General features: G+C 53.4%; 3 protein-coding genes across 8 annotated transcripts; all 3 read left to right on the top strand.

Annotated features, from left to right (window-relative positions):
• The first annotated feature begins 9,614 nt into the window (after window positions 1–9,614).
• Window positions 9,615–50,567, top strand: PLEKHM1 (pleckstrin homology and RUN domain containing M1). Its single transcript, XM_067556281.1, has 12 exons — window positions 9,615–9,789; window positions 21,454–21,546; window positions 23,894–24,141; window positions 26,749–27,384; window positions 30,116–30,554; window positions 33,811–34,051; window positions 34,676–35,590; window positions 37,398–37,543; window positions 38,389–38,582; window positions 40,697–40,760; window positions 43,461–43,618; window positions 48,116–50,567. Exons 2-12 carry the CDS (start codon window positions 21,493–21,495, stop codon window positions 48,243–48,245), a joined length of 3,225 nt encoding a protein of 1,074 aa, XP_067412382.1. The 5' UTR covers window positions 9,615–9,789; window positions 21,454–21,492; the 3' UTR covers window positions 48,246–50,567.
• A 6,753-nt stretch (window positions 50,568–57,320) lies between these two features.
• ARHGAP27 (Rho GTPase activating protein 27) lies at window positions 57,321–113,825 on the top strand. 3 transcript variants are annotated; one of them, XM_067556278.1, is made up of 16 exons: window positions 57,321–57,391; window positions 65,409–66,275; window positions 90,083–90,514; window positions 90,816–91,028; window positions 92,877–92,990; window positions 93,489–93,556; window positions 96,336–96,423; window positions 99,132–99,236; window positions 101,671–101,769; window positions 102,586–102,691; window positions 104,971–105,096; window positions 105,332–105,430; window positions 106,800–106,877; window positions 109,297–109,431; window positions 110,704–110,809; window positions 112,482–113,825. In XM_067556278.1, exons 2-16 carry the CDS (start codon window positions 65,472–65,474, stop codon window positions 112,657–112,659), a joined length of 2,751 nt encoding a protein of 916 aa, XP_067412379.1. In that variant the 5' UTR covers window positions 57,321–57,391; window positions 65,409–65,471; the 3' UTR covers window positions 112,660–113,825. The 3 variants fall into 3 exon arrangements, with proteins under 3 accessions (XP_067412379.1, XP_067412381.1, XP_067412380.1); XM_067556280.1 differs by lacking the exons at window positions 57,321–57,391; window positions 65,409–66,275 and adding an exon at window positions 82,822–83,323; XM_067556279.1 differs by lacking the exons at window positions 57,321–57,391; window positions 65,409–66,275 and adding an exon at window positions 83,484–83,598.
• A 6,116-nt stretch (window positions 113,826–119,941) lies between these two features.
• Window positions 119,942–132,882, top strand: TMEM98 (transmembrane protein 98). Of its 4 annotated transcripts, none has more exons than XM_067556287.1 (7): window positions 119,942–120,167; window positions 127,064–127,269; window positions 128,995–129,126; window positions 130,037–130,070; window positions 130,784–130,899; window positions 131,892–131,951; window positions 132,410–132,882. In XM_067556287.1, the coding sequence occupies exons 2-7, from the start codon at window positions 127,139–127,141 to the stop codon at window positions 132,615–132,617; spliced, it is 681 nt and encodes a 226-aa protein (XP_067412388.1). In that variant the 5' UTR covers window positions 119,942–120,167; window positions 127,064–127,138; the 3' UTR covers window positions 132,618–132,882. The 4 variants fall into 4 exon arrangements, with proteins under 4 accessions (XP_067412388.1, XP_067412386.1, XP_067412387.1 ...); XM_067556285.1 differs by having other exon boundaries at window positions 119,944–120,236; XM_067556286.1 differs by lacking the exon at window positions 119,942–120,167 and adding an exon at window positions 122,749–122,866.
• The last annotated feature ends 6,739 nt before the right edge of the window (window positions 132,883–139,621 follow it).

The following is a 139,621-nucleotide window of genomic DNA, read 5'->3' as shown; positions in this document are numbered from 1 at the left end:
TATTTTCAGTGCACAAAGAGCACAACGATAGCCTAATCCTGCCTTGGGAAGGAAATGTAATGGCTCCACCCACTTCTTCTGCCTGCCACACAGAGGGGTCTTGGTTTGAGGATGCTAAGGGGGTAGCTGAAAGAGGGCACCATGGTAATGGTTGCAAATGGGGGCTCAACCCTGAAGTCCTTACTGAGGCAGAGCTCCCACTCATTCATCATTCATTACGTCACTGGTCTCAACAGAGGGTTCAAATTCTGTTCTCACTTCAAATCTGGTGGCCCAAGGATTTTGTTTCTCTCAACCCGGACGTTTCATAGAAACTGATAGGTTTCAGCTTTGATGAAAGAATATGTCACCAAATGACCAGCTGTGTATGGTAGTGGCTCCTCCCTCTTGTTTTCATTCTCCTCTACAGGCTGAACTCCTGGTTGGACTCTATTCCCCATGATGAACTGTGGTCTCCCCTCTTGGAGTGGAAAAGTAGTGCATCATGTGTATTGTTGGCCATGGTGCATCATGGGACATGTAGTCAAGCTAGGGGGACCAGTCCATAGAGAAGAATGAGGACATGAGGCAACCTAACTAAAACTATCATAAGGCACTGTGGCAGGATTTCCAAATCAAAATAGATCAGTTTTTGGGTTTTTCAATGAAAAAAATCAAACTTTTCTGCAGAAAACACACTTCTTGTGAAACATTTTGTTTAGTTGAAAAACAAATGTCCAGTGAAAAACAGTTTAGATAGAAAGTTTTTGTCCAGCTCTATATAATAACCAGTATCTTGGCATCTCTTTTGTGCAGAGCAGAGAGAGAAAATGTCTAGCAGCTGTTGTTTACGAGTCATTTTTTTTTCTTCTTAAGCAGATTTGTTCCCAACGATCTGCAGCATCTTCTCAATCAACACATGATAACAAACCTCAGTCAATATGGTAATTGTTCCCCTTCCCCCTGCCAGTATTGTATAAGACAGACAGCTGTTTTCTCTCGTTTAGACAATGCGTAATCTTAGCATGTTCTGAATCTTTCAAATATTGTATAGTGGAGAATCACAAGGCAGCCACTTGGACATTTTTGGTGTTTTAAAAAAATGCTTCACTTGTAGTGAACACAGAGAAGACGCTCCAAAGAGTGAGAGATCTGAACTGAGGACTAATAGCTTAGCCCTCTGCAAACCTCTCACCAGTTGCTGGCAAGGCGCTCATCTCCACAGTAATTGATTAATTAATCACATGTGACAGCTAAGCCATTTGCTGTATCAATTTATCACCTCTGTACCTTCCCAGGCCTGACTAGCCAATACTAATGCAGCAGTTGTTTGCCCTGGACTCCAGTGTAGCTCACATGCATTTTGTGATTAATTAGCTCCATGCCATATTTATTTACCATATCTATTCGGAGGAAAATAATCACTCCCCCTGGCCATCATGCTCCCCTCTCCTTCTCCTTTGTCTCTCTTTGGACTCATCCCCTCCCAGCACAAGTCTGCTCAAATCTTTTGTTAAAGTTATCGGTGGCCCTAACATGCCATTTCCCACTCACGCTGCTGCTCACACTGCTCACAAACTATCCTTCTCCCCAGTGCTTGGCCAGCTGTGCCTGTGTCAATGGTTAGCTTTTCTAGGCTGGGGCGGTCTCTTACGCTGTGTGCGTGCAGAGCCCAGGGCAATAGGGCTCTGATGGCAGCTGAGGTCCCATGCACAGCTGTAATACTCACAGTTACCAATAACAAACGAGGCAGCTACACGCTGCCAGGGAACAGGTTCTCTGGGTCCGATCCAAAGCTGACGAGAGCCCCACATTGGTAGGTCGTTGCGCAGTGGGCTCATTTGCACATGCAAGAGGTTCCTCACACAAGCTGGGACTTGCTTCTCTGCTGCACTACCCCAGTGTAACACCACTGACATCAGTCCCACCTGCACAGGGGGAAAGCATTGTCCTGACGGGGCTGTTCTCCCACACAGGATACGGGGGTGCTTCATGCTTCCCCTGCGTGGGCACATGGGGTGAGTCACGGATGTACCCTGTATATGTGTTGTGCTTCAGCTGTTTGTCTTCTTTTAGATTCAGGATGAAACGTCCCCTTTATTTCTGATCCATTAAATCCAAGTGTCACAATAGTTTGAGTGTCAGTTGGCTGGCTTCCAAACCAGTGCTCACTGGGCCGTGTCAGCTGGAGCAGGGCAGGGCAGTGCGTTGGGAGCTAGATTTAGGATGAATCACTCACTTGCTTTACTTTATTTCTTTATTAAAAAAGGTCCTTTCCGAAACTCTCACGAGAGAGAAAAAGCAAAAGCTCTTCTGAAGCTGTCCAACAGGTAAGCACAGAAGGAATCTTTAAGGTGCCCAGATAATTGTATTTATCACCTGTGCCAGTAGTTGACACTATAACCCAGGATAAATGTCTCTGCTGTGTCTTCCAGATCCCTGGTGTGTCAGAGTCTTCAAGTATGGAGAAGCCGCTTTGGCTTAGAGACATGTATCTCCCACTTGATTCTATACGTAAGAAATCTATGGCCCAGAAGTTATATGACAAAGAGTCCTCAGATGAGGAAGAAATTTTCAACAGGGCTGATTTAAGGTAAGTGACTGATTAGCAATGCCTAGAATTATCCCTGCGTTTCCCCTTGAGGCCACATCATCCCTACCATGCAGGGACTAGGAAACTGGGACTGCCCCTTTGCTCACTTGCCATCAGCTCCTCCCTGAAGATGTCCCACAGTGCACTGGGAGAGTGTCCATCTTGAGACAGCTCCATAGGGCAAGGGCAGTCGCACAGGTGCCCCAGGTGCCTTTGCCTACCCTCAAAGCCATACTGCCAGGCGCCCCTGCCCATGTGTGATCCAGAGCCCCATGGGCTTGGAGGGACAATACAACAGAGAGCAGCCATCTCCTCAGGCCTGCCCTTCCCACTCCTCGCCAGCCACATGTAGTGGGAACGGAGGCGTCCCTGAGGTCAGAGGGAAGGGACGAGCACTAAGCAGAGCTGGGGGAAGAGCACAGGGGCTATTTAGTCCATTTCTAATGTTAACCCATTTTCATTTATTCTAAAGTTTGACATTACAACTGGCTCCTTGCCATGTTGCTCAGCTTCCATCTCCGCTTCTCCGTAATCAGAGAACGGTTTTCATGGGGTTCTCTGTTCTACAAGGCTGAGAACACTGAGCTGAGAGATGTATGTGTGCACTTATTCAGTTACTCACTTAGTCTCTGATCCAGCCCTTATGCAGTGCTGATGAAGTCACTTACACTAAGGCCCCAGCGCTCAAAGAGATTTAGGAGCCTAACTCCCATGAGAGTTAGGTGCCTAAATATCTTGAGGATCTGGTCCTTAGCCCACAATTTTGCTGGATCAAGACCTTAGGTCTTGGTCCAAAAGCTCATTGGACTTTGGATTAGGCCTTTACAGAGCTTTTATCCCATGCATCCAGTAAAGAGCGCTCATAAAGCTGAACTCACAGCTCCAGGAGCAGCGATGTCTTTTCCATTCGTATCAGAATAAAATACATGTACAGATGAAGTGGCAACACTTGAAGAGGGGATCTGAATAGTTTCTAGTCTCCTGTAGTAGCAGTTCCATATCATACTCTGATGTTTAGGTAATAGAAGGCAGAAAACATCGCTATACATTCAATGAATATCCAACTTTTCCTGTAGTTGGGAGCTTTTTTAATCTTTCCATGTTTGTCTTTTTCTGTTTAGAAGACAACATGAGTGGTCATCCAGCAAAGAAAGCTACTAACTTGTATTTTTGTGAATACTACTGTATATCAAGCGTCCTGTATAAAGTTATAATGTTGCTCTATATTAAATAGATAAAAGGGGAAGCCGTCCTTCCTGTCCGCTTCAGAATTGATGATTAAAACGAATAGTTTTTCACAAAACAAGTGTGGGCTTAGTGCGAACTTGCAGAAGAACTATACACATATAAACCAAATATACTCAGGGTAAGACTTGTACGGAAGGTCTAAGGACTAATACCCTCCCAACACCCCCTCCAGAGCCTCCTTCCATCCCTCTATTCCTCCTCACTAGCTCCCTGGGTGACACTCTCCCATGGCCCTCTATTTCAGGGACTTCTTGCAAGCCCACCCGTATCCCCTTCTTCATGGCAGGAGCTCTGTGTGTGTCTGCCATTCTGCCTCCCCGCGTGCCGGGGGTCCTATGGTATGTGTAGACAGCAAAGAAAAACCTGCAGTTGGCCCTCGCCAGCTAACTCCAGCTGCGGGGCTTTCATTGCGGTGTAAATGTCCAGGCTCAAGCTGAAGCCGGAGGTCTACAAGCCTGGAGGTGGGCCCGAGTTGAGCCCCGTGAACCCAAGTCAGTTGACATGGGCCAATGGTGAATTTTTCTTTCCTGTGTAGACATACCTCGTGTGTCCTCTTCCTCCATGCCAGAGCTCTGTGTACTGCCCCATTTCCCCTATGCCAGGAGCTGTGTGTCTTCCTCCCAGGGTCACCCCTTCTCTCCTCCCATGCCAGGGACCTTGAGTGCTCACCCATTCTCTCTTCCCTCATACCAGGGTCCCCCTTTCTTCTCCCCATGCGAGGTGCCCTCTGTATCCCCCTTCCCTGCCATGCCCCTCCATTCCCTACTTCTCCCTCACCATTATTATTTCTTTTCTTCCTGTCTGGGAGATAAGTTATTTAAGGTGTCACCACTTTTAACTCCACTGGGACAATGAGCAGAGCTGGGATGGAGGGGCTTGTTAGAAGGTGTTAATGGCTGCCATCAACCAGTTCTTTGATCTATAGGCAATTACAGATCTGGCTAAAGGCAATGGGACTACTAACCAGCTGCCAGGGGCTCCACGTGTCCCCCATTTTCCCTGGCTGTTTTCTAATTGTCACCAAAACGAACAGAGTTCAGCTTCAGCCCATTGATGCCTGGAACGTTCCCTGAAATCTTGGAGTTGAGCGGATGCCGTGTTCGGAAGTGATTGTGTTACATCCAGAGAAATGCCACCAAGCTGAGCACAGGGCTTCCTTCCCTCAGCCAGCTGGCGAGAGAGCAGCTCCGTTAATCTGGCTGGAAATCGGTCTGCCACGAGAAGGGTAAAGAAGCGAGGTCTGGACAAGCTGTGATTGTTGGAGGCCTGGTCAGAACAGGTGTTTTGAGGAAAAACGTATAGAAGAATTTAGAAAATAAGATCCTATCAAACTCCCTGAGCTTAGCTGTTGCTCTCCACTGCTGTGTGTAGCAACACTGGCCCCAGAGTGCCTCACAAGCATTAATGGATTCCTTGGCCCACGTGCGGGATGATAACGCTGGGGGAGCTGAGGGCTGGAGACATGGAGTAATTTCCCCACGGTCACGTAGGGAGCCTGCAGTAAAGCTGGGAACTGGAACCAGACCTCCTGTGTCCATCACCACAAGGCGACTTTTTCCTCCATGGAGCTCTTGCTGTTCGGGGGGCAAAAAACTAACAAAGGTTACCAGCCCAGCCCTGATTGCTTTGGAAAACCCACAAAGAAATTCAACTCTTAGGGATGAGACAGAGGAACAGTCCAGGGCCAGCCCTGCCCCAGTGCACAGAGAAGGGAGCACAGTTCGTTTGTGGCTGGGGGGCAGAGGCGCTCTGGTAAGCTATGCTGCCAGTAGCTCTGGCCTCTCCCAAGGGGACATGATGGGGGCAGGGAAATACCTTTGCGCCCCCCACCTCTGTACCAGGCAGTTAACCTGAGCACATGCTGAGCTCTGTGAAAGGGAAAAGCAGAGCTCCCAGCCCAGTCCGTGATCCCCCAGAACCCATGGCATTCCTCTGGGGGACCCTGCCGCTGCATCGCCCCTTCCACCCACCGTGCCCCCATCCGCACAGGTGCTTACTGGCCATGAGAGGATGAGGGCTTGATTCGCTCCTAGCACAGGGTTTGCAAACGCTGCCTCCATGTAACACCAGGGAAGCAAACACCCTGGGACAAGCCGGCCGTTTGTAGGGGCCTAGCCTTGGAAGGTCTTTAAAGTAGGAGTCCTGGCTGGCAGAGCCTGCCCAGGGGATATGCTAAATAACCACATCCTGGTTACACCTGCATTGGCTGACGCCAAGGCCTGCCCATGAAGCAGGAGTTACAGGCATCATGTGTCACCGCCTGGTTCATCTCCAGGCAGATGTTGTGGGATGTACCAGAAGTCAGAATATCCAGGGCTGAATGGAGTCCCAACCCTGTAACGTTCAAGGCTAATGGAGCAAGCCGCTGGGGGGGTGAAACAAGCAACTGGGTGCAACAGGTCCGGGCTGGTTTCCGCTTTCCGTTCTTGTTACCAGCATAGGATGAGTGACTGATAGGTGCCATGTCTAGCTTTTATTGCATCTCACAAAATCATATGGTGACACTTTCCAGGATGAGCCGACATGTCCAGGTGAATCACTACCACCTGCTTACAGCAGGAGGGAGCCTGGTTTCTACCCCTCCCCATCTATGGCTGATGGTAACACAAGCACTAAGCCCCACTCTCTCCCAGTGCCGGCTAGCAATGTACACATCCCACTCTGCTACACTTGAGTGCCCAGTCCCTTTAGCTACTGGATACCTGCACTGTACCCTGCTCTACTGGCTCCGTGCACCCCAGCTCACTGGTTTCAACCCTTTCCTTAGCACAATGCCCTTAGACATGTCTACAGAAAAACCAAACTGAAAGTTATTTTACAGAGTTTGGGATTGAGATTCGAAGAAAAGCAAGTGTAAGGATTTGGAAACATACAGCTACAGGTGAAAGAAAAACATAACACGCAATCTGTAGCCTATATTTCTTAGTAAGTTACTTTCCTGTCTAATAAGGTATCTCTGGCCCAACGGTCAGTCCTAGTCCAGACTAGGATGCAGGGATCCACCTTGCATGAGATGCTGCCACGGGCAGAGTTTCTCCTCAGTAATGGATACATCTGTGCTCTTTCTTCATCTCTTACCCAGCTACAGACCATTGTCGCTTACTCACCAGGGGGGCCCCATTTCAGAGACTTTTCTTGGGGTTCTTTTGTCTTTGTAAATCCTCAAGCCTACACCTGGTCCAGACAGCAAACATGGCAGGCTCCATGGGTGTCAGCTGTTCTGTGTTGATTGAGTTAGCCCTGAGACTGCACTTTGTCTTTGGTGACATGTCTTATTTTAGTAGTTTTGAAACCTAATATCTATATTTAACATATTTCTTAAACCATTTCCCATGAAAAAATCTCACAATAACCCATGACAATCAGCTAGTTCTTTGTTTGTGGAAGAGCCACCAAGGCTCCCTTTGGTGAAATATTGAGCTGATGGTCAGACACAGGACCATACCTGCCTGGGCATGTCTGCGTCACACACCCCAACAACCTCAGGAACAAGCAGTGACGTTGGGACCAACAATAAGCTGAACAACCACACCAAAGGGGAATGCTCAATGGCAATTTACTCAATAATAATAATTTGGCTAGAAAAGCTTCATTTGATCACCACACCATCGTTAGTGCCCATGACTGGGTTCCAAACTTGAGACACCTCATCTGATTTTTCAAACTAATTTAACATTTTGTGTAGCTCTTTCTATGTGCAAAGCCCAGTACTTATGCTAATCAGCTACTAATACATAATAATGACACCTAGCTCTTATCTGGGTCTTTTCCTCCATAGATCTCAAAAGTAGTCAGTATCATTATCCCCATTTCACAGATGGGGAAATTGATGCACAGAGGCAAAGCCCAGGTGTCCCAAAGCATTGTATGCACTAGGCCACAGCTAATCTTCACAATGCTCTTGTGAGGCTGAGAATTATGCATTAACCCCATTTTACAGACAGGAAAACAGAGAGAAAGGTGAAGTGAGTGTCACAAGGGCACATGGCGAGTCAGTAGCAGAGGCAGGACTAGACTTCAGCAGCTCCTTTCTCCCAGCCCCGTGCCCACTCCTCCCAATTGCACAGACCCAGGGGCTGAGGCGCCACAGCTCCCGCCCAGAGTTGCTGCAGGCCGGAGCGCTCAGCACTTCTGAACACGCTGGTTTGTCAGAGCAGGATGGTTCTGCAGGAGGGTGGCTGCGGGAGCCCTGACTGCCTTTGGACCCAGGAGCGTCACTCTGATGCCCCTCGAAACACAGACTTCACACGGCTCCGGCTCCATGGCACGCTGCAGTCTGACCTGTAGCCACTTCTGCTAACAGCTCTGGATAGCGTCCACACGTGCACAGCCCCTCCCGGCTTACACAGATACACCCCAGAGACAGACAGACAGACAGCTTCCCCTCGGCCAGACAGAGAGCTGCACCCCACTGCCAGACACAGCTGGGCCGGCCCTGTGTGGAGATAGTTATAGATATAGAAACACACACCACACACACAGACACACACACACACACAGGACAGACACACACACACAGACAGAGGACAGACACACACACACAGAGGACACAGACAGGACAGACACGACACACACACACACACACACTAAAACACACACACACACTAAAACACACAGACAGACAGACAGGACAGACACACACACACACTAAAACACACAGACAGACAGGACAGACACATGACACACACAGACAGACAGACAGACACACACACATTCTAGACCCAGCCAGCCCCAGGTTATCGCTATAGATCCCCCCACCCCCGAGAGGTGCGGGGGGGGAGGGGCAGGCTCCCCCCGCCCTGTCCGGGGACATCACCGAGAGTCCCCACCGCGATTTCCCCGCCAGCCGCCGGCCCCGGCCCCGCCCCCTCGGCCGACTCGGGTCACGTGGGGCGACGGGCGCGCTCCCGGCAGCGCCCGCACTTCCGGGTTCCCCGCCGGAGCCGCAGCCCAGGTAAATGCGCGCGCCCCCGGTGCCGCTGCCCCCTCCTCAGCCCCCGCCCCGCCCCGCCGCCTTCCGGGGCCTTCCTCCCGCCTCGGCCCCATAGACCCCCTCAGCCCCTCCCTGGCCCACCTCCCTCCTCTCTCAGCCCCTCCCTGCCCCCACAGGCTCCCCCGCCCCATAGACCTCCCAGCCCCCCTTTCTTCTCTCTCATCCCCTGCCCCCCCATTCAGTCCATGGCCCTGCCTGTCCCCCCCCCCCCCCCCGCCGGCCCCTGGTTTAGTGGCTCAGGAAGTGGCCGGCGGTGGGTGCAGACGAGGCAGGTGCCCGGCTAAGGGGTGTCATGGGGAGCCCTGCTGGGTCTCCTGGGCCCACCCCGGGGTGGGGCAGGGGCGGCTGGGCTGGGCTGGGCTGAGCTGAGCGGGCCCGGCTGCCAGGAGCCGACACCGGCACTGCTGTTCCGCAGCACCCAAGGGCCGGCTTTGCTCGGTCGTACACAAAGCGGCTCGGTTTCGACCCAGCAGGTTGCGTTGCGGGGCTGGGGTGTCCGCAGGGGACAAATCCTTCATCAGTCGCTTCCCCGTGTGGGTGGCGGGGCCGCCCCGGCCTCCCGGCATGGCCGAAGGGGAGGTGGCGCTGCTTGGAGCTCGGTGAGGTGTTGGGTGGTGTGAGGATCCCACGGGGGAAAAGGAAAATCAGTGTGTAAGAGCAGGTCACTCTGAATCCAAGCCACCCCCAGCAAACCCCCCCACCAGCCAACTCGGGGACCTGCATTGAGTCTAAGGGTTTTCACAATACAGTCGACAAAGATCCCCAGGCAGATTCTTTTGTTGTGTTTGGTTTGCATGGAGCTGGTATCTCCCTTGTGTAAACTGTTAGTTTATTGAGCACATCTGTTACTGTTCATTACTTAGATTGGAGTAATGCCCCACGGACCCACTCAGGATCAGGATCCCATCGTGCAAGGTGCTGTACAAACACGGAGACGGACATGGTTCCTGCCCTGAAGAGCTTATAAACTAGCAACGTAGGTTTGCCAACTGTCTTGATTAGAATAATTCTGTCCTGAATGCCCCTGATAGCCAGGTTTTTCCTCTGGATGCCACAGATATCAGCCTCCCAGCTCTCCTGGCTCCTCTTCTCCTGCTACTGTTGGCTCTCTGGTCTCTCCTCTCAACAAGCTGTCATCGAATTCAGCTCCATGTCTCTCTCCTTCTCTCCATGTGTGTTTTGCAGATGCATAATCCGAGTCTTAGAAATTCATCCACTGCATCACATTTGATAACTGAAGGCTGAATTAGAGCATATCTTTTAGAAAAGCATCCAGCCTTGATTTGATGACTTCAGGTGATGGAGAATCCACCTCATACCTCAACGGTCTGTTCAGATGGTTAATTACCCTCCCTGTTAACAATTATTTCCACTTAGTATTTTTCTAACTCTTAACTACTGCCCACTAGATCTTGTAATTCTGTTAAAGAATCCACTAGCATCAGAAAGCTCCCTGTGTAGGTACTTCCAGACTGTGACCAAGTCACCTCTTCACCTGGTCTTCAATAAGCTAAGTAGACTTAGCACTTGTCTACACCAGTGGTACCTCTACATCAGGGATATGTGTGCCACTGGGAGTATGCCACGGTCTTTCAGGGGGTACTCAACTCCTCTAGATCAGTGTTTCTCAACCTGGAGGTGGCAGGGTGATTTTAGGGGGTCACAAGTTCAGGGCCGGTGTTAGCAGGTAGCAAGCAGGGCAATTGTCCCAGGCCCCATGCTGTAAGGGGTGCTGCAAAGCTAAGTTACATTCTTCAGCCCTGGGTGGCAATATGATATTTATATTCCAATTGATTTATTTTATAATGATATGGTAAAATGAGAAAGTCAGCCACTTTTCAGTAATAGTGTGCTACGACATGTTTGTATTATGTTGGATTTTGTAAGCAAGTAGTTTTTAAGTGATGTGGAACTTGGGGTACACAAGACAAATCTGACACCTGAAAGGGAGACAGTAGTCTGGAAAAGTTGAGAACCACTGCATTACAGAGTGACCGCCTTCCAGGGTCCAGTCCCCATCCAGTAAGTTACACTGTTCGTAGGTGTATGACCTTGCATTTGGCCATATTAAAACAGATGGTTGATTGCATCTGGCTTAGCAAGCAATGCAGGTTGTTCTGTGTCTAACTTATCTGTGGTGTTATTCACCCCCTGATCGATCCTTTTGTTACACACAAACTTCATCCTTGAGGGGTGTTATATTTTCTTCCCGATCTTAGACTCATGGCAGCTCTTCCATTGAATACTTGCATCTCCCAATGGCTGAATAAGAATCCAGTGTTTTCTTTTCACAAGTAGCATCTCATTAACAAACTGGAGTTATCAGGCTGCAAACCTTGTGCTAACCATGAACTTTGCCCTAAGGCAAAGAGTCTGAGTGGTATGTCAGCTTGTCTTGGTGTTGACTTCTCCGCTGTAGATTGCTGATTCTTCTCCCCTTCCCCTGTTGCTTCCCCACCGCCCCCAGCTGTGGTAAGTCCTCACTTGTAGCTCTAACAGGGCTTTGAAAGATGGTATTGGGCTGTCTTCCATCCCCAGCTGCAGCCTTCCCTTAGGCTTTGCAAGCTGATGCTAACGGAAGTGCTGAACAGGTCAGACTGTGTCCCAGGAGAGGAGTAAATTTCCTTAGCTGCGAGGTGACAGACTTCTTTGGGGCGGCAGTGGGGTGGAACCACTATGCAGAGCTACATCGCAGTGTTTTGCATGGGGTGCTGTCACCAGTCAGAGCTGAACCGAGTCTGGTTCTCTGCCAGCCGTTGCTTTCTACTCTATTTGGCAGCTCAGTTCTACACTCTACCAGCAGCCCTTGGCACGGCTAATTGCTCTCTTACAAGGGACTTTTCCTTTGCTCTTTGCTATTGACGCATTCAGTGGACCGTGGCCTGCCACCTTCATATGGCTTTTCCTACTTCTTTTACATGAGATCACAAAGGATTGTTCTGAAAGTCACCAGGCCCCCCGCTCTGTTTTCTGCTTTGCCCATCTTGCTGCTGGAGCTTCAGCTTTGCAGTTTAAGGCACAGGGTGCTTGCTCTCCAAACCACGTTACTTGTGATTGAGTAGTACGTGGTTCTCCGTGGCCCCTGCACAGCCCTGTTCTGATGGCGAATCGTTGAGCCCACTGGCTCAGAGACGCTGCCACTCACAGGAGATGGTCTCGGAGGGAACCTTTCTAGAGCGGAATTGAGTGGGCACAGAGGCAGCGGTTATGACATTCTCTTCCTGCAGAAGAATTGGATTATAGTGAAGTCAGTTAACGGGGGGCCTGACTGAGACCCCTGCTCAACTGGCGAAGTGGTTCAGTGGGGATAGTTGCCAGCGTAAGTGCTCGTGGACGTGAGGGCCGTTCAAGTGGAGTGTGCCAGTAAGCAGAGCCTCTTAGCTTTTTGGTGATCCTGGTCTTTAATCCTGGCCCCTCCCAACCCACTGTGAACTGCAGAGAGTCTCTAAGGCGTCCCATGCATTCTCCAGGGAACTTGGATCAGCAGAAGAATCACAGTGGCGTTGCTGCAAGTCTTCAGGGAGTGAAGATGAATACCTCTGGTCTGATGGAGCAGACTGTACTCTGTACTCTCTGGGGCGTACCAACACCAGATCCTGCTTAAAAAGCCACAGTGGCTCCCTCCTTCCCCCACTTCACTTCCCCAGGCTGGCAGAGAGATACAGGCCACCTGTTTTCCCTGGGCCAGGGCTGCAATGTCAGATTTCAATCATTGCTGTAGCACCCATTCTTTTGTTCTGATTGGACAGAGGAAGAGGAGAAGGAGAATATCCCCTTGGAATGCGGGAATACTCACCTGCCAGGCAAGTGGCACTGCTGCATTCCAAGGGGATTAGTATCCCAGAAGTGCCTGGAGCAGGATGAAGCTCCGCTGACAAGGATCCCAGCAGATTGGACGCATCAATTCTGTTCTCCACAGGTGGAGTTTCACCACGTCTGAGTTCGCTCTAAGGCTACGTCTGCATGTGGAGCTCGGGGTGTGATTCCCAACTCACGCAGATGTGCTCGCGCTAGCTCTCATCAAGTTAGTGCACTAAAAACAGCAGGGTAGCCGCAGGCGGCACAAACCGGCCGTACCAAGTATACACCTGCCTGAGCTCATGGGCGCTGTTCGCCACTGTCTGTGCGACCTCAGCAGTGCTACTGGTTTTAGCACGCTAGCTCGCTGAGAGCCAGCACAGGTGTGTCTACGGTGCTTGCCGGCTGGCTTTCTCTTTCACTCTAGCGTGCTGGAATGGATGTTACTTTGTTTTATGGGGAGAGGGCGAGGCTGGCTGGGTGATTTAGGCTCTGTCACTTTCTTGTGGAGGCGTAGCGCATGCGGTAATGATGTGCACAGAGACAGAGGTGGGATTGAACGTACCTAACGTGGGGTCCATGTCTGAGTTATGCTTTGTCTGGCTGTCTCTCGTAGGTAGTTGTCATGCCTGTCCCTGCAGTACATAGGCTCAGAGAGATTATGTAATGTGCAAGAGGCAGAGCGTGTGAACTACACACATAGTCAAACATATACATGCTCCACATGACATCTCAGCTAGACACCCTGCTCCAGGCATGGACTCCCCTGAGGCACGTTACACCAACGTCAGAGGCCAGATCCTAGATATGGACCCTACACGGATGTATACGTGCACTACAGAGCATCTCAATCAGACATACTCCATACACACCACCCTGCCCCAGCCATGGACCCAACATATGCGCAAACTTAGTATTTTTGTAACTTCTTTTGGGTTTCTTTGTACTTCCAATATTTTTTTAATGAGGAAATTCCATGCTTAAAATGACTATTCCCATGGCAAAGCTGAGCATTTTCTTATGCAAGACAGGAAATGCAGAGATAGGGTTGATGGTTTAATCCTAACTGCCTCCTGCCGTGTATATCACAGCGCACTCTCAAATTATGTGATCTCCGCTAATCCAATCAAACTTCTGTAGGATGTTAGATAACGTATAAGATCATAGAAGAAAATCTCCAGCCCAATAGTTGTGGAGTTGCAGACAAAAATACATTGTATAACCCACGTCACCCTGCAGATAGAGGAAAACCTAATTGTAATGCTGTGGAATTTGCCAGTTTTATCTGGTCTCTCCATATCAGTTCTTTTATTGACTCCACGAGGCCACAGTGGGAACACAGGAACTCTGAGTTCATAGGCTCCAAGGTCCGAAGGGATTACTGTCCTTGTCCAGTCTGAGCTCCTGTATAACACAGGCCACATAATTTCCCCTTACCTCTAGCCCTTGCAGATTACAGATTACGTGTGCTTGTAATGTTATAAAGAAAACTCTCCTTTTATTGTATTTGAGAAATGTTGTTACGTGATCACATAATTAAAGGCACCGTTGAGTGTTCCTCCCCAGCTCTGCACGTCCTGTCTCTTGGGGGCTTCACTCTGCAGTCCTGGATGATGAGCCTCTGCGGTGCAGTGAGCATTTGTGCAGGCCGGTGGGCTTCGCGTGCTTGCAGTTGTGGCTGCGGCATTTTAAGCTGAAAATGCTGGTTTCGTTAGCAGCTGGAAGCGATTCTTTGTTCACCACCGCGCTTGTCGGTCAAGTGCTGTCTTGGTGGCTAAGTTGACCTCAGAGCGATGATGCAAGCATCGGTCGCTCAGCTCGTGCACACTTGCTGGCTTTGGAGCTGTCCCTCCTCAGGAGGGTGAAGAGCCCTCTCACTCCTTCCCTTCTGAACGTCAGATGAAAGTCCTGTCCTGTCCTGTCCTTTCCAGCAGTCACTCCCCTCCTGTGTGGAGTCTGATCTCTCCTGCTTCAGAGCTGGCCATGCTTCACTTCTAACTCCTTTTGGACATGGCCACTGGGTCTGTTAGGGTCATGAGCGCCAGCTGCATGTGCTCCCCGCCCATGCTATGGCTGTCACTTCCCCCCCAGTTTGTGGTGGGACGGCCCGCAAATTGAAAGGACTGTCCTGCAGCCCTCAGTGTTGTACTTCAGGATCGCACAGGCAGCTGTGGTGCGTGAGAGCGTTCCCTCACAATATCTTTTAGCCAAGGGGGATGTGTGCTTTGCTAGGAACTAGGCAGTTTTGCTTCTTCCACTGTCCTGGGCTGATATTTCTATGCACTCCACAACCTTTGCTATTGAGGAAGGTCTTGTGCTCCCTGTTGTGGGAGGCAGGCAAGTATCACTTACATATTCTAAGCGAGTTTGCAATTCGGGCAGAGCTGGGACTAGAACTCAAGTCTGCAATTGTGGCAGACCCAAGTGGCAGCAGCTTAGCCACGCCGCCCAGTCTGTGTGCTTGTCTATCGGTACTGACAACAACTTATTCCTTGTCACTGTGGGCGGAGAAGAGGGCAGCACTGACAGCAGGAAAGCTGTTTGCTCTGCCTGCTGGGTAAGCACCTTAATTTTCTCTGGGTGGAGGATAAATAACTTCCAAGGTGCTCATGCTTGGAAAATGACTGGCTCTGTTTCCAGGCTTTGAGTCACTGGGTAACACTGTCATCATCGGTTATTGTTTTCCATCTGAACAGTCTGAGCAGCTCCTGGTCAGCAGTGTGGTTTAAAACAGGGAAGCCATTCTGTGTGAGTTCATCCAGGAGCCTGTCTCCGGGAAGGAAATCCGCTGCGAAGAGTCCGGCCTCTTTTTTGATAATATCCTTTTTAACAAGTCTGAAGTCTATTTACTGGTCAGATAAGTTCATATTTTAGAATTCAGAAATCCATTTGGCTTGGCTAATCCATATGTACCAGGGCTTCTTTGTGTCTCTTAATATCAGTCTCCGCATCCTAAGGTAAGAGAATTCAGTAGGGTTGATCTTAATTCTACTTTCCTTATGTGGTCCTAGCTTTCTTGGTCTGACAGTTGATTGTTAACAGAGAAATCATGTGCCAATTTCCTGTACAGGTTTGTTAGATTTGGGCACTCCATTCTGAATCTTACTCTTTTAAATCAGTTCAATAGTCATAGTTGTGGATAACCGGAACTAATTGGAATACTTTTGTAGGGTTTTTATTGCTTTCCAGACTGCCTGGCACAGTGCTGTTGCCTGGATCGGCAACAGGTTTTCTAAACTGTTTTCTGTGTGTGTGTGTGTGTGTGTGTGTGTTTGAAAAGTTCTACAAAATGCAAATTGTGCACCCGACTGCAGAATCAGCAGCTGTGTAGTTTGGTTGATATAAGAGTGGCTTTGGAATGGAGTGTGAGGTGTTTGGGTTTGTCTCTGGAGCCCATCGCTATTCAGAGATGAACAGATTATAAAGCCAAAAGGGAGCACTCTGATTATCTTGTCTGCCCAGCTGTGTAATGCAGACCACAGAACAGTCTCATCATTAATTCAGGGACGTAGAATTCTTCTAAACTATTTACCTTGAACACCAAATGAGCCTGGCAGCATTTCCATAAATGTGCCCCTTATTCAGTGTGTCGCCTTGTGGGAAGATGTTCAGGGGAGGGCTTGTATTCTCTAGGAATGATTGCTAGGGTCCATCCTGTGCCGGTTAGTGCCAGCCAAGCAGAGGGGGAGAAAATTCACATGGTCCCATGTTTGAGGCGTTAAAAAAGCTTTAGAGCAGCTCCACCCCAGTGTGAAACACCAGAGGCCAGATTCTCAAAAGAGCCCAGTACTGAGCGGCTCCCATTGCTCTCCATGGGAGCTGTTGGATGCTTTGTCCTTGTGGAAATCTGACCACGAGAGCCTTCCAACCTCCCAGAGAAGCCCCTGCCCCATTCCCCAATATGGGACACTAATACCCAGATCCTCACAAGTATTCAGGCACCTAACTCCCACTGAAATCAATTGAGAGTTAGGTACCTAAATGCTTTTATGGATCTGGGCCTCAGGGCTTGTCTCTCTCCCTCCCCAACCGAGGAGCCCATTCAGATGTGAGATACCCAGGGCCTCACGCCTTCTTCTGTTTTAAATACTGTGTTTCGAAAAGTCCATTCAAATTAATCAGGTTTGCAAAGGGATACAGTATCTGTGGCTCCATCAGTCTCACAAGCTCCAGGCTGATGCTGTATGTCAGGTCTATGTGAGAAATAGCAGTGCCCTGCTGCTCATTCAGAGGGCATTTGTGTTACAAAACTGAGCTGTGTTTGGCCACAACTTGGCAGTCACTGCTGAGCATCATAAATTAGACTCATCGTCATGCCATCAAACCATGTAAGTCATGGTTGGTATTGTGTCAGCTAACCTGATTGTTATCAGTGTACCTGCCCTGTTCTTCAGGTCAGAGATTCCATTTTGCCAGCAGGAGGCTGTACCCTTTTGAACGGAAATAATTCACATTTCCCCGAGGGAGTGATTATCAATGAGGATGATCTTTTTCTTCCCTGGAAAAGTGGTTTTGTGTGTGTGATTAAGCAATGTGTGTGTGATGTGCCCAGGTACAATCCAGACTAATGAGTAGCTGTGTCACCCCTGCCCTCTAACCTGGGGTGCCCTTTACAATGCCTTGCTTCTGTAGCCTCCAACCTGGACTGCTCACAAACCGCCTCCAGCATGCAAGTCAGTCCCAGGTGTGTGTGTGCGTGCGTGCATGCATGCGTGCGTGCGTGCCTTCAGCCAGCCAACCACACCTTGGCTCATACCAGCCTTGGTTATATTGCAGGGTGACCCCAACACACTGCAGCCCTAGATTTCCCCTAAAAATGTGTGTCCTGTACTGCTCTCCTGGACAATATGAGCTTCTATAAAGCCCATCATTTTATTAAAAGAAATGATATGCACACATCTTGTTACCGCAAATGGAGTTTTCTAAACCATTCAGTTCAAACACAATGGATTAGATCAAACAATAAAACAAGTTTACTGACTACAAAAAGAGAGATTTTATGTGAATACAAGCAATGAGCATAAAAGTCAGAATGGTTACAAGAAAAATAAAGATAAAATGCGACTGGTGCATATCTTAACGAGCTATTAAATTAAAAGCAAAATTTTTCTCACCACATGCTCTCAGCAGTTTGACCAAACTTCTTAGGTCAGGACCCCTTTCCCAGTTCAATGGGTACTTTGTTTTTTCTAAGGTGACTAGATAGCAAGTGTGAAAAATCGGGGAGGGATGGGGTGGGGTGTGTGGCAGAGGTAATAGGCACCTATATAAGACAATGCCCCGAATATCGGGGTTGTCTCTGTAAAATCAGGACATCTGGTCACCCTAGTTCCTTCTGGTGCGGTGAATCGATGGGCAAAGAGGAAGGGGGGGGTGGTTTGAGGTCATTGTCCCCATTTTTATAACATCAGTCCTCCCTTGGAAAACATTTCAAGCTAAGATTTTGGAGACAGAGAGTCTGTAGGAAAGGATGTTCCCTGTTGCTTCCCTCACTTGTTAAAGCTGCTTTTTGTTTCCCTTCCTCCTCGGTGATGCTGACTATTATAAATTAGACTCACTCTGCAAATGGAGCAGAGCACACATTCCTTTGTTTGGGACAGGCCTGTTTGCCAACTTCCTTGTGGTTTGGAACACATGCCAATAACATTATACAGGGAAGTCTTATAACTTCTCATAAAATTTTGCCACAGATCTTATCAGGACAGTCCTGAGCAGCAAACTGTGAGTTTTCAGATGATACCTCCCAAGACACACTTGGTAGAAAGATTATCACAGTAGGGTGTGGACCCAAGTACAGTCTGTCAAGTGTGCACCCTGATGCACTTTATAAGATTGATAAATAATAAACGGGAGCTGGATTTTTTCCTGTACCACATGATTTATTATGATTTATTTACTTCAGTCTTTATTTTTTTAAGACCAGCTCCTTTTCTGACAGGCCAGTTGGAATTCAAGGAACAATGTGAGTGAATGGAGGTGAGTGAGTCAAAAAGTGGTCTTAGAAAGTAGTGACTAGGAAGCTGAGTTCTTGAGGGCAGGGACTGTCTATTCTGTGTTTGTACAGCACCTAGCACAAGGGAATCCTGCTCCGTGATTGGAGCTCCTACAGGCGATGGCAACACATAATAAGACTGCAAGCACTAGCTCCTTCATGGACACAGCTATAGTAAGTTCTGTGGGCGAGTTGAGTGCGAACCAAGGGATGGCTTGCTGGGTGGAGTGTTTTCAGATGTAGCTGATGAGCTTCTTTCAGAGGCTTTGTTTGAGAGCTCCACGTGGGGCTTGGACAGCTGCTGAGATCTGAGTTACTGAAAACCAGGGCCAAGAGCTGAGCTGGATATCATCACCAGGACCCTGCAAATAGTTGAGTCTTTGTGGGAGCTGAGGGGCAGAGAAACAGCACTTAGCCCTGGCAGGTTCCAACAGGAGAAGATGGCATTGGTTGAAGTATCACCAAGGAACCAGTGGGCCACAAGTTCAAAGAACTCTGTTCCAAAGGTTGATTCACTTGATTTTGTCCCCCCGCTTGACAGTCCCCTAGGCAGCATTGCCAACCACAAGCGTTCAGAAATCACAAGTCTGGCCCTTCCAGTCAATGAGATTAAAAAATAATACATCTGGAGTTCTTTGTACTTGCCTTCTGTTTCTGAGCCTTTCGAGTACACGTTTCCAACTTGTCTGTACCACTGTAAGGACTAGACATTTTTTTTTCTTTAAAGTTGATTCCCATGTGACCCCTTGAGCCAGACCTTTAAGGAAAACACTAGCATGAATCATGATCCTATCATGAGAGGTAGCAACACTGAGATGGGTTAAACTGGGAATAACTGTGCTGTAGAGACCACTTGGCTGCATCTCTGGTTTCCATCAGAGTCGACGGAATTGCCACCTGGCTTGGTGTGGAAGTAGCCCGGGCTTGTTGTACTGAGTGACTTCAGGATCCATGCAGGTGAAATAGGGCTTTTGGGTCAACTCGGGATTTTATGGCTGCCATGGAAACCATAGGATAACCCAGACTGCTTTCACGCTGCACTCTCCGACGTGGCCATACCCCTGGTTTTGGGAATGACAGTGGGGGGGTAGGGTTGCATCACCTCTTTCACATTGCATTTGTGGCTGGTGGCGCCAATTCCTGAAGAGACGAGACCGTTGTGCCGCCGATGGTCCAGTGGCATGCTCACATGTTGGGACAGGGACAATGCCAGCTTGTGCAGGGCCTAGCACAGTGGTGCTCAGATCCTGACTGAATCTTTTCAGCGCTAGCGCAGTGCATACAACAGTGACAGTTATCTCTAGGTCTCTGGTGCTGTTCCTGTCCTCTAGGCTTTGTCTCCATGTGCTTTCTCCTCACAGGTCAGAAATAAACAACAGATTAAACACAGGGGCAGAGGTTAAAGCACCTCTTGTGATCACCACACACAGCCTTTTCGATAGCAGTGCAAAGGGTTTAGGAAACCTTGTGACAAGACTGCAGTGGAGACCACGAGTTTTCCATGAGAATCTCTCGGAAGTTCTGACCAGCTGGGAATGAGGCCAGAGTTTCTCGCTGCAGAGTTTTCTTTCCACTTCTTGCCTAAGACTCTTCAGATCCAGACTGAGCTGGCTGCCTCCGCAGTGGCAGGCTGTCGTAGAGTGCGCCTGAGTATTCGCTGTTTGAAGTTTGGCCCACTTCTCGCTAAGCATACATCTATCCTGCAGCTGTGATTTGCATCCGATGCAGACGTACCTGTACTAGCTGTCATCTAGTCAGCTCGCTGCAAATAGAAATGAGGCAATGGTCTTCAGCTTGGGCTGCACCAGCATGTACGTCCCTGGGGACCAGGGAGCCTCGTGCAGCCGGCCCTGAAGGCTGCATCACCGTGTCCTCACCTCTGCTGTTGCTGAGGCTGTCAGTATATTCCTTCTGTGAGCAGCACCATCTTTGTAAGTTGGGAGGGTCACTAATTATTTCCCTGTTTGCAGGCAAGGCCCTGTGTGCTCTGCAGCAAGTCGGGCCCAAGTCCTGCAGCCAGTCTCCTGGTTTGTGTGGCACTCAGGTGCAGCAAACTGAAATTTCAGGAGCAGACTCGGGTGTGAAGTGTTCTTCGATGTGAACCCAGACTACTCCGCGCTCTTGGAGCAGCCTTCTTTTCCCTAGAGCTGCTTTTCCCGGGACTCGAGTGTCTGTTCAAGCTTTGGAACCAACAGAGCCGAGGACCCAAGGGGGGATCTCAAAGCAGAGGGCTGTGTTTCCCCAGTGGGTGTCTTTCTGTATCCAGGGCTCGTTTTACATGGCATGTAGAAGTCCTTCTGCCTACAGCATCATAGCAGAATAGACTATTTGGGGCTCTTTTAACACAGTTGTTAATTTATTTCTATTATGGTAATGCCAAGGGTGTTGGTCCATGACTGGGGCACCCATTGTGCTAGGCACTGTACAGGAAAAGAACACAAAGCAGTCCTACTTCAAGGAGCATGAGATTGAAAGTAAATTCCTAGATTTGCCTGTTTAAGAGATGGCAGGTCCTCAGCTGAAGGTTGGGCTCAGATTCTATCAGAACAGGGAAGACCCTGAGCCCAATCTCCAGCCCATCTACTATGTCAGGCTCTTGCTTGAGTGGTAAATGCACGGGGAATGTTCCATGGTCCCCGGGGAGAGTATTTAGGACTGGCATCGGTCAGCATGTTCTGACTTTTGTTTGAAACTATGTGAATGCACGCAGAGTGCACCTGTAAATCTAACAGCATCCAGGTCAACGAGCGATCTGGCTGTGATCTGCACACCCTGTTGTGTGGCAGGTGAATAAGAAGTGAAGAAGTTACGGTATTAAAGTGAAAATCTTCCTCCTTTGTTTTCCCACAGGTGTCATGTGATCAGAGCTGGGTGGCAGTAGGAGTTGAAATGCATTCCAGTCACACCGCTGAAAATGGATCTGATCCCAAGGCAGTTATACAGGTGAGTGAGTCCGAGCTGATTCTCTCAGGGCCTGTCTGACTAGAGTTTTGATATAGCTCAGGTTAACTGACTGACAATTAGCTTGAGGCTGCCAACATGGTTGTAAATGCTCGGCCCGCTCTACGCTAGAAACTTTTGCCAGTATAACAATGCAGATTAGGGGTGTGTGACAGCCTGTGTCTGAAAACAACACCCCAAAACCCCCGCATTCACCAATGTCATGTAATTATATATTCTGTACAAGGTACGCCATGTGTGGTATTATTTTAAAAGTCTTGATCTGCTGAGCATTAATATCTTGTTGGATTGTATGTTGCTACCATTGTATGTGAAGTTATGAAACATTGTTGAATATGCGGTTAGAACATGTTGCAAGGCGGGAAACTCCCACAAACAGCCTTTCAAGAACAAAGAGTGGAGTGGCCAGACAGTGTTAATGGCTCTTTCTCATCCATTCAAGAATAGATTCCACTTACAGGGATTGTTTACAGTAGAGACTTCACAGAGGAAGCATGTAGACTATAGAACATTGCTTGACCAATGGGAGCGGCCCCCACATCCCATACAAAGGATCCTCCCAGCAACCTGGGAGAAGCTATAAAAGGGGGAAGTGACATCATCACGGGGCTCCACTCCCATACAACTGAATACCTGAAGGATCTTCTGGAAGAGAAAAGTACTTTGAAAGTGGGGAGGGGGGTCCCAGGCAGGGAAGGTTGCCCCCAGCCTGCATTTAAGAAACTGCTTGTATCAGCTAACAAGGGTGAGACATTGCTAATGCAAATCATGTTAGTATGTAGACTGCGATCTTATGTTTATTTCATTTGGTAACTATTTTTAATCTCTTTACACTTGCTTCTTATAATCACTTAAAATCTATTTTTCTGTAGTTAATAAACTTGTTTAATGTTTTATCTTAACCAATGTGTTTTTGAGTGAAATGTTTAAACAAACTCTGTGCAGTAGCAACAGATGGTGCACGCTCCTTCCACTTTGAGAGGAGGGCGGACTAGGTATTAATCTTCACTGGTCAGGCTTTTTGACTGGGGTAAAATGGTACAATCGTGAGGTCTTGGGCTGGGGAGCCAGCTGGAGTTTCTTTGTTCTTAGTCCAGGAGTGGCTGGGAAGCATTCATTGAACTAAGACTGGTGTGGTCCCTGCCTGTGAATTGCTGTGTGTGTAAGTGCAATACCTGTCAGAGGTTTGTGGTTTGTCACAACATCACAGTGTGAGCTGAAAACAAAGAGGGCTCAGTGGTATCAAAACTACCAGGCAATATCCCAGGAGTTCTGCATACCATCACAGGGTGTGTGTCTTTTTTTTTTTTTTTTTTTTAAATGACATTTCAGTTCAGGCAAAAGCCCTGCTCTTGACACAGACAAAAAAGTGCTTTTAGTGGTATAGCTATTTTGCTCTGCAAATCAGTATAAACTATATCAGCAAAGGTTGGGTTGGTGGGTTTTTTTGCCAATATAAACTGTCTCCACTAGGAGGGGTTGCTGGCATATGTATAGCTATCCTAATCTAGGCTCTCAACAAATGTTTATTCCAGGGCACAAGCATTGTGTTAGAATAGTGCAAAGGAACATTATTACAGAGATGCTAGGAGCCAGTGTGGTTTTTTTACACAATCTTTGGCATCTGTACATGTTTAGAAACAACATTTTAGTAAGTTAGCTACAAACATTGGGATTAAAGTTTTGTGCCTAATTTAGTCCTCGAACAGAATTATTCATATAGAATACGTGTGTAAAATATGTATTATTTTATGGCACTCGGGCCCCCCGTGCCTATCAAGGATCAGGCAGTAAAATGACATTCTGTACCCCAAAGAGCTCACGATGTAGGATGTTGCAAGATGTACCAGAAGGATGAGACAGGCAAATGGAGGGAGGATATGTGGGGCAAGACGATGGACACGGTCACAGCACAAGAAGCAAGTACAATAAGCGGAGGTCTCTGCTCCCCACCTGCCTCAGAAAACACTTCCACTGAATTAGCTAGTGCCTCTCAGGAAGGTGGATTAACTACAGAAATGGGAGAACCCCTACACCGAAGCACTACAGCGGTGCAGCTGCAGCGTGTCTAATGAAGACATAGCCTGGGAAAGAAATGATTTTTCTTTCAAGCAAATTGGCTGTAGATGGGGAAGCGCTGAAGTGAGCGTGCTCCAGGCTCAAGTAGTGGGTCACTGAGTGTGGACAAAAGGAAAACCTGTAACACGAGAGCCTCACAAAAATAATATGGAGTCTGTTTTCATCAGTGTGAGAGAGAGCTGTGTTGTAAGGGATCTTTTTCTAAGTGAGCTTGTTTTTATAACACACATCCACGCTTTTTATCCTGTAGTTGATCAAGAAACAATTGGTGAGTTCTATCAAGGGATTGCAGAAACAATATGTAACCTCCGATGCCTTTGTAACCAGTGATGATGACGACGCAAATGCCCTTTGCTGTGCACTAGAGGCTGTGTTTGTGCATGGACTGAAGGCAAAGTACATAAAAACAGAGGCTGGAGGAAAAGGGAAAAAAACAGGTGGCCGTGCACCCCTTCCCCAGCCCACCTTCTGGGGCCTGCTGAAAACCATCACGCACAGGTGAGGAGCTTCCATCTTACAGTCATTTACAGCCCCTTGCATTCCTTGGTATATTTACATATGTTAAAAGCCACGCGGTTCCTGAAGCAGCCAGTAGACACATGGCTAACTCAAAAGGACTAACTACCCCTCATCCTGCCTTCTCTCAAAAGACCCTGCCGGAAGCTTGAGGAAACTCTTGGATCTTGGAGGGTGTCTGGAAGATCGGCAGATTTGGGCTGTGTCAGACAATGAGGGAAGCAAGTGCCAGAGTAAAGGGGCCTGTTCTAACCATACCCTCTCCTCAGCTCCGAGATCTTAGTCACTGAGCACATCGCAGTAGTTGGGTGGGTTATAGGGAAGGAAGCAGCCCCTAGAGGTATGTCTACACTGTGATAAAAAACCTGCAACACCGAATCTTAAAGCCCAGGTCAGCTGTCTCGGGCTTGGGTTGCAGGGATAAAAATTGCAGTGTAGACGTTTGGGCAGGAACCCAGGCTCTGAGACGCTTGCCCTCATGGGGTCTCTAAGCCCCGGCTCCAGCCTGAGTCTGAATGTCTACATTGCAGTTTGATAGTCCTGAAACCTGAGCCCCAAGAGCCCAAGTTGGCTGGCCCAGGCTTGTAGATGTGCTTGTGGGTCTTATATTGCAGTGTAGATATACCTCAGGTTCAATCTTCAGTACAAACAGATCTGAGTCAGGAGAAACGCCCATGGCTTTAGCCCACTTTGCTCCGTGGTTAAGGTTTTGTCTACAGTAAACAAGGTAAAACTGTGTTGTAACCAGCTCAAGGGACATCCTGTGTTAAGCAGGTCCCTTGACTCCAGTGTTTTTGTAGAGTAGATGGGCTTGCAGATAACCAAGAGTCAGCACATTTATTAGGACTCTGTAGATCAAAATCAATATCTCAAATTGCACCCAAATGAGGATCCACTGTCCTCTGTTGCTCTATTCATGAAGCATCGCTAAATAAGGAGACAGCCATGGTGTGCGACCTGCAGTTCCTGAGCATACATGGGAAGCATATAAGAGAGCCCACTGAGAAAGCTGGCCATTGTATTTCTAGAGAGTTTATTGCGATGTAGTGACCCCTGTAGTTAAGGTTGTAAAATTGTTGTGGCCTGGGCAGGAACTCAAGAGGCCTGGATTTCCTCCCCTGCTTGGTGACCTTGGTCAGGTTACCTCCCCTCTCTATGCCTCAGTTTCCCATTTGTAAAATGGGGATAACGATACTGATTTCCTACATAAAGCTCTATGATATCTACTGATGAAAAGTACTCGGTAAGAGCTAGCTGCTCTTATTTGCTATTTTCATACGCTGATGAGTTTTTGAAACATTTACCTTCCGGACAGAATCTTTCAATATTGTGGCTTAGCTCAAAAACAAAGATTTTTTGAAAGTTTCATCCAAATTTCTTCATCCGTTTTTGAGTTATGAAAGAGTCAAAGACATACACTTTTCATCCACTCTGGGCGACATTTTTGTGCATTTGAACATTTCCGCCTCTGTTTTTTAGAATGAATAAAAAGCCCCAACTCTTTTGCCATGACTTGTATCATGGCTTCAGTACCACCCACTCTGTCAGCTGCGCCTGTGGGGATCATCACCAAGGACTACCATCAGTATTAGGTTTTGGGAGGAAATATTTTAAAGCAGTTGGTTTTGATTAACCAGTCAGAGGAAGAAAGAAGCTCTGCCACTTTGTGGTTTTACTGCATCCTTTCCAGCTTAGATACGGTGCTGGCATGCATAGGAGTTGCTGGTGGAACAATGCACATGAAGGAATTTGTCATTGAAACACTACCTCCTTCCTTATCCTTAGTCCAAAAAACGCCTTAACATTTGGAAAAGAAAACAGTTGTGGATCCAGCTATTTTTTGTGTCTCAGCCATTTTTGCTGCCTTTTACAGTATTCTGCAATTATACTTTTTAATTCCCTTCACATAACTAAGTTGGTCTGTTGCCACGGTGAATATCCAGTCCTGACAGCAGAAAATGCTTTGCAGACAAATAGCTAGGAGCAGCAAGGGTGGGAGCTCCTCCCCCATTCTTGGAGAGGAGAGGCAGTGCATCATGGGAGACGTAGTCCAGCCAGGGAGCCCATCCCATGGAGGAGAATGGGGACATGAGGCAATTGAACTACAGCTCCCGTGAGATACTGTGGCAACATTTCCAAATCAAAATATTTTGGTTTTCAAGAGTTTGGGCTTTTGATGCAAATCAACACTTTTCACAGGAAACAGACGCTTTTTACACAAAAAAAAAATTATTGCAACCCCAGTTTCCCGTAGAAAAACAGTTTCAACTGAAAACTTTCAACCAGCCCTCTATTTTTAAAATCATGTTAGAAGAGATGCCGTAAGAAGCTAGGAATGCAATGTCTCCCTGCGCAGTTCAAATGACAGAATACCGGGAGATGCAAGAGTTAAGGTTCCCTTCCACGCATGCCTATCTCAGCTTCTGCCCCATCCTTGGGCTGCCTCTTTCCTCTCTTGTGCATTACATCTCCTGATCCTCCCTCTGGCAGTCTGTGCTTTTGTGAAGTGCATCCGCCCTCTGTAGAGTCTGTACGTTGTGATGTTCTCACAGTGGAGTTGTTAACATGTTCTGTTCTTTCTTCCCCTAGAAATATCATTTTAGAGCTGGAAGACTTAAGTTTTATCAACACGGACGTGGGGCGCTGCCGCGCCTGGTTAAGGCTTGCATTGAACGATGGCCTCATGGAGTGTTATTTGAAGTTACTGCTACAAGAAAAGTCCAGGCTGCCTGAGTATTATCAGACATCAGCCCTGCTGCTGGATGCAGAGGAGTGTGAACTTCTGCTTAGCCTCTTGCGGGGGTTAACATCCCTGACCTTTGAACTGTCCTATAAATCGGCAGTTTTAAATGAATGGACTGTAACTCCCTTGTCCCTGTCTGGCCTGTGTCCTCTTCCAGAGCTGCTGGAGCCTCTAACAGCCTCTAGTTCTGAATCCCAGAGAAAGGAGTCACTGGACTCGATCTCGCATTCTTCGGGATCTGATGATATTGAAGTTCGACCCAGCATATTGCCCATCAGTAAAAACGAGGACAAAAATCAACTGACGTGCTCCACGTTAAGCCTTAACACAACAAGCTCATCCCAGTTTTCCTCCAGCCTTGGCTCTGATGGCCTTCTGATGGCCAACTGCACTAGAAGTCCTGATAGGTGTGAGGAACACCTGTCGTGTGACTCTGATTTCGGGACAGCAAACGCAGAGGATTTAGACAGATCTCTGCAAGAGTGAGTATCTGCGAATGCTCTTTGCTAAGGGTTTTTTACCCCTCCTCTTAGCCCCCATGTTTCATCCTCTCTCTCAAAAACAGAAAACCTATCATTCTCCCCTTCACTTGCTGCTCCCTAAACCACCATCCTTTCCCCCATGGGGTGTGGAAAGGCAAAAGGAAAGCATGGTTATAAGGCTTGGCTGGAATCTCCCTGCCAAGTAAAGTGACTGCAGCCCAGATCCACTGAAATCTACGGAAGGTAGGCACCTCAGTACCTCTGAAGACGTGGACCCCTGGTTAGACAGATGAGGGCTAGTCAGCTGTCTTGCAGGACACTCATGCTATGGGATTGACTCCTGGCTGGCGCCCTTTTCTCCTCCAGTAGGAGTCCAGAGATGGAGTGTCTCCCAAACGTGCATGCAGCTATTTTGAGGCTTTATGAAGAAAACCCATTTCTGATTTCTCCAATAATTTCAATGTTTGTAGCCTGTAAAGAGCTGATTTGTTTGTTTGAATCCTTCTTTTGATTTAGCTCCGTATAACCCCTTGCATGTCAGGACAGAGACGAAGCCAGAAACAGTTGGACCGCAAATGTTTTCACTATCACCATGAAAATTCAAAGGACATTGTCTCACCTAGACCTGAACAATCAAAGCTTTGGGATGTTGTTTTTGTCTTGGCAAACATGCTCTTGTTGAGTTGGGTTTGAAAATGGGGCGGTGGTCAGAAAAATGACTCTCTGACTATTGTCTTGTCAGCCATCTTTAGATTACTGACAAAAGGCAACCTTTACCTCCTGTCAGCCCTGGAGAGCCAACATAACTAGTCAGTGGCGTACCGTGGGTCTCTGACGCCCAGGGGCCAATACTTGCATTTGTGTCCCTCCCCATTGGTGGCAGCGCCCTGCGAGGGGGGGGGGTCTGCAGGCCTGTTTCCCACTCTCCTCCACCCCACTGTGGGGGCTGTGGAGGCGGCTGGGAGTGGGAGTGACAGGGGCAGATGCCCCTGGGGCGGCTGGGGAGGGATGGGGAATGTGACGGGCTCTGGCTCCCATGGCTCCCTTGTTGCGCGCAGCACAAGGGCGGAGGGGCCGGGAGGATGCTTACTCCTCCCCCCACCCCCCAGCAGCAGGAGCTCTCGGCCGCTGGCAGGCCTGAGCTGGGGTTGGCGCAGCTGCTGGGGATTTCAAAGCCCAGTGGCCCCTGGCTGCCTGCAACAGCGGGGGGCGACTCCTCCTCTGAGGGCCCGGCCGGCGATCCACCCCAGGCTGGTGCTCACCCCCCCCCCCTCCCGGTACACCACTGACTACAGGAGACCATAACGTGATTCAATTCTGCCTCATGTATCACCCTGATTAACAACATTGTCACCCACCTTTAGATTCCAAAACAACGTTCACTTCTTGAGATGATGCCAGAAGAACTCGCTTTGCTTTGATTAGGTTAATGATGGAAAGATTTTTGGTTGGAGGTTTAATCTGAGTTGAGATATTGAGAGCAAATGAGCATGAAACAGTCGCTTGTCCGACCAGAGCACTGCTGCTAATTGATAATTACAGCTCTGAAAACTTATTCTGATTGGAGGTTTGACACACAAACTACAGCCGGGCACATGCTGCATGATCAAAACAGTCGTGCAGAAATGCAGTGTATAATCCTAGTACATGTGCAAAGCTCTTCTGTGGGACCTACAATAAATAGTAGCTAAAAATAATGACTCCGGAGTGGTTTAAAAGCAACTCCCAAGTATATTCAGGATATCAATAGTTTGAAGGAAGCTTAGACGGAGCCCAACTCTTTAGCTGTTCTGGCCTTGAACACTATGTCACAGAAAGCTAATTAGTTTTACCTGAACATTTATTTTTCTTGTAAGTGTGGTGACTCACAGGAATGAATGAGGAGCTCTCACATTTTGAGTTGGAGAGGCCATTCTATGACTGTGCAGGAAAGACCTTTTCTCAGCACTCAAGCATTAGCACGCCTGATACAGAAGCAGTATTTCATGCCTCATCTCCAGTACATTCTAACATGCATGTGTGGGGCTAACGCACTGCAGTTTATCATGATTGGCAACCGTAGACAGCCAAGCTGCTGTGATGTCACAGGGTTTGGATACACAGTACCTTCGAAAGAGGAAAATCAAGAATGTTAGGAACAATATAGTTTGATAGGTGCAATGGCAGCATTTCTGCTGCTGGCTGGGACTCCGGGTTTCTGAGATCACAGAGGTAGGGCAGCCTGAAGAGTTGAGGTTCTGGCTCCACCACTTCATCACCCCCAGTGGTTTGATAGCTGGTATCTATCCCCAAATGCCTGGTTCGGTAGCTCTACTTCGCCCTTCCAGGGACTTGTTGGGAGCTCTGGTCATCCGTCCCTGGCAACTTTTAAATCAAGATTGGTTGCTTTTCTAAAAGACATGAGACAGAAAGTAAGGGAAGTCCTATGGCCTTTGTTGGGCAGGAGGTAAGACTAGAAGATCACAATGATCCCTTCTGGCCTTACAATCTATGAAACAATTATAGTCGATTTATTATAACCTAGACAAATGGCATGGATAGCTTGTGTAAGGCTGTACCATACTTCAGAGGCTGAAACCATAAGGGGACTTATTTTCTTACTGGATGTGATAATCACATGACAACTTCCGATCTCTGGGCACCAATTATGTCTTGTAGTTTATCACTAGGCGCAGACTTTTCTCGGTCTATTCACCTTTTTTTTTTTAATTTGCTTAAACTCTGTTTTAAGGGTATTGTCTGAATTCAGCAAAGTGCAGCCAAACTCTGAACCTGCAGAAGATCAGCTAGTTCCTAATCTGTCGGCGCCTTCCCCATTGCAGCCCGCATTTCCTCCTGCTGTCTCCACTCACCTGCATGTAAATGTAAAAGCAGAGAGGACTCTTTGTTCTGCACTACTTCCTGACACCGATAAACCACAGTCCACCTGTGCGGACAATCTAGCTAAAACCAGCAGGACACCAGATCCTCCTTTCCACATTACAGAAATACAGTTGTCTCAGCCATACCTAACGCACAATGATGCGGGAGACAAAGATTCATCCCACCAGCTTGACATTATTAACACAGAAGATAAAGATGGAACCAGTAAGATAAATGGTCATAAGGAAAGTCAAGAGGATCGCAGTCCAGTGACAGAGCTCTTTCTTTCACCAGCAACAGCTTGTCCAGTAGGTGTTACAATTATTTTTCCATGTTCTTAGACCTTTACAGTTAATCAAGTGGGGGAAGTGGTTAGGAAGTGTAAAAAGAATGTTATGTAGAAAGTGACGGAGACTTCCAGGTTGCTATTCCTTTTAAGTTAAGCCCGAAATACAATGTTTTTTGGTCTCCTTGTCATTCTGGTACTTATCAAGAATATTGCTATATATGGTGCATATGTACAGGTTCACTACAGAGTTGTAATGGAAAACATTCCTTGCTCCATCTGTGCTTTGTGCTGTAGCTGAAAGTCACACTGCTGCACTAGGCTTTGGAGAAATTCGTACTGGTTAAATTACCTGGCAAATGCATCACCAAAAGCTTTCAGAGCTAGGCAGCTAAGTGAGCCGAGCACGCATTAAGCACCTACATGGAAGGGTGGCTGGATTTTCCAAAGGGCTCATCACCCAGTAGCTCCTGTTGCTCTCAGTGGGGGGGGGGGGGGGGCATTCCTATTGTTCTCAATGGAGGCTGCTGAGCCCTGCTGAATATCTGGCCCGAGATCCTTTGCAATCTGAAAGAACAGTCTGAGAATTGGCATTCCACAACGGTAAGAGTTTCTCTTGATTTGTGGTGCTGAAGGAGAAAGCCAAGCAACGACTAGCCACACAAATAAACCTCAGTTTTCCAATGGAAAAGATCCGCGAGGCCCATCTAGTCACAGGGGCCCATGCAAGATCCTTCTCTCCAATGTTCAGTCTAGTTTGAATTTCCCAAGTGAAGGGGTTCCACTGTTTCTGTTGGCTGGCTGGAGTTAATCCCCTAGATTTCACTATTTGGAAATGTTTCCTGATGTTCAGGCCAAATTGTGCTTTGCTTAATTCCATCTCATGACTGATCATTATATCCGAATGCTTTTACCATATATCCTTACACCATCCTAAACAACTTCTCTTGTTGGTATCTACTCCTTTCAAATGCTCACTGATCATATTATCCATTCTGCCTCTTGGCTGTCGTTTGGTTGATTTATTGTAACCTTGGATATCAAACAGGAAATTCCATCATGCTTAAATACCTGCCATTGTCTTGCATGAGTCATTCCTCAAGCTGTATTCCTGATTCTAGAGTAAACATTGACTTCCTGTTCGTTGTGTATCTTGAGGCTGACTATCTTGTGTTTGGAGATTGTCCCTTTACCACACAGGAGGGGCAGTGGTTTTTCACATGTCAATAAGATTCAGGTCATAAGGATCAAATCATAAGGATGCTTGAAAATTAGATGGAACAAATAAGCAGTGATCATTATATTAGAGCAGCTTAAGGAACTGGTGGAAAATATAACCCAGTTGAACAACTCAGAGACAATCAGTATTTCTTATCATGAATTGAAGTCTGAGTTTGAAATGGAGAAGTGTCTTATCTAAGGTTTAAACTAGTCAGGAGCAGGTGTCGGCGGTTATTGTTCTAGGGCGCCTACACCAGTTTGCAGAACTCAGTGAGAGGTAGGCTGTACTGATAGAAATTTGCTTCAGGATGAGTTCAAAGTTAATGAGAAAACAACATATTTATCTTTTTTCCTAAAAAAGTCGTATTCGTATAAAGATTCAGAAGACCAGACATTCGACTAGCAGTGCGTGCTCTTTCTTTCCCTTTTTGTTTAGTGTTGACAAGCTAAGGAAAACTGTCCTTGTTCAGTACTGTTGTCAAAGTGAAAAACTAAACTAAAATGGCACCATGGGAGGATGATGTGCAAACTCCGTTGGCAAGGAAAAGATGGTTCTTCTAAGAGCCAGCATCTCAAATTCAACTTAGCACATGAGGTCCTTTTCCTTCTCGTGCACTTTTAATAATAATAAAAATTCTCTTTGCCAGACACATGAAAATAGGAGATGCTGGAACAAATTGGTAAATTAAAGAGCAACACATTACCGGGTCCAGATAGTGCAGCCCTGAGTTCTGAAGGAACTTGTGAATAGAGCTGCTAACCAAAATGTGCATCTCACATTTAGCTACAATACTGGAAGGTAGCAAATATACTACCTGCCTCTACACTGACCCTGGGCATTGCAATGATGAAAAATAGAATTTTCAAATGCCTAGATTAACACGATAGGATCGGGACAAACAAAGATGGCTTCTGTTAATGGAAAATAGTCCTTCTAACCTACTACAGTTTGAGGTCATCAGCAAAATAGAAGATAAAGGAGAATTGGACAAATTCCGACTGGAAATAACGTGTACATTTTTAACAGGGTGGGTTAACCACTGGAACAATTTACCAAAGGTTATGGTGGATTCTCCCTCACTGGCCATTTTAAAATCAGGATTCAATCTTTTTTAAAAAAGATGTGGTCTAGTTCAAACAGCAGTTATGTTGGGGAAGGTCCTACGGCCTGTTATACAGGAGGTCAGATTACATGATCACAGTGGTCCCTTTTGGCCCTGGAATCTAGGAATCTATGTAATTTTTTTGGACTTCAAAAAGTCCCTTGAGCTGCATGGGTTTAACTGAGAGCAGTATTTGATCTTGCAGTTGTGGTTAGGAGGGGACAGTCAACTAGGAATGTTTGACATGATTAAGCTGAAGTACAAGACCGGAGAAGTAGCTCAACTTGGATGCAAGCACCTATCCAAAGAGCTCTGTAGCACAGCACGAAGGGACTGGGTGGGAAAAGGTTGCCTCGTGTTTCTCATTTAGAAACAGCAATGGCCAGCTGTAGATGGATGTCTCATTCAGAGCTCAATGGCCAGCTGTAGATGGATGTCTCATTCAGAGCTCAATGGCCAGCTGTAGATGGATGTCTCATTCAGAGCTCAATGGCCAGCTGTAGATGGAGATGTCTCATTCAGTGCTTTGTGACCGAAGAAATGGTAGCTACAAAATTAGGTCTCTTTGGTCATGATGGGGCAAATGGAGGATTCCTTGGGGGCGTTTTGGAGGATGCTGAAGACTTCCCACCGTGACCTCCTGGTGAAGAGTTTTGTTCAGTTAACTGCATTGAACAAGGAGAGAGAACTTGTCATGGCCAGGCCCTGAGGTAGGACAGACTGACCTGTAATGAGACACAGAGAGCTGCTAGTGTAGCTTACAACGGGTTTTAACTCATTCAAATGTAAATACCGTTGATTTTGTAGGCAGTTAGACCCTGACTCTTTATGCATGTATGTACGTGCTTCGTTTCATACATGTGAACAGGCCCACTCCTGTGTAAAGTTAAGCATGGATATGTTTACAGGATCCTGGCCTAAGTGCAATAATATTTCAGTTCTTTTTTTAAATAGAAAAGACGGAGCTGGATATCAGAAGATGATTTCTACAGGCCTTCTCCAGAAGGGAGCAGTAAAGGCCTAACTGATTCCTACGGGTCTTCTCTTGAGGGGGCCAAAGAAGGCCAGTCCGCAGAACTGATCAGTGCATTCGATTTGGAGGGATGCTGCTTGTCCCCTTCAAAGACTGGGAAGCCCAAACCGTCCCCTGACCGGGAACAAAAGGGCTTCCATGTTGTTCATCGTCGGCAGATCGGTATGTGTGTTCCAACCAAGAATGGGCTGGGGGGACATGGGATGATAAGTGTCCAAATGAAGGGCTGATGCACTTTTTTTAGAATCCCTTTCTGCTGGGGGCGCTTGTACAGTGGGAAGAGATGAAAATCAGTTTGTTCTCTCTAGTAACTACCTTGCAAATCCTCCTTTTGGAAAGAAGTGGTTTACACCACATTACTCTGATTAGACCAGTTCTGAGCAGGTTTAGATGACACCAGAGGCCAGTCGTGGCAGCTCCGCTTGGGCGCCCAGAGTGGCTGAGCTCACGTTAACAGTGGTGGGAAATATTTAGAAAATGTCCCTAGTGTAAACCAAGCCCTAAGAGATGCCTTTCTCCCCCATGGCTCAGAACTGTAGTCACTGACCCCAATGCAAAGTGCATACACAGTTACAGTTCTCATTGGGGAGTTTTTACACACTCGTTTTGCACGAGTGTCAATGCACATGCAGGGCAATGGGAAAATCAGGCTCTTATCCAGCAGATTCAGCCGTGTCTCCTGAACATTTTTAATGCCTGTAACTGTTTTATTTGCATGCTAGTGTGAATTGTTTATTGGCTTGTCTCCACTTCCCTGTTTCATGGAAACGCTTTGTCTTTCCCAAGGTCTTTCCAATCCGTTCCGAGGCCTCCTGAAGCTGGGGAATCTAGAGAGGAGAGGACCAGTGGGTCTCTGGAAAGAGTTCTTCTGTGAGTTATCCCCCCTGGAGTTCCGCCTCTTCCTGGACCATGAAGAGCGGATTTGCATTGAGAATTACTCTCTGCTGCGGTGCGAGTCGCTGGGACTGGTTCATAACGATGGCCGCTTTGAGCTAGTGTTTTCTGGTAAGAAACTGTGCTTACGAGCTCCTTCTCGCGGTGAAGCTGAAGACTGGCTAGACAGGATACATGAGGCTCTACGGAAGTTTAGGCCTCAGCAAGAGGAGGAATGGGTGACGCTTGACTGTCCAGAAGACGACCTTGAAGGGCACACAGTTGGAGTGCTGCTCAGTGCCTCGGCAGCTTTGCTCCAGTACGACACCACAGCCGGAAATGCCTGTGATTGGACATCTTCTCTTGCACCCGAATTAGATGCAATTCAAGAATCGCTTCTTTATATGGATGTAGATAAAGCTTGGGCTCCTTTTATTTTTTCCTTGTCATTAGAAACTTTAAAATGCTTTAAAGTGAAAAACAAAGAAAAAATATTAAGCAACAGCTATGGAATAGAGACAATCCAAGACATTCTTCCTGACACAAGTCTTGGTGGGCCTGCGTTTTTCAAGATTATAACCTCTAAAGCCATCTTGAAGCTGCAAGCTGAGAATGCTGATGCCGCGGCAGCATGGAGGGGGCTTGTTCGTAGAGTGCTAACCTCATATCTAGAAACTGCAGAGGAAGCGTTGACACTTGGTGGCAATTTGGATGGGAATTCGCAGGCAATCTTGAAAAACACAGTCAAGGAAAATGGCTTTTTGTTACAGTATCTGGTGGCCATCCCCATGGAGAAAGGCCTGGACTGCCAGAGCTTCATATGTGCAGGTATGTGTTGGTTTTGATTTACTCACTTAGTTCAGCCACTGCTTGACTGTGTTAGTGGGACACCACAGCTGAAAGTCATGGCCACAGCCTGTGGGATAAACATGGGCAAATCACAAAGAACAAGTGGTTGAGGGAATAAAACCTTTTAGAAGTGCGTGTTCTAAAAGATCAATATTCCAGTGACAAATAATTTCACTTTCATAGCTTTATATTCCGTGTGCGACAGTCTTATGTAAAACATTCATTTACCCATCAAACAATACCTCCTAATATATGAGGTCATTTTGATTGAATCAGATAAAAATAATTGATTAATTTACTCTTTCTTTAGTATGGAAAGTTGATTAAACTTGAAGAATCACCTTCAGGCTTCTCTGTGTCTCTTCGATAATGTTTCCTGTACCCTACATGTTTTGTTTTATATCCTTCCCTCTCAGTCTCGAACCGTCTCAGGTGTGTGTATTCATTTCTTACACTTCAGTTCCCTCGGTCCTAATAGAAGGTATTCCGCTCCGACTGATAGATGGAAACAGCAGATTGAGTGTTGTGTAATGCCAGCCCAACTTCCTGTCTCTGGCAAGTGGAACAACCTCTCTGTCTGAGCTTTGCTTTCATCTGTCTTTAGTCATTTTATAACCCTTTAAACTGGCCTGATTTGAAATCTAGATTTTCCATCAGGGCTTCTGTTTGCCCCTTGCTCGCTCTCAGGAGCAGCTTATAGCCCATTTCAACTACCACAGGTTGGAAGATAAGGGTAGGAGTTTAGAGAGAGACCCTGGCCTCCAGCGGTCTGTAGCATTAGACTCCTACACATACAATGCATTCTCCTCTCCACCTGCTGAGAACTGTACGCGGGAGCCTGCTCAGACTGCTGCTGCTTCCACGTTCACTGACCCGAGAGAGGGTGAACATCACACAGTGAGGAGTTCCCCATGTGACACACAAGCCATTGTTGGCTCCTACTGTGGGATGTGAGTAGCAGGAAGAAATCATTACTCAAGGTCTCACCAAAATGAACCAACAGGGGAAAGCAAGGTCTAACTGCTCCTTCTGAGTGTTTCTACATCCCTGGCTGAGCCTGGACATTTTTTTGCCTAGCCACAAAGGAGACAGCGTTACTAGCTGGTCACTTCCATGGAAATAAGGCACACATTTTTAACAGTGAGAGTAACTAACCATTGGAACAACTTACCAAAGGTCATGTTGGATTCGCCGTCACTGGCAATTTTTATATCAAGATTGGATGTTTTTCTAAAAGATCTGCTCTGGGAATTATTTTGGGGGCAGTTCTCTGGCCTGCGTTACACAGGGGGTCAGACTAGATGATCACAGTGGTCCTTTCTGACCTTGCAATCTATGAAATTCCCCAAGCCAGAAGGTACTGTGGTCTTCCAATATTTGCGACTTAAACTTAACTTGTTCTTCAAGAGCTTCGTCTCTTTCAAAAGTTCCTTTGTTTCTCCAGTGAAAACAGCTTCTGTTTCCGTATAACTTAGGATGCTACCCTAGCCACAGAAACAGATGCAGCTTTTACACTGAGAGTGAATGTCAAACAGTGTTAGATGGATTTTAAATCTTTCATAAGAGGGGAGAGGCTTTTTAAAAACTGTCTTAACATTAACACAGATTTTAAGGCATCTCCCTTCAGAAGAGGGAGACTTGAATACTGCAGGTCTGTTCTTTCACTCGAGCAACCCCCAAAGATCCTAAGGATTAAAAGGTCTGTGCAGTTTGGACCCATCTTCAAAGACGAATGGGGGGTTTAGGGCTTGTTACTATCTCACTGTTCAATCTCTCTTCTTTTAAGGCTGCTCCAGACAGATTGGATTCTGCTTTGTGAAACCCAAACTTTGTGCATTCTCTGGCCTCTATTACTGTGACAATTGCCATCAAGATGATGAGTCTGTGATTCCATCGCGCCTTATCCACAACTGGGACTTGACTAAAAGAGCAGTAAGTCGATGGATGATCCAGGCAGTGGTTTACCCAATTAGTTCAACATCCCCCCGTTCAGCAAAAAGGCTGATATAATCCTTGGGTGTATGAATGGGGCAGTAGTGAGCAGCCGCAAGAGGTGATATGACCTCTATAGATGGCATTGGGGAGACCAACACTGGAATATTGTGTGCAGTTCTGACATCCAAACTTGAAAAAGGATGTTGAAAAATTGAAGAGGTTGGAGAAAAGAACCACAAAAATAATTTGAGGGCTGGAAAAAATGCTTTACAGGGCGACCGTTGGGAAGTGCCGTCTGTTTAGTTTTCAGAACGATCAAGAGGTGAATTAGTTACACCGTGTGTGTATCTTCACAGGGAGAAAATTCCAAGCACTGAAAGGCTTTTCAGTGTAGCAGAGAAAGGCAGAACAAGAACCAATGGCTGGAAATCCAAGCCAGACCAATTCAAATTAGAAATAAGACACGTTTTTAACAGAGAGAGTGATTAGCCATTGGAGCAAACTGCTACAGGCGTGGGGGATTCTCCATCTTTTGGAGTCTTCAGATCAAGACTGGATTACTTTCTGGAAGATGTGCTTTAATCATGATTACATTTTCTGGCCTGTGTTATGTGTGTGTGTGGGGGGGGGGGATGATGATCGAATGAACTCTTCTGCTATGAATCAGCATTTTTGGTGCTCAGACAGTGACTGTTTCTTCCTCCTATATGCTTCCCTTTTAAACTTCCTTTGCAAATAGGCAGTGATCCAAAGCCCACTGGTGTAACTGGGAACCGTTCGTAGATTTCAGTGTGCTTTGGTTGGGACCCTAGAAATGACAGGGGTTTTCTTCTATATTTTAGGTTTGTCGACAAGCTTTTAAATTCCTGAGTCAAATCCGCAATCAACCCTTAATCAATCTGAAATTGGTGAATGAAAGCCTGTACGATCATGTGGAGAGGATGAGTCAAATCTGTAGAAGGCGAGAGCAGCTGAAACTACTTGGAGATTACCTTATAATGTGTCGCAGTGGGGCCTTAAAGGAACTTAGCAAACGGTGAGGCCCCTCTAAGAATTCCTATGCATCCTAACCTTCCGGCAAGGCGGTGATCAACCCTGAAAACCCCCCTTCTTCCAAACTGTCTTCCTCTCAACCTTCACCTGACTCAGATTCTCACTTCTCCCTCTGTTCTGTCCTTTCCCCCAAACTGAGAGAAGCAGTGCCTTCAGTGCAAATCTTCAGACTGATCTGCAAAGGACATGAGGCCCTTAGCACCTAGTTATCCAGCCAGGGGTCCAGAGAAAGGCTCAATCTAGTTCTTGAGCTCAGTAACTCTGGAGAAGACAGAATTAAGTGAACTCGTGGGAGCTAGAAACTGCTGAGTTTTAATCCTGACTCGACCACCGGCCTGACAGTGTGAGCTCGAGCAAGTCATTCACCCTCTCCCTTACTCCCTTGTAAAATGGAGATGATATTTACCCACATCACTGCAGTGTGGGAGGATTCGCTAATGCCTTCATAATGCTTTGAAAACATGAAGTGCCAAGTAAGTGCCAGCTATTGTCCTGCTGCCCAATGTCTGCCTCCCAGCAAAGCCCATTTTATCAAAACAGTGGGTCAGAAATCACCTCCCCTCTCGACCCGAATAAGACAGAAAGCTGGGGGTCCATATATACCTTTAATGCCTCGGCTTACCCTGTGTGCTGCTGCCTCCATTAGATAGGGTCCTGCGCATTGTACTCTTGCCAGCTTTTGCTTTCTTAGCACCGACCTGTGGCTGTCTTGGAGATAGGTCCTGCTGCTGCAGGTGCTACTGGCTGGGCTGCCCTTGGGATTTGTGTCATATGCAAACTCAACCCCCATCTAAAACTCTGGGCGCCCTTGGCCTACCTTTAAAAACCCCAAAATACAGGAGATGCAAAGTAAAAATGAAATAGAGCAGCACGGTCTCTCTCCTCCCCTCTGCACACCCCCTCCCCTCTGATCACCAGTCCCATGACCACTGCAGCTTAGAACCCCTCCATGCACTTTCCCACTAGACAGCAATCCCATGTTGCCAACTCTGGGAATTGGACCATGGCTCATCAGAGTTGGCATTTTCCTTAAAGCCCCCAGCCCTTGGAGTCCTGTGATTACATGAGCATCTCAGCTTAGTGTTTAAAGTAAGTTTCTAGCCCTCCTGGTTGAGGAGAAAAGCTGGAAAATGTGGCCCTGAAACACCCCAACCAGAAGGTAAATTAAAAAGGTCCCAAGTTCTTTTTTTTGTAAATCTCATGATTTTTAAACCAAGCAGATGATTTTAAGCAGCCAGAATCATGACTTTTGAATGCTTGGAACTGGCAGCACGCCCTTCACCATCCTCAGGCTTCTGCCAGTGCCCGCCCAAACAGATGGTCTTTCCAGTGATCCCGGAAGGACAATAAACGGGAGCTGTGCTGGCCCACTGGGGGCAGAGCACTCCAGAGGAAAGGGACCCTCACTGAGTGTTCTGCCAGTGGCCATCCTCCCAATTCTGATGAGGGACATCAAGAGCAAAGGCTTTCCTGAGCACAGCTCTGGCAGTATGGCATGGGGAGTAGCTGTCACAGGTCAGGAGGTCCTGGGCCATTGGATGTCAGAGAACAGTCATTTCTCACCAGCTAACAGGATTTCTCCAACTCCCACTAACCCAGACATCCCACTGGTTTATCCTGGGGTCCTTGAGACTGTTTTCCTCTGACTTCTTTTTTTGGAATTTAATCGGAAGTCCTTGTAGATTTTGCTGTCGTGACCCAGCAAGTTTTGAGCAATCCTCTATGAGCTTGCTCTGCAGAAGAGTTGTGCTGGAAGAGCTTTGAGGTTTTCCCTGTTTCCATCTGCTGTTAGGAGTTGTTATACATCAGTTTCTGAGCCTGCACGTGTGGGGAAAGAAATCATGGTAAGAAAACACCATCCTGAACCAAGGCAACCTTCTAGCTTGAGGGGAAACAGCTGTGTAAAATTATTTAATAAATATACTCTCTGACCACCTCTCAAACCATTTTTAATGCAGAATTAACGGGAACAAAATCTGTGATAAATAATAGTCAAGTCAGATTTGCAGTAGCTTTCTTCAGAGTCCATGTCAACCTTTAAGTCTGTTTCAGACCTGGTGAAATGTCTGACACTTTTTGTTTTGTGTTTATTTGAAGACTTGATCATCGGAACTATCTCTTGGAATCTCCCCATAAATACAGTGTAACTGATCTGAGACAGGTAAGAGCTTTGCTTTTTTTACTGTGTCACCGATGAAAATGGTTTGCTTTCTCAGTATGGAAAAGAAACTGAAAGTGTGACATTATTTTTTGCTACTTAGGGCTGTCGAATTTTTTTTTTTTAATCGCAATTAATCGTGAGATTGAAAAAAATAGTCACCTTTAATCACATAGTTAAACAATAATAGAATATCAATTTACATGTATTATAAATATTTGTGGATGTTTTTCTCTCATTTCAAATGTATTGATTCCAGTTACAACACAGAATGCAAGGTGCACAGTGCTCACTTAATATTATTATTTTTTATTATGAATATTTGCACTGTAAAAAAGAAACAAAAGAAATAGTAATTTTCAATGCACCCCTACAATTACTGTAGTGCAATCCCTTTATCGTGAGAGTGCAATTTACAAACTTAGAATTATTATTACATAACTGCACTCACAACAAATCAGTGTAAAAATTCAGAGCCTATGAGTCAGAGCATAAAGGGGCATGCGAATGTTTAGCATATCTGGCTCGTGAATACCGTGCAATGCTGATTACAACAGTGCCATGCGAATGCCTGCTCTCACTTTCAAGTGACATTGTAAATCAGAAGTAGGCACCATTATCTTCCATAAATGTAAATCAACTTGTTTGTCTTAGCAATTAGCTGAACAAGAAGTAGGACTGAATGGACTTGTAGGAGGTGAATTGAAAAATACTATTTCTTTTGTTTATTTTTTACAGTGCAAATGTTTGTAATAAAAATAATATAAAGTGAGCACTGTACCCTTTGTATTCTGTGTTGTAATTGAAATCAATATATTTGAAAACGTAGAAAAACATCCAAAAATATTTATAATCAATTTAAATTGGCATTCTGTTATTGTTTAATGGAGCGATTAAAACTGTGATTGAAACTATTTTTTAAATCTAGTTAATTTATTTGCGTTCATTGCATGCATTAACTGCGATTAATTGACAGCTCTACTATTTATATCTGTGCCTTTATTTCCTTTGCTCAGGGTATATCTCTCTCTCTGTGTGTGAATCTGTGCATATATGCAGGGTATAGGCGTGTGGTGTTTAGTTCCGTATATAATATGGACCTAGCCTGAGCTCTAGTAGCTTACAATATTGATCCAGGGTTAGTTAACATTATAATCTACATGCAACCTCAAACCAAACCCTGCACATCTCCTACCCCTCCCATGCAGATAAGTGATGGATAGGCTTCAGAGTGTGCCCCGATGGGCCACAGACACTGGGTATGTCCAACCAAAGTTTGAGGAGAAAGTCCCAGAGTTGGGACCCTCCATTTGGATTGCCCTGGCCGCAGCCCCTACATGGCCGTATCTGGGGAGCTCCTGGGCAAAATGCAAGGAGGGATGGGGTGTCTCTACGGTGCACAGGGTTCAAACCATGTGAATGTGAATCTGCTACAGCCTCTGAGGCTAGTCACCAATAGGAACTTCTCATTTCAAAACGTTCTCAGGGCAAAGCCTGAGAGAATAAATGGCCCTTGGCTGTATTCCGGCAGCCCGACAGCCCTTGGGATTCAACCTTTGGTATTTCTGTGGTCAGATCTTGGGACTGTAGCAAAAGCAGCCAGCTGATTTTGCATGCCATGGGACAGATGGCGAGACAGGGAGTCTGCATGGTAGTCAAACTAGATGAGTCCATATAGTTCTGAGTCAGCAGCTGGATTCGCACCCAGAGCTGAAAAGGAAAGCCAGTACAGCAAGAGCACAGCTACATTTTGCATTTGCTGTCGCTCATGAGTGACCTAAAAGGCAAGCTCCTCAGAGAGCACTGCGTAATCTGCTCTGGTGACCTGGATATCGTCAGAGAAATGGATAGTCACCGTCCCAGGCACAAATACTCTTGGCCATTGACATCACCAGAGGCCAAAGAACCCAGCAGGGACCCAAAACCACTCTTAAATGCTAACTTCTTGGGCAGAGGGCAAGCGCCCCATTAACTGGGCCAAACTCCACCCCTGCCCATACCCACCAGATGGCTCTCTGCCCACCAGCACCACCTCTGTCTTGTCCCAGTTGAGGTTGCCCGTATCCAAACCCTTATCCCAGCAAGGCGCTAGGGGTGAAAGTCATCCAGCACACAGCTCTGCAGCAGTTCAATCCCGCTTCTGCCTCAAAACATAAGCTGAAGTGGAACGTAGCTGGCATGTAGCCCCTCTGCACAGGAGTGCATGTCACATGGGGAGAGTAAAGACCCTGCACCAGCTGGGCACAGTGAAAAAGTGTTTTGGAACCCGCATATCAGTGATATGCAACCCGCCTCACGATCTTCCCCCAGCAGCCTCAGGTACACATGGAACAGGAGAGGTGGTGGAACAGATCTCTGCAGATCTGCTGACCAGAGTGGTCTTGGGAAAGGGGAGACGTGTCAGTGCCAGAGAAAACGCCGTTTGACTCTGCTCCTAGCTGAATTTGCAGGACTGGCAGTTAGTAAAACACCTTTTCACTTGCAAATTGAGCAAATAGGCTCTGGAGTCACCAAACGGGGTCTGACTGGAAGCAGTTGCAGTATTAGTCACTTTCTGCGTACAGCCACAGTTTCAAACAGCAGCACTAACCGCCACCGAAGAAGTGTGAAGGAGCAGCTAGAGGTTGCACAAAGAAGCTTCACTGCAAGAACCTCCACAGACAAACTTCCCCAAAGTTATTTTAAGCTTTCTCTGTTCTGCAGATAGCTGATGGCATCTTTGAAGAGTACCTGCAATCTCTGATCCAGTTTGCTTCCCACCATGTCTATAACTGTGACCTCTGTACCCAACGGGGCTTTATATGTCAGATTTGTAACCACAGCAGCATCATTTTCCCCTTTGAGTTCGACACGACCATCCGGTGAGTGAAGATTTCTATTGTAACTTCCTGTCATGGGACCGTTAGGGTTTAAGGACAAGGGTTAGGGTTAGGAAACACCTGGCTGGCTTTTCCAGCCCTTCCTCCGGGGAGAGAAGAGAAGAGGCTGCCTCTGTAGGAGGCTCGATGAGAAATAGGTCTTGAGTTAGCCTCTCTTAGGTACTTTTCTGGTCCCTGTAACTGCAGTATCCCAGCGTTTCATGACCTTCGACAGACGTATCCTCACCCACCCCTGGGAGGCAGGGCAGGGCTGTTCTCTCTCTTTTATGGATGGGGAACAGAGAGACTGAAGTCTGCTTGACCGAGCTATGTCAGTGTGACAAAGCCACACCCCGAGCGGTGTAGTTAAGCTGACTTGACCCCCGGTGTAGGCAGCGTTAGGCCGATGGAAGAATTCTTTCATTGGCCGTGCTATCCCCTCTCGGGGAGGTGGATGAACTACACCGGTAGGGGCGCCCTTCCCGTCGGCATAGGTCGTGTTGACGCTGCAGCACTGCCGCTCTAGGTGTAGACAAGCCCAAAGTGACTGGCCCAGGGTCATGCAGGGACTTGAACCCAGGGCTTCTAAGTCCTACGCTAGCGCCCGAACTACCTGGCCGTCCTGTCCTCTCCTGGGTGGGTTGGGAAAGAAGACGGTGACTAGACAGCTGCCTGTTGTCTGTGCTGAGAACACAGGCAAGGGGCCCGTGTTAGGCTCCTGAGGCCATGCTTAGGCTCCTAAACTATTGGCCAGGCTGTCAAAAGTGCTGTCTTCAGTGGTTCTGGGGGTTATTTGACCTAGACAGGCCTCCTTCAGAAAGGGAAACCCAGCCCTAATGGAAAGGCAGTCCCCATATGCGGGAAATCAGAACGGTTGAGAGAGAATTTTCTGAGCCAATAGCAAAAGAAATTAAATCAGATGGTGAGAAATTTGCTAATTATGTTAGAAGCAGGAAACCTGCAAGAGAATCAGTGAGCGGCTGGATCTCCAGGGTGCATGGGGAGCAATGAAGGAATGTAGTACTGGGGGTTCAATCCTGCTAGGTGCTGAGCACTCTTGCCCTGATCCAGCAAAGCATTTAAACACGTACTTAACTTGATGCATTTTGGGGAGTTACAGACATGCTCAAAAATAATACTGCAAAGATTTGAACGCCGTTGTATAAATTGGTGGGATGCCCTCGCCAGGGATACTGCGTTCTCTCTGTGCGAACCGGCTGTAGTGGGAATAGGAATTCAGAGGCAAGTGATGAAAACGATGAAAGGCCCAGTGAGATTTCCGAATGAAGAGAGTGAAAAGACTGGCAGTCTTAGCAAATGGGCAAAGAAAATTGTTAGTGGTCTGGAAATAACTTCCCTGTGAAGAGAAAGGGAAACTGTTGAGAGCAGAGATGACCGAGGGGACAAAATATTGACTGGATCAGAGAGGGGCGGGGCAGCATGTTCCTATTTAACCTTTCCTACAACATCAGAACAAGGGGAACATTCAGCGAAAGTCAACAAATTTAAAATAGTTAAAAGGAAGCATTTGTTTACACTGTGCGTAATTAACCTTGGGGAGCTGAGTGTGATGGGATATCATCGAGCCCAACGGCTGAGCAGGTTTCGGAAAAGGATTCTTTTACGTTAATAATCCATGTCTGCAGCTAGGTAGCATTTCATGTTTTCTGACGTATACAAACCCTCCTTCGAGGCCTGATCCAGCCACTAACTGCCCAGGACCAGGGAGAGAGGTTTTCCCTATGGGCAGGTTATTCTGTAATTGTCCAGTGCAGGGTTTCTTGTGCCTTCCTCCTAAGCAGCTGGTGCAGGTGGCTCTTGGAGATGGGGTGCTAGAGAGGCCATTGATCTGCTTTGGCAGTTACTGTATTAGTATCCCATGCCTAGTAGCTAGTCTGGAAGCTCTATAAGAGATTCGTTGTACCGTGTGGACCTAACACATCAGAACGAAGGAGTATTTCCAGTCTAGATGCCCCTACAGAATGGATTGTGATTTCTGCCCCCTCATCTTAGGACAGGGACTGCTCCATGTTCAGTATCTACCTTGAGAGAGCCCCAGATGACTTTTCCCCATGTCTTCTGACTGATATTGCTAAGGCAGACCCACAGCAAGAACATGTTGGCCCCGTGTCCAGGAGTCGGTGCGCAGTACTGAACTCTGCCGGCGGTGGGGTGGGAGTGACGCATCCTGTCGGCTGCGATTTAAGGCTGCTAACCTCATCTCATTGAAGCAGTGTCGCTGTTGCTCTTCGCCTTGTGTGACAGCTGGCTGCCAGGGTCACGCCGTACATTACTCACTGCAGGATGTGTCTGAAACGACTCCTAAAAATGTCTGAGCAACATTGTCACGTTAGGAGCAGACGTTTCCTGAAACCATTTGCATGGCAGGTGGAGGCTCCAGTCATTTCCTTTTGGCTACAGCTCACTGGAAAACTCTCGGGGTGAAATCCCAGCCCCATTGGGTATTTCAACGCTGCAATTAAACGCCCATGGCAACAGATTTGGGTTTGCGGGGTTCAGGCTGCAGGACTGTAAAATGACTGTGTAGATGTTCGCGCCTGGGCTCTGGGACCCCACGGGGGGGGATGGTGAGAAGTGGCGTGTTGGCCACACAAACAGCGCAAGTCTGTGCTGCAGTGCTACAAAACTGCACAGCTCTCCTCCAGCTTCTCAGCAGGTGCCTACTCTATAGGGGAGCTTTCATCCTTTAATAATGGGACTCCACAGTCCGACTTACACAGCTGAGAGTCCGCGGGAGCCAGTGAAATTATTCTAGGTGTACACCTGCATGTCTCTGAGCAGAATTTTGCCCTAGTTCTTTCAAACTAGAACCGTGCTCTGGGTTTTGTGGCTCCCTGTGGCTTCTCCAGTTGTCAGTTCAAACGCTCTGGTTTTCTCCGCTTCCTTTGGATCAGCTCTCTGCTCTCAACACCGGGGCTGGCCTGCTGTTTCTCTGCTATGTGAAACTTGCATCATGTCTCTGACCAGACCCAGATTTACAGCATCAAAGGAGACGAGTGTGAAATCTGTTGTGTGCAAGAGGTTTGCTTTTCACACTAGTTGGTCTCCTTTAAATCTAGCTTGCCTTCTGCTCGAATGCAGGCTGCTGCAGTTGGCCCATTCAGCGAGCAAGATTTATTGGATGGGGGGAACAAAGCTAAAACAGGAGCTTAAAATACAGCACTTCTTGTAGCACCGGGAGTCCCTGCCTCCCTCCCTCTGCCCAGAATAGCCAGTTAGTGCCCATCATCACAGGGGACTCCACTACAGAGCCTGCTTTGGGTAGCTTGATTCAAGGTGTAATTTGCTGCTGTTTGCCTTTCGGGTTCATTGCAGGCTCCGTGTCAGAGCAGGGGAACCTCGCAGAGCATTTGTGCCTATGCAGGGAGCCTTCCACGATCACCGCCTAGCTAATCTCTTTCCAGACATCCCCACAGCTTACCAGGATCAAAACCTCGTCAGTGTTTTCTGCTGTCACAGAAATCAGGTTTTCCTTCCCAAGGGGGTCTGTTCTGCGCACCTCTAGGGCTTGTGGGTGTAACGTATGCCCCCTGAGCGACGGAAGTGACACTGATCTAAGCGCCGGTGTGGACTGGACAGCGCTATGTCGGCAGCAGAGCATCGCCCGCTGACAGCTACCGCCAGGCGCAGAGGTGGTTTTATTGTGCCGACAGCAGAGAGCTTCCCCAGACGCGCTGCAGTGGCGCAGCCGCATCCGCGCTTCTAGTGCAGACTAGCCTTAGGGTGCCTGCAGAGGCTTCTCGTCTCTCCTCCCTCGCAGCATCTGTCTCTGGCTGCCTGGCAGCACTTCCTGCTCTGTCAGATATGAACACAGTCTGGTGGGGGTATGGGGGAGGTCGTGGTGGGCCCCTAATGCAGGGAGGGAAGGGCAGAGTCGTCACTCTTATAGTCATTCTGAAATTGCTGGGTGCACCTTTCGCTTGTGCTGCCTTGCATTTAAAAATGGCTTTTCCTCCTTGCACAGCACCATCATTAGCTAGTTAAAATCAGCCCGCGCTCCCCAGGAGTTTAGCAATTCAGTCTTGAATATTTTCATTTGACCTTCCTCCTCTGAAGAGCTTTTTTCTGCTCTGACACTTATGTGCAAAGCCCTCTTCTTGCCTCGTGTTTCCCCTCATGCTCTTTTATCTGGAAACAGTAAATAACCTTCCAACAGCTGACACCAAACTGACCTGGGGACAAGAGGCTCCTCTGGAGCTTGTTCCACTGTATTTGGTGATTGGTGGGTGGTAAATTATCTTTGGTTGGTCTGGCTGGCAGAGTTAGTGTATTTGTGTGTCGATATTTATGCTGCTGGCTGGTTGTTGCTTTGGTAAGTCTAATCATTCTCAGCATTTGTGGGAGTTATGTTGAATCTGAAGAAATAGAAATCAACTCTCAAGTTTGACTCTCGCTATGTGGGGAATCCACATTCTCCGCCCTAGGTCTGATGATCCATGTGTTCCTGAAGAGATGATTTTGCTTTTGCTTTCCTTGTAGATGCAGAGATTGCAAAACTGTCTTCCACAGGGGCTGCCAGGACAGCATGAAATCCTGCCCCCGCTGCAAACGCCGGAAGAAATACCAGCAACTGTTGCAAGCGGATGTGCTCATGGAACCAAATATCTAGTGAGCAGCTCCTGGCAGATGGACTCTATACAGATCTATACGCATCTGCAAACTAGTGCCCTGGACACCGTGTGAAGGAAGGGAAAAGGGAGCGCATGCCAAGTGCCATTCAGTCCTAGTAAATACGTTCCTAACACTGCTTGGAACAGCTCCTGTGTGCAGCCGTTCACCAGGGTAGGAGTAGTCCTAAGTTGTACAGTGCTGTGGGAATGCTAAGGCCAGGTGCCTCTCCTAATGTCCAACAGAGAGAGCTGAGACGAGTCAGTGAAGTAAAAGCCTGCTGGCAAAGATTCGTGACTCGCAAAGTAACGGTGCTTCTAGTCACACTAACCTGGTGCTGCTTTTTTTTTTTTTTGCTGAATGTCCCTCCCTGCGAAAGACGCGTGTTCCATTTATTGAGCTCCGCTAGCTCCCGTCTTGGAGGAGATATCACTGGAGATGGAACTCGGATAGATTTCCTATGTGCAAAACCACAAGGTTTCCAGTGACGTGTCTATAACGCAAGTGTGGTAAAGTTCTAGTTTTTAGGATGTTCTCAGCACTGAAAACCAGGATTTTTCATACGCGACTTTGCAGAGCAACTGCTTCTCGCCTGCTTGGGAAAATAAACGTAGCAGCTGCCTACATCCGAACTGCCGGGGGAGCTTTTCAAGGGAAAAAAAAACCTGAAGCTGATGTGAAACTCTTGTGCCTTTAGCACTTTGTCCACAGCAGCTGCTCGGCCCTGCTGTTTCCATGCTGCGTGCCAAATGGGTGGGAAATACTGTGTGAGTTGGGGTTTCCAGAAGTCCCCCTGCCAGAGGAGAGTCCACGCTTCTCATCTTCAGAGAAACCTTGGGCTCTCCCACACCTAGCATCCACCAAGCAAAGAGGCCTTTTTAAAAAGCAAAACCCTCCTGGGCTGCTACTCTTTATTTCTTAGCCAATAATGAGGCTGCTACTAGATTTTATTTTCCTTTCACTCTAATATAGAGATTATTAAAGTTTCTGTAACAGGGACTAAAACGCTCCTTTGTGTCTCTTGCGGGTGGGCTCTGGAGAAGGCTCTAGACTGCTCTGGAATCCAGTTTCTACATTCTCAGTGGAAACACCTGCACAGCGAAGAGGGAAATCGGCTTACCCAGCCTGCTATTATGTTACCCAGGTAGATTCCTACCTTGCTTTAGTTACAAAAGAAGAGGTCACACTTTTATTAAGGGCTTCCTTGATTTGTAGCTGACTTGGTTGGGCCAGGCAAGCTGAAATGAAGTTGTGGGTTGTGTTTTGCTCCAGAAGAGGTTTCCAGTCATCATCAGTTTGTATCTGAATGGCTGAGCCGTGATCCTGGATCCAGCTTGCCTCTTTCCCAGCCAGCCACCCACCCACCATGCCTCCGGGACTTAAAGTGCAAGTGGTCAAGGGGCCTGGACCTGGAAACAAATTTTTTACTGCTCCCCCTGGGTTTCTCATAGCCCTGGCCCAGGAAGGGGAAGAGGTGACCTGCTGCAGCCCCCCCGGCCCAGGAGAGGAGGGGAGCAGGCAAATGTGATACTGCTCTCATTTCTCTAGAAAATGAGACCCACCCACCCGCTTTTCCAGAGCCCACATCCCTCCCCTTTGTCACTGCAGCAGCTCTTTGCTCTCTCTTCCCGGCTGCCTGAACCAACTCTCCAGTCAGTCTCTGCTGGGCCAGGCGGCCCCTGCTCACATTTGCTCTCGCTGAGCTGCTGCTTTCCCGATCTCCCCTGACAGACAGCGCTGCGCTCCTTCCTCGCTGCTTCCGCCCCATTTCAGTGCCGGCCCTGACCCAGCTCCTTCCGCATCTGATCTCTCGCAGAGCCGTGGAGTTTATTCTCCAAGATCTTGCCCTTTGCCCCTTGTCATCTCTCAGCTGGATCACCATAACCTTCTCCGTCTGACTGCCTCCCCGTGTGCCCAAACCCTGCTGCTCCTGCTCGCACCATGGCATTCCCCCACTGGCTGCCTGGCTGCTCCTCCCCACGACAAGGCTCCTGCGAAATCTTCCTGTCCATCTCTCTGCTGCCATTTCCCCCCATTCTCATCTTACACATCCCTTTGGCTCCTTCCCCTTTAGCTTTGTGCCCTGGGTCCTGCTGCTCCCTGACTCAGCCCCCAAGCACCCTTGGACTCCTTGTGTCCCTCTGAATTGGTAACTCACACATCCCTCCCTTTCCTGCCCCGCTGCTCCATGCCTTGCTACGGGTTTGTCTGTCCCTTCTCATGCAGACTGTGAACCTTCTGGGGTAGGGGACTGGGCTTATCTCTGTGTGGGAACTGACTGCACTGTGTACACAAGCGTTTTATAATAATAATTCTCATGTCTATTGTACCTTCCGGTCCGTGTTTCTTGCACTTTGGAGGGTCGTTCCTTCTATGGGCAGAGTCCCGTGTGTTCTGGCCCAGTGGCACCAGACTGCCCAGCAACATGCCCTCAACTCCACAGCGACGTCACTGCCCCAAAATAGCTTCCCTCCACTCCCGTCCTGCACCCCTGCCCCAGCACCGCTGGAAATACTCAGTGACACACCGTTCCTGACTGGCTGAGGCGGTCGTGTTGGTTTGAGCCGACAAGAATTTCCATCTACGCAAGAGATTTGTGTCGTGCTCATGAAAGCCTCCCAACGCCCCAGCCGGTATGTTCGCCGTGTCTGTGACCCACTCTCGCTTCTCCCAGGGATTTCAGCGCTTGACTTGTCACTTGCGAGGGTTTCCCGTGTGTCTGGGAGGTTCCCTTTAAAAATCGCAGCTGGCGAATCCCAAACTAGCATCTGCTGCGCAGACACACGGTAATGTCACGTCCCTCGGAGCTGCACCCAGCTCCTTCCGCTGCCACTGGGAGCTTTCCAGCCATGGAGTCTTCCTAGACACTGGTAAAATAAACCGTCCTGACTGTCACCCCGTTCTGCCCAGTCCTGGCTGTGACAGCCAAATAAGACAGCATCATCTCTGCGGGCTGCAGCCCTGCCACGGGCTGAGGGGTCGGAGTGGCTAAGCGTGGCAGGAAGGGCCCGTGGTTACTCAGCTGGCAGAACTTTTCCTTCTGCTCTGTGGTGCGGCGCGGTGGAAAACGGCCACCCACGTTCGGTGAGGATCCCATGACACTTTCTGTAGGAACAGAATTGTTAACCATGGCACCTGGGCAGAATGCCAGCCAAGGTCCTCGTGTTCTGCCTAGCGAAATGTCTCGGGGCTTTTGGTTAGATGCAGCATCCGCTGTCACTGCCTGTTCTGAGCTGTCACCGAGACGCAAAAGCCCTGCTGGGTAATGGCGTCCGCAGCCGGGGACTCATCCCGCGACTGTCACCATTTAAAAACCGGCTGATTCTCAGCGGGGGACTGTCTCATTTCCTGGGTTGGGGGAAACTGGTAGGGGGCACTGTGCGAGGAGAAAGATGGGGCTGGACCCTGGCAGATGTGCTGGAGATGCCCCCCACCCCTCAGAGGCAAGACCTTGCCCTCCCTACTCCCGGGCTAAGCCGCAGCAAGACGGGTGGTGCCCAGCAGCAGACAGGCCAGCCAGCGAGCAGGGGTGGGCACGGGGCATCTCCCTCTGTCACTTCTCCCTGGAGCTGGGTGGGGGTGGCGTGGGGCTCTGCCGAGGGGGGGGGGGGGGATTCAGCTGGTCTCAGCTCTGGTGCGGTCGTTGTGTATTTGAGTTACGCGGGAATGCTCGGGTCTATTTTAGATATTGCCAGTGGAGGCCAAGACATTGGCCGGGCATTTATTAGAGCCCCTGTGAATCTAAATAATACATCCGAACTCCAGAGGGGCCGGGCGGGGGGAAGGGGGCAGAAGCAAGACACACAGCTCGTCCTTATTACCTCAGTGCACCCACTTCAGTGGCCCAAGAGATGGGACCCCTCCCCAATGGGAGGTTATTCCACAGCCCACCAGCTCTTGCTTCCAAACATTCAGCCTACTTGGATCGCATTATTTCCCTCCTTCCACCCTGAGCAATGCGGGTCTCCTGGCTGCTTATCCCTCCAGTACTGGAGCCTGCAGCATGTCCTCGCTCACCCCAGGTGTAGGTATGTAGCTCTTGTAGTTACTCCCCCTTCACTCCCTCCAGCCCCCCGGTCGTTGCCATGACTCTGCAGACGCCCTCCAACTTGTCCCGATCTGGGGCCTGCCAGAGGGCTGTTTTCTTCGGCAGAATTTGAAGTGACTGGGCCCCCGTTCAATCGGCTTTAAACATCACGGCAGGAAAAGTCTGCTGCTCTCCGGGTTCCTGCATCTCTCTGAGCAGATCTGAAGTCATTCCACAGCTGGTTCATTCCCTGAGTATCGTCCAGCGCGGTCACTGAGAGAGGCAGACGCCTGTGGAACAAACCAGCGTGTGGTCACTAGACTACACCATGCTGGAAACGCACCGGGGGACAGAGTTAAAGCACAGGCAACCTTCATCCTGGCATTTTCTTTCTTCTGAGTGGTTGATTTGTGACCTTTTGTGATGTGATTTGGATTTGTGATTCTTTGACTGTAGATTGTTGTGTGTAACAGCCCAGGGTTTAAAAACCCATCCCCAAATTCTGTATAATTGAAATCTGCCTCCCAGTGGGGACAGTCATAGAATCATAGAATCATAGAATATTAGAGTTGGAAGGGACCTCAGGAGGTCATCTAGTCCAACCCCCTGCTCAAAGCAGGACTAACCTCTGCTATATCATCCCAACCAGGGCTTTGTCAAGCCGCAGCTTAAAAACCTCTAAGGATGGAGATTCCACCACCTCCCTAGGTAACCCATTCCAGTGCTTCACCACCCTCCTAGTAAAAAACTTTTTCCTAATGTCCAACCTAGACCTCCCGCCCTGCAACTTGAGACCGTTGCTCCTTGTTCTGTCATCTGCCACCACCGAGAACAGCCTAGCCCCATCCTCCCTAGAACCCCCTTTCAGGTAGTTAAAGGCCGCTATCAAATCCCCCCTCACTCTTCTCTTTTGCAGACTAAACAAGCCCAGTTCCCTCAGCCTCTCCTCATAAGTCCTGTGCTCCAGCCCCCTAATCATTTTTGTTGCCCTCCGCTGGACTCTCTCCAACTTGTCCACATCCTTTTTGTATTGGGGGGCCCAAAACTGGACACAATATTCTAAATGCGGCCTCACCAATGCCGAATAGAGGGGAATAATCACTTCCCGTGACCTGCTAGCAATGCCCCTCCTAATGCAGCCCAATATGCCATTGGCCTTCTTGCCAACCAGGGCACACTGCTGACTCATATCCAGTTTTTTATCCACTGTTACCCCCAGGTCCTTTTCTGCAGAGCTGCTGCCCAGCTCGTCGGTCCCCAGTCTATAGCTGTGCATGGGATTCTTTCTTCCTAAGTGGAGGACTCTGCACTTTTCTTTGTTGAACAGTATGTGGCAGCTGGGGAACATTGGACTCTGGCAAGTCACCAGGAGGAGGGCAGGGCTTCACTAATAGACTGACGCCAGCTGCTAAGTGATCACCTCGTTGAACGCTTTAGTGGATACCAGGAACGCTTTCAGAAACGGTGATTTTTTTCCTGCTCCGCTCTCCTCCCAGCCTTGCAACAGGCCAACCCCCTACAAGGGATTTGTAGGCACAAAGTAAAGAGTTTGAGTCACAAATGAGCAAGAAAGTCTTAAAACGCTGCACTTCTGCCCTCTCCGGCAGTGTTCCTTGTTTCTCAGCCCTTCTTCCCCAGAGAGCTGGGAAACTGCTGTGTTCTTTCTAAGCATGTACAGCTCTGAGCGCAGCTCAGTGAATGACAACACGTTGAATCAATGAAATGCAGGCTAGAAACATTCCGAGTTTGAATATGGGTAAATGTGTCCGTCTGGGAACAAAGAACGGAGGCTGTACTTACATTGGGGGGGGGTGGGGAACTCTGACTCTGAAAAAGATTTGGGGTTGGCTTGGATAATCCGTTGAACACGAGCTCCCAGTATGATGCGAGGCCAAAAGGGCTAATGTGACCCATGGATGCATAAACACAGTGTGAACTAGCTGCCTGGGGATCAGATCTTTGATGATAAAGGTAGTAACACCATCCAATGGCTGGAAGCTGAAACTAGGCAAATTCAGCCTGGAAATACGGCCTACGTTTTAACCACGGGAACAGTTTACCCAGGGTCCTGGTGCATTCTCCATCCGTGCAATTCTTCAGTCAAGGGGGGATGTTTTTTTAAAAGATTTGCTCTAGTTCAAACAGGAATGAATTGCTGGAAGTCCGATGGCCTGTGTTACACGGGAGGTCAGGCTAGATGATCACAATGGTCTCTTCTGGTCTTGGGATCTGTGAGCACCGCGCTTGTGACGTTCGCACAGCCCCCAGTCCCAGTGGCATACAGGGACGAAATAAGACGCTTCTCAAATCCAGTGGAGAAAAATAATGCTGGTGAGAGTTGGCTGGAAAATGGAAATAACCACAAAAAAAACCATTTTTTTTTTAATTTGGTTTTGAAAAAAAAACCCTCGAATCGGGACAAAATGTCTTGCAGGAAGGATTTTAAAGAAAACTCCTGGTTCAGGAGAACCAGAAGGGAATTTTTCAGCTTCTCACCAGCCTGCCTGGGAGCCTGGCCAGAGCTGCCCACCCTGATGCTGCAGAGGCAGAGCCGGCATAGTCAGCCGCCGGCGCCTGGAACTGGGGGAAAATCATTGTGACGAAAAGCTTTGGACCAGCTCTAATGTGGGTGGAGGATGTTTTTGTCGTGAACACCCCCACTTTATAGCTAATGAAGATGTCTATGGCCCACCACCATTATCCCTGAGCACCTCACAATCTTCAGTGTGTGTAGCCTCACGACCCCCCATGAGGCAGAGCAGTGCTGTTATCCCCACTGCGCAGATGGGAGCGGAGGCCTAGAGATGCTAAGTGACTGACCCAAGGTCACGCAGTCTGTAGCAGAGCTGGGATTGGAGCCCGGTCTCCCAAGACCTAGGCTAGCCTGAAGTGGACCGTCCTTTCTCTAAAAGGACGACGATGACTCCATTTCCCCTGTGGTTAGAAGGCCCCTCGTCTGCTAACGAGCTGTAATAACCCTGTGCATGTCACTGCCCTGATGCAGGGGGAGTTTGGGCCATCGTCCCTGCTGTCCAGACCACACTAGAGCCTCCGCTCGTGTCGATGGGTGTGCGCCGCGTTGCTGGAGGTGTGCAAGCGCCTGGTGAAGGGCACACAGGGAGCTTTGTGCTAGAGCTGGGGAAGGGGCCCTGTTCAGCCAGGCGCCGCAGCCATCCTCTCTCCACCCGGACACAGTCTTGGGGTCTCTGCCTGAGGAGTTAGCCCAACCCCTCCTCAGGAGATGCTCTGAGATCCAGGGCGGCTAACAGGCCTCCCATGCCCTGTCCTCAGCCCTGTCTCCCCCTGAATTAGTTCACCATCGCTCTGGGCCTGTCTCCCCAGCCCCCTAGAACTCGGCCCTGTGGGACACAGTGGGGCACGGTGAGAGTGGGGAGATGGGGTGCAGAGCTGCCTGCTCAGAAGCCCTAGGATCCGCCCTGTACATAGGCTGGAGGGTGGAACTTGGGGTACCTGCCCCTGCTGATGCCCGTCGGTGAGTGGGACAGCGGGGCTGGGGCATGACTGGCCCCCTGGAGGGGTGATGCCTCATGCCCCCTCCTCCCTGCTGGCTCAGGACCCCCTGGTTCAAATGGCGCCGTGCTCCAGGTCTGACCTCCCCTTTCTGAGGCCGACCAGGCTGGTTTGGTGGGTCATAGTGGCCTTGGCTCTGGGGCTCTGGTCCAGACGGGTCCTCAGTGCAGTCGGCAGCCGATGTGGTTTGGGGGTGGCAGCAGGGGCCCCATGGAACAGGAAGGGATGGATCCTGCTCGTGGCGCTGGGAATGCTGCTCCTTCAGTGCTGGGCGCGGACGACGGGACAGAGAAACAGCAGGGAATTCTCCCACGGGTGGGGCGGGCCTGGCCGCCACCTCCCAGCCAAAGACTTCCTGCAGCCGGAGCCTCTCTTCCCACTGGAATGAAGGTGCTTCCTCTCTGCTCACCACGCTGCTTCTTGGTTCCTCTCCTGGGCCGTATAGGGCTCAGCTCAGGCAAAGCCAACTTAACCCCTCATTGCTCAAACTCCAGGGGAAGTAGCCCAGCCTCCCCTTGCAGCGCTGGAGGCCCAGGCCTGCCCGTGCATGAGAACGGTCCCCAGCTCCCTGTCGCTCGGATGGAGCAGAGGGCGAAAGCGGCGAAACAGCGTAGCTGGGGCAGCGCGAACTGGACTTTGGGGCGGGTCTGAGGTTAGCCAGCTCATCGCTGGCGGGTTTCTGGAGCAGAGGGGCAGGCAGCGGGGAGCCTGCAGGGCTGGATTCAGGCGAGAGCCTCGCTGACTAAAGCAAACCACGCACAAAAAGCCGATGAGACACCCTGGTGTCCTTTCCTGGCCCTGCCCCCGTCCTCTCGGGTGGCCAAGGGTGGGGCTCCCTTCCCGAACGTTACAGCCCCTGCTCCTGGAGATGGGAAGAGGGAAAATGGCCCCAACTCCCCTGCTCCCACAAATCCTGGACTAACTCCTTCCCTGCCCCGCCCCCAGGAGAAGGGAAAAGCTGCAGATGCCGGAGGAGCGGCTGCCCATTGATGCAAAGGGCTTTTGTTTTCTGAATTACCAGGGGTAAATGTACTGCGAGCAGGAGGATCGGAGCCCGTTTTCCCTGCTCTCCGGTGCTGTGTTCAGACCTCATGTCTCGGGTGACGTGATCACATCCAGTTGTGTCAGGAGCAGGATAGAAACTCGTGCTCCTTAGCAGATGGGTGTGATGAGACGCAAAGGAAGGCGTCTCTCTTGGGGCCGGTCGCTTTCTCTCTGCTGAGGAAGATCTGGTTCTGGGCTTGCAGCGTGCACAGGAAGGATTTTCTGTACTGCTGTTGTCTCCTGTGCTCGAACCTAAGGCGCCTCTTCATGTGAGGAAGTTGGTGAGAATCTCGGTTCTGTGAATTCGCTCTCTGTATTGTTCAACAGGAAACGAGGGAGAGACCAGAAGGCAAGTTGAGACCAGCTTCAGTCACCAACCTGCGCAGCCAGAAACAGGTTCCCTGCGCAGCGTCTGCCTCTGCAGGCACCGGGGCGGCTGTGAGCCGCTCTGAGCAATCGGCCCGGAGAATGCAGAAAACAGAAACCGGGGCAACGCCACCGTGGTGACCACTCTGGAGAGGAGCTAGCGAGATGTGAGCCTTCAGGTAAAGGCGCCAGGCACCGAGCGGCGGGGCGACTCGCGGAAAGTTCTCGGGGCGGGACGCTCTTTGCTTTCCCACACGCTGTTTAAAGAGACTAAGGGCTTGTCTACACTTATCCCCGAGATTCGGCGGCAGTCGACGGGAGTTACACCAGCTATGCAAAAAACTTGCGTAACTCCCGTCGACTTCTCTGCTTCTGTTCTGCATGCCGTCTTCACTGCACTGCGCCAACGGGAACCGCGTTCCCATCCACACAGCGCTACGCCACTTGACAGGGTGGTCTTACTATGTCGATTTCTGGATTGACTGAGCAGGTCTTCACTGACCATTCAGTCCATCCAGGGAAGTCGATCTGACGGCGGCGACAGTGTAGACATAGCCTCAGACGTAAGGCAGGGAGTGTAACGGCAAAGGCAGCCTGCGGGGAATGATGGCTGTTGGCGGAGTGGAGACCGTAAGGGGGTGTGCATGTCAGAGCCGGCGTTACTCTCAGACCTCGCGAGCGGGTTTCTCTCGTCCTGCAGCTCACACCAAAGAGTCTGACGTACGGGAGACAAATGACGTCCGATCGTTGTTCCAGGCCAGTGGTTGTGAGCCAGAGTTGCCGAGCGGCAAATGCTGCACAGGGCACCGCAGTTACCCTTTCAGATGGCTTTACGGAGAAAAGCGTCTGACTTTGCAATGCTGCGTGAGCCTGTCACTCAATATTGCCAGGTTCAGGCTCCTTCCCTGTTGGGCTGTCCCCGGGGCCCCCGCCAGCGACTGGAACGTGCTGTAGCAAACTGGTCGGGCGGCTCAGCTGCTGCGGGGTGTAACTTTGATCACAGGATTTTTAAAGGGTTGGTGCCTGGGATCAGCTCCTCGGACATCAGGGCAGCTAAGGAGAGGCTGCAGGGGCCGGCTTGGGCTGGCGGCCTCCTCTCCGGTGCCAGGAGCAGGTTTCCGAGGCTCCAGATGCGGGGCTGACCCGGCTCCCCCTCCCGTCACTTCTGAAAATCCCAGACACATCGGGAGACACTTGCCAAAGGCTGATCTCCTGCGGCCGCTGAGCTCCGGGCACAACTCCCAGCGACGCTGGTGCCTCTGTGCGGCCGGTGCGCCGGAGCTGAGCATCTGTGGCCAAACCTGGGTCACTGGCTCATGGCTGGGGGAGGAGAGGGATGGTCTCCGGCCTGCGTCATGGAGGGGCTTTGACGAGATGATTTAATCCCTCCTCCCCCCCCCTGCCCTGAGAATCCTTGGCTCTGTGATCGACGGGTCTCCATTTGGTCCAAGCAGGCCCGGTCCATCTCCTGGCCACATCTCGTTGTTCTCTTTGTGGTAAGGAGGCGCTAGTCCAGGGCTACCCACGGGCAGAGAGACAGATCAGGATGGGGCGGCCTGGGAGAAACGGCTCCACGCTGGATCAGACCAGAGGTGCCTCCCACCCAAGGTCCCCTCTGGTTGTGGCCAGTGCCCAGATGCTGCAGGGGAAAGTGAATTGTGCTGCGGTAGCAGATGGGGGGATAACCTGCCCTCAGGTTAGTTCTCCTGGTCTGTGCTAGTCAGAGATCAGCTGAAACGCTGAAGCCAGAGATTTAACATGCCTCCCCATCTCCTGATTAGCACTAATGTTTCTAACCTGGATGTTCTTGTAGCCTTCTAAACTTTCAATCTCTTTTTCTTAATCTTAAACTTTCAGTCTCAACAACTTCCTGTGGAAGCGAGTTCCCCAGGCTCATCACGTGTTCCGTGTAAAAGATATTTCCTTTGATAAGCTTTGAATATTAATCTCATTTAACATCCTCTTGCTCTTGTGTTATGAGACAGGGAGAACAGACGCTGCCGTCTCCCTTCTCTGCCAGTCATTACGTACAGACTTTCCTCACGTCCCCTCTTATTTATCTCCTTTCTAACAACTCCAGTTGTCTCGCTCGCTCTGCATGGGGGTTTTCCCAAACCCTCGACTGTTCTCGTTGTCCCTCTCTGACTCCTGGCCGTTGTGCAATGTCCCTGGTGAGATGGGCTGACCAGTGCTGCTCTCAGCGTCCAGATGAACCTCCCCAGTGAGCTACAGCAAGCCATTCGACTCTTCCTTGTATTATTCTCCCTCCCGTGCTGATTCAGCCGAACGCCTGGCTGCCCTCGAAAGGAGCACGTAGCTTTCTTGTGGTTTGGATCCCCCAGGAGTGAGGAAATGATGTTTTCCCATCATTATGGTTTTGCCGCAGCACTCGGAGGCCTCAGTCAGGGCCAGAGCCCGCTGTGCTAGGTGCTGGACACGCGGTAGCTGCACGGACACACAGCTGCACGGACACGCTCGGCTGCAGACAGTCACGTTCTGCCTGTTACCATCTCACACAAACCCCAGCCTCGTTGTTAGTTTCGATGGACGGTTGCTGAGCCCAGCCAGCCAGGCCAGCCCAAGCTCAGCCCCTCTGTGCCCCACCAGGCTGCTCGGGGCTACGCCAGCCCCGCTTTTGCTCCCAACGGCCGACAGACGGCCTCACACCCGCACCCAGCTCTTACGTCCCCTCAGCGGCCTCGGAAACAGGTCACCTGGCGCCCGGGCTGCTGGATGCGGCGTCTGAGGGCCGAGCGTGCTCCTGGCACGCGGATTAGCCCAGCATATCGCTTCAGCTCTGGGCGGCCCCGCGCAGACACGGGGCTGTCCACACGGCCAACTCGGGGTCAAACAGCAGTGAAGACACAGCGGCTCGGCTTTTAGCTCAGATTCGCAGCTCCACTCCAAGCCCACGGGCACCTGGAGTGGAACTTGGGCTGCTAACCTGAGTCAAAAGCCAGGGGGCCATGTTGTGACGGCTGTTCTGACCCGGGTTAGCTATCCTGGTGCAGTGAGAGCAAACTCTGCAGCGCCGGGATTCAAACTTTCCAGCCCCAAACCCAACACATCCTTGCAAAACGAGCAGGGGGGGAGATGCCATTTAAAGCTGCCATTCCTCCCCCTTCTGCTCTCCCCCGGCCACAGCCTGCGCCTTCAGAGATCCTCAGTCGAGCCCCCACGATCCTGAGGTTTAAAAAGACAAGCTGGGACGTGGGGCTGGGCTGCTTTGCCTTGCCCAGCTTTTCTCCACAAGCGCAGGGGTCAGAGACGCTCACGTCTCATTTAACCAGAAGCCGAGACCCCAGGAGCTGGGGCTTTAAGCAAGCGTCCCTCACCCTAGCACCAGGTGCAACTGGGGCACCGGCCTGCTCCAGGCCCACCGTTCAGAGCCCCTGGGCTGACAAAGGGCAGGAGGGGGCCACCACGCGGGGACTGGCCCGGAACAGAGCCATGGTCTCCTGCGTCCCAGCCCAGCTGATCCAATTCAGCCTTGCGTCGACCCCGCCGTGCCCGCACGGGTGTCGGCCCCGCGTCACGTGTACCGAGGCAGCTGTCCCGCAACACCCCATTCCCTGTGCCAGCGATCGCTCCGGGCCTGGCTGTAAACCCCTGCGCCCAGGGTCACCTCCTCCAGCTTTACACCCGACGACCCCTTCCTCACTGCCCAGCGGGGCAGGCAGCTCCCCTTGTGCCCAGCCGATGGTGCCGGCCCCATGCGCTCGAGGCGCTCCTGCCTGGAGCAGACATGCGGCGTTGGGTCTCCTGGGCAGGCACGGCTCCAAGCCAGCTGTAGAGACAGAGACGTCTGTGGGCAGATTGCCCGAGGGGGCAGGAGAAGGGGCACACCAGAGACCAGCAGCAGGGCCAGGTGGGTGTGAAGAGATGTCACCAAGGAGGCCAACGATCGATCCGCTGGTACCCGCAGACCTGCCGCTTGTACACCGAGCTGCGGGCCAGATGCTGCAGAGACCCCACCGCCAGCCGCACACCTCCGTGGCTGCTGCCATGGAGTCGGAGATACAGACCCCTGCCGTGAACAGTGGACTGGGGGGGGATGCGGTGGGGGGACTCCAGCCAACGCGAGCCAGGACCCGTTTGAGGCTCCACCACAGTCTAGCCAGGGGGAGCCTGATGGCGAGGAGGGGAACTCGGTAAGACCGGGCGTGTGTTTTTCCTGACAGCGACTGAATGTACCGAAGACGCCCGGCCCATTGTCACGCTAACAGGACACAGGGATCCCTTTTCCATGTGTACTGGGACGAGAAGAGCTGGAGACACAACAGACAGAGGCAGGGCTGCCATCTGCTTTCACCCCGTCCGGTTATCCTGGGGGTAGGGGGTGTGCGGAGCAGGGATCCTTCGTATCCTCCTGAGAGATCTCACTGAAACGTCCGTGGAGATATGCAGCAATGCTCTCCTGAAGGTCTCTAGAGCTGGCGGCCTTATTTCAGTAGGACACTTTCCCACGCCATTGCGGTACAGTGGCTAGCGACATACGGGCCCAGGACACTTTGGGACGCCAGCAGCGGCCGTGCGCTCTGTGCCTCCGTTACGCTCAGGAGTGAGACAGCGAAAATCGCCCCCACCTGCGGAAAATCGCACCCGCCTTCCGTGCCGTCGCCCTGTCCTCGTACCCCTGGTATAGCGCCTGGCATTTTATTGTTTCAGGCAACCCAAAATCCTGCCCCCTTCCCTCGGCGGGCCATCCACCCCATGGCCGGGGCCGCAGAGCGGTGCTGGGCAGACGCGTGCCAAAGCGGAAATGTCAGTGTGCACGTTGGATTAGAAGTGTTTATCGGCATAAGAACGGGAAGCTCTGAAACAGATTCTCCCCTTTCCGTAAAGCCCGGGATCTGGCTGTGTGTTTTCTCTAGCTGCTGCCGTTGTGTCTTGAGGGACTCCACTCCGTGCCCGCAGGATGCCTGACCCTGGGGAGGACAAAGGGCCTGGAGGGCCAATATGTCCACCAGCACGGAGAAGGGGAGAGCAGAGAGGAGAAAGGCCAGTGATCCCAGCAGGACAAGGGGAGGCGGATGCACCAGGACACCATGGGGCGGCTCAGGGAATAACCCGAACGCTGCAGGCCCTGGTTGATTTACAGGTCCAAAAATCCAGGACTCTCCACTCTTTGCAATCCTTGGAGAACTTCATGGTGGCAGCTCCCTTCACCCCCCACCTGTGCCCCACGCGTTTGTGAGATTTTAAAAAAGGCATGGAGATTACGGGCTGTGCAATGGAGACTGCTACATGCTGAGAACAGAAGCCAGAGATGCCTGGGTGAGTCGTTTCTATCCTGCAACACTGTGCAAAAAGTTCCCAAAAGGCACCGGCTGGCGGCGAATGGCACGGTGGGATGCCTGCCTGGGGTGCACCGCACTTTGCACTGACACAAGCGCGCTGGGTGAGTACACACGGCGTCAAGGCAAGCAGCCAAGCGTGCGTGCGTGCACACGAGCAGTGCACAAACTTCAGCGGCCATACGCCGGCGAAACTTGTGTTGACCACAGTTTGTAGCGTAGACCTGGCCTAGCGTGAGGCCTCCGTAGGCAAAGCTCATTTGCCCAGGTCACTGAGGGCTCGATCCTGTGCTCTTTGGCTTCCCTGGTGCATGGCAGGCACCGGCATAGAGTCCTTACGTGAAAACAGGAACGGTGAATGTGGCGACGAAGCAGCTCATTTGGGATCAGAGACATGCACGGTGAAACGAAAGCACCAGCATCGCCAACCCTGGACACTCACACTTCCTGAGCCGGGCCTGCAAACACCAGGAGATTGGCTTGAAGATCATGAGTGTTTAAAAAATAATTCATGTTGTGTTCTTTTTGTTTGCCTTCCGGTCTCAGAGCCATTCCAGGGCACATGGGCCACGTTTTCAAGCTTTTCTCCACAATACTGAGGGCTAGAAACATCCTTTTTAGAAAAAAAAAGAAAAAGAAAGCAGAGATTCTCCAATAATCCCAGGACTCCAGGAGCTGGGGCTTTAAAAAAACCACCAAACACCACTGAGACTTGAGAGCTGGCAACCTCTGGGTTCTGGGGGGAGGTAGTCACTGTCAAGGGGCAGAGTTAAGGGGGTTTGGGCAGCTTGTTGAAAAGGAGAATGCTCTCTGCGCGAGGAAGGATAGTCCAATGGCTTTCTAAGGCGTAGGTTCAATTCCCTGCTCCCCCACAGACTTCCCCTGCGACCCACTTACCCATTGTGTGGATCACAGCACGCTCCTCTCCTGCAGGGGTGTTGTGAGGATACATACGTTAAAAGACGGCACAGTCCGTGAGACGAACTGATGAAAAATGCTTCTAGAGAAGCCAGGTGGTGGTAGCGCAGCCTTTCCTGGTTTGCTAAAGTTTGAGGCTTTGGGGGTCCCCCCCCAACTTGAAGGTATTTAAAAGGTAAAATACAATAGCTGCTCTGTGCCTTCCACCATAAGGCCCCTGCAGGCAGTGTTTGCGCTGGAATTATTTCGTTATCTCCGACTTGCCCGCCAGATGCTTTCTACCAGAGGCACAGCCAGAGGTGCAGGAAGCTCGCTTTGCACGGGGCATCTGGGGCTGAGGGGTTTGCGCTGAGGATCCTGGGGTACAGAGGGCGGGGGGCCTGGCGGTGCCGAGGGGTCGGGGAGGGCGGCTGGTCAGGGAGTCGCCGGAGACGTGTGGTACGGTCAGGGCGGCTGTGCCAGCTTGGTGTCTCCGTTCCCCCAGCCCGGGCACGCAGAGCAGGGTTAAAAACACCTTGTTCTGCCCATGTTCAAAAAAAGTCTCGTAACATTTCACTGGGACGCTCCAGCACCCCCGGGCGGCGGCGCCAGGATCTCTTCTACACGATGCGTCTCTGGGAGCTGCGTTACACGGGGGTGCTGCCGGTTACAGGCTGTGCTGTGAATTACGGGGCCGGTGCAGCAGTGTACGAGGACAGCAGCTGGAGGAGGCCATGCTCCACGGTCCGCGGCAGTCAAAGGCACAGTGACAGACGGCACCAGCTGCGGCCCTGTGCCAGAACCTCCCAGGGCGACTGAGCGGGAAGTGCCAGCTTTCCTTCCCTGAAATCTCAGGCTGGCGAGGGTGGGCCAAAGTCTGGGTCCTTCCAAACGTTTTTCACGGCTCCGAGCAGTTGAGAGGGGCTGAGGAAGTGACGTGCAGTCTGCTAGCCGGGCTGGATTTGGAGGTGATGGTTGCTCGGATCTGGGTTGCAAGGATTGGGGGTGGGGGGTCAAATTAGGACTCACAGCTCAAGTTAGGTGGTGCCAAGATCGAGTTGTTCTCAGGACAATTTGGCCACATCTGCCCTGAATACCTGCAACTGGGTCCTTCCCAGGGCAGGGTCTGACTCTCAGGAGTGAGTTTGGGTCAAGGACTTAGCTTTGAAACCCCCCTCCCCCCCGGGGCTGAAATTCAAATGTGAGCTGGAGTTCCCCTCTTCACCCAGCTCTGCCGAAAACCCCCGTCCCCCACGAGGGTCAGGTTCTGGTGCACAAGGAAACTGCTTCCCTGGGCGTGCTGGGCAAGACATTGATTGCAAACTGAGCCAGGTGTGATGGAACTGGTCTGAGCAGCAAAGTGGTCCAGCGCAGACCAGGGGCTCACTCCGACGCCTGGGGACTTGGATGGGAGCTGCCTTGGGCCCAGAAGCTCAGCGGAGCAGTGGCTGGCCCAGAGGTCAGGACATTGGCCGGACTTGAGACAGCCAGGCCCCCCTCCGTCCAAGTGCACCGCTAGCATCCTGCTTCTCCAGGCTGCGGACAGTTGGCCATGGGGACCCCTCACTCCTGCGTGCTCCCACCTGAGGAGTTCTCAGGATGTTTCGTTACTGAACTTGCCATAGGATTTTTAAAAAGCTGCAAGGCAGAGCTGAGTTATAGACCCCCACGGCCACCAGAAGGGACCATTATGATCAGCCAGCCTGACCCGCTGGGAAACCCGGGCCAGAGAACTGCCCCCCAGTCTTGTCTAGAGCAGATCATTTAAAAAAACATCCACCCTTAATGTAAAAATTGCTGGTGATGGAGAATCCACCACGACCCGTTCCCATGGTGAATGACTCTCCCCGTTAAGAGGTGGTGGTTGGATTCGGGTGAAAGCAGGGTTCGTGGAGGAAAGGTGGTGACTGGACAGGACACCACATCACTTAGCAGGGAGACACAGTCTCTGGCGGGACTAACATTGCTGCTGTAAACTTGTTCCTCCCTACGTCTCTTTCAGGAAGAGGAAACAGGAACTGCTCACAGGAAGCTGCTCCAAAGTGCCGCGATCCCTCAGCCAGAAATGGAGCCAGCCGCCGGCGCGCCGGAGGACGTGCAGGTCCTGGTGGAGTACGGGTTCGAGTACATGGCGAAGGACGGGACGCTCGTTTCCATAAAGCCCAACGAGAGATACGTCCTGCTGCGAAGAACCAACGACCACTGGTGGCATGTTAAAAAAAACAAGGACGCCCGGCCCTTCTACATCCCAGCCAAGTACGTGAAGGAGCTGCCCCCGGTAACCCAGCCCATGAGCTCGCTTGAGCTTCCTCCGGAGGCCCCTGGACAGCTGGGCTCCAGGTACCCGTTGGGGAGAATTGTCCTACAGTCAGCCAGGGCTGGCCACGACCCGCCTTTGACATTCGAGTACAAATTCCTGAGTGCTGCCCAGCAGGATGAACAGCAAAAAATGGATACAAATGAACTCAATGAGATCTTGGGGTCCGTGGTGTCAGGGGCTGGAACTTCGGGGCCCGCTTGCGAAGACCCCGGCTTCAAAGGAGAGACCCTGACGCGAGCGGTAGGAAAGGAGGAGGATTCCCCGCCTGTGCTGAGTTCATTTCACAGCCCTCGCCGCACAAAAAGGGGCAGCGGTTCTCCGGCAGTGCTCAGCCACCCCACCGAGCCCATGCGGCCGACGCAGTCCCTGGACCACCTGGCCAGGGTCCCGCCAAACACCCGACTTGGCACAGCTGGGAGAACAGCAGGCGCTTTGCTTTCCCCACCTTCTCTCAGCGAGAGCCACTCGGAAAACATTTACGAATCCATCAAAGACGTACAGAGACCGGAGAAGGCAGGTGCCCGGGCAGAATCCAGCCGGCCAGCTCAGGTGGGTAACACAGCTCCCTTACAGGCCACGCAAGGGAACATCTGTTGGTGGTTAGCGGTTCAGAGCGGGAGTCAGGACTCGTGGTTCCTAGGCTGACTCTGCCGCCCTGGGCAGGTCTCTTCCCCGTGTGTCCCCTCGATCTGGGGGGACGAGGACTGTGATGCTTATTTAGTGAATGTGAAGCACTTTGAGAACCTCAGAGAAAGGCGAACGCTGCACAAGAACAGAGCAGGGGTGTGATCGCACCCGCTTTGTGCTTGGGCCTTTTATGCTTCTGTCGGGCAGATGAGAAAACCCAGGCGGGGCTGGGCTGGGCTGGGTTTTCCCAGGGGCTTTTCTGGCCGTTATTTATTTGTTTCAGCCTGTGTCTCTCTGGTCTAGGTAAGCCCCAGTCCTGCAGCTTGTCCTAGGCAAGCAGCTCCCCGTCTCCAGGCAGGGCCCCGCCGGCTCGGCTGAACAAAGGGACACGCGCGCTCGACTCATTCTGTCTGCACAGCTTGCACCTGTGATGGCAGAAGAACCCCGACTTTATCCTAGTATTTCCCTTCAGGGTCTCCCAGGCGTGCTGTGCCAGGCAGGGTGTGAGCGAGACCAGCCAGGGGCTGTCCCCACTCGCCCTGCAACCCGGGGCGCCTCCCGACACCTTCCACCTGGGCTGTTGCCAAACCGCCTGCAGGTCACACCCTGCGTGTCTGTGTAGCCGCAGCCCTGGGCCAACCTGGCTCCAGCAGCCAGTCAACAAACCCCACCCACACTCTGGCTTCCTGCAGCCTTGGTTACCACGTTCAGGGTGACCCCAACGCACTCCCCGGCCTGAATTTCGCCCCCAGATCCCGGGTTCTGCACCGTCCAGCCCTCTCCTGGACAGTCCAGATGGATTAGGTCTGTTGCGCCTCTAAGGAGATCAACATACAGCAGTCAGCTACCTTCAGCGGAGTTACCCCCCTCCGTCCCAAGACTGGGGCCGTCCTAATTAAAGAATAAAACCAGTCCATTGGCTTATGAAGAGCGAGATTTTAAGGGAGGGCAGGTGATGAGGCATTAAAGTGAGAAATGGTCACAGGAAAAGCCAAGACTGAATGCTTCCCAAACTGAACAAACTCGCCAGGGTTCAAGGCGAAGTCGCTTACCACCTGCGTGCGGCAGCATTGCTGACCAAACCACAGTCCAGCACTGGCTGGTTTGTCGTCCGAGGTGAAATGAGAGACGTGGGGAGGGAGGGGGAGAGAGAGCCGGGGTGGGGGGGGGTTGCCCCTCACTCTTACAGTCCAGGGAAATAGACGTTCCCCAAAGTGATCCCGAGATAAAGTTCCTTCCAGCTGAGAGCAAGGAGGCTTAGGGTCTGGTGAGCGAACGGGCCCTCGCTGCTGTTTGTGAAGGTGCAGATCTGTTTGTTCCTGGCCCTTTCCTTGTCAAAGAACGGCCACTTGGTAGGCGATGGCCCATCAGCTTTGATGGCACCTGGCTAGAGACGTCAGCTTGTCCTCTGTCTTTGAGAAACAGCTTTCCCCCTCCCCAGACTTGTCTGATAAACCCACGTCCGTCCTGATTTCATCTTACGTTCATAACTGTGCATGTTCGCTGTGATATTATTGAGCAGTGAGTTATTCGTTTCCAATTATACCTAACCAGGCGCGTTTTGTACAGAGATTATTACAGCAGTGGGGAGGGCGTGAATACGGGCGTGCGTTCCGTCACCGGGGACATGCACAGATGTGGCACCACGGCCAAGCCTGGCGCCTGAGAGCATACATATGGCAGCTCCGCAGCCCCGGACGGTCCCAGCGGTTGCTCCGACCTCAGAGTCCCAAAGCCAAGCCAACTTTGATAGAAAATAACTTGCGTTCAGAGCCTTCCTGCCACCTGCACCGTAGCATTTCTACCGTCAGCGCTTCACGGGTGCTAATGCCGAGTTAATGTTGTGGAGAAACCTGAATTTCAGGCGGCGCCTGCCTTTTCAGCGCTGGAATTTGCAGTTGAACTGAGACGTTGATATTCGGGATTTTACGTTTCACATTCATTGTTTGGGAGGTTAGAGGCGTCCCTGGCCAGGCGTGACCTTTGGACATGTGGCTCAGTTTCCCCATCTGTAAAGGAAGGTTAATGATACTTTCTGCCTTTGCAAAGTGCTTGGAGATCTCAGGGCGAAAGCCTGGTATAAGAGCGAGCACCCTCACGCAGCTTTATTTAGTTACCAAATTCCCTCCTTTTCTCACCCCTCACGTAGCATAGAGGGACTCGCGAAGGCCGCCGTGGCTCGCCGCATTCTGCAGTCGGCTTCTGTGGGTAACGGCTCCTGCCCCGGGAGCCTGGCTGAGCAAACATTTCCAATTCCAGGAACCGCTGCAGCTGGAGGGGCCGGGGGGGGGGGAGCAGTTTGGAGCTGCCATATTTTCTTCTCCAGACTCTTCGTTCTCAAGACCTATCAGCAGCTCCCAGGTCAGCTTCTGAAACGACCCCCGTGGCCTCACCTGTGCCAAGCCTTCAGAGGGGGGAGAGCCAGGCGTCGAGGCTGTCTGATTTTAATAGGAATGAACGTTGGGTTGGGTCTCCTGGTTTCTCAGCCTTTAGAACTTTTCCCCTCGAGGCCAAAAGCTCGGCGCTCGCTGTTTGTCTAAAGCTGAGATTCTGCAGAGTCACGAGGCTCCAGGAGCTGGTGATTTAGTAAAGCTGCTAAATATTGCGAGACTGATCAAAGCACCAGCGATCGGGGGAGACTGGAAAGCCCCATTTTCCAGCCAGCTCTGCTGCTTCCCACCATAGTGACAGTGGTCCACAGTGACCCCGTGCCCAGGCAGTGCTGTTCTGCTAGCTTTGCACCAGCTAGCCTGGCATGAAGGGGCTGTAGGGCAGGGGTTCACCCCCAGGGAACCCCCCCAGCACGAGACCCCTGAGGCCTGGGCATGGAGCCAGTGCTGGGCTCCTTCCACAACTGCTCCGGGTGCAGGGATGTTGCAGGGACGGACGGGGGTGCCGGGGGCAGGAGGAGGCGTGGCAGGGAAGGATCCGCATGCCTACGGAGTCATTGCAGCAGCCGCTGAATCGGGCACCAGCCTCCCCTTTGTCCCCGCGCCAGCCTGGGGATGGATCCGGGTTCATTTTCAGTGGCTGGTATAGGGAAGAGGTGCTGGGACTCAGCCAGGCTTGGCTTACGCCTGGGGACAGACTGGCCTACCTACCGTCAGTACAGCAGTCGCTGCCAGCCAGGGCACCCCACGGCCTGGCGCTGGCCTGCGCCATTCCCAGCCACCGCTCCCCGCCTGGGAGCCGGCCGCGCCCCCACGGGCTCTCGGAGGGCACTGGCAGGGCCAGAGGTGGTTGGGGTGTTGGACTCCTCCACCCCCATGGGCAGGCCGGCCCAGCGCCAGCTGCAGCACGTCAGCCTTCGGTGAGACCAGGGCCCCCTGCATCTCCGCCCCTGCTGCGGGAGGGCAGCCCCACAGCGACGGGAGGAGACTCCCCGGGGGACTGCTGGATTCTTAGCCTGTAAGGCTAGAAGGCGCCATTCGAGCATCTCCTCTGCCCTCCTGTCGCGCACCCGGCCAGCCGCCCCGGGGCAGCCCTGCCTTCCAGCGGCAACGCAGGCAGCTCCGTCACCTCAGCCGAGCTCCGGGAAGGGCCAGCGCTCGGTCGTCTCCATGTCACCGCAGCCGGTGGAACAAGAAAGCAGCCGGGCTGTTTGCTCCATGCCCCCCCGGGTGGCTGGGCGGGCGGGGGTGTCAGAGAGACGCAGCTGGCGCGGGCGTGACTGGTTTCGGTTTGTTGTGACGAGGGGACCCACGAACCCAGCCTCCGGAGAGGAAAGAGCCTGGGAAGCGTTTAAGGCTAACGAATTGCAAGGCGGGGCAAAGGACTGGTACCACTGAGATGCCCGCTGGGCGCGGAGACCTGGGCTCCGCTGACGCAGCCGGAGCCCGTTTCAGTGGGCCGAGGGGCTGAGCCCCATGCCTTGGAGTCCAGGGCCCCTGCCGAGATCCCGGCCGTGAAGGACTGTGGCGTTTTCCACGGGCGGATGGGTCCTGACGCCCAGAGGAGGGAGTTGCTTGCTGTGATTCAGTCACGCGCTGGGCGTTGCAGCTGTCTCTTTCGCTTGCTCTTTGCCACTCCCGGTTGCCGGTTGGGCCGGGTGCGTGCAGCCTGCTAGGCGTCAGGCCGTGGTGCCTTTTGCATTAACCCCTCCCCGAGGCGCTCCTGGACTCGCTCTGGGCCTGGCACTGCTCCTGCTGGTGGATGGAGAGAAATCCCAGCCAGCAATGGGGGCTCGGCTCCTGCCTGCTTCACTCAGCCTGCCCGACAGGGCCACGTCTTCTGCCTGGCCCGAGAGCAAGCGGGGCCCCCTCCTCCCACACAGGAGCTCAGACTAGATGCCCAGAATGGTCCCTTGTGGCCTGAAAATCAATGAGCCGCGAAGCGTCCAGCTTCCATTTCAGCTGCCCCCTCTCTTCCCTCTGGGGTGCGTCCGCCTGAATGCAACTAAAAGCTGGTGCCTCAGCCTCCAGCCGGGGCCGCACCCAGTTCAGACCTCGCATCCTCGGACAAAAGCTGGGAACCGGTTCTGTAGCTGGCCCTTGGGCCTTCCTGCATCAGTCGGTAAAGACAAAGCCTGGGCACAAGCTGGGCTGTCCTGGAGCGAAGCAGTAGGTGCGGGCAGGGTTAGGTAAGAGGTGACTAAGCCGGGCGCTACGCTATTGCCGGACCATTCTCATGCAAACCCACTTTTCAGCCACTTGTAACCTTGCGAAAGCTCCGGCCCGGCTGCTCCCGCAGGGGAACGTTTGCCCCTGAAAGTTTCTAGCAAATGGGGTTTTTTTTCCCTTGGTTCAATGTTTTTTGAGCAGGAGAATGGCAGGGAAGGGGGAAGAAATTCTCTGTCTCTCCCTTATAAAATCAATTCTCACAATGCTCTTTTGCACACCTCTGGCAGTGGAGAGCTCAAGGCATTTGCAGTGCAAAGAAATGACTAAATGTATTAAATAATTAAAAAAAAAGATCTATGGTTCTTCTAAGGTCCTATTCCTGCAGTATCTGCGCACCTCCCCGTCTGGAATGTATTTATTAGAATGTGTTTATCCGGGCTTCAGTGAAACCTTTCAAAAATGCTGTTTCATCAGAGCCGAACTGTTTAGTGGAGACAAATCAAGTTTGACAGATTTCAGGGGAAGTCTTTTCTGCTCACAGACTGAGAGCGAGCCCTGCAATGAAATGCTGACCTTTTGGATCTGAAAACAGACATTTTGACACAAGTTCAGTTTGTGGAAGACTTTGAAAGGCTTTGGTTGGGTTCCCCAGGCTGAATGAAAACTGATTTTGAAATCTTGAACTGTCTTGAAAGGGATTTGTGGTTCTCTGCCAGCCTGAGGATTTATCTTACACAACCCTGTGGGGCAGGACAGGGCTGTTATCTGCATTGTGCAGATGGGAAACTGAGGCACGGAGAGACTAAGTGCTTGGCCTCGGGACACAGGAAGTCTGTGGGGAGCAGGGATGTAAATCCAGTCTCCCAAGCCTTAAGCTGGTGCCCTGACCACTGGACCATCCTTCCCCTCTTGGATTTTAATAATGATATTAAAAATATGAATAGTGCTCCACCAGAGTTTGGAAGGAAGTCAGGCAGTTTGGTCAATCCTGAGCATTCAGAAATTCTGGGTCAAGGCCCCAAAAATCATGAGGTTGCCTGGAAAGTCATGAGATTTTTTTTAAAAAAATATAATCAATTTTAGGTTCTTGTCTCTGTGTGCTCGGATCATGTTTCCAAGCTGTGCTCTGCATGCAGGAGGACTAGAAACTTGAAAGCAAGCAAGCAAGCAAGCTGGGAATCTGACAAGCTAACATGACTCCAGGTGCTGGGGCTTTAACAGCAACACCAAATATTGTGAGCCATGCAGTAACTCGCGAGGGTTAGCAGTGCTGGATGGGCCACCTTGCCCCTGCAGGCTGGTTTCTCTCCTCTCTGAAGCTGCCCATGGAATAAGGCTGAGCTGTCCTGGAACCTGCCTTCGCCCCCCAGACAAGAGCACAAGGAAGTGCAGGGCAGGGAGACGCACGGGATGCCATCCGGCACAGCTGCACTCAGCTGCCAGGCCACGGGGAGGGGACTGGGTCTCGTTGGTGGACTGCCTAAGGATTACCTTAGGAGAAAGAGCTGGGAGCCAGGAGCGCAACTTCTGCTGGGCCCTGCCTGCGAGCTGCGTGGAGAGGAGGTGGTGCTGGCTGACAGCCATGGCTAGAGAGACCAGCCCCACGCCAGGGCTCTCCTGCAATCAGTTTGCTGCCGTGTAGACGCAGATATACCCTGTTCCCACAAGAACCAGGCCTCAAAATGAAGGGGGCACGGTGCACGAAGCTGCATCAGCCCCGAGTTCTTCCTGCTTCCTTAGCGTTTGGTTTGGGGGTTCGGGAAGTCAGCTGCATCAGAGGGCCGGCTCCCTCGCTAGCCCTGGAGGAGTTTAAGAAGTTGGTTCTGACCCTAAGTGGTCTGAAAGAGACCTCTCTGCCCCCAGCTTCAATCAGATCGGGCAGTGGACCGGACCCCTTGGCATGGGGACGTGCTCCAGAGCCTTGGTTAGTAACAGCTGCCCCTTCGCACAGTGCAGGGCGATGGGAGACCTGAAAGACGGTCTTGGTTTCTGGCTTACGGTTGCTTCTGGCCGATGGGTCGCTTCGTGGCCGAGGAAGGTTTCAAGAAGCAGCTTGCTGGGTGTGGGTTATGGGCCGTGTCTACAAAGCAGCTGGAGGTGTCACGCCCAGCTCAGCTGGATGTACAGGCAGCATAGTGGCAACTCGGCCCCAGCTGAGTACAGCCCGGTCCGAGAGTCGTGGTGCATTCGCAGGTGGCTAGCCCACGCTGTGCCGGCCCTGCTGCCGTTTTTAGCACATTCACTTAGTCAGAGTGCTTGTACATCTCCCCTAGCCAGGAATTGTCCACATGCCCTAAGGGTTGTCAGTGTGTCTAGCCAGGGACAGGGGCTCCTTGTGAACAGCTGTGCATATAAACCTAAAGAAGTAAAAAATAAAGCACAAGATGCCACACTTGTGTATCTGCCTGTAGAAAAAAGTGTGGTGGTGGGACAGTGTTGGGAAATAACAGGAGACTGTGAAACTAGATTGTCTCTGGATGTGCACCGGGGCAGAGTGAATGTGCCCTGGTTAGACTTTGCCATGCCTCCTGGTTTCAGAGTGCTTCTCCGGGCTGCTTGGACCTTCGCCGAGCCCCGGGTTTTGTTTCTAGTGGGATAGGCCTAACACGCATGTGACTGTCATGCGCTGCCCTTCTTACGCCAGAATTGCTAGCGGTAGCGTGGGTGCGTTTCAAATCTGGGACGTTTCAGGCTGGCAGCTGAGTCTGCAAGACTTTCAGCAAACACACGAGGCTGCTGCGTTGTTGTTTTTTGCCGACTGAGATGTGAACTTTGTGTCTCTGCACGTCTCCGCTCTCACCACTAGATGACACCAGTGCTGAAGTTCTGAGGTTGCCAGAGGCATGCCTGCCGGGTCCCCTGTTTGTACCGCATATTCCCCTCTCATGACAGTGTGACTCTTCCTTCTCGCCATCCATGTTCCGGTTGGTTATTCAGGCTAGGCCCTGTTAGATGCATGCACATCGCCACTGAGCCGACTGCTCTGAATTCCTGGTTGATTATTTTATTATTATATAATTTGTATTTTACGTTAATCCCTGTGTGATGTGATGGGCAATAAACTAGACTGATATAAGGCATCTTTTCCCAGTAAAACTCTGGCCACATGATGGGTGGTACTGGGCTGGTCATCGTTATATGAGTTCAAAACTGGCCTAAACCCAAGGTTGTAAAATCTGCCTGTTGTCATCACCCCTTCAGTGGGCAGTACCCTGCAATGCTCTCCACTCGCCTTCCTGCGCTGACGCCTTTGCCTTGCGCTGTGTATTTGCTCTGGGACAGCCTGTCCTGTCAAACCCAGCAGGGGAAAAGGTTTTACCCGGCGCGGGTCCACATTTCACGAAAAATTTCCCCCCGGAAATGGGGTTGCTTGGAAACTGAAATTTCCTGTGGCAGCCCGTCAGCTGGGATGACATTCTTCTGAGGGGCAAGCGTCAGCGTTGTTGAAACACTTGGACAATTTTGTGTTTGATTTTGATTTTTGGTAAATTGAAAATGTTCGGTTTTTCAGTTTGGTTTGGGGATTTTTAGGGCTTTTTGCCCCATTTTCCCCACTGGAATAAGACCGGGGGAGGTAAATGAGTGTGATAAAATGGGCAACACATTTCACACTTTATTATCATTTTCCAGCAGGAAAAAGTCTACATGGGGAGAGTGGGGGCTGCCATTGGAGAAGGTCCCCAAAACCCAAGCGGAAAGTGGATCTTTTTTTTTTTTTATTGTTTCCCAAAATCCGAAGAAAACCCAGCTTAGTTAGCAGGATGGTTTCTTTTGACTCTTCCCAACGGAAGTGATGTGGGAGCCAAATGTTTTGAAAAGTTTTGATATTTCAACTTTTCGTCTGCCCTCGGGATGGAAACAAACCATGGGACTGTTGCCGTTTGCTGCAGACAAAGAGTCTGTTTCTCGCCCAGCTCCGTGCCTGTAGCCAGGGAAACCCCGGCTGTTCTTTCTGGTGCTGGGCCCCAGGTCCAGCATGGGGCGGTTCCATGGCCGGGCGGAGGAGACAGGCTAGGAAGTAGCACTGATGGGCCTTGAGCGACTGTCACACCTTCATGCCTCTAGCTGGCTGAGGGCTCCCAGGCTTGGAGAGAAACCCAGGCAGTGGGTGAGAAAGCAGAGACGATGGGGGAGAAAAGGGCCAGAGAAGGACTGTGCCTTATCCAGCCACCCCCTGACAGCGCTTGGGAGATGAATCTTCTCACTGGGGGAAGGAGAGCAGTGGGTCTCGGCCCTTAAACCAGCTCCTGAGAAGGTCGGAAGAACCCACGGGGGCAGGGAGGCTGTTTGGTGATGACACACGATTGGTGGTGTCCTGGGACAGGCAGGGAGGACACGTCTACACCCACAGCTGGCCCAGGTCAGCTGATTCGGGTTTGCGAGGCTCGGGCTGGGCGGGCTGTTTAATAGCCGTGTTGACGTTTGGGCTCGGCCTGGAACCGGGTCTCTGGGACCCCGGGAGCGGGGAGGGTCCTAGAGGATTGGAGAAGGGGCAAACGTAATGCCTGCCATTACAAGGGGGAACAAAGCGGAACTGGGGACCAGGCAGCCTAACTTTGATGCCTGGAAAGATACTGGAACAAAGCACATAAACAATCCATTTGTCAGCACCTAGAGACTAGCAGGGAATGAGGGACTAGCCAGCATGGACATCAAAGCATGGACAAATCCTGCCAGATCAGTCTAATGTCCTTCTATGACAGGTTATAGGCCTGGTGGATGGGGAGAGCAATAGCTATGCCAGGTCTTGATTTCAGTGCCAGGCGTCTGACACAGTCCCACATGACATTCTCCTAACAAGCTAAGGGACGGGGGCTAGAAGAACTTACTCTCCCGCGGTGTCCAGCTGATTGAAAGGCTGGAGCCGTTAGCAGTGGTTCCCTGTCAGACCGGGAAGTGCAGATCTAGTGAAGTCCCGCAGGGTCAGTCCTGGGCCCGGCACGATGCCATATTTTCATTAATGACTTGGATGATGGACTGGAGAGTGCGCGTATAAAATTTGCAGAGGATGCCAGGATGGGAGGGGTTGCAAGCACTTTGGAGGGCAGAATTAGATCTTGGCAAGTTGGTCTAAATTGAACAAGATGAAATTCGATAAAGACAAGTGCAAAGTTCTGCACTTACGAAGGAAAAATCACAGGCAGGGTTACAAAATCCAGAATAGCTAGCTGGGGGGCAGCAGAGATGACCCATGCCCGCCAATAGCCGGGGGGCAGAGTGAGGGCAGCCGGCTTCAGCAATGTTAGTCAACATGCTCAGTACAAACCAAGCAGCAAATCTGGGGTGGTACCCCCCCAATCCTCCCCCCACACACACACACGTGTCACCTCTGGGTGTTGGTACTGCTGAAAAGGATCAGGGGGTTATATGATCACAAAGTGAACAGGAGCCAGCAACGTGATGCAGCTGCAGGAAAGGCGAATGAACCATTCTGGGGTGTATTCGCGGGAATGTCGTGTGAACCCCAGAGGTCATTGTCCTGCCCTGCTCGGCACTGGTGAGACCTCGGCTAGGGTCCGGGGTCCAGCTCTGGGCCCCAGGCTTTAGGAAAGAGGTGGACAAATCTGAGAGAGCCCAGAGGAGAGGAACCCTTGGAGGAAGGGTGAAAGGTTACCACACCTGGTGCATGTTTTGTCCTGACAAAAGACAACCGAGGCGGGATGTGCTCACAGTCTTCAAGTGTGTGAAGGGCTGTTGTAAAGAGGACGGTGATCGACTGTCCTCCACGTCCACTGGAGGTAGGACAGGAAGTGATGGGCTTAATCTGCAGCAAGGGGGATTTAGGTAAGACATTAGGAAGAACTTTCTGATCGAAGGGGAGTTAAGCTCTGGACCAGGCTTCCAGGGGAGGTTGGGGGATCCCCGTCACTGGAGGTTTCTAAGAACCGGCTGGACAAACCCCTGTCAGGGACGGTTTATCTTTACTTGATCCTGCCTCAGCGCAGGGGGCCGCACTTGCTGGGATCCTTGAGGTTCCTGCAAGCCTGACATTTCTGTGACTCTCAGAGGAATGGGCTCCCCCAGGTTTGTTCCAGCTGCTGGAGTCCTGAACTTGGTTCCTCACCCTGATGCCCCCAGGCTGCACAGCCAATGCTCCCAGCATATGCTAAGAGCAGCGGTCCTGGAAAATGCCAGCAAATGCTAGCACGTGTGCAACAGCAGCAAGCCCCCCCCGGCGCTTCAGCCAAGCGCACCGCAGGCCATAAGGCCCCCTCGTTCACCTCTGAAAGGAGACGTGGACACGATAAAAGTCTAAAACAGAATGACTGTTCTAGAGAAGGGAGAGCGGGAGCGTCTGTTCTCTCTCTTTCACGCAGAAGGACCAGGGGATGGCCAACGAAGTGAGAAGGTGGGAAATTCAAAACTAGTCCTCATGTGACTAGACTGTGGAACTCACTGCCACATGAGCTCGCTGACTACACGAACTTAACAAGATTAAAACAGTGGACAGGAGGTGCCTGTGGATGAGGGTATCCAGAGCTATCGTAATGAACAGCCCCAGATTCTGGGAGGGAGATCAAACTGCCGGCTGCAGGGCTTAAATCAAGCTCTGCCCAGCAGGGAACAGGATGAGTCCGTTCATGGGGGCAGATTGTCCCATAGCTGCTACTGCAGAGTTCTTATACCTTCCTTTGCAGCAGCTGGGGCTGGCCACTGTCCGAGAGAGGACGCTGGGCTGGCTGGACCTTGGCTCTGATCCAGTCTGCCCCTGCCCGTGTTCCATGGCACTGGGCACTGTCCAGACACCTGCATTGAGACTGTCCCTGCCCTCAAGAGTTTACAATCTTAGAGCAGATTAGCAGGAGGAGAAAGAGGAATGGGGGTTGGGGAGGGGGTGACTTGCCCAAGGTCACCCAGAAGGTCAGTGGCAGATCCGGGGCCAGGAGCCAGCTCACTTGACTCCTGGGCTGGGGCCCTGCCCCCTACGACACCCCCGCAGCTGCTCTCTGGACCCGGTGCCAAGGCTTTGCTGCTTAGCCAGCCCTCCGGGTGTGCCGCACGCAGCTATAAATAGCACGAGGAGGTGGTGTGTGCTGCATGCCAGAGATGGCTCACCCGAGCCCCACCCCGCCAAGGCGATGGGCCTGCCGTGACCCTGCCAGCCCCCCTGAATCAGCGCACCAGCTTCCGTCCAGAGCCGTCTGCACCGCACGAAGCAGCGGCCGCAAGAGCCGGGTGCTCCTCGGCCCCCCGCCGGAATAGGAAGGCAGGGCCTGGTTGACACGAAAACCAGCATCGCTGTCCCCGTGCCCCCGGGTCCAGAGACCCATCGGAGGCAGCGCTTTGGACTTTCATCGCTGATGGGCCAAGTGCAGAAAACACCGCGCAGGGGAGCGGCCCCAGCCCCTGGGGAGCCCCGGGGCGCTTGCCGAGGAAGGGGTTTCAGGACCGACCAAGCTAACCTTTGCAATAGGGCCGCTCCTTGGATGCCACCTGAGGAGCAGCTGATTTCCCCGGGCTGTGGGAAGTTGCGCAGCAGTGCTGAGCGGGGGGCGGGGGTCAGTTCCCAGCTGCCAGGAGCTGGGGCAAAGTCCTGCCCCTCCTTGGCTAGGAACTCCCTACCCCCGGCCTCTCCAAACCCACAGCAGTTCCCTGGGGACAGGGCAGGGCAGGGTGCGTGGGGGATGGAGCACAGGCCCCAGAGCATCTCTCTGCGTGGAGGCACCGTGCCGTGGGTGGGGCTGTTGTATGTAGGGCTTATTGTGGAACTCATCTGTGGGTCCGTGAGATGCTGCCTGTGTGAGGGCTGGGAATGCCCCCTCACTTCTTGGAGGGGGGCAGGGCTGAGGCTGAGTTCAGTCAGCCCTCCCCCTGGGAAGTGAGGGGGCATGGAGCAGACGGGCCCCACGATCCGCCCCCACGGCCCCATAACCCTGCAGCCTCGGGTCCCCCGTGTTTGGAGGAGGTCCAATCATGGTTTAACACACGTTAACGACCAGGATGTCTTGTCTTCACTAGGGAAAAGGGGTTTGCACCCCACAGTAACCCGTGTTCCCTACAGACCCAGCTGCAGTTTTAACCCGCGTCATCTGGCCCAGGTAACCCCTCCCCGACTGTTCGGGTTTCCCTCGCCCAGCTCCCGCTGCACCCGCCTTGCCCGCACGAGGAGAGTCACATGCCTTAGCACACACCTCTTGGAGATGCACCTTTTTATCCAGTGTAGACGAGCTCGAGCCTAGCTGAGTTCCGGCATCGTGTGAGGAAACGTGAAACAGGATTCAAAGTCCCAGGGCCAAGATCCTCAGGTTTTGGGTTTTCAACCCGAGACATCCTAGCGGCCCTTGTTTGCAGCCGGTGCCCAGACTCCAGCCTGTGGAAGTCAGTCGGACCCTTTAATGTGCCTCAAATCACTCCTCACTTCTGCAAACCTCAGCCAGGGTGTGTCCGCGGGGCAGGGGGGCGTGAAGCGAGGAGAGAGGCTTTGCTTGCTGATGCTTCGGACCCAAACTCCGCTAGCAGGTGCAGGCATTTCTTGCCCCCGCTCCTCTTCCAGGGCTGCAGAGAAGCTGGGAAAGGAGAACGCTCTGCCCTCAATGCCACGGGATTGTGACAAGCGGGCAAAAGAATCCTGGGGTGGCTGCAGCGGTGCTGACAAGAGACCCCCGGCCCGCAGGGGCAGAGACGCAGGGACTCTGCACACCCAGGGCATGAGACAGACCCGAGTTCCCTGCCTCTCTGCATTTTGCTAAACTGCCTCCCTGCCCTACAAGCAGGCGTCCCCGGCCTCCAGCACAGCCCTCGCCTCGAACCACAGGCTCCCTCCAAGTGCTTGGGTTCAGTAAGCGAATCCTTTGTGATCAGTCAGAGCATCCTCCTCCCTCCGCCCCTGACCAGCGTGGGGCAATAAAAGGGTTAAACCCAAGGAGGACTAGCCCCTCCCTATGCAAATGAGGGTATGTGTCTTACCTGATCCAGGATGTGCCAGCAAAGGAAAGACACACACCATAGGCAGGAGGGAGGAGTGGCTGGTGATTGCTTTCACCCCCGTGCCCCACAGGTGGGGGATCAGAGCTTCAGCCAGCCCCAGTCGCCTCACCGTGAGTATGCAGCAAACTGCTAAGGTTTACAGGCCCGCTGTCTGGGGCAGGCTTGCTGGCTTTCAGCTAGGGATCCAGGGGACGAGAGTGGCGCACACATCTGCATTGGCCCAGGCAGGGTGTGTGCAGCCGGCTCATGACTCATTTGCCCATTTGTCACAACCCAGTGGCATTAAGGGCAGAGCCTTCTCCTTTCCCAGCTTCTCTGCAGCCTTGGAGGAGGAGGGGGGGCAAAAAATGTCCGCACAGCCCTGTTCCTGTCAGCCAGCCGTGTCCAGGTACAGCAGCTTTGATCACCAGCACCTCCGCTGGGGCTGGAATCTCTCCCCACCAGCTCAGAGGTCATTCAGCACGGTTAGAGGTGAATTGGTTGGGAAGACAATGGGAGAGTTTGTTCCCAGCCTTCCTTGAGTGTAGATGTCTCTCTGTGGGACTGTCTCCTCTGTCCCTGCCCCCGGGCACAGAGAGGAGCTGGGAACCACATTTGGGAAGCACTGATGGGGTAGATGCAAACATGTACAGCGCTGTGCACACCGGCGCATGCAAGTGAGAAGGTGATGTGCTCTCCTACCAGCCGTGACTCCCCAGCTAAACCTCATTGTATCATCCCAGTCCCTGTGACTTCACAAAATCAGACCTCTCACCTGGGAACGTCGCATCCCACGGCTCATCCAAGATAGAATTTGCCCAGAAAGCGGCAGAGCACCTAGGGTCAAAATATTCTCTTCACTCACCTAGGGTGTGATTTTCCTAATGCTTCTATTACCGAAACAGTAACTTTGTCACTGAATCCCTGAACAACCTCTGGAAAAGTCCCTAACGAAGAAGCAGCCCCTTCACAGAACAGATGCAGGAACTCAGTATTCAAAGCAGGTTTCCCAAGAATACAGGGACACAGGAATATTTTTAGGTGTAAGAATGTCTCTCTTGACGTTGCCATTGTACGCACACCTGTTCCCATGTATTGCCCAGATTTTGAAGTGCGCAGCAGTCTGCATCGAGCTCCGTCCGATTCTGTCTCCCCACGCCCTGCGCTCGGATGCCCTCCCAGCAAAATACCCTCAGAAGGATGCTGTTGTTCTCTTAAAAAAAAAAAAAAATTCAAACCCCAAGGCATTCGCAATGCCACGGCTCAGTCCAACAGCCAGACCTCTAGGCTGGAAGCCCACCTGAAAACGGGCTTCTCCTGCCATCACACCGGCTCAGGAGAGTTAAGAGAGAAGCCCGCAGATGTGTTTGTGTGGCCGGATCCTGTGTGGTGGCTGGAGCAGGATCTCTGGTTTCTTTGAGGCTCTGGCTGCTGCCAGGGGTCAGAGTTAGGGCCGGGTCAGGGACCCTCTCCAGCCACATTTTTTGTGTCAAGTAGCCACCGGTGGGATCGGCACCCTCTTATTTATTGCATGTGCTCCCTTAGGGGTTTGAGGCTCATCTGAACGCCAGGTGAACACAGCATTGGGGCGGAGGATAGCCGTGGAGTTGAGAGATGACACAGACCCGGCGGGGGAACCCCTGCCATGGCCACTGCCAGAAAAGGGGGGTTGGAGAGAGACCCACGCCCATAATCCCATGGAGGGGGGCTTGGTAGCAGCCCCAGGGACTGGGGGAGCGGGGCATCGGCCATTTGAGGAGGAAGGGTAGCCCCAGAGCCACCCTGCCAGGAGAAGCAGCACCGGCTGCAGGGAAGGGGGGGACCTGGAAGCCCCATTTCTCCTGGGGCCAGGTGGAGCAGCATCCTGAGTGGGAAGAGAGCCTCAGACTCCCCTGGTCTGGGGCAGCAGTGATGGCAGGGGAAGGGGAGCCCCTTCCCCTTGGTCCTGCAGGGCTCGGTGGCGGTGGCAGCGAGAGGCCAGCAGCTCTGGAGTGGGGTCATGCCAACCGGGGCGTTTGCCTAAGGCCTGTGCCCCATTTCCTTCTCCCCACGCGGCCACTTGGGCTCCAGCTCCCGCCTGCAAAGCAGGCCGCGGGCCAGGTCGCTTTGCTGGGCTCGGGGAGCCCCGGAGCTGAAGCACCCAGCGTCTCCAGGGCTGGTGTCTTCACTGCCCCTCGGGCGTGGCTCTTGCTGCCCGCGGCAGGGTGCTCTTGTAGGTGCCTTGGCCTCCCCCGGCCCCTAGGCCCAGACTGAGCAATTCTGCCTTCGCCTGGGCCCATCCAGAGCCAGCTCTCAGGGAAGCCCAAAGCTTTCACCTCTGCGCAGCTGCTGTTGATCCCTCTCCCTCCTTGGCAGTGTGGGTGGGTTCAATTCTGCCCGCCCGGCATGGCTATTCCTTGCCCGTCTCACCTGCGGGCAGGCTCTTCCTTCCCCTCCCAGCTGCGTTCCTCCCCCCTCCCGCCGGCTGGGGGCCAGCGAGTCACAACACATCCCCCTGCCTTCTCCCGCCTTCCAGCCCCACCAGCCTGCACACTCTTGCGTTTGCCTCTCCCCTTGCTGCCCCCCCCCCCGGGGCCGTGAGACGCTCGCCCCTTCCGTTAGCCAGACCCTTTGCCCACCCCCGCACGTACCCTGGCTGCAGCTGCTCGGTGGCCTAACATAGTTTGTTCCTTTTCATCCAGGGTGCTTCTCTGGCCCCTGTCACTGTAATATCAGAGCAGCTCTCCGTTTGCACAGCTGTCGCCTCGCGCCCCCCTCAGCAGCAGGGCTGGGCTGGTATCCCCCCGGCACAGAAGGGGATGGAGGCCCACACAGGCTAAGTGACTCCCCCAAAGTCCTCCAGGGAGCCTGTAGCAGAGCAGGGAATTAGCCCCAGGTCTCTCAAGTCCTGGGCCAGGGCCCTGACCACTGGGCCATCCTTCCTCCTCCATTGCACCCCATCTCCTCTCACCCATCTCCCCAGGAGCCCAGCCATCTCGCCTCTGGCGCTTTCCTCGTCCGCTCCTTTCAGACCTCCGCTCTCCACTGCCTTCACGCCTCGACAAGGGCTGCCAGGAGCGGCTCCTAGGGCGCTGGGAGGGGGAGCAGCAGCAGCCATCGCCACCGACCTTTTTTCCTGCAGCATCCTTCCCTCCTTGCTGCCTCCCCACAGAGCGTGCTCTGAGCTCTGCCCCTCCCCATCAGCCCTGGGAGCAGCTGCCTTGCCTTGCCCTGCAACGTGGGGCACTTGTTCCCCTCTTTCCCTGGAGCTGCAAGTTTCCCTGCTGCCCCTGGGAACCTCTCGGTCAGGCTGCAACTTTCCCTTCACCGTGGGGCCAGTTTATAAAGGGCCCCACAATCCATCATGCCCCAGCCAAAGGATCAGTCTTCTAAAATGGCCACCGGGGCTGGAGCTGCCTTTCCTGGCCAGCCTCGGGAGAGCTCGTTGTCAAGCCCAGGCAGGCTGGGAATAAAGGCCCCCCCATGGCCTGCACCAGGCTCCCGCTGGCAGCTGTCTCCCCACAGGTGAGGGCCCATTGGGGCAGCCTTGTTCTTCTCCCTCCTTTCTGGGTGACTGTTTTATAGGGGCAGACACAGGGCACGTGGAAGCAGGGGAAGGTTTGGCGGGGAGCGCGGGGTGTTGTGGCGGGAGCACAAAGGGCTCCAGCTAATTGGTCAGGCGGCTGTTGCCCTGCTGAATGAAAAGCCAGGCAATGACCCAGGAGAAGGTGCCTGGAGAGAACAGCAGTTATCCTGGGTCACTTTTCCTGCTTCCCTTCAGACCCAGCCCATTGAACCAGGTAGGACGAGCTTGTTCTAAGAGCTTGGTGCCCATCCTGCTGGGCTCTTGGGGGAACCTGCACTGTTGTGTGTGCCTCGTACCCAGCTGGGCCTCGTTTGCTGCCGTGCTGAGTGCTTCCAGCTGTAGCTGAAATCAGTGGGAGCCGTGCGTGCTCCATGCCTCTGGAAAAACAGGCCCTTGGTGGTGCTCCTTAGGTCTCCAGGAATGGAGGCCCCTGTAGTTCCTGGATGTATTTTCAAATGTTGGCCTTAATCTCCTTGTGTCTCAGTCTACCCCATCTGTAAAATGGGGGTAACACTCTCTGGGTTGCTGTGGTAAATGCTGTACTGGTTGTGCAGTTCTCCATTCTTGCAGCCATGAGCGCTATGGAGAAGCCTGTGAGAAAATGAATAATTCTGTATTTGGTGCAGCGTTTAGAGGGTGTGCAGGAAACAAGGTCTGGGGCCGTGTATTGAATGAGGAGGTTAAGAAGTAATAATGAACTGCTGCCTAATCCACTGGGCACTGAATGAGGCCAAGGTCCTGTGGGGAAAATGACAGGATGTGATTGAGAACTGTGTCATGCTGCATATGGGCCCAAATCAAGGTTGCATGGGCACCCTGAACGCTGGCTTTTCCTGCCTTTTGAGCAATCAACTGCAACTTTAACATAGATGTTTGTTTATAATACACCCCGTCTTTGTTTAACGTCTTTGTAGTCTCAATGCAATGTGTCCTCTGGGAATGGAATGATTTCTATCTGCCATTCAAGATGCCTCTTTGTAGCGATTCTGGAGAAGCTGCAGAATGAGAGACTGGCTTGTTTGCAAGCGTGAGATCAACTTTCACGTGCTAATGTCTTGAGAACTGAGTCAGTTCTGTCTGGGTTTCTCCTTAGAATATTGTGGTGAAACCCTCTCTTGCCGTGAGGCTGTTGTTTAGTTTACAGATGCTCTAGATCTGTTTTCTCTGTCTTTGCTGCTTAGATGAATTTGCCTTTCACACTGATCCTAGCTGTCAGCACCGCTGTGGGTGTGTGTGTAAGTTGAGACAACACAGGAACTATGAGATCTGCTTCCGTAATTGCTAACAAAATAAACCCTGCACTTTTGGTCTGAAACTCTGGAGTGGCCCGTGTAACTAGCTGCTCTGGCCCCGAGGACCTTGCGTGCTTTATTAGCTGTGTTTCCCCATAAACTGCGGGGAGCAAAACCTATAAAACAACTGCAAGACCACGCCAAACCTTTTAAAAATAGATCTTGGCTGTCAGCTCTCTTTGAGGGCAAACGGATAAAAGATACTTTCCATTTCGAAGCCAAGTGGTTTGGTGAAGGGACTAATCCAAAAAAGATTGTGGCCTGGATTCAGCCCGGCCCTGGAGCACAGGGCTAATTTGAAGCATGAGAGTCCTACCCAATTTAATGAGGATATTCCCATGCTTAACATTACATGCGTGTTTAGGTGCTTTGCCGAGACAGGGCCTAGGAAAGTTCTGCAAATGTGAAAACTTCCAGTCACATCATACTTCTCCCCCCACCCCTTTAATTTCCCTACACACCCTCCAGTTTGTGGGAAGGAGAAGCTACAGATTTGCCTAAATTCTAATGGGAATTTGTTGTCCCCCCTCCGCCATCCCCTGTCTGCAGCCTCAGGTAGACGTTGCTGCAGTGGTTGAGGTTCTGCCCGTGTTTTACTCTGGAGTAGATGTGCTCTTGGGGTGTTGAGCCGTCGCTAGGCCCAGGGACACATTGTTTTCTGAACATCTAAGGGTGAGTTCTTCACTGGTTTTTGAGAACTTGTGCAGTGTTTTAAGCCTGTTGTCGCTGCCCGGTAAGTCAGAGAGCTGGTGTGAACTCACGCCTGGCTCCACCCAAGGAGATGGTAGTTTTCTTTATTTAACGAAGGGCAGCGAGCAAATCGCCACACTAGTGTGATACACGCTCAGCGAACGCGCAGGCTGAATTTCCGATGGGAACTTGAACACCCCATGGTGTAACCCAGCTTGGGCCCAGTCCCCGGGTAAGGTCAGGTAGCGTGCTGGGTGCACCGAGAACGGGGACCGGGCGTCCTGGGGGGTTCCCGTGACCACTTGCACACTCCGGGTGATGGAGGAGTCCTTTGGGAGGGCTGCTAGGAACACGCACCCGGCCATCCCATGGCCGCTGGCTCTTTGGTCTGTGATCTCCCGGGGTCCCATCCAGGCTGTCGCAGCTGCAGCCGCCTCCAGACCTGCTGCTTCCTCGCCTGCCCCCAGCTCCCTGCCACCGCTGATGTCTCTGATCTCCCCGTGATCGCGCCCTCTGCAGGCTGGATGCCAAGAGGGGTCACGCCGCCTTCCGCTGGCTCCATCCTTTCCCTGCAGCTGAGCCAAGTGCGTTACAGCATTTTTCAGTCCTTAATATTTGCTATCTTCTTTGCCAGTCCCTATTTCCCCCCACCCCGGGAGGCGGGAGTTTAACAGTCCTCTCCACAGACAAGAGACTTTTCCGGCTCGGGAGGGAATCTTTCCAAACGCAAACCTTTCAAGGCGGGTTCAGTTTTGACCCTTCCCCCTCGATCCGCCGCCCTCTCTGTGCATCCGATGCTCCCAGAAGTCACTGCTCTGATTTTCGCCACCAGAGAGCCGCTCGGAGAGGCGTAAATGCCGCCCTCGGGTCACGAGAAAACCTAAAATGTCAACAAAATAACGAAGTAGGCTTAACTTGAAATTTTTTGTCACCACGGCAACCCTTCCGCCCCGCAAACCCCAACAGGAAACGTGTGAAAGGCTCAGGCCCATAACAGGGCAAGTTCTTGTTTTCTGGTTTGTGGCAGCCTCGCTCTGCTCTTGACTGGCCTCTTGCTGAGGGTCGGTTCCCTTTGCTCGGCCGCGGGGCAGCACCTGCCCGCCAGAGCGCCGCACTCGCCCCTCGGCCTGCTCCCGGGGGCTGGAAGATGGAGGGCCAGGCCCCGAAAGCACGGCGCCGATCTCGGAGCCGGGGCTGGCGTCTGTTCAGCTCGTCCCAGGTGCGGAAGGGTAGATCTTAGCGGGCGTCCTGCGAGGCGCCGGGCACGGTCGCGGTGTCCTGGGGTGGGCTCCGGTTGCTCCTTCGATCGGGGCTCGGGGAATCGAATTCAGCTGGTAATTGTGTCTTGGCGCGGCTGGGGCAGCAGCCGCAGCCCGGGGGAGTGTGCTATCGGGCTGCGACAACGGGTGACGGGGCTAGGGAGCGTGCGGGGTTGCAGAGGGGTCAGTGAATCGCCGCAGAGCCTGACGCTGAACCTGGGCTTCGTTTATCTCCCCCGCCGATTGGGAAAGGAAGAGGAAGTAGCCAGCATGTTGGTAAAGATAGCAGGCAGCGCTAGCGGGGGGCGTGTGGCAAGGGGCAGGTGGGGGCTGGGGGGGAGTATTATCCTGGGCATAAAATAGTGAGTTTCAACCAGGCCAAGTCAGCCCAAGATACAGACTGCCCCAGGGAGGCGAGGGGCTGGGGAAGCAGCCCAGCGGTTGCTATGGAGACCTTTGATGGAGGCTGTCTGCTGGGGGGCTGCTCGGCCTAGAGGCCCAGCAGGCAGCTGCCGTGGGGCGCAGGTTGTTGGAGGGCTGGGTTGGTTTTTCTTGTTTTGTGTTGAATGCTTGACTGGTGACGTTGGCAGCGGCACCTGAAGGACTGCAGCAGGGTCCCCGTTTGCTGGGCTGGGCCAGGCCAATCTGCCGCCCTAGGCAAATTTCACTCTGACCCACACCCCCCCCAAACCCCAAACCTTCCCCCCCCCCCCCCGGTGCCGGAATCTTTGGCCCTCACTTTTGAGAGCCTGAGCTCAGCAGGGGCACAGCAAGGAGCGGGTGCCGGGGGTCCAGACGCCCCCCTTGGCCCCTGGCTGGAGTTGGGGGGTGTAACGGTGTTGCCCCTTCCCTTGGCCAGGCCCCCCCATCTCACGACAGAGGGGCGACCCGGCCACATCTGAGTGGCGGGTGTCACCCGTGGCGCATGGGGTCGCGGGACCACTCCAGTTTGGCCCAGCTGCCCCTCATCATGGGGGAAATGAAGGGTCTGGCCAAGGGAAGGGGCAACACCATTACACCCCCCCAACTCCAATCAGGGGCCAAGGGGGGCGCCTGGACCCCCAGAAGTCCCTCCTTGCTGTGCCCCGGCTGAGCTCAGGCTCTCAGAAGTGGGGGGCCAAAGCTTCCGGCACCAGGGGGGGGGAGGGTGTCAGAGTGAAGTTCTGCCTGGGGCAGGGACTGTCTCTCCCTCTCACAACGGGGCCTTGATCCTGGTGGGGGCCGTCGGGTGCTGCTGCCGTACGAAGGGGAAGAGCTGGGAGTAGAGGAGAAAGTGACTCGGGACCTGTTGCCCTAATCGGCTCAGCGCAGGCAGACGTTTGTAACCTAAACACCCTTCCTGAGATCAGCCGGGCCCGGCATGGGCGGCTCACGGGTTTGCTGCTGCATGAACCATAATGGCCTTGAGAAAAGCCAATGTCATCTTTATAGCGTGGGTGTGCGATCAGGGTGTGTACTGGGGACACGGGTGTGTGCCGCTGCGGGGCGATCACAACAACTGTGTGTTTGTGTGTGAAAACTTTGTACCCATTATAGCACAGAACTGCAGAGATCAAAGGGGGGAAAAACCAGCTGTTTGTGTCTTATCGGCTCATTTCCTTTAGGCATGTGATGGCACTTTACCTTGAGCCAGTTAGTTTCCTGGTACAGTCAATTAGCCAATCCTCCCTTGCTCAGAAGACGTTTAGAAACATCAACAGGAGAGTGGCGGGGAAAAGCGGTTTTTTTCAGGGGGGAGGGGGAGGTTGTTAAAAAAAATTAAAATTCCTGCAATTTCAATGGGACTTTATCAGAAACTGGATTTTAAAAAGCTTGGTCAATTTATCAACTTCATTTTTTTTTTTTTTTTAATATGCTGAGTTTGTGACTTCCCTGACTTTCCAGAGGTAATTGGACAGTGTTCACGTTCCATTAAATTGGGCCAAAACGTCCAAATTTGGGTGATTACATCCAGTTCTCTAAATAACTGGTTTTGAGGCCTCTTGGCCTCAAAGTTACCCTGGTTTAACTACAATTGTGTGGATTGGTTGGTTGGTTTTAAATCAATTCGGTAAAACCTGGGCATACACAAAAGGATGCCCGCACTGCCTCTGCCGGTTGTATGGGATCCTTTGCTGTATTATCGGAGTACCTCATCACACCCCCTGCATGGCGAGGCAGATGTGCAGATGGGAGCTGGGGCCCAGAGAGAGAAGGTTATGTCTACACTACCACTTATGTCACTCGGCTGTGAATAAGCCACCTCCTGAGCGACGTAAGTTACATCCACCCCAGTGCCAGTGCAGACAGCGGTATGTTGGCAGGAGAGCTTCTAGCCCCGCTCGTAGGGGGTGGATCTCTGCCGTTGGCTTAGAGCTCCTCCGCACTACTGTAAACTCTGTAGTGGAGCTGTAGCCCATGTGACTCGCCCAAGATCATGCAGTCTGTGGCAGGGGACAGAATTATACGGAGAGCTCTAACCCCTGGGCCCTCCTTCCTCTTCAGACCTTCCCCTTTTGTGCATATGAATACAGTCCAATTATAGGAGCAGGTGCTGTTTTTTATTATGTGCAATCCACGATCGTTATAGCACACCACTGGTTTTAGATCTCTGATGCAAACACTGCGTGGTTTTTCCTCCTGTATGTTCACAATAACGTATGTAGGGCCAGCTGTCTCTCTAGTGACTTTATCGATGTTCCTTCTGTAGCGTCAGTATTTGGTCCCCAAATATGTACAAAGGATGTTCCCAGCAAACATAGCGTCCGTGTTAAGGGGAGCAGTCGGCCAAACGAAGCAAAGGCCCTCGGGTGTTGGGCGTGACCCCATGGGATGTGTTACAGAGGCAAGGACGGGGCTGTTGACAGTAGGTGGAGCCCAAGGTTGGGAGGCAGAGTTGCCAGTGGTTATGGTTCCATCCTGACTCTGGTGATAGTTTGTGTTCTTCAAGCCCTAGCTCCTGGAGTCAAGTGAGACTCTCTGCTTCCGTTGACATCAAAGTGAGTTTCTAGCCCTCGCGGTGGCAGAGGAAAACTGGACAATCTCTCACTCTCACTCTCTCACTCTCTCACTCACACACACACACACACACACACACACACACACACACACACACACACACACACACACACACACACACACACACACACACACACACACACACACACACACACACGAAAAACTCCTGGCTCTTGGAGCCTGCCTCATGGCTTTGGAACACATGAGGTCAGCAGCTCTGGGAGGGAGCCTGGCCTGATCATGCAGCAATGTCCCTCTGCTGGGCAGACCCCTCCCTGATTTCCCAGAAGTACTGGCTCTGTCGGCTGGTCTCGCCACCCAGACTCGTGGCCGGCACGTTTCTGACGGTGTGACCGGCACGGTCTCGCCATCCCTCCCCAGACCCCGTTTGTCACCTGCTGCACGGTGCTGCCTGATGCTTTCGGCTGCCTTGCTGACTGTGGTCCCGATCTCTCTCTAGGCCTGTAAGGAGGAGGAGACCCCTGCCCCGGTGTACGTGAACGTACAGGAGCTCCTGCAGCAAGCAGCAGCCACTGTCCCCTCCCTGCCGGAGCCCTGCCCTAGCAGCGCCCTCGCGGACTGGGAGAGCCACACGGACACGCAAAGTGGGCAGCTGTTCTACTACAACCCCGTGACCGGCGAGACCACCTGGGATTCCCCGTTTGAGCACCCAGAGGATGGAGTGAGTCCGGCTCCCTCCCGCTCGCCGTTGGTTGCCCTCAGCCCCGCGGTGGCGGAATGGGACCAGTACGTGGATGACGCCAGCGGCCAGGTGTTTTTCTATAATTCGGTAACAGGCGAGACGTCGTGGGACCCACCCCCAGCTGCGGACGAGCCCGGCTCCCAGGAGATGCAGCCTGCAATGGCACAGTACAGAACCATGGACCAGAGGGTGAGCAAGAACGTGATAAAAGCCGGCCGGCCCTGGAGGCGGGGCACAAGGGGGAGCCCGGCCTGCCGCTCTAGGAGGTGGGGGGTGGGTTTGGGGAGCTGCAGGACTGAACAAAGCAAACCAGGCAGGGCGGATCCTTGGCGGCAGACTGGGGAATGACCCAGGGAGACCCTTTCTCACCCTTGGGGATCTCCGGGATCCAGGGAACCACAGGAGATTCCTGCTAGGTCCTTTCCTCTCTGCGAGGGGGGATCTGGGGAGGCGGAGGTGTGTGCGGAGCTGACCCCTCTCACCTTTTCAGCCTCCAACTCCAGAAACGGACTATCCGGACCTGTCTCCTGATGAGCTGGACGATTACCCGGAGGAGGACTATTCCCCGATCGAGTCCTACCCTTTCCTTCTGCCGGAGAGATCCCCGAGGCACTCGGCGGAGCTGGGCCCCTCTCTGGGCTGGTGCAGCCAGAACAACCCCGAGGGGCAGGCGTTCTACCCCGACCGTTACGCCTCAGACACGGTACGGAGCGCGGCCCCGGCCAGCAGCTGGGGGGAAGGGCCTGGAGTCGTTGGAGAGGGGGCGAGGGCCGGGCAAGACAGATGGTGTTTGAAGGGAGGAGGAAATGGAGCCTGACGACAGGAGAGAAAATAAAGGGGGGGGAAGGGTCCCGGGGAGAAGTTGGGGGGGAAGTGGAAGGGGGGTGGCAGCTCTGACTGGAGGGTGGGGGAAGGGGAGGGCAGTGCCCCGGGGGAAAGGGGAGGATGGGTGTGTGCCCCTTCTGAGATGCCAAGCCCCTGGGCTGAGGAGAGAGCCCCGAGAGGCTGAGAAGGGAAGGGTGTGGGCGTCCCTGCGGGGCAGGGCGCTGTTCCCCAAGGAAGGTGGGAGGGCGGGCGCCATCCACCCGAGTGCTGGATCGCCCCAGAGGCGAGCTGCAGCGGGGGGGCAGGAGCGAAGGGAGGGGGTGCCGGGGGAGCCCGGCTGGTGGCAGGGAGGGGAATGAGAGGACAGGCTGAGTGGGAGTGAAGGGGTGTCAGAGCCTGGGGAGGGCGACAGCTGGGGAGTTCCCAGCATTAAAGGGCTGACGCTCAGGAGACCCAGAGCTCGGGGGGCAGGCGGGCTGGGCGAGGAGAAGGCTGAGGGCTTGGAGTGGGGAGAAGGGGAGCTGGTGCTTTGGGCTCCTGGTCTCTGGAGGGGGCTCTAGGCACAACTGGAAACCCACAAGCAATGAGGTGAAAGCGTCGCCCGCGGGGAGGGGGGCCAAGCTGGAGGCAGTAGCATGTGAAGGAGAGGGGGAGACCGTCAGGCTTACAGGCAGCTGGGGGGCACGGTGTCGGGGCCGGGGGAGCCGGGCGGGGATGGAGGAGATGGGAGGGTATAAATTCCCCCACCCGCCCAGTGGTGGGTGGGGTGCAGGCCAGGAGCTGGAGGGAGGAGGGTGTGCGGGCTGGCGCCAGAGGGTGATCCAGGAGGGAGGCCGGCGCTGAGCCTGTCTTCGGTGCCAGACGGGTGTTCGTGGGTTCGAGGCCGGAAGGGACCGTTCTGACTGTCCAGCTGTCTGTCCAGCACCGCACAGCCCGGCTTCCTGCGGCAAGGCCAGATCTCCTGACGGAGCCAGAGCAACTGTGGTGGCGTCCAGCGGCCTGGGGCCCCCTGTGCTGGGTGCTTTACGTGCATGCCCCAAAAGGCGGGCCCTGCCCCCAAGAACACCTCCTCTAGGGCTCTGCCTAACCATGGGTTCCCAGCCGGGGTCGCTGCCATGTCGCCCCAGGCGGCGGGTCTGTGCTGTGTGATTGCAGCCACGTACCTGCAGCGACGGGGCCTACGAAAAGGCTGGCAAGCTAAGGCAGCCCGAGGTTTGAGGTGGGGCCGGCCCCTGCTCCTGGGGGTGACAGGACCCCCCTGCAAACACTGGCATTCTCTAGCCCAGGAAGGGGCCTGGTCCCCCTTCTAGCACTGCTCGTAATGTGGGCCTGGAGCCCGCCCCAGCGATGGATATGTTTAAAGCTGTGGAACAAAGACGGGGGGTCAGACAGGGTGGGTCCGCTTTGCCAGCTCCCACGTTCAGCAGAGGGCGATTCGCTCCAGAGGGAGCAGAGAAGTGGGCAGGAAAGTGGAGGACAACGTGGTTCTGCGGGCAGGGCGCTGGCCTGGTGCCGGGCAGACATGGGCTCCGTTCCCAGCTCTGACTTGCTGGGGGACCATGTCTGAATCGCTGCCCCTTGGCAGCTTCTGTTCCTCTGCCCAACTGAGTCTGTTCAGCCGAAGTTCTCTGCTGCCCCTTGCTCTGTGAGTACAGCTCCCAGCACATGGGGCTTTGCTGGCTGGGGCTCTGGGCACTGGTGTGTAACTAGCTGGCATCCAATTTAGGTCCCTGTCCCAGGCGGTCACCAAAGAGCGAGCAGCTGGTCCAGCCAGGACAGCAGCCCCTTTGCCAGCTGGCCCAACAACTTGCCGGCGATCCTCATACAGAAAGAGGAGAAGGTGAGGAGATGGCAAGGGCGGCTCTGCCAAGCTTTCGCTCTCTTATTTGCTGTGACTATTCCTGGTATGGAGGAAATTGAGCTGGCCGGGCGAGGCAGCCCTGCACCGGGTGGTGTCTGTACGCAGCACGGCTGCGTGGGCTGGCCTGGGCAATCCAGAGACTCCCTTCCCCTCTGAATAACAACCTGGGGATGGCTCGGGGGCTGGGCTTGCTTTGCTGACGGGATGACCTCCTCCTGGCGATGGGCAGGGCATGCACCTGTGCTATCCCTTTTGGGTCTGTCTGCAGATCTGACGTTAGCTCTGCCCTTCGGTCCCATTTCCCATCAGGTTCTGTTCACGCCTGGGTCCCTGGGTGGGATGGCAGCCCAGGGTGCGCTGCTCCCTCTTCAATTGTGGCCACAGCACTGGAGATCAGCTGGGTGAAAGCCAATTTCCCTCGGGGAAACAGTTGAGGGACAGATTTAAACCCTCACCTGTCTTGTCTTTGTCTTCCAGTTCAAAAGCCTGGAAAAAGCCGGAGTTCTTTACCGGACAAAAACAGTTGATAAAGGGAAGCGATTACGGTAAGAGAATCTCAGCAGGGCAGTGCTCTGAGGTGGGGGCCTTTTACAGAGCAAATGCTACTCCCAGCTTGTTTGGGAAGCAGGCAGACTCCTGACTCAGTGCTGGGGAAATTCACAGTCCAGCTCACTGTGTCAGTTCATAGATCCCAAGGCCAGACAGGTCCCTTGTGATCATCCAGTCTGACTTCCTGGATGACCCAGGCCAGATGATTGCCCCAAAATAATTCCCAGAGCAGAGCTTTTAGAAAAACAGCCCAGCTTGATTTAAACATTGCCAAGGAGGAAGAGTCCCCGCGACCCTTGGGAAATTGTTCCGGTGGTTAATTAACCTCAGTGTTAAAAAACGTACGCCTTACCTCCCATCCGAGTGTGTCTAGCCTCAGCTTCCAGACTTCGGATCGTATTGGACCTGTCTCTGCCAGGCTGCACAGCCCGTTACTAATGATGTGTTCCCCAGGTACAGGCGTGCAGGCTGTGATCACGTCACCGCTCACCCTTCTCTTTGGCCAGCTAAATAGACTGAGCCCGTCACTAGAAGTAGGCTAAACTCAGAGCTCTCCTCCCCGCGCCGGGGCTGCCCCAGCACAGAGCGCCAGTGCTGCAGGCAGGTTTAAAGCCCCCATGTCCTGTTTTTCCTGGCAGTGCGTGTTGTTCAGTCAGAGATTCCCAAAGCCAGGAGAAGCAGTTCCCATCGCCCGGTCTGACTGCTTGCATAACACGGGCCAGCGCTTTCCCCCAGTGACTCTGACGGGCAGCTCTCCGTCTCCTGACACTGCTGCCCGTGATTGGTACGTCCACAGTCTCCCGCTCAGCCCCACACGGACCCCCCATCTCAGCCCACCGCTGAGCGGCGGGGACAAGTGCACCCTTAGTACCCAGGAGGCTTTTTCCACTCCAAGCATCCCATAAGCAGCTGAGCAAATCCATTTTACGAGGGGCGTGGCTGGCCCTGCGTGAGGTGTCGTTGCATTAGCAGCTGAGGTTTACAGAGGAAAAGAATAAAGCCGTACGTGACCGATGCAGAGCATGCTCATTAGGCACCCTGCTGCCATTCCAACCCCCTGACATTGCAGTGGGATGTGGGGCTGAGAGAACAGCGCTTTGCCTTTATGCAGCTTCCCCAGGGCTCCGGCAAGGCGGCTCCCTGGGCGATCTGCGTGAGAGGGGTAGGAGAGATTGAATTGCAACCCAGGGGGAAGCTACCTCCTTTGCCTGGCCCCGGTGCAGGCTCAGTGCAACCTCAGCTGTGTTCAGGCAGGACAGCTTTGCACACGCACGAGCTGTGTGAGGGGCAGTTGTGCCCATCTCTTGGACAGGAGCGTCTGAGGTGACTGTTGAGGCAAAGGGCTGAATGAGTCCAGGGGACGTGCTGCCGTGGCATATCGGAAGAGGAGGGAGGCAAAGCCTATTAACCGTGCTGTAGGCAGCCTGATGGTGGCAAACAATAAAGGAAGCTTTTCCCATAACCATCTGATTTCCTCCCTGTTAAGGGTGGGGGTGAGTGGGGTGTGTCCTGCTGCAGCTTGATCTGTGGCTCAAGGGAGACGCGTCACTAACAAGTCAAGTCGTTTGTGTTAATATTCTCCACTCTGCCCCGGGTTTCCTGTGTGACGCTGGGTCAGGTCACGCAGGGTGCTGGTGCTCCGTCGCAGTGGGGGGAACTCCAGCACGTGCAGACAGACTTCGATATAGCTAGCACAAGTACCAAGAGCTGGGAAGCCGCGGCAGCATGTTCTCAAGCGCCGGCGAGCCAGTCAGGCCAGTGCTCGGCGTCCCGGGTGGTCTTGTACCGCCTGCGCTGAAGTCTGTCTACGCACGCTGCAGTGCAGACCTGTTCCGTGCGTCTCTGTGCCGCAGCTCTGTCTGTGCGGTGGGGTGACAGCCGTACCACACAGGGGCGCTCAGATACTGCAGTGGGGGGGCCCGAGGAGCACCTGAACTAGGTCCGACTAAACTAGGAAAGCCACTGTCTGTCCCGCTCTGTGAGGGGGTGGCCCACCATTTTTTATGAGTTCTGCAAATTTCTCCAAATGTGAGATCCAGCTTCTGTTCCAAGACCAGACTGAGGAGAGATTCGCTCTCCTGCTATGGCCCTTATCCCCCACTGCACCATCCTCCAGGGTCCAGGACATCCCGGAGCCGCCTAGGGGACAGGGTTCCCCAGTACACGCTCTGTGTTTGTCTTCAGTGCCGGGTTAGCCTGGGCGCTTCCCCGGGTATTGCCCCAACCCCCCTCCTGTCCACACACGCAGCCCTTGTACCCAAGTGGGGGGGGGGGTCAACTCGGACGAGCTGGCCCATTGTGGGCAGGCCAGGGCTCTAACCACAGACACCACAATGAGGAGGGAGACAAAGTCCCTCCAACGCCTTCTGCCCCCATTCCCCCCATGTGCCTGGCAGGGGTAGGACAGAGAGTCACAAAGTGGCTCAGCTTCGTGCAGCACAAAGACCCATGGGCGACCCCCCAGAAATCCTAGTGACATGCATGCGGGTGGGGGGGAGACACGGCACCTGTGAGGACCCAGGGCCAACCCGGGGCTTCTGACCACGGTGCCGATCCCCGGGCTAGGCCTGCAGTGAAGACACACCGGGACAGGCAGAGGGAGGGATGCAGTCTCCCAGCTCGCCGCTCTGGGGACTCGCTGCTGCTGGCTGAAAAGGGGCCCCCAGGCTGTTTGTGTCCCACCTTCCCTTCCTCAGCTGGCAGCAGGGAAGCAGGGTCCTTCCCTCGTGGCCGGCGCCTGAGCTTTTAATGCTTCCGTCCTGTGTCCTCCCCCAGGAAGAACTGGAGCTCGTCCTGGACCGTCCTGGAGGGGGGCATCTTGACCTTTTTTAAGGAGTCAAAGCATTTGTCCTCCAGCAGTTTGGTGAGTTGCCTTCTTTGGCTACAGTCCTTGCTCAGCCCAGCTCCAGAACTACTGATGGGCACCAGGCTGCTCCCCAGCAGAACAATTTCCCGGCCCCTCCCTAGACACCCCCATGCTTTCCCAGCCCCTGGCTCATGCCCTCCCTTCCTCATCACCCTGCAGGAGCCACTTCACAGATATCCCAAGCAAGCTTTCTGCAAGGAGTTAATCGGGGAGCAGCCTTTGGCCGTGGCTGATTTCTCGGCTCCAAATTGACCCTGAAAATCGTGGGAGATGAGGGCTGGAGCTTTTTGCTCCAGGCAAATCTGGCTCTGCAATCTGAAATTGGATGGCTAGTTTGCACTCAAAAGCCCCCTGTTCGTGTGGGTACCAGGCAGCTGCTCTGCAAGGGCTATTTTCCCCCTCCCGGGTTAGTGTTTATAACAAGAGATGCGAGTAAGTTCCCCGCCAGCAGCAAAGGAAAACCAAAACTTCAAGCTGTGGTCAGAGCCGCTCAAAATAGGGAAGGCCACTAACAGGTTGGTGGGTGTTGTCACGCGTCTCGGTGCTGATGTGGGCTTGCAATGCTTTTGGTGACGTGTTGCCGCAAAGGGAAGAGAATGGGCGCGAGAATAGAAAGGCGTCTGCAAGGAACTTGCTGTGTCTGGGTGTGTCTGCGTGAGAGGTAAAAGTCGACATCCAGGCCCAGTGCGTGGAGCTCTTTAGGGGCGTTTCCAGGGGGCCCCCCCACTCCTATTAACTCTGTCACTGAGGCTCACGTGGGGGGGAATTGATAAAAATGCTGCACCTGGGAGCTCTTCAGCCCACTGAAATGTCTGATGCAATTTCCTAAGTGGTAGGAGATGAAGGCTGGAATTTCAAAGGAACATCAGGGGATTGGGTGTCAATGGGATCTGGGTTCCTAACTCCCCTAGGCCTTTCTTCCTGGGAAAATTGACCAGAATAGCAATTGTGGAAATAGGCTATTAAAAACTAGTAAGAAATTTAATTTTGGAGGTGGATTAAACTAAGCCAGAAAACGGCTCTTACTCTGGGATAAGTGTCCACACAGGGAGTTAATCAGAGATAAATATTGCTCTCGAAATTCAACCCCTCCCTGGCTCCGGATTAATTCCTCATGTGTACTGGCTCGGTGGAAAGTCCCAGCCCACGAGGTTGGAGCGTAGTCATAGTGGAGCTGCTGATCTCGCTCACACCAGCGCAAAACGAGCTCTCCCAGCAAAAGGACGTTTTCGCCAGTATAACTGCATCTACGCGAGGGGTTTTGCCCATATTCAAATAATATTGCAGCCCTACCTGATCTTGCTATGCTGGCAAAAGTTTCTAGTGTCGAGCTCATCTTGGAAACACGCTAGGCTGGGGGTGTCCAGTGCATTGGGGAGGTGGAGGGTTGAATTAAATTTTTAATTATGGTCCATGAGTATCAGTTTTGGATTCCAAACTCCCCTGGACGCACACCGGCTCTCCCGGTGACCTCAGGAGGAAATTGACATAAAGCTCAGGCACACTTAAATAGTTAATGATGACGAGTAAATTGTCATCACTGAGCTGTACCACTCATCCCTCTCCCCCGTGGGATTGCTAGGGGCCAGCAGAGTCCGTTCCTCTCTGAGCTCTCGTTTCAGCCCTTTGGCAGATGCAGGCAGACATCGCTGCAACAGACAGTCACACTCCGCGCATGCTGGGGTGGTTAACTTTCCAGCCACGAGGGGTGGAAATACGGTGGGGTTTTTTTTTTTTTTAATGAAAGCTGAGATTCTGCAGGCCGTGCGATAATGCTGGCCCCTCTGGCGACTTTATCCCAGGGCTTGTGATATTTGATGTTTGCAGCTCCTGGAAACACGATTAGGCGAGAATCTCAGCTTTCCATTTTAAAAAAGTAAGTTTCTACCCTTGTGGTTGTGGAGACAAAGCTGGAAAACACAACCCCTGAGTGGCTCCAGCACCACGCGGCACATGACGAGACCCCACGTCGTTATTGTCAGTTTGTTTAAAAGCCTCGTGATTTTTAAGCCAGTCTGACGATGGTTTGGAGCCTGCCTCGTGATCTCGGCTAGCACGCCCGGTAGCCCGTGGCAGTCTGAGTCTGGGGGAGCTGCCCTCCGCCAGCTCAGATTGGAAGAGGAGACCACCAGGGTCCTCTTGTCTGTAGCCACCCTGGGCTGTGTTGGGCGCCGGGCTGGGGTCAGTCACTAAGGCGAAGTGCACTGACTCTCAGCAGGGCATGTTCTCTGAAGGCACTCGGCGCTTTGTTCTCCCCGTGAGCACCTGTCCCGTTCCTGGGCCCGGCTTGCCAGCGCCCCGTCCCTTCCCCTCACTCACCGGGCGCACCCGGCCCTGCTTGCTGGGTCTCTCCCTCCTTCAGCTGCGGCTCACTGGGAACCGTGGCCTCCCCAGTCCTGCTCTGACACTGCAGCCCTTCCTACCCAGAGCCAGGCTGCCTGTTCTTGGCAGGGACCACACCTGGGGGGCGATGGCAGGTGGGCAGGACCGCGCTGGCTCTACCGGCCTCTGCCCACTCACGCCCAGCTCTGAGCCAGGCAGAAATGCCGGGCACAGACCTGGGAGCCCTGCCCACGTGGTGGGTTTTATGCCCCACGCAGCGCTGACGTCCTTCACCCTGCGCCAGCCTCGCTGCTCTGCTCCTGTGAACGTAGCCCTGAAACCTGTGTCTCCTCGGGGCTGATCGTCTGCTTTTCTCCCGCCAGAAACATCCTTCCATGCTGACCACGCCTGAACATACCGTGGAGCTGAGGGGGGCCACTGTGTCCTGGGCTCCCAAAGAGAAATCCAGCAAGAAGAACGTGCTGGAGGTGAGTCTGCTCAGCGCTGCTTTGGTAGTGTCCCCAGAGCCTGGGGCGGAGGGTGTTGTGTTGTGTTGTGTTGGCCAAGAGGCTAAAACCCCTGGAAGCACCAAGGCCTTGTCCACATGCAAACTGGGCTAGTTGAACCCATGCAGACCGTGCGTCAACTCTTACTTGGGTTTAAGGGAGGTTTACTTGGGTTTAGCTGAACCCTGTCCCTGAACATCTGCACTGCAAAATTTTGCCAGCATAGCTGTGTCGACTAGGGGTGTGGGAAAATCATCCCACCCCCGATAGTGATGCTGGCAAAACCCCTAGTGTAGACGCAACAGTGCTGATGGAAGAGCGTGTCTGGCAGCTTAGTTAGCGCCCTTCGGGGAGGTGGTGTACCTGTGCTGGCAGGAGAGCTCCTTTTGCCGCATGTCCGGCAGGCACTCGGCTGGCGTGGCGATGCTGGGATAGCTATGCCGGCCAAAGCACTGTAGAGCAGACCAGCCCTGAAATAAGCCGCTGCTGGATTGGAATCTAAGGTCGTCTCTGCACTACAGAGCCTGGGCCGGATAGCTGGGCCAGCAGAGCCCCCTAGTGTAGACACAACAGAAGCCAGCAGAAGTTCTTCTCCCAGTCCCAGCGTTGGGACATCACCTCCCCCAAGGACCTTCGCTACGGCCGCAGACGCACTCTTCTGGGCAGTTGTCTGCCCTGGGTTTGGGCAGGCTGGGCTGTCGGGAAACGGGAGTGATTTTTTTTTTTTTTTGGTAACCCTCTTGCCGACAAAGCTACGCCAGCACAACACTGTCTTGTCGCCTGGGCCAGAGACTCCTAGAAATGCAGGGCTGACAGGGCTCTCAGGAGGCCAGCTGCTCCCGCCCCCCAGGGCTGAGGCAGGATTAAGCCTTTCCTGGCTGGGGTTTCACTGAACAGCTTTATATTCACACCTGTAACTAAACCGGTTCGACTCTGTGTAGACAAGAGCCAAGGGAGCGTCCGGAGGCTGGCGAGAAGAGGTGTTGTACGCAGGAGCTGATGCCCCCTCTGGCTGGTGTCTTCTAGAGTCAGATGCTCTCTCGCACGCGCGTGCACACGCCCCTCACACCTGTCTCCTTCTCGCTGGGTCCTAATCGGATCTCGTCCTTAGCTACTTAGATTTCCCCAACCCCCCAAACTGGCTGCTCGTTTTGCTGCACTTTGTGGGCTAACGGCCCCTTCACATTCTCTGCCGCCCGGCGCTGTCGCCTGCCCCAGGCAAAGTGGCTGGGCCGTGCTCCTTGGTCCCAGCGGGGTGGTTTCCCCTCCCCTTGCAGCGAGGTGACCGTGGGAGGGGTGGTGCCCGGAGAACCGCAACCCCAGGTTGTACGGGTGGAACTACCCTGGGATCACGACAGCGAACGGGCCCTGTGTGGATGCAGTTATCCTGGGACAAAGGTACTTCGCCTGGGATAGCCAGACCGGTACAGGTCGGGGAATGAGCTGTGCGGGTGTTCGGCACTGGTATTGCAGTGTAATTGCATCCATGCGAAGGGTTGTACCAGGCTGGGTGTGTGGGTGCCAGGATCAGACCCACGCCTGCCAATTATGCCGGAATGAGCGGACCAGGCCGCCCCAGGCTGCTTTTTAGCAAGCCCCGTGTACGCTTTAAATAAGTCGTGAGCGTCGCGTCGCCAGGGCCGCACGCTACGGCCGAGGGGCAGCCAGCCTCCGGGAAAGGGAGAATTGAAAAGTGCCATCTGCTCCTCTGCTGAGCTCCGTCTGCAGGACCCCTCTCTGCGCACACAGGGCACCACGGGTCGGTCCCCATTGTCACTGCAGACAGCGGGGTCCTTTGGGACGGCCAAACCCTGGCTCTTAGGGACTCTGCATTGACAAGGAAACTCCCCGCCAGTGACTGTTTACACCCATGCAGCGGGCCAGGGGATGGAACCAAGCTGGGACTTGATCACAATTCCCCACCTGCCTGGCCCGGTTGCAGGCGCAGCCGGGAGAGACTCCGACAGAGAAGGCCCAGAAGATGCAGCTAAATACAGAGCAGAGCCAGAGTGTAGGGCCGAGGGAGTCCGATGCAAGGAGCCAGGCGTCTTTGCCTTGGGACTGGGGGGCACCAAAGACTTTGGGCCAGCTCCTACAGTGTCTGTGCACCCGGCGAAGTCGATGGGCATTCGGGGTGCCCCAGGAGCAGAGGCCTGAGCTGTAAGATTGCACAGAAGTCAGGACCCTCAGCAGTGGCCCCGTCACGCATCCATGTCTCAGCCCAGCCCACTGGTGCCCGATCGCTGTTGTGTAATGGAAAGAACCTGCCCTTCTTCCCCTAGGGACTCTCCGGAGGGCTGTCGCCTTGGGGGCTGCCTCGGGGTCAGTTGCCCCCCTCCTCCCTCTCCGGACGCTCGCCCTGGAGGCTGTGCAGCGTCTGTTTCACTCCCGTCACTTCCTCTGCCGCTTTTTGCAGCTGAAGACCCGCGATGGTTCCGAGTTCCTGATCCAGCACGACTCCGAGTCCATCGTCGCCACGTGGCAGAAGGCGATCGCCGACAGCATTGACAAGCTGGTGAGCAGGCGCTTCTCTTGGTGTTTTGTTAATGCTGTCCCCAGGGGCTGGCCCCCGGGTGGGGGCTGAACCCGGGACCTCCGGGCCAACCAGCAGGAGCCTCTGGGGCTAGAGTTCCAGGATCAGGCCCCTTCGTTCAGCCCTTTTACATGGTCCAGCCCCCAGATGGGGACAGGGACCCAGCTAAGTATTACTGGGGGCTGCACACCACACCCCCATCCTCGGCACTGACTCTGGTTCCACCCGGACCCCCTTCTCCACCCCTGCTCAGCTTCACCTTCCCTTTCCATCTCCCGGAGCCGCACCCAGGTCTCGTCTTTAGGACCTAGCACGGCCACCCTGGGGCTGTCAGTCAGGCAAGGACAGGCTTTCTCGTGAGATCTCCGGGCACGTTGGCTGCTAGAAACATCCTCCTGGGAGCTCAGCACGGAGGGATTGGGTTTTCTTGCCCTAACCTCAAAAAAAAAGTGGCATTTTGAGCGAAGTTTCAGGTTGGCTCGTGCTGCTGTTGCGTTCTCTGCACTGCCGTAGCCCCGAGGCCCCAGTGCGCTAGGTGCTGTACAAACACAGATGAAAAAAGACCATCCCTGCCCCAAGGAGCTGACTGTTAAATTATTTGTTGTATCCAGACTGACTCGTGGCCCATCGCTTGTGTGTCGGGGGTGAGAATTTTCACATTATCCGCAGGCTCCCTCCAAACCTACCCGGCTGTGTCTAGCAGGCTCCGGAAAGCACCACATGTCCTGCCCTTAGCTACACGCCACTGAGATCTTTTGGGAAGGAGACCAAAGCAATCTGATAACGTGTCTCCCTTAGTCCACAGACTTTCCCTTTGAAGATGAGAATGAAAACATTGCAGACTTCGGATCCAGAGAGAGACTGGGGAACTCTAAAGAGAGAGACGAGGAGAAAAGGAATCCAGGTCAGTGGGTGAGATCTGGGTGGGGCAGCCTGGTCGGGAAAGCCCTGTGGGCCCTCGCTGGTCCACCCCCGCTCTGAGCCTACCTAGGAGCGGCCAGCGTGCTGCAGATGAACTTGTCTGCTCGGCTGAAGGGCCAGGCAGAGCTGCGCTAGCTACACAAGGGCCCCGATGGTGGCTTGTGCCGCCAGAGCAGGCTGCACATCGGCCCCATAGCCGGCCCCACGCTGGATTGCAGGGCGCACTGGCTGACGGGCAGAGGCAGCGACACGAACGCAAGCTGCGTCCCCCTCCCCCGGCTCGTGTGCTCAAAGCCAGGTCACATCAAGCCCTTTGTTTCAAAGGCATCTCCTGTCTGGGGGGTCGGGAGGCAGGAATCGGGCTGGAGGAGCTGGGGGGCTGTGTGCTGTGACGCCGGGCGCCCAGCAGCACCAGGCGTGGTGTGGGAACGTCCCCCCGACAGGACACCGTCTAGCATGGCCTTTCCTTTGCCGTTTAAAGCTAGGAGGGGCAGCCAGCTGGTCACCCAGCAGCCCGAGATCTGGGGGGGCAGGAGGGGGCTGAGGTGGGCGAGACAGAAAATGGGGGGCTGCGTCAAATGACGGCAGTATGGGGGGCAATGCTATGCCACTTCCCCATAACATTTGACCTCTGCTGGGGGAGGGGCAGCTATGGGGGGGGCCTACGGCAAGTTTTGGGGTGGCCATAGCCCCCGTAAGCCCCGCCCCCCAGCACCACCCCTGGAAGACGTCAGCTCTGGTGGCCGCCGTGTGGCGCTGCGGAAGGACGTGCAAGAGGAGGCAAAGGGGGGCTGGAGAACAAGTCTCTCTGCCAGAGAGCCGCAAGCCATGCGTGGCGCCGGCAGCCTGGACAGGGAGAGACCCCTGGGGCGCCCACCCCTGTTCAGGGGGTTCAGATCCCCAAGTGACCAGGGCCAGATAAGTGCCTGGCCAGAGAGAGGCAGGACCAAACCCGTCCCAGCAAGGCCTGGGTGGCCGTTCCCGGCGGGTTCTGAAATCCCTGCTGCGATCTCCTGCATCCAAAGACCAGCAGAGAGAGCTGGACTGGGTGGACATGAACACTTCTCCTCCTCCTCGGCCCTGGGCGTGGATGGGGAGCTGATGGGGGAGGATCAAACTTCCTTCAGAGGAGAGGAGGAAATCGAGGCCGTCCTCTTCTTCCCTGCTGGCTTCTGCACCTGCTGCCAGGAAGCCAGGGGACACTCCTTGCTGCCCCCCCGCCTGGTGAGTCGGAGAGGGGGAGCTTACAGGAAAGGGGCTCCCCTAAGCCAGGGTGTCTGGTGTTAGAAATAACCAGACAGGTTGTCCCGGGGGCGGATTGGGGAGACGGAACCTTTATGGCCTGCTCGATCCACCTCGACACCGCGAGTGAGCAACGAGGGGGTTACCCTACAATCCTTTTACCCATAGTAGCATGTCAATGTATCCATTGCCAGCAACTCCCCATGGACCCGGATTTGGTTACAGTGACGCCTACAAAGTGAATATTAACAACTGCATGATGAACACTAGGATACCCGCCTCGGTTTGTTGTTACAGGATTGCCATACAGAGGGCAGGTGCATCACCTCAAAACCTATCCACTTCACACTGACGTTCTTTGCAGTACAGGCATGCCGGGGCCGGGGGGGGGAGGAAGATAATGCTTTCTTCCCACGCTGGCCCTGTGCAGGAATGGCGATAGATATTTTGTTAGCCTCAAACTGGGTCTAGAAGACACTTGGAATGGTTCTCTCATTACAAGAAGTAATTGTCACTGTTCTCACATCCTCACCTCCTAATCAATGGTTGTGAATGGGCCACAGCTACTCTAACTGAATGGACTTTGCTCATATCTACCTTCCCCATTGTTGTTCCTTACCTTTGGATGTGTTTATACACCCCCATCTGATTTCTGTTCCTTACATCTGAGGAAGTGGGTTGCAGCCCACGAAAGCTTACGCCTGCAGAAATTAAGTGTGTTAGTCTTTAAAGTGCTACAGAACTCCCGCTCTTTAGACCCTAACTAGAATTCACACCAATTACCAGAAATGAGGTTTGCCGGTGCCTTGACCCCGTTCCCTGGAACTTAGGCCTGACCATTTGTTCAGCTTTTACCTCTTTACTCTCCTACATCTGGGAGAGGAGTGGGAGCTCTCCTGCGTTTAGCCGTGCTGGATCCAGCATCCTTACTGCAGCCCATTCGGGGAACGGCGCCCATCTCCTCCACTGCAGGGGCCTCTTTGGGTCTGGCTGTGAAACGCTCTCTCTTGTCTCCCGCAGCCTCCGGGCCGACGGCCGGCAGCCTGGCCTCCGATAGTGACACCAGCAAAGTTCGGAACCGCCTGCGAAAGCTCCTCCAGAAACGCCCCCCCCTGCAGTTCCTGCGGGAGCGAGGGTACATTAAAGGTACAGGGCTGGGAGGGCGGGGACACTCGCGAGGGAAACAAACCCTTCTTCCTAGCCAGAAAACCCAGACCTCCCAGCCACAAGCAAAGCACATCCCCTAACATGGCTATCTGGGACCGGACATCCCCAGACCAGCAACCCAGGGGGAGCCGGGTGGGGGAGCAAAGCATCCTGACCCCCTGGGAGACCCCGAGTTACTGGCCTAAATGTCTGGGGTTGTTGGCTTGTTTTTCAGACCAAGTGTTTGGCTGCTCCTTGCAAGTTCTGTGTGAGCGGGAGCGCAGCGCGGTGCCGCGGTTTGTGCAGAAGTGCATCCAGACGGTGGAACACAGAGGTAACCTCTCAAATCCTCCTCACTAAAGACCAGAGAGTCCAAGAGCTCCCCTAGACAGCCCCTACCGGCTGGGATCCCTGGAGCACGTTTCTGCACCATCTCTGGCATTGCAGCCCCTCCCAGTGTCAGCTGGTGCCTCCGGGCCTAGGCGCGCTGCAAGAAGGGGCTGCAGACTTGGGGGGTTTAGTGTCCCCAGAAACGTCCCAATAACTGACTAATGGAGCAGTTAATTGCTGTTAGCATCTGGCTCCTTCATTTTACATCCTGATGCTTGGCTAAATCAGGGCTTGTAAAGCAGGCTGTTGGAGTGGTTTCTGCATGTCCACTTCCACCCTGAAAAGCACGCCCCAGGAGAAGCAGAAAAGAAAGCAGCATGGAAGTTTCTAACCTGCTTTTCTCTACTGTCTTTCAAACCTGCCTGGCCCTGCTCCGCTCACAGTTCTCTGCGTACGTGGGGATGCGCCAGACCTGTCCTGCTGCATCATCTAAACCACTGCTCCCTCCCCCAGGGCAGGCTCCAAACATGAGCCCAGGGTGGTGGGCACAGAGGGCCCCACTGCTCTCTGCGGGAGCACACCACGCCATTCGGCGCTAAGGAACCAGGGCAGCCAGGTGCTCAAAAGAGCTCGGGGCCCGCTTTCCAGTTGCTGAGCACCTCCAGCCTGTGCCAGCTTTCCCCAGGAGCTAGGCACAGCAGGTGCTAAGCACCCCCGGGAACGTGGCGATCCGGATCGGCACCCAGGACGCCGAGCACTTTTGCAAAACTCTCCCGCCCGTTTGAGAACGCTGGCCCTACGAGCAGCTACGGAGCATGAAGTGATCTTCGCAAGGGGCTTGTTTTATGTGGGAAACGCTAGGGCAGGGGTTCCCAGCCTTTTTGGCTCGAGGGCCACGGATCTCATTTTTACAGCCCTGAAGGGCCACCAGGCTCCACCAGCAGGTCACCCACCCACCCCACTGCAGCCAGACAGAAGTTCAGCAACCTGGGTCCCTAGGCAGTGCGTCCCTTCTGCAGTCGGGGAACAGGAGATCAGTGCTCCCCCCCTCTGGCTCCAGCAGGGACCCTAGTGCCTTTGAACCCAAGAGCGCTTTGCCGGGCTCCCTGTTACAGCCAGGGGGAGGGGAGCACTGATCTCCCGTCCCCTTGGCTGCAGCAAGAAGCCCGCACTGGTCTTTTAGCCCCACAGAAACGCGCTCCGCCTGGGTCCTTATGCAGCCAGCGGCAGGGGAACTGCAGGCCACTTCTGACCCCCCAGGCCACAAGTTGGGAACCACTGCTCTAGGGCCACTTCTCTCCAGCTCCTTCTTGGTATGTTCCCATTGTCCGGTTGGCTGTGGGCGACTGGTCGTTTTGTTCTCTGCCCTATAGGTTTGGACATTGATGGACTTTATCGAATAAGTGGAAATCTGGCAACTGTGCAGAAACTGCGCTACAAAGTGGATCACGGTAGGCCTGCTTTCAGCGTATGGTGTGACTCTTTTTCACCATCGAATGTCTCTAAATAAATTCCCCTTGGGTTTTTTAAAATCTTTTTCCGATTTAGGAAGGTGAACCAATCCAGAACCAGGTAAACCGGTCAGGCTTTGAAAGCCTGTTTGGGTCATTTGTCACCAGAATACTGTGTCCCCACGTTAAAAAGGGTGTTGAAAAATTGGTGAGATTTCAGAGAAGAGTCACAATTCAGGAACAGCTGGTTGGGGAACTTTCCAATGAAACAGGAGCGTCCCTGGAGTCGTCTAGTCCGGTTCAGTTTTTTCCCAAATGAAAACTTCCATTTCCCTTCTATGGAAACTTGGAAAATTCTATTTTCCATTCCAAATTGGAATGAACCTTTTTTTAATGTCAGAATTTCCCCCAGAATGGAAATTCTGAGTCTTAACCAGTTCTAGATTCAAGATCTGGAAAACCTGCCTGAGAGAGACAGAAAGGGCCACAGGCTAACGGAGATCTACTTAGCTTATGAAAGAGACGGCTAGGGGAGGATGTACTCTCTGCCTACAAGGGCCAGCTCCCATTTAGACGCCGCAAGAAATGGTCCTGTTTTTAGAAGAGCTCAGCATATTGGAAAAAAAAAGGCAGTGAAGGTGTCTGATAGCTGAGGGCTCTTTAATCCTGCAGACAGAAGTACAGCAAGGTCCAGGGGGTGGATGCTGGAGCGAGAACACCCACACTGCAAATAGGGGGCCCATGGTTTACAGCAAGGGTAAATAACTACTGGAACAACTGACCTAGGGTGGGGTGGATCACTCTGAAGTGTTAACGGTTGGTGTCTCTCTCTGGCTCAACCAGAAGTTAATGGACTCGGTGCAGGAATCTCTGGGTGTGGTTTTCTGGTCTGTGTTACACAGGAGGTCAGACTAGATCCGTGGCTCTCAACCAGAGATCTGTCTTCCAGGGGGTACATCAACTCCGCTAGATATTTGCCAAAGTTTTCAATAGGCAACATAAGAAGCACTAGCAAAGTCAGCACAGACTAGCATTTCATACAGGCAGCGCCTTGTTTACACTGCCCTGTGTGCTGTGCGCTGAAATGGAAGCACAACGATTTATAGTCCAGTGAGTTATTGTATAATTAGATGGTAAACACGAGACCATCAGCCATTTTCCAGTAAGAGTGTGCTGCAATCTTGTATTTTGATGGCTGATTGTGTAAGCAAACCGTTTCCAAGCGAGGTGAAACTTGGGGCGTGCAAGACCAATCAGAGCCCTGGAAGGGGCGCAGTCATCTGGAGTGGTTGAGAGCCACTGGACTAGATGATCAAAATGGGCCCCTCTGGTCTGAAAAGCTGTGGCTGAGATCCTGTGCCCATTGGAGCCAATGGGAGATTTGCCCTGTGATTCTCCGTGGGCTGTGATCAACGCCAGGCAGAATGTGGGGCAGATTCTGGGCTCTGGATTTCAAAGCCTGGGTTGTTGTTCAGACAGACAGAGTGAGGCCTGGGGTGTGCGCTGGTCTCTGCAAGGGGCTGGCAGCAATCTCTCAGCAGTTCCCTGCCCACTAGATACTACAGGGCCTTGCCAGACGTAGGAACGCAGCTAGTTCCTGCTCTGCCCCCTTTGGGTTATCCTTGGGGGCGGGGGGCTTTTAGCAGAGGCAGACGCATCCCATGAGCACCGTGGGACCAGCAGCGGGACCCTCATTCAGCTGGGTTTGTGAGAATTGGAGGAGAAAGCCGTGTCCAGTCTCACTGCAGCGATACTAGCAATGGCATCTCCCTAGCACCTTCCATCCGGTGGTCAGCCTTGGGTTACTAGTGGTGTTACCGCAGCGCCCAGAGGATCAGGACCCGGCTGTGCTCGGTGCTGGACAAACCCAGAACGAGGCACTTTTTAGATACTTCGTGTAAGTGGTTCCGGCAAGTGGTGTTGGCAGGCACTGAATTGCAGCCCTCGTTCCACTCCTGTTTGGAGTCACAGGGTCTAAGGGCCAAAGGGGCCATTTAGATCATCTAGGCTGACCTCCTGCACAGCACGGGCAGAGTCCCTTGCCCCGTTACCCCTGTGCTGAGCCCAGTAATTGGTGTTTGGCTAAACCATCTTCCCGAAAGGCCTCCGCTCTGGAGCTGAAGACTTCAAGAGGTGGAGGATCTCCCCCGTCCTTCGGTAGCTTGTTCCAGTGGCTAATCACCCTCCCTGTTCAAAACACGTAGCTGATACTTCAGTTCTTCCCCCCCCCCCCGAACTAAAGAGCAGCACTCTCCTCTCTGCGCTCTGGTCCTGTGCACGCACTGGGCACAGGCTTAACTTGAACGTGCTCAGGGCCCGGGAAAGTCTCTGACTTGACACAGAGGTATAGAGGAAGCCCCTGTGTCTCGCCCCAGTACCACTGCAGGGTCTAACCTGCCTGCCTGCCTGCTCCCTGCAGATGAACATCTGGACCTGGATGATGGCCGGTGGGAGGATGTCCACGTCATCACGGGCGCGTTGAAGCTTTTCTTTCGAGAGCTGCCGGAGCCGCTGTTCCCATTCAGCTACTTTGACAAATTCACCAGTGCGATCAGTAAGGGACAAGAGACGCCAGCAGAGCCTGTCTGGGTGTGGTTGGCAGCCAGTCATCGTCCCAGCAGTGCCATGCTCGTGATTTCCCGAGCCCGTTCACCCCGTAATTCATCCCCAAAGCCTGCTTCCCTCTCCCAGCCCCCAAGACGCAAGAGTAGACTGTGAAGAGAGCTCTCCTGTTCTCACTAAGGGAACCTCTCTGCTGCGGCTGGGCGGGGTGGTTTCCAGCCTGCGTAGACAGTCGCGCACTAGCACTCTGCGAGCTAGCACCTGCAAATAGCAGCAAGGCCAGTGAGGCACGAGTGGCGGCTCGGGCTAGCCCCCTGATGCAGTCCCACCGGCTCCCCGGGCACGGACTCAGGCAGCTAGCCTGAGTCACCACCCGGGCCAGCACGGCCACCCGGCTACCTTTAGCACACTGCTGCGTGCCGTGCAGACGTACACCAGGACATGGGGGGGTTCGACTGAGAATACTGCCGCATGATCCGTGGAGCCCGGCGTCCTGACCACACGGCTGGATGCTGGGGTAGCGTGTGGTGCCACTCTGGGAATGGCTCCCATCCAACCAGCTGTGCTTTCCCAGCTGAGCTGTGGTTTGTCTGAGGCTACGCCATAAATGCATGGCAGGTTAAAGCCCTCCACAGCCTCGGTTTGAGGTCCAAGCCCAGCTGGTTTGGACGAGGGCCAGCAGACCCAGCCTCTGGTCTGCGTCTGCTGCCGAGCAGTGGGCTAAGAAGCCAGCCGCTGTTTGAACTGCCGTTCGTGGGAGTCGCTTGTTACAGTCTAATCCTTGCATTGGTTGCTGGGCAAACCCAGAGTCCCAGCAGCGAGAAATGATTTCTGAACCGCAGGCTGTCCTGGACCAGCTAATTTGGTTCCCTGGGGGAAGATGTGATTTCTCTATCTAGCTACTTGTCAGAGGTTCCCCCCCACCCCTAATATCTGAGCACATCAAGCACACAAGTGGATTTATCCTTGTAATGCTTTGTGAGGTATATTATCCCCGGGTTACTGCTGGACAAATCCTGCTGGGGCAGGTCCTCTGCGGGTGGGAACTGCTATAGCGCCAGCGATGTCAATGGAGCTCTGACAGCTTACACCTGCGCCCCGTCTCTCTGGGTCTCGGATCCTCGAGGTCACACGGGCAGCCGGTGACAGAGCCAGGGGAGAGCCCAGATCTCCTGAGTCCCAGTCCTGGGCCCCCATCCCACGCTCTGTCTGACGCCCAGACCTGCGGAGGAGGAATGTGACCTGTTTTTCCGTTGCGTTGTAGAAATACACGACCAGGCGAAGCGCAACAAGTACATCCGTGACCTGGTGTGTTCCCTGCCCGAGGCCAACCACGACACCATGAAGGTTCTCTTCCAGCACCTCTGCCGGTGAGTGCCTGCCCTGCAGGCCATTTCCAGACCCCTCAATGTGCACGGATCTTTGTGCTTTGAGCTGCACGGCCCCCAGCCATCCGTGCATTCCTCTGCTATGTCTGAGCACGGCCAGCAGGAGCAAGGGAGGCCAGAAATCACTGCTCCGGCCAGAGCACTTATCCTGCAGGTCTGTGCCGCTGGCTTTCCCTCCGCCCTCATCGGCAGTATTATGCAGCACTCCGCCCAGCCCTCACCACTGTCCTGTACCATGCTGCTGACTGGAGTAGGGGAGAGAAGGCAGCACAATGCAGGCAGCAGCAGGGACCTGGCAGATATATAGGACCAGATTTTCAGAGGCACGGTGCAGTCGGAGGAAGTCAAATCTAGTGGTAGAACCTTGGAAGGGGAGAAGGAAATTAAGCTACTGCTGGATTCCTTTATACCTCCATGCCTGTCCATGCTAGTCTCCTCCAGGCAGAGATTTGCACCCCAGGTGCTAGCCTGGGTTCCTGGCAGACCCTTCAAAACTCCCCTGACCATGCCCTTTGCAGGGTTCTTCCTCAGCTCGATTGTTGTGCTTGGAGCATCCCGTGGGACTCTGCAGGCCTCTCCCACCCAGCTGGATTTTAACAGCTCCTCCTGCTGCATGGTGCTCACCCAGCATTGGGTGGAAAATGGGGGGGGGTTACTTCAAGCGAAAACAAGAACACAATTGTAGTGAAATTTTCTGTGGAAAATTTTGCTATTTTTCTTTTTCAGTGAAAATTTGAATGGTAAAAAATTTTGTCCAAAACCCGAACTGTTTTGTGCCTCCTAGGAGTTGTAATTACGGTGCCTTGTGTTCCCATTCTCTGCTATAAGTGGGGGTCCACTTAGTCACAGAGAAATCACACGGTTCTCGCAAGCGGGTCACGGCATAAATAGCAAACGTGGATGTGTAGCAAAAATGTGATTTCTCCACAGCGCTTCTTAAATGGGGGGTCCCGACCCAACGGGGGGTCACAAGCCTATTGTCAGGGGGTCATGGTATTGCCACCCTTACTTGTGCACTGTCTTCAGAGCTGGGTGGCCAGTGAGCAGCGGCTCTGAAGGCAGCGCAGATGTAAGGCTGGCAACAGCATAGCACACTACTCTTACATCTGAGACCTCTAGCTATAGGCCAAGTTCCCTGGTTGGACTACATCTCCCACAATGCATCACAATCTTGAACAGGAGAGGCAGTGCATCGTGGGAGTCTTTGGCCATGATGCATCCTGGGAGTTGTAGTCTGGCTGGGAAGCCCAGCCCCTAGCAGAGAATGGGGACTTGAGGAAACCAAACTACAACTCCCATGAGGCACTGCAGCAGAATTTCTTTAATTGCAATATTTCGGTTTCCAGGCGTTCAGCTTTCTGTGGAAAGCAGACATGTCCCATGGAAAAAAATTAATTTAGGCAAACCCATTTCCCATCAGAAAACACGTTAGATGGAAAACTTTGGACAAGCCCCGTGGTTGCTAGGTTCCTTCTTTCACCCTCAGTTGCTTGTTGAGCCCTAATCCCCTGGTACTGCCATGATGTGCTGAATTCAAACCAGGCATGGTTCCGGTCTTAGTCCATTCCTGTCAGTAACACAGAAGTGGGGCATTAGTCAGCATGAGAAACCCCTATGGCAGTTCCCAGTGGCCGACTGTCCTTTCTCCCTCCAGCGTGATCGACTACAGGGAGCAGAACCGGATGTCTGTGCAAAGCGTGGCCATTGTGTTTGGGCCCACTCTCCTGAGACCAGAGACTGAGGAAGGAAACATGGCAATGCACATGGTCTTCCAGAACCAGATAGTGGAGCACATCTTAAATCAATACAACTACATCTTCCCAGACAGCTAAGCCTGGTGGCGAGACAGAGCCGATCCTGAAAGGCAGGAGTAGAGTCGCTGGGACAGGCTGGGGCGACTGCTGAATTGTCTCAGCCCCGACTCGAGACAATGGTGGCGACCATCCTTAATAAACTGGCAATGCTGACGCTGGCCTGCAGCTACCTGGGCTGACTCTGGGTCCTTGGCCACTGGAGCCATGCAACCAGTCGGCCTCCTTTAGAGATGGGCAAATGGAGTCTGAGAAAACAGGAGCCAGATCGGTCATTCTGCAAAACATGCGTGCAGCCTGGGCTTTGTCCCGGGCTGGATTAGCCTCTGGCTGGCCGTTCCCCGGGGAGAAGGGCCCCAGGGGAGCGAAGGGCTCCGAGCTTCAGGCTGACTGGCTGCTGCCGTTTAAAACAACTCTCGGGGAAGGGCCATGCTCTCCATGGGGCAGTGCACGTTCCCCTGACGGCAGGTACACACCGCCCAAGGAGGTGCTGGAGATGGGGCTGGACGGCCTCCCAGGGCGTGAAGCAGGGAACGCGCTCACCAGCATCAGCTCTCTGCCCCCATGCACCACAGGAACTGCCAGCAAGAGCAGCGCAAGGGCCCCACCCCTACACAGCTCACGCCTCCCCTCCAGGCCTGGGCCGTGCCCAGCCAGGCCTCCCCCTGGGCTCTGATGCTACGGCCTCCCCACCTCTGCATGCGCTTCTGCTTCTCAGCCAAAGCAGCCCCCGTCCCCCCCGAACCCCCTGTCATGCAGGCCGGGCTCAGTGCTCAGCCCTGGCGGGGCAGCCCCGAGCACTTGCCAGCCACTGGGGCCTGGTCCCCAGACCCTCCTGCGGTTGTGATGTGCTGAGAGGCCCAGAGCCAGGTTTTCAAAAGAGGCCAGCTCCCCCTCTGAGCGAGAGCCTCCCCCCCACGGGAGCAGCTGCGCCCTCTTGAAACTCTGCCCAGCAGAGCCCTGCTCCGGGCTGCCCGCCGGGACGTGGCTCTCTGGGCAATTGAACCCAGGCCGCCTGAGTCCGACTGTGGTGCCGTCACCCCAGCCTAGGCTGGCTGCTGTTATCCTGACGTGGCTGCGAGCTGCGGCTGGGACAGCCGGCAGCTTGGAGCCGGCACAGGCCACGGAAGGGGGTGAAATCCACCACCCCCCTGGGCCTCAGCCACCCACGCTGGCCTCCGGATGCTGGGCATTTAAAGGGCTCCTTGGCTCTGCTGGTGCATTGCCTGGGCCTGCCCTGATCTCAAAACATCGTCCTGGGCAAACCTGTGCAGAAGGCGGGGGTCTGTCTTGCCCCCAGCCCTAGTGGGGGCCATTTCTGCACAGCCAGGGGGCGGGTGAGTATTTCTGAGCTGAGTAGCCATGAGCCAGTCCCAATACTCAGGGTTCTCCTGCCTCCTTTTCTCATGCCCCGCTCCTCCTCCTGGGTCTGCCTGTCCCTCCACACCTCTGTCGCCCCACCATCTTCCCCTCTCTGGAGCCCCCTTAGCACCCATCCCCCCACGCACACACAACTGCCTTCCTCCCCACAAGCTTGCCCCATTGCCACTGGAGGATCATGGAAGTATCCAAGAATCCTGTCCACTCCCCAACAACAATGCCTCAAGGCACCCAGTCCATTCAGGGCGCTGTCTGTTTGTGTTGCAGGCACGACCTGGTCTAGTAGGCCCTACACAAACACAGGGCGGGCAGGGCTAGTGGGGAAATGACCGTGATTTTCTGTGAAGCAACTTCAAAATTTGATGGAGTAGCGTTTGCTCAAAATTTCGTTTAGATTTGAATCAAAACACAATTTTTTTGGTTTGGGACTTTTTTGTGCTCCTGCCCCTCACCCCCTACCGACCCACTGAAGGCGGGGGGACCCTACAAACAATGACGATGTGATGTTTTGATCTAAATTAAACTGAATGAAAGATTTTTTTGACTTGAACTGAAGCGTTTTCAGGGGCCGGCGTCAAAGGATACCAACGTTTTTGGGGCGGATTGTTCAAAAAGCCGTTTTTCACTGAGAAAACGTTTTCACAGAAATCTCCCGGCCAGCTCCAAAGCGTTCACCGTCTAAACAGCAGCGGCCAGGGCTGGGCAGAGAAATAAAGGGGATTTGTCCAGGGGCGCACAGCAGGTCAGGGCAAGGTCGGGAAGAGAAGCCAGGTCTGTAGCAGCGGGCGGGACGCAAAGGGAGGAGCCCAGGGTGCAGGAGGGGACGCCCGGGCGTCCCCGTGTGCACGGGGCTGGAAGGCCAGCCGCCGCTACCCCGTCTCAGCAAACAGTGCTCTTAAGAAAGAGCCGATTTCGTGTTAGAAACAGGGATTCCTCTCCTGTTCTTACCCAGCATGCGGGACGTGAAACGTGGTCCAGTAGCCTGGCGCGGAGGCGGGAGTCAGAAGCCATAGGTTTATTCCAGCCTCTAGCGAACTCACTTGTCCACTCTGCCCATGGGCAGACCAGCTGCTGATATTGATCTCCTCTGGCCTGACAATGACTGAATTTCCTGCGGGCGTTGCCCGTGGGCTCAGACGCCAGGGCTAAGTCCTTTCTCTGACGGCGGCTCTGCTGGTTATCTTCCCAACGCCTGGCTTTGCATAGGAATGCAATCTGGATCGCGCACTGGTTTGTCTGGCTGTCATTGCACTTCCTGGTTTTACTGATTAGGCAGCCGGGGTTGAAATCCAGCCAAGTGCATGGTCTGATGCGGAGCAGAGCCACTAAATCCTTTGCAGAGCACAAAGCGAGCACGGGAATACCAGCCAAAGACAAGGTGACACCCAAGACCCAGTCAAGCAAATGGCACCGATGAATGAGCACGTCCCTGCTCCCGCCGGCCGTGCACACAGAGGAAATTCTCTAGAGGTGCTGTGATGCACATGGATCGGTCCACAACCCTCCATTTCTTTAGAGGGAGGCAAGGAAGGGATGTCTGTCTGAAGGGCAGTGCGGCTCAGTGGATAGGGTGCCGTATTGGGAACTGGGTGACCAGCTTTCCCATTGGCCTGCTGGCTCATCTTGGGTAAATGATGTCACCACACTGTGCCTCAGTTTCCCCATCTATGAAATGAGACTAACAATAAAGGGCAATATTTTTAAAGGCATTTAGGCACTTACATGCCTTTAAAAATCTGGCCCAACATGCTTTGAAATCTGCAGCTCAGCAGACCGTGTAGAAGGATGAGAGTACAATTTTCTCAGGGCACGAGAGTTGGGGCTCTAGGTGAGATTGAGTCATGCAGTAGCTGGCTTTTCAGTACAGCGGGTCGAAAAGTGAATAAAAAAAAAATCGTGCAGAAAAGGTCAAAATCAGTTTCGTATCATTGCTGGTGTTTGACTTCTCTTGTGAACTTTTATCTTTTTAATCCGCATTTTGGATCGAAATGTTTCACTGCCTGTTGACCGTGTTTGAAAGAAGGAAGTGTGTGGTCGGCTCAGCCCCCACGTGGGATTTCCTGCCCCGCAGCCCCACCTCCCAAAAAAAAGAAACATCAACTTTTAAAAAAAAAAATTTGATCAAAGGAAACCTGTTGATTAAAAAAGTGAAACTGATCCTGAGAAAAGGTTGGCGCCGAATAAAGAGGCTGGGGTGGGGAACGCCGTTGCCAGCTGCACCCAACGCAAGCAGAGCGGCGGGGGTTTTAACAATGCCATTTGCCAAGAGACACTAATACCTTTCAAAGCTGTTCCTTCCCCAGCGCACGCCTGTCTTGCACATGAGCTGCCCGTGGCCCTGAGCTCCGCCGCCTCGCAGCCTGCGTGTCGTTTGCGGGTGTGCAAAGGCGGCCACTGTGCAGCGAAAACACAGCGGTCCTGACCCAGGACTGGTCACATGACTGCAACGCCAGGTAATAGCGACCGACCAGCGTGGCAGTGAGATCAACCTCCTGGGAGCAGGAAGGTACCAGAAGAAGCAGGGCCACACCCCTGTGGAAATGGAGTGTGCGAGGGATGGGGTGCTTGTAAAAATGTAGGCACCACCTAAAAAAATCTGCCTAAATAAAGGAATTAAAATCCTTCGCTTTGGCACAGAGGCTGGTACCTATGGGACAATACCAGAGTCCCAGGGTCAGGCATTGCTCTGCAGAGAAAGGAAAACATGAGGGCAAAAATCACCTCACCAGCTCCTAAGTGTAGTATAAGGTTGTATCCCTTTAACTAGCGTGTGAGCCCTCTAGCGGTGCTCATTGTGTTCTGCAGGCCCCAGACCTGCCACAGCAGCTGTATAAAGGGAGGCAGGCCTGGCGTGTTTGGGCTCCTAGGGTTGCTCCATATTACGATTGTGTAAAGAGCAAATGACCCTCCCCTAACCACAGCTCCTGTGGGGGGGAGGTCACCTTTCTTGAGGGCAGCCCCTGGCTTCAGCCCTATTGGAAACCATGGGCAATGGCAGTAGCCATCTGTAGTAGGGGCAGGGTCCCCCGCAGGTGGCATGCGGAGCCGGAGGTCGATTGACTCAGGAGCTCGGCGTGTCTTCATTTTATCTTCAGCCCCCCCCGCCTTCCACCCATAAACCATGTTGTTTGAACCAGGATTCTTAAGGGCCCAATCCTTACTTCTACAAGGGCTGTGTCAAGAAGGGCCTTAAAACCTCTAAGGATGGAGATTCCACCACCTCCCTAGTAACCCATTCCAGTGCCTTACTACCCTCCGGTGGAAAACTTTTTCCTAATATCCAACCTAGACCCCCACTCCCGCTGCAGCTTGAGACCATTGCTGCTGCTTCTGCCACCACTGAGAACAGCCTAGCTCCATCCTCCCTGGAACCCCCCTTCAGGTAGTTAAAGGCTGCTATCAAATCCCTCCTCCTTCTTCTCTTCTGCACACTAAACAAGCCTAGTTCCCTCAGCCTCTCCTCATGTCTTGTGCTCCAGCCCCCTAATCATTTTTGTTATCCTCCGCTGGACTCTCTCCAATTTGTCCACATCCTTCCTGTAGTGGAGGGCCCAAAACTGGACACAATACTCCAAATGCAGCCTCACTAGTGCTGAATAGAGGGGAATAATCACTTCCCTGCATCTGCTGGCAATGCTCCTACCAATGCTGTTTTGGCTAGTTACTGCAGGCGGTATCATCATGCCATTGTGTAAATCAAGGGGCTGCCCTCCCAGGGATGAGGTGCACAGATCTGCTCGCTCCTTCTCAAAAAGGATGTAGCATAAACCGAAGGGGGTTTAGAGCCAGGTGAGGAGAATGGTTAGCGACCTGGGGAAATTTCCACAGGAAGGGAGCCTGAAGGATTAAACCTGTTTCATCGTAGAAAGGCGTTGAATAAAAGGGGCTGTGACAAAGGTGCTCGAATTCGTAGCATGTCAGCACAGAAACAGCCGCTTTGAGTGGGTCACCTGCTCCCATAATGCAAGAAGCATTTAAATGGAATGGCAGCAAAAAGAAAGGAAATGCTTTGTCAGCCAATGCATAGTTGTGGCCGCTCCTTGCCACCATGTCCCAGTGTCACCGAGAGCTTAGCAGGACTCCTGAAAGGGGTGGGCATTTTTTGTGTCATCTGCAACCGTGAGTAGGGCTTTTGTTTTCTTCCAGGTCATTGATAAAAACATTAAATAGCACAGGGCCCAGAACTGCTCCCTGCAGAACACCATTGAAACACCCACTCCATGACAAGTCCCTGTAGGCAGTTACATTCTGAGATCTATCAGTTAGCCAGTTTTTAATCCATTTAATGTGTGTCACGTTAATTTTATAGCATTCTCGTTTTTTAATCAAAATATCATGCAGTACCAAGACCAAGTATATTACAGCAGCACTATTACCTTTATCAACCAAACTTGTAATCTCATCAAAAAAGATATCAGGTTAGTTTGACAGGATGTATTGATCATAAACCCATGTGGATTTGCATTCATTGCATTACCTTCCTGAAGTTCTTTATTAATTGAGTCCCATATCAGCCATGCTGTTATCTTGCCCGGGATTGATGTCAGGCTGACAAGGCAATAATTACCCAGGTCACCCCATTTACCTTTAAAAATTGACACAACATTAGCTTTCTTCCAGCCTTCTGGAACTTCTCCAGGGCTCTAAGACTTATTGAAAAGCAACATTAACAGTCCAGCAAGCTTCTCAGCCAGCTCTTTTAAAACTCTTGGATGTAAGGTAGCTGAACCTGCTGATTTAAAAATGTCTGACATTAGTAGCTTCTGTTTAACATGCTCCAGAGATACTAGTGGAGTGGAAAGAGGGTTATCATCACCACGTGGCGATTCTGGGTTCTCTTGTCTCTAGACGTAAGTGACACACGAGGCAATAGAGACTCAGGCCTGCAGTCTCTGCTGCTGAACAGTGTTAAGGCAGGAAATGGCTCATAGGATGATGGGGTGGCACCAAAAGGAGCTCACTGTGGCTCTGGGCTGTTTGGGAGCAGCATGTCACATTCCTCGCTGGCTTACTGGGTTTGCCGTCACTCGAACGCTGACACCACTGCATTTACTCCTGATTGATGCTGTGGTGAGGAAGACGAGACGCAGGCGCAGAGAGTCACCAATGGCTGTCTAGAAACTGACATAAAAACGCCCTTATTTGACCCAAGTTTCATGGCTTTTACAGCTTTTTGAGCAGCAAAACCAGGCCTGAGATAATGGGTCGTGTCTGACGGCGCTGGGAGGAAGGGCTCCTTTCCCTGCAAAGTTATTACGCTCATTCTCTGCTTCTCAGAGCTCCAGCGTGCCCTAGGTTTCTTGGCACCTTAGCCCTCTAAGCTGGGACCTGGCTCCAACCTTGACTGGCTCTGTGTCACCTGATGCAGAGGGTGAGTTTGAGGTCAAATGCTGCGTTTGCAGCCGTGAGAGTGTGTCTTGATGCTAACCTCTGGGCAGCCTGGTTAACATCACTCCCCATTTCAATTGTCAGTGAGCCATGGAGCGTCTTGCTGTAAGCGAGTGACTGTCACTCTCGGTGCCCGTGCAATGTCTGGAGTTGGTGTGAGTGTGGACCGCACGGCTTGCAGTGCCCGTGGGACGTTGGGCTGGTCTCTCTGGGGCTCAGTTCCCCATGGTACAAGAGGGATCTCAGCCCTGCCCCACCTCACACAGGTGTGTGAAGAGAAAGACATCGATGAGGTTCCCAAATCCTGCGGTAATCGGGGCCGGCAGACGGCTGCGCACGGGGTAGCTAACTAGCGAGGTTATTCAGAAACGAGGTTCAAAGGCGACTTGCATTGTTTGGATTAGGAGTTTCCTGCACTGCTAGCCACGAAGACGTCTGCTAATTTATTGCAGGTCTTGGGATCTGCAGAGGAGGGATCCCAGAATGGCCGTGCAGCGCAAGAGAGCGGCTGACCAGCAGAGAGCTCTCAGCCCCTGTTCAAATCATTGCCCTGTCAGGTTCGAGTCTGTTCAGTTTTACTCCTACCGCACATAAGCACACCAGCCAGGAATGCACACAAGCCAGAGCACACGGGAAGGATAATGGAGCGGCCACTTCTCCCCATTTAAGTAGCTGGGAGTCCATCTTGTTTGAAGGGAAAGAAAATTGTTTAACCAACGCTGGCAGGTTGGACCCTTTTGTCTGACCCAGAACATTTCCAGGTAACTGTGCAGTAAGCCAGGACTGAGGACAGCCTCCAGCCTTGCTTCCGAAGGAGAAGGAGCCGTTTGGTATGTGATCTGCATTGTTCTTTCCCGTGCTGTGTTGGAGCTGAGCTTGCTCATGAGAAAACCCATTTTAAGGAACTTTCATGCAACTTAGATTTAGTCTTTTAAAAAGATCTGTGCTGCAAAGAAACAGCTAAACCTGAGCACGGCTTTACTTTCACTCTGCGGGTTGTTTGGGAGCAGGCGAGCCATTCAAACCGTCTCCTTCACCCTGTTAAAGAATTCAGACATTCCTGGGGGAGGCGGCACTTTGTTGATTGCTCTTTTCCCTCCTGGGAGTTGTTAGAGAAGCCATCATGAAATCGGAATGCCTTCGCGATAGGTTTTATAAATTCAATCTAAAGGCCAGGCCGTTGTTTCCTTTCGCAGGGGGTCTCCGGCGTGACTTTATGGGAAGGTATTTGCTGAGGATAGTGGCAATCAATTTTTGTTGGTGGGGGGGTTCTCTCTAAAATAAACTTAAACCGAGCAGAAGGGATTGTGTGTAGTTAGTAAGTGAGACAATACCCAGAGAAGGGCTGAGAGGGAAATGCTGCGGGCCAGGTTCTTGGTGTAAACGAGCACAGTGCTACTTTGGACGTAGGTGACTTTCCACCATCTGAGGACCGGGCCAGCATGTTTAGAACGAGACGAGCTGCTAAAGTCAAACGCCAGCTGTTCTGCCGGGGCTTGAGTGGTCGGCTGGATGTAGAATGCTGCTGGGAATCTCGTAGAGTTGGGCCCCATCCCGAAAGCCCGGCAGCAATTTCATTCTCGTGAGTAGCCCCCTTGTGTTTGCAGGATCGGGCCTGAAATGTCTCTAATGTCCTGCGTTACCCTCTGCGGCCAGTTAATCAAGCCTGCCAGATCAGAAACATGCTTCCACTTGGTAAATGGGAATATTATAAAAATGAAACTAAACCACAAACAAAAAACCCAACCCTGACACTCACGCGACAATCAGGGGGAGAAGGCGTCACCCCACAGTCAGGCGACGGGGGTGCGGGACAGCGGCAGGCGCTGGGTGCCCTTTTACACACGCATTGTTATATGGTACACGCGATGTTAGCCCAGTGCTGGGCTGCAGCACATGGCACCGAGCACCGTATCGTTCCAGGCAGACAACGACGCAGCCAGAAGCTACCGTCACATATTGAAGTAGGCGGGAGAGCGAACGTTACTGGTGAATATTCTCTTCATCGTGTATTACATGCAGAAATCTCAACTGAGACCAGAGCCCCGCTGTGCTGGTGCTGTTCAAATACACAGCGCGAGACAGTATGCAAGTGAATAGACACAGCATGGGCGGGGGAAACTGAGGCACAGCAAGGTGAACTGACTAACCGAAGGTCACCCAGCCTCCTCCTGGAGGAGGCAAGATTAGCCCTCAGATTTCTGAACCCCCTGGGTGGGCCCCTACCCGCTAAACTACCCCGCCTGCCAGCAGAGGTAAGCTCCTTTATGCGCATGCCGTACAATGCAGCCTTTAACTGTGTGCTCAGCGTCTTAACGCTACTTCCTGAATAGCCCTCATTTGACTCCCGTGTCTTTAACACTGGGCAAGCTTTAAAAAAACGAGGGATCAGGCGTTTTCCCAGGGCCCTTGTGTGCGCGGCAGGAGCCGAGGGCTTCCTTTCAGAATCGGCTTTTGTGCTGAGATCGGCCTCTGCGGAGAGTTTTCTCCAGTGTGTGTTTCTTACAAAGTTTTGTGTCACCCCTAGCACCCGGGCTGCCAACATGGGCAAAACACACAAAGCGCTTTGAGAAAAATGCTCTGTCTTAATTTGGTGGGTGGGGATTGGATTTGTCACACGAGTAATACATAAAAAAGCCCTGCGGGTAGAAAGCAGCCCTGGAAAAGGTCAGGCCCGAAAGCGAAAGGCAGAAGTGAGTGAAAACGGGGGCTTAGCGTGAAACCCAGTTCTGCAGCCTTCAAGGCAGGGGTGATGGCTGCTGCTGCCGTGAGGCGTTGACCCGACTGGCACCACGAGGAGGAGGAACTGGCTGATCTGGACCTGCAAGGGTCCAAAAATGATGAGTTAGGCCCTGAAAAATCATGAGAGTTTAAAAAATCGTAAGGTTTTTGCTTGGGGGGAGGAAGGAGGGGCAGATTTGGCTTCTGGTGCTGGAGCACTGCGGGGGAAAGGGAGGGTGTGTGTTCAGCTTTTCTCCACGACCAGGAGAGCTAGAAACTTCCCTTCTTTGCAAGGAAAGCGTCTCTGGTGATCACCTGACTCCGGCAGCTGGGGCTTGAGAGAGCACTGAACATTGTGAGCCTGGCGATAAAAATCACAGGGGAGGGGGGTGACGCTGGCAGGAGAAAGCAGGCGCGAGCTCCCCGAAGGAGGAACTTGGGGCTGCAGCTCTGCTGGGACAGGGGGGGGCGTGGGGGGGGGGGGGCTAATGCATCTGAGTAACGGGCCTGGGTCCGCTCGCTGAGCAGTGCCTCCCCGCCCATTCGCTGCCGGGAGGGTGACGGGCTGGCAGAGGCGGCGGAGCAACGCAGCAGATCCAGCTCTCCCAGCCCGGCAGCGCCGGCCCCGCTGGCTCTGCAGCAGCTGGGATATTAGTCACCGGGCAAAGGGCAGGCAGAGCTGCGAGCGGCCTGGCCCTGCGGAAGAGCTGGCGGCTAGCGGGCTGTGCTCCTCAAGCAGGTAGGAAAGCTTGGAGATCTACTCCGCTTTATAGGATCCAGACCGTCCCGCCGAGCCGGGCTGGGCTGCAGCTCACCCCATGGCCCTCCTCGCACCCCTGCCCTGCACAGACCCCCAGGCCAGCCAGCGGCCGTGCCGGAGCAGCAAGAACCTGCTCTGCTCCAGGGCTCTGGGCTTGCAAACCAGACTGGCCCTGGTCTGGGTGCTCCCGGATTCCTGGGCCGTCGGGACCTGGCCGGGGCCTGGCACTGCCGGGTTGCCTGGGCCCCTGGGAGATGTTTTTCCTAGCACTGAACAAGGAACTCTATTAGAGTAACAAGCCGGGCGCTTTGCCCCCTCCCCCCGTCTTTCTACACTTAAAGGAACAGCACATGTTCCCTCCCTCGCCAGGCCGGGGTGCGCAGGGTGTCCCAGGTAGTGTTGCTCCCCGGGACCGGTGTCATCTGGGCCCAGTCACTAACTGGTCTCTGTGTGCTGCAGGCCTGGCCCCGGTACAGCCACTCCCGTGGCTTGCGCCCGCTCAGGGTGCAGCCCAGATCCCCTGTGCCGCAGGCCCCGCGCCAGGCAAACACCAGCGGGGTGGGGGACGGGGGGAGCAGATCTAACAATAACTCAGCTGTACTTTACCTGGGCTAAGGGCTCTGGGATCTTCCCCAGGCTCGGCCCTGGGGCACTTTCCCGCACACGACGCTTAGTGAATTGTGGGCTAAGATTTTTAGCACAAGAAGCTGAAACCAAATCAACCGGTGAAAAGACGCCGCCTTGCAATTGTTCTTGGAGTCTCAGCGAGCTGGGGCAGGGCGGTGGACTGCGAGCGGGAGCAGACAGAGGAAGCGGCGCCAGGGGGAAGCCGGGACCCGGTGAGGGCGGGGGGCTGGGGCGACGGAGGCAGCTCCCCACGGGTACAGAAACCATGTGTCAGGCCCCCACAGCTACGAGATTGGCTTAAAAGTCAGGAGAGTTTACAAAGCAGCCGCGTTTGGGCAGGACACACCGCAAAGGGACGGCAGCGCAGCGCCACGCGTCCCCTCGCGCGTCTGAATGATGGCCGGCCACGGAGCCGGGCTGGCCGTGCACTGGGCCGGGGGCGACCGACTGAAAACCGTGGCACGGGACCTCGGCAGACGGGAGATCACGCGCCAGAGCTGGTCGGGGCCCAGCACCATCACCCCCTCTGGGCTCGTCCCTCCCTCATCTCTGGCTCCTTCCCCGCACAAGACACACGTGCTCTGGTCTCTCCATCTTCAAAGCACTCACCTGGACTCCGTTTGCCCTGCATCTATCCCCCAGCTCCCCTTTCCCTGCCATCTCGAAGGCCATTGAATCGCTGCCTCCTCCAAGCCCATCCACGCCCCTCTCCAGCCCGGCTGCCCCTTGCTCGCCACGGAAACGGGTACTCGGCCGTCTCTGCTCACCTCTGCCAAGCCAAAGCTGATTCCCTGGGCTCCATCCTCGTCTGCCCTGAGCTGTCAGCTGCCTTTGACATCAGCGACCCAGCTCCTCGGCATGAAACGTGTCCTCCCTGGGGTCTCCTCCTGGAATCGCTGCTCCCACGCGGCCTTCGGCGGATCCTCCGCGTGGCCGTCCCAGCTTTCCCTGGGGGCCCCGCAGAGCGCTGTCCTTGCGCCCGTCTCGTCTCCTGCCCCACGGGACCTGCGGGAAATCGCCTTCACAAACACAAATTCAACAGGCGCCTGGGTGCCGGTGCCTCAGCGCGACCCCTCCGCGCCACACCTGGCCCCTGCTGTCCAAACTAGGATCTCGGCCCGGCTCGCGGAGCTCCCCATGTGGACGTCTCGACATCAGCCCACGGCTAAATCTCAGCTCTGAATCTTCCCCTCAATTCGTCCTCATTACCCCCCTTCTCCAGCCCGCTGGCCAGCGCCACCCGCCTGCCCATCAGGCTGGCCTGTAAACGGGGCACCCGCTCGACTCAGACTTTTCTCTCTCTGGCCCCTCACCGCCGTCTGTGTTGAAATCTTACCGGTTTTTTCCTGCAGAGCACCTCCGAGCTCCGGCCTTTCCTAGCCACCCACAGAGCGAGAACTCGTGGCCGGGCTCTCCTCATATCACGGCTCGACCACTGCAATATCCCCTTAGCCGGCCTTAGCAAATGCCATCCTGCCCTGCTCACCTCCCTTCAGAGTGCTGCTGCAGAGATCATTGTCCTCGCCTATTGCTGCCACCATGCCCCCCGCTTTTTGCATCGCTCCCCCGTGCAGCCAACATGAGCCGCCTGCCTTCCCGTTCCAACCCCCCTTGGCCAAGCCCCACCATATGGAGCATCGCTCAGTCCAGGAGCCCAGCTCCATCACCCTCTTGTTACGTTTTCCCACAAACACCTGGGTGCGTTCTCCCCTGCTGCCCCTTGTGCACCTGCAAAGCCAAGCCCGCCTCCAAACTCTCCTTTGCCGTGAAGCCTGCAAAAAGCTTGACCCGTGCCAGGCGGCTGGTGCTCTGGGACCACCGCCCGTCCTGCTGACCGGTCTCGCCTCATCGGTTCCCTGTGCTCCCCCGTCCGTCTGTCTCCATCTGTTGTTTGGTGTCATACTTAGTTTGTAAACCCCTTTGGGCAGAGGCCAGCTTTTGTTCTGGGTTTGTACAGCCCCTAGCACAGCCCGGTCCCGAGTTGCTCCTGGGTGCTACCAGACTAATAATAGTTATGCTGGGAAAACATTTGCAGCGGAGCGCAGGGTCTGGGGGTGTCCAACTGAACGCAAAGGACTCCTCCAGCCGAACTGGATCAGGAGCCGGAGACAGGTCTGTGAGAATGCTGCAGGGGCGCGCTCTGCGGGCGCTGAGTTAGGTCTACGCTAGTTACTCTAGGAGCGTGTGTCTCTGGGACTGGCTGGGGAACTCGGGATTTCCTAGCTAATTGGTGTTTAACTCTAATGTTAGAGGGAGTGTGTAGCCAGATCCCTGGGAGTGCCACAACCTGTGCTTCCCTTTACAGACCTTTTGTCTGTCACAGGCAGTGTGGTCTAGTGGGTAGGGCTCTGGGCTGGAAGCCCAGTGACCTTGGGCAAGCCCCTGCCCTTTCAAACGTCAGTTCGTTGGGGCAGGGGCTGGCTCAGTAGGTGTTTGTACAGCACCGGGCACAACGGGGCCCTGAGCTGGGGTGAGGGCTGCAGAGAAAGTAGGGTAAGTAATAAACATGCGTGTGGTTAATCCCACTGGTAGCTGCCGCACTCGGTGTCCTGGCTCTGCGCTGGGCGCCATCCGTGCTGGCCGTGACTAGAGAGCCCCCGGTCACTGTGCGGTTTGACCCAATTAGCCGTAGAGTTTAAGGCCAGAAAGGGGCCACCAGAACTGCCAGCCTGACCCCCTGTATAGCACTGGCCACCAAACCCCACCCAGTTGCCGCTGCATTGAGTCCAAGGATATGGATTAGCTAAAGCATCACAGCCCTTCAGAGACTGAACTGCTCTGCACCGCAGGCAGAGAGCAGGGGAACAAAGGTGCCACCCTGTCCAAAGGCCTCTGCAGTGGCAGGGAATTGTTTAGGTAGGGCGCGCACAGATGATCCCAGCAGGTGAACCCTGCCCCCACACTGCAGAGAAGGTCAAATCCCCCCGCAAGGTTCTGCCCATCTGATGTGGGGGAAAATTCCTTCCCAACCCCGCAAAAGGCATCAGTTCGATCCTGAGCAGGTGAGCAAGACACACCAGCCAGGCGTCTGAGAGAGCGTGTTCTCTGTACCACCTCAGAACACGTGCCTAGTCTCCTGTCTCCAGCAGCATCCGTCTCTGATTCTTCAGAGGAAGAAAGGAAAAAAAAACCCAGAATACATCAGGGGAAAGAATTTCCTTCCTGACCCCGGCAGGTGACTGGCTTGAGGCCCTGAAGCATGAAATTGAGGACATAAGACACATGACTGGAAGGGACCCCCTGGGCCACTAAGCCCAGCCCCACACCACAGGCAACCGCATCATACAGTCCCACTGATCAGTCCTTGGCCAGCTGCTCTCCTCTTGCTCTGTAGGTTGACTGGACTCATTAGAGCTGAAATGTTTCTAATTTTGATAAACAATCGGGGGGAAAGTCTCAAAGATTTGTGAAGTGTTGTCCCGGGTTCCCCTGACCAGCCGTCTCTCTTAGGAGACATTTGCTGCTTTAGAGTATCCCAGACCTGCTCCTGCGCGGCCATGTTTCCGGACACTTGTTCTTTGGGCCTGACTCTGTCCTCCTGCCTTCCAGATCAAGCATTTTGGAAAAGGCCTGAAGGGATGGACGTGCACATCTGACTGTGCCCAGGAGAGCAGCTTGGCAGCAATGGAGACCGTGGTGATCGTAGCCATCGGCGTGCTGGCTACCATCTTCCTGGCCTCCTTCGTGGCGCTTGTGGTGGTTTGCAGGCAGCGCTACTGCCGGCCTAAGGATCTCCTGAACCATTATGATACCAAGTAAGTGTGCAACCCCCTTCCCTGCTCACACCACATTGCCAGGGAGGAAGCCAAAAGAACGGCTGGGAAAATGGACTGAAGGGAGGATTGCGTGGAGATTTCAGAGCTGCTGGGACTCATGAGTCCCGACAGCACTCGACACACTGGTGATGCACTACACTGCCTGCCAATTCCTGGTCAGTTTGTCTGCCCAGCTCAACAGGCACGGACGACCCTCGCCTCCGCCGGCGGCCGCGTGAAGTAGCCTGTGGGGAATGAATTGGTGGCTGACGACTGACACGGAAAAGGCAAAAGAATGGCAGGGTAAAGCCTGGGAGACGATGTGGCTTTAACTGCCCTGCTGTGCTTCGGCCACGCGCCCCCCGGTGCTACACTGAGATCAGCCTGCTTTACGCTGTGCGAGGGGAAATAGCTACGACGCACGTTTGTCCCAGTGTTGCTGAATCCAGGCATGGGGGGTGCAGTGCCTTAGGAGAGTGGGGCATCCCCCCAACCGCCAGCGTTAGAGCTGTGCAAACCAGGGGGGTCGCCCAGGCCTAAGGGAGTTAGAAACTCACATCCTATTGAAAATCCACTGGAGCAGAGCGCCCAACTCCTTTACGCTCCTTTGAAAAACCCAGCATAGATGTTTTCTTTGCATTTCCTGCTCATCCCCCCCCCACACCCACCCAGCAGGGACACAGCACAATTCTTCCCCAACAGAGAGGGGGCGAACACACCACGCAAGACAGATGTGCGGTCCCCAGACACGTCACTTTGGGCATGACTGGAAGGTGCCCGGATACTAGGGCAATGAGGCCAGGATCGGAACCAACGCAGACTAGATCAGCCCAGCATTTATATGTGGCAAGGGGACGCTTCCCCTGGTGGATGAGTCTGTGCACACGGTGAGAACAAGAGGCTACCGTGGGCACTGAGCACACGTTGGAGAAGGAATTTGAACCACTGACCCCGTGACGCTCGGCTCTGCTGCGTGCAGACTCAGGAACGCTCGGTCGGTGCGCAGTTTTACAGGTGGGAGTTATCCCCCTGGTAACAGAACAGAAAATCCAGGGGTCAATAGAACTATTTTTTAGGTTCCCAAGAGAGAATTTCCCACAGAAGCCGAAGGGCCCCGCTCGCCAGAGCGCTGTGGGTGGGGGACGTCATTTACACCCGGGGAACATGCTGAGTGCTCACCCTCTGAAAAGCCGGGCTTCTGGGGGGGTCTCGGGCTGGGCACCCAGCACCCCAAGCCGTCAAAATCCCAGGTCACGTTTGAAAATCTTGACCAGATGCAGCTGAAAATAGAGAGATCCAACAGCCCTTGGAGCCAATGACTTGGAAGTCTAAGTCCCATTTTCAAGTGTGACTATGGGAGTTAGGCACCTAAATATCTGGGTGGAGCTGGGCCTTTGGCACTTTTGGCTACTGTACCTCCAGGCTCTTCAGGCCAGACTTACCAAGAGGTTTAGGCACCCAACGTTGTAACTTGCTGCCTAACAGGATTTTCAAAAGTTCCCAAGCAAGTTAGGTGCCAACTTTTATTGAAATCGATGGGGCTTGGACACCTGACCTACTCGGGCACTTTTGAAACCGCCCCTAAGGGCCGATCTGCACCTGTAGGTGCCTAAATCCCTTTGTAAATCTGGCCCTTGGGTGCTTAGAAAATGTGCCCCTTAGTTCTTGCCATCACAGCCGCCCCCTCCTAGCAGGTGCTGAATGAACCGTTCCTCTTCGTTCCAGACCCATCGTGGACCTCATCGGTGCCATGGAGACGCAGTCGGAGCCCTCGGAGCTGGAGCTGGATGACGTGGTGATAACGAACCCCCACATCCAGGCCATTCTGGAGAACGAGGACTGGATTGAAGATGCCTCGTAAGAGTTTCACAGCTGCCCCTCGGGCGATCTTTGAAACAGGCTCCCCCGCTCTGGCTGGCCGGGTGCCTTGTCTCCAGGCCGGCGCTCTGCCGCCTGGGGCCCGCACGCCGCCTTGGAAGAACGTTTTTATCCGGTGCAAAATGACTTTAACCTAGGCAGGCAGGAGGGTCCGGTGGAGCGGGCACTGGGCTGGGAGTCAGGAGACACAGGTGTTAGCCCCGGCTCGCCCGGTGACCTTGGACAAGTCTGTGTCGTCTGATGAGAGCGTGAACTCTTCGGGGCAGGTGCTACGCTGACACAAACAGCAAGCAGTCAGGGCTTGACCTGTAGGTGCCTGCCTATCTCCAGTGCGTTACCCGGCACTTGTGCAAACCCAGGCGTGTTTAGGGCTGCAGGCCCCACGCCACGATGTAGATGAGGCTTCTGTTCTCCATTCACGTGCTAACTGAGATGCTTAGGAGGCATGGGGAGGGTTTCAGTTGTGTCTCCTGCCTTGTCATATTGAAATGCCTTTGGTTTCTGGTGGGGGGGGGGAATCCAGGTGAGCCAGAGAGAGAGTCGGAGTTTTGCGCCCTGGTTCCCCAAGAACACAGAGCCACCAGGTAACACTGGCCTTGCCCGCCCTGCTAGAAAAGCATAGAATCGTAGAATATTAGAGTTGGAAGGGACCTCAGGAGGTCATCTAGTCCAACCCCCTGCTCAAAGCATGCTCAAAGCATCCAGGGGCATCTCTAAGGGCTGGGCTGTGACTAATAAAAGACTGAGGTGCCAGTGACTGCTGGGCTCTGGACCCCACGGTAGATGTTTATTTGATGGAGTCCCCACTGCTGGTTGATGGACAGAAGAAGCGTCAGTAACGAGGCAGGCGTCTTTCCTAACCGAGGGCGTTCTCTCTCTCTCTCCGCAGGGGCCTGGTCTCTCACTGCATTGCTATTCTCAAGGTAAGTCCTGACCTGCGCCAAACCTCGCCCCCCGTGTACGCACCGTTATGGCTGTGCGGGAAATCAGCGCCGGGAAACAAGCGCGGGAGCTGAAGAATAATTCCAGAGGCTTCGGGCTAGATCCACAGGGCAGATTTGCACTCGGCACGGCAGCTCTGAGGAAATCCACAGCCCCGAGTCATGCCCCCAGGCTCCCCGGACGATGCTGGGCGCCTAAGAATGGGATTCTCACAAGCCAGCAAGATGAGCAGGGGGCCACATCACCCACCCAACAGGCAATGCTGAGGAGGGGTGTGGGGCCCCAGCCTTGCCCCTCAAAGGGAGTTGGGTGCCCGTGTCTGTGTTGGGATTCTCAGCTGAGACCCTTCTCCTGGAGTTGGGTGCCCAGCCCCGTCCGCCCAGCCTGGTCACCCTGCCACAGCCGCTGGTCAGCACACGCCCCTGAGATGTAGGCCATCCAGGTTGAAGTCCCCACTCTGCCTGTTTGAAGCAGGGAGAACCCAATCTCCCCTCTCCCAGGGGCAGTCCTGGGCAATGGACGGGGTGTTGTGGGGTGAGGGTCCCTCCATCCGTCCTGTTGAAGTTGTTCTACCCTGTAGGAAATACTTAAATAATCCTCGGCCTGGAAGCTGGATCTCCTAGGTGAGCGTCCTAACCACTAGGCAATCTCATCATTCTCTCTCTCTCTGGCCTCTCTCTCTCTCTTTTAACAGATTTGTCATACTTTGACGGAGAAACTTGTTGCGATGACAATGGGCTCCGGGGCCAGAATGAAATCCCCCGCCAGCCTGAGTGACGTGATCGTGGTCGCAAAGCGAATCGGCCCCAGGTGAGCCGAGGGCATTGTCGGTCCGTTCCGGTTGAGGATGCAAAGCTTGTGGGTGATCTGCAGTTCCAGAGGCCAGGCAATTCCTAGAAACATCAGCATTTGCAATTGCCCCTACATGACAGCCTGGGCAAATTCGGAGCCACAGTAACCCTGATCCCAAATGTCCAAAAATCATGTTAGGTCCCCAGAATTCACAAGATTTGAAAAATGGCTTTTTATTTGCTTTTTGGTCTTTGAGCTGCCCGTTCCCAAGCCTTTCTGCACAATCACCGGGGCTAGAACCTTCCATGGTCTTGGGTTTTTTTAATGAAAGCCAGGCGTTTCACCTGATCACATGACTCCAAGAGCTGGGGCTTTACGAAAAACACCAAATATCAATGAGACATGGCAGTGCTGAGCGGCCCTTCCTGCCCGGCGGAGAGCTGCTGCTTTAAGGATCAAAATCAACATTTTGCGTTGCAGCCAGAAAGCCAGCTGGTGGTCCGTGCGGTCTGCGACAGAGCCACATTTTCAAAAGAGCTCAAGATCTGTTTCCCTGGGGCTCGGCACACCCAGCTGGGGCCAGATTCTCAAAAGAGTCCTGCTCCATTTAGGCACCTAATCAGTGTCGGGCTTGGCTGAGGATTTTCATAGAGTCCAAGTGCCAAGCGCCCATCAGCCTCCAGCGGGACTTATGCTCCTAAATCACTTAGATACTTTCGAAAGTGCCACCCTTGATCTCGGTGGGGGCTGCTGGGCAAAAGTCCCGTTTGCAGATCTGGGCACAGAGTTGCCAAATGGGAGCTGGGCTCTTATGAAAATCAGGTCCCCATTGTGGGGCCGGGGAACTCTTGCAACTCTGGCCCTACGGGCCTGCTGCCCTGTAGGTGTTTGGAAGAGATGCTGGGCTTGGAGAGGGGCTTTCTGAGGGGAAAAAAACCCAACCCGCTGACCGGGAACTTGCAAAATATATAACGGAAAATCAGCACCGCTCCCTTTCTCTTCTCCCCTAGAGTGGACGACGTTGTAAGGTCGATGTACCCTCCTCTGGACCCCAAGCTTCTGGATGCACGGTAAACACTGGGCCAAGTTCCCAAAGACACTGGAAAATGACTGGGGTTTACTGAGTGCTTCCTTGTTTATTCCCAGTGGAATAACTTCAGTGGGAAAAGCCTCTGGAGAATAGCCCAGTGGTGAGGGGCCTGGCCTAGGAGGTAGTTGATTCCTGTTCAAAGCCCTTCTCAGCAGATAGAGGGGGACTCCCCCACATCCCATGGGAGCACCCTAATCACCGAGCTAGAAGTGATGGTGAGGGAGGGCTTCCTGCCCGCTCCTCCCACCGGCCATCGTGTAGATGCTCATTTATAGGGGCCCCATTTAGCAGGCAGGCGTGGCGCAGGGTCCTGCAGCTGAGCCGGGCGGAGGATCGCCTCCCTTCCCCCAGATCCTGGCTCGCTGCGGGATGTCTGCAGGCCCACCGTTCGCACGCAGGCAGGAACACCCGTTAACGGCGCCCCGGTTGCCTTCGCAGGACGACGGCCCTGCTGCTGTCCGTCAGTCACCTCGTCCTGGTGACCCGCAACGCCTGTCACCTGACGAGCGGCATGGACTGGATCGACCAGTCGCTGTCCGCCGCCGAGGAGCACGTGGCCGTGCTGCGCGAAGCCGCTCTGGCCACGGAACCGGACAGGAGCGGCGCGGGCGCGGAAAGCTTCCTGCAGGAGCAGTCTGCCATCTGAGCGCCCCAGCGGGGCAGGAGCCCACGCCCCCACGTTCCTGGGCCGCCGGAGCCGCTCGCCTCCGCGCCGCTGCTCGCTGGAGTGAGGTGGTCAAATATTTGCACGCGCCAAGCACAGCTCTTAGTATATTTACACTGGACTGGTAACAGACGGTAGCTAAGGCAATGAATTTCCGCCCCCCTCCCGCCCCCCGCCGCTTTGTAGTGTGGTTGACCGGCCCTGCGCGCGCAAGAGCGAGCCTCCGATTAATAAAATCCCAGGCGAAATCCGGTTTATTTTAGCTGACATTTTAGGCTGCTCCGCTTTCTGAATCCACCCACGGCTCAGTCACCGCGGCCGTGGTCCCTCTGCAGAGCCTCAGCCCCCAGGGAGCTGCTGCAAAGCGGATCCGAGGAAGATCCACTGCCTGGCACCAGGAGCGGGACCTGGCGGCCCCCCGGCGTGAGGCCAGCTAGGACCAGGAGGAGGTGTTGGGGGGAAGCGGGCGTGCACTGGTTCCCTGCTAGGCTGGGGCAGTGGAGCAGCAGCCCATGGGCATTGTCGGGTACAACAGCCCCGGGACCTGCCCTTACCCCGGGGGTCAGGCCGGGCTCCAGCCAGGCTCTGTGTCCCGGCAGGGCAATGGTGGCATAACGCTGCCCTTCCCCCCCGCCAGTCCCTCTCCCATGCTGCACCGCCCAGCCCCCTTCCCTGCAACGCTGCTTCTTATCAGCCCAGGCCAGCGTTCCCCGGGGACCGCCCTGCAGAGAAAGCATGTTCCCACAAGCTCACCCGCCAGCCCGCTCGCAGAGCAGGGGAGACCGGAGGGGGCGGGCAGGAGGGTTGTAACTGAAAACACGCATTGAAATAATTGATCGCACTTTGTCTTTGGAGAGAAAACTAGAGGCACAGAGACACAGCCAGGCAGACATGGTCTGAAACACACAGACACAGCTAGACACACAGACACACCAGACAGACGCAGAGCCATAGCTGGACACAACACACAGACACAGACAGACACGCAGCCAAGAGAAGCAAGCGGGCGCTGAGCACTGCCTGCACTATCACATTCCACTCCGAGATGCATGGAGCAGCCGGCGATGGACGCCGCCGAGCGCAGCGACCCAGGTCCTGCCTAAGTGCCAGCTTCTGTTCGGCCAAGTCCTGGGTGTCTTGGGCAGAGCCCGGGTGGGCGCTCCCATCCACAGAGCTTGGGGAAGGGATCTGCGCCCCTCACCCACCCCCAGGGGCAGACCCAGACCAGGCCGTTGAGCGTTGCTTTCTGTTTAAAGGTGGCCAGTTGCAGGTGCTCTGAAACCCGCACGCATATTCGGATTTGCTTGAAATTTGCTATGCCTCACGGGGGCGCAGGGCAGGGCGGGTGGTCCAAAGCTGGGGTTATTTGAGCAAGAGGCTCCGGAGATACAGCCGCCCCCAACAGCATTGTACAAAATCACCTCTTCTTTTGTCCACGCCTGGGGTTCTAAGTCCGATTCTGATCCTGCCCCAGCTGATCTCAGCTGCTGGGGATTTAATCTCAGCTAGCGCCTGGCCCCCGGGGTCCCTTTGGGGAAGCAATATTGGAAACGTTGTTGAGGATCAAGTCTGTAGCTCTCAGGGCTGGTGGGAATGCACCTCACACTGTGTGTGTCAGGGCAGAGGGACAGCAGCGACCCCCCCCCCCCGGCCCCGCAAAGGGCTGGGACCCCCCATGTGTGATCCAGGGCCTGGCAGAGCACCGCCTGCCCTTACTAGAGAACGGCCCCTCGCGGGCTAGCTAAGATGTGCTTCGTCAGATCAAGTGGCAGAGGCTTACACAGGGGCCGTGGAGTTCCAAGGACCCAGCCCTGTTGGGGAGTGTGATTGCCTGTGACACGCAAACACAACGGGAATACAGCCTGGAACCAGGTTTTAGACATACACGGCGCTGCCGTCTGTCAGCTGCCCTGTTATGAGCAACAAGCCCACGAAAGCAATGGCGGGGCTGTTCCGAGGCAGGGTTAGCGTCCCTTCGTAAGCACTCATGGCACTGGCAGAATGCAGCCACTGCTGGGGTGGACTGGAGCAGGCAGGCAAACCCTCTGTCTATTGCACAGCTATGGGGAGAAGAGGAACCGCTTTGAGCAAGGACCTCAGGGCAAACCCCCGTGCGTCTGTTCATCGCTATGACCATGAGGGGGCAGCAGAAATACACTGACACCAGCATGGGCTGGTGAGGCTAAACCCAGCAAGGTTCCTAGTCCCCGCACTGCGGAGACTCTCACGTCTGGTGCTAGAGGTTGCGGGTTCAAGTGGCGAGAGGACGGGACGTTGCTGGCCACGTGCCTGGCTGTGAACCTGGCCAGGCCTTTGGGGATCCCGAGGGCAGTGAGGGGCTCTCAGAGACTTCACAGTGGAGCCGGGAGAGGAAGGCTTGTGAACAGCTGCTGCCTGCTGGATGGGAGCGGGCCCCGGGATGCTCGGTACTGTACAAACACAACTTCTCAGTCATTGCTGCTCAGGCTGCCTCCCCCAGCCTGGCCGCCTCGCCCTCTGTCCAGAGACCGGGGGCTTTGTCACAGAGCCAGCCCAGCACTGCCCTGCCAGCGAGGCTCAGGGTCTGAGTGCGAGACATCCGAGGGAAGGGGGCTCTGCGTGCGGCCTGAACAGTGGCCCTAGGAGGCACTTTGCTTCCCGCAAAACACAAAATCAGGGTGCGGGCAGGAGGAGGGGAGAAGGACGGTGGCGTCATGCCAGCGCCTGCCCCTTGCTTCCCTGACGCTGAGCTGCAGTGCAGGCCCCCTGGGGATACCCCAGCGTGAGAACGGCTCCCCCGCCCCAGTGCTATTGCAGGGAGGTCAATAGATTACAAGTGCACCATGCCAGGGAGATGGCGTGAATGTGATTTGTTGTGCTGACGAGGGAACAAACTCTGCCCCTTCAATCGATTTGGCCCGGGAGAGCAGGGAAGGGACTCCCCTGGAGAGCCCTGAGTTCAGGGAGGGTTTAAATCCAGCCCCACAGCAGGAAATGCAGGTCCTTTTAAAGCAGCACAAACAGGTATTTTCCAACCGGCCAGGTTTAAGTGACAAGACTGTACCCGCCATTGAAATCACAGCGACAATCGAGCAGGGCAGAGCAGGCCAAAGGGGAAATGCAGAAACAAATCCGGGAGCAGGGGAAAACAAGTCTGAAATGAAAGTGATTAGTAAATCAAAAAGCGTCTGGGAGTTCCCCATTGTAATGGTAGCTAATAAGGAAGCGAAACGCTGCCAGTCAGCCTGACCCATGCCCCACACCCTGAACAGAGGAGGTACTGGATCTATTGGGATGCGGGGCGGGGGCAGTGCAAAATTCATAAGCACCATGGATTTGGCTCACGGGCACTGGATCCTGAGGCCCGGAAAAATCCATTTTAATAGTGGAATCTGGACTATCTGCGTTCTGCCTTTCAGGTTAATACATTCGGGGGCTACCTTTCAACGGCGGGTCTGTGAGGTGCTGCAGGGGTTACAGACATTTGCCAGAGCCTATATGATGCCTTGGCTATTTTCAGTAGCTCCTGGCAAGTCCACTCAGACCAGGTTGGAATTGTGCTACAAAGGCTGAGAGAAGCCAGCCTCATTGCTAAAGTCTCCACGTGGAAGAGGGGGGCTGCGGAGATGTCCTACCTAGGACACAGGGTGGGCAGTGGGTTGGTTCGTCCCGACCCCTTGAAGGTAGAAGCCATTTGGAGCTGACCTGCCCCTGGAACCAAGAAGCAGGCCCAATCCTTTATTGCTCTGGAGGTTTGTAAATGGGGTTAGTGACATTGTGGCACCTGTAACAGACCTTACAAAAAGGGGGAGCCGGAGCGGGTGGCCTGGCCAGCGGTTGATGAGAAAGGCTTCCCGGGCAGAACAGAGGCTTTGTCTAGAGAGCCTGCTTCAGTCCGTCCTGCTTTCAACAAACCATTTGTGCTGTGCACTGACATGTCTGACGCTGGGTTAGGGGCAGTATTGGTGCGGGGGAAGGGGGGAAGCAAGCAGCATCCCATTGCCTATGTAAGCAAAAAACTGACCCCCTGAACAGAAGTAGGCTGTCATGAGGCAGAACGCGACGCCTTTGTCTGCGCTGCTAAGCAATTTAAACATCCTTGTGTAATACAAAATGTGCTGCTTTAAGCTGATCCTCCCCTTTGACATGACTGCACCGAGCCAAGGGAACCAGTTCTAGGTTTCTTCAGGGCGTCTGGCCCTATGGGCATGTGACATGGAAATAATTCATATCAAGGGAAAGGAGAACCCAGTGGCTGGTGGGGGCACTCTGAGGTGTATTCAGGAGCGTCAGTGACACACCTTCATACACCAGTTTTGCATTGGGGGCATGATGCTGGCAGGCAGGCGCCAGCTCTTGCTCTGGCTGTAGGCTAAGAACTGACAAGCTCATAACTGGAGAGCAGACCAGGTCACCTGTGTGTTAGTTTGGCTCAGAACAGGTATTAGTCTGACAAGGCTGTAGGTGGTGTTTAGACTGTGAAATGCTTGTAAGTTGCTGCCTAGAGTGGCTGTGTTCCAGGCTACAAATGTACGTTTGGCTTTATAACTTTGAAAATGTTTGCTCTGAATTTGTGAACCTAGGCACAGGAATCATCTTCCCCCCTCCCCGCTCCGTCCAGGACTATCAAAATCAGACAGGTCATCAGGGAACATCTCAATACAAAGGGCTGGTTGATGGCCCAAACACACTTCGGAAATGCTAGGTCCAAGGAAGCTGAATGAAGGCACAAAGACACAGGAAAATTTTCCATCCCTTTCACTGTTTGGACTCTGACAGGGCTAGAGACCCCAAACTGAAGCCAGAGATCCCCAGGGGTAACCGCCTGGATCTGCCCTGAAAGACACTTGGAGGTGGTTTAATTATGTCCATGGAAGTGCTTTTGCCTATCGGCATAAAGCGGCTGCACAAGCGATCTGAAACCATCTTACAGCGGTGCAGCATTGATACAGCTGTGCTGTTGTATGCTCTCAAGTGTAGACACAGCCAGAGTTTATTACAGGATTGGCTACAGGCATTGTCTCTGGTGTAAGATCTAGAGTACCACTTGATGTGGGGTAAGTGACTGGTCTCTTGGGACTGGAAGCAACCTGATGTGATGTGTATTTTGGTGTAAGGGACCTTTTATCACAAAGTGCCGTTTGTTTGGGTGGCAAGATAGACTGGAGAGTCGGAGGGGAGCATCTGTGACTCCATGATAAGCCTGATACAGTGATCCAGGAGTTCCCATCTGTTACTGGCTTGGTGAAATCTAATCATAAAACACAGCACCAGATTGGGGTGCCTCCCTGTTTTCTAACAGTCAGCCCTGAGGCCAGCACTCACGGTCATGAGCCACTGCAGACAGTGTGACACATCACCCCACTCTCCCACATCAAGCTGGTTACATGTCACCCTCTAGTCCCATGTCATACAAGTTACATGTTAGCTCAGTCCCACATCATGCTAATTGCATGTGATCCCTGTCCCAGATCATGCCAGTTACACAAAGTAGCCCTTGCTGGAAAATCAGGACATGGAAAAATGATTCCCTCTTTTGAAGTCCCTCTGGGGGCGGGAGGTGAGGCGTGGCCCCTTCTACACCCTGCCAGAGGGGAGCGCTGGCCCATCTCCCGCTTCACACCCGTCCCACCCAGGATCTTGCTGCTGGGAGGTTTGTCCGAGGCTGCAGAGCAGGGCCCTGGAGAACTCGGCTTCTCCCTGGCGGCCTCTCGGTCTGTGCACGAGAACACCAGCCCAGCCACTCCTGTGGCCTCCCGCACTTCCGCTCTTTCACAGAGATTGTAGCGCCAGCAACACGGCCAGCGCCCACAGGTCTCTGTGTCGAGCGGTTAGAAGCAGAACAGTTTTTCAGTTCAAGTACATGTAGGAGGAAGCTGAGCAGATGAAAGTGCCAGACCAGGGTGAAGGAGGGGGCCAGATCTCCAAAGGCTCAGCTCTTTACATGCCTCCAGCATGATCAGCTCTTTGGAAAAAAGCCAGTTAAAGCCAGGCAATTAGCAGGGTGGGGGCAGGTGGGAGATACCGGCACTAGGGAGTGATGGGGCGCATGGCATTGAGCAATGGCAGGGAACACTGCATCTGCTTGCTGTGGTTTGGCTGTGTTCTGTTGGCGACCGAGGCTCTCTTCCCAGCTCTGCCTGCAGTGACCCTGGGCGGGATCTGAGCTGTTTGCAAAATAGGCGGCAGAGAGTCGCCACCCAAGAGAGCCGGAGGAGCCCTTGTGAGAGCAGTGACTGGAACTCACAGGCTCCAGGAGGAGGGCGAGGGATTCTCACCCTGTTGTCCTTCGGTCACATGAAAACAGGAGATTTTGGTTCTCAAAACGGGCCCTCGGTTATGGTAAATCTGCAAACGTTAGCAAGACCGGGAGCCGGCCGCTTCCTGACTGCAGGGGCCCAGCGCGCCGCGCCCCTAGGGAACGGGTTTTGTTCCTAACGCTGAACATGTCACGCTTCTTTCAAACCACTGAACAGTGACTGAACGCAGCCTTGAAACTTTCCTGTGCAGGAGAAAAATGCTGCTTCTAACCATCTTCACGTAAACGGAGCAAGCACGACACGGCTCTCTTCCCTTGGCCAATTAGTTTTATTAAATGGTTCCTTTCTTTTGTCGAGTCGTTGACATTTAACACAACACGGTCTGGGTGTGCGGTTTGGGTCTCCGCTGGCGTTTGCTTTCGGTTCCCAGCCAGGCCGGTGGTGGACACGGCTCAGGCCCGGCTGTGACCGAGGCTCGGCTGCACTGGGCCCTGCTGTCTCGCCGTGGCCCGGGGCCCTGTCCCGGGCCGAGGGGCGGTTGTGGGGCCCGGTTTCCCGGCGCAATCGGGCACCGGGCGGCACCGGGCTGGACTCAGGGCATGCCCCAGCCGCGCCGCCCGGTTATCGGGACACCTGCCGGGCCAGGCAGCGGGCGGGGGCTGCCAAGGCAGAGGGGCGAGCGGCCCAGGCCTGGCAGCTATGGCCAAGCGGGCACGGACCGGGCACGGACCAGGCGGGGCGAGGCCG

This window comes from Emydura macquarii, unplaced genomic scaffold (genome assembly GCF_026122565.2).
Source record: "Emydura macquarii macquarii isolate MOO-44397 ecotype Brisbane River unplaced genomic scaffold, CSIRO-AGI_Emac_v2 contig_1692, whole genome shotgun sequence".
Lineage (NCBI taxonomy): Eukaryota > Metazoa > Chordata > Testudines > Chelidae > Emydura > Emydura macquarii.
This window is presented reverse-complemented; position numbering and strand designations above follow the sequence as displayed.

What these genes read in the sequence shown, in the direction of transcription:
- PLEKHM1 (XM_067556281.1), top strand. Translation starts at nt 21,493, where the DNA reads ATGCATTCCAGTCACACCGCTGAAAATGGATCTGATCCCAAGGCAGTT. An exon ending in CCAGAGCTTCATATGTGCAG is followed by an intron (nt 35,591 to 37,397) that starts GTATGTGTTGGT and finishes TCTTCTTTTAAG; the next exon opens with GCTGCTCCAGACAGATTGGA. An exon ending in TTAAAGGAACTTAGCAAACG is followed by an intron (nt 38,583 to 40,696) that starts GTGAGGCCCCTC and finishes GTTTATTTGAAG; the next exon opens with ACTTGATCATCGGAACTATC.
- TMEM98 (XM_067556287.1), top strand. Translation starts at nt 127,139, where the DNA reads ATGGAGACCGTGGTGATCGTAGCCATCGGCGTGCTGGCTACCATCTTC. An exon ending in CTGAACCATTATGATACCAA is followed by an intron (nt 127,270 to 128,994) that starts GTAAGTGTGCAA and finishes TCTTCGTTCCAG; the next exon opens with ACCCATCGTGGACCTCATCG. An exon ending in ACTGCATTGCTATTCTCAAG is followed by an intron (nt 130,071 to 130,783) that starts GTAAGTCCTGAC and finishes CTCTTTTAACAG; the next exon opens with ATTTGTCATACTTTGACGGA.
- ARHGAP27 (XM_067556278.1), top strand. Translation starts at nt 65,472, where the DNA reads ATGGAGCCAGCCGCCGGCGCGCCGGAGGACGTGCAGGTCCTGGTGGAG. An exon ending in ACAGAACCATGGACCAGAGG is followed by an intron (nt 90,515 to 90,815) that starts GTGAGCAAGAAC and finishes TCACCTTTTCAG; the next exon opens with CCTCCAACTCCAGAAACGGA. An exon ending in TCATACAGAAAGAGGAGAAG is followed by an intron (nt 92,991 to 93,488) that starts GTGAGGAGATGG and finishes TTTGTCTTCCAG; the next exon opens with TTCAAAAGCCTGGAAAAAGC.